Source organism: Phaseolus vulgaris, chromosome 10, assembly GCF_051622355.1.
Source record: "Phaseolus vulgaris cultivar YP4 chromosome 10, ASM5162235v1, whole genome shotgun sequence".
Lineage (NCBI taxonomy): Eukaryota > Viridiplantae > Streptophyta > Magnoliopsida > Fabales > Fabaceae > Phaseolus > Phaseolus vulgaris.
Window position 1 is genome coordinate 32,706,743 of NC_143507.1, and position 144,179 is coordinate 32,850,921.

The 144,179-nt window shown below is 35.5% G+C and overlaps 5 protein-coding genes and 4 long non-coding RNA genes across 26 annotated transcripts; 5 read left to right on the forward strand and 4 right to left on the reverse strand.

The window, feature by feature from the left end:
• The first annotated feature begins 32,442 nt into the window (after positions 1–32,442).
• LOC137818718 (uncharacterized) lies at positions 32,443–37,277 on the forward strand. Of its 18 annotated transcripts, none has more exons than XM_090296591.1 (11): positions 32,459–32,731; positions 32,840–32,993; positions 33,405–33,635; positions 33,783–33,986; positions 34,112–34,202; positions 35,019–35,186; positions 35,413–35,522; positions 35,727–36,035; positions 36,241–36,620; positions 36,731–36,899; positions 37,001–37,277. In XM_090296591.1, the coding sequence occupies exons 8-10, from the start codon at positions 35,729–35,731 to the stop codon at positions 36,839–36,841; spliced, it is 798 nt and encodes a 265-aa protein (XP_090152717.1). In that variant the 5' UTR covers positions 32,459–32,731; positions 32,840–32,993; positions 33,405–33,635; positions 33,783–33,986; positions 34,112–34,202; positions 35,019–35,186; positions 35,413–35,522; positions 35,727–35,728; the 3' UTR covers positions 36,842–36,899; positions 37,001–37,277. The 18 variants fall into 18 exon arrangements, with proteins under 18 accessions (XP_090152716.1, XP_090152717.1, XP_068478393.2 ...); XM_068622292.2 differs by having other exon boundaries at positions 32,467–32,731; positions 32,823–32,993; XM_090296588.1 differs by having other exon boundaries at positions 32,477–32,731; positions 32,823–32,993; positions 36,731–36,908.
• On the forward strand, positions 32,681–33,918 carry LOC150024731 (uncharacterized). Its single transcript, XM_090296129.1, has 4 exons — positions 32,681–32,731; positions 32,898–32,993; positions 33,405–33,635; positions 33,754–33,918. The coding sequence occupies exons 1-4, from the start codon at positions 32,681–32,683 to the stop codon at positions 33,916–33,918; spliced, it is 543 nt and encodes a 180-aa protein (XP_090152255.1).
• A 7,035-nt stretch (positions 37,278–44,312) lies between the features above and the next one.
• LOC137817192 (uncharacterized) lies at positions 44,313–45,868 on the reverse strand. The gene is made up of 4 exons (XM_068620439.2): positions 45,524–45,868; positions 45,211–45,436; positions 44,685–45,121; positions 44,313–44,603 (listed from the first exon to the last, which is right to left on the reverse strand). Exons 1-4 carry the CDS (start codon positions 45,866–45,868, stop codon positions 44,313–44,315), a joined length of 1,299 nt encoding a protein of 432 aa, XP_068476540.2.
• Positions 45,869–68,359: 22,491 nt separating this feature from the next.
• On the forward strand, positions 68,360–69,992 carry LOC137818719 (uncharacterized). Its single transcript, XR_011082130.2, has 4 exons — positions 68,360–68,529; positions 68,655–68,745; positions 69,559–69,726; positions 69,953–69,992. It is a non-coding gene; the product is annotated as an uncharacterized LOC137818719 (long non-coding RNA).
• A 367-nt stretch (positions 69,993–70,359) lies between these two features.
• LOC137819665 (uncharacterized) lies at positions 70,360–71,214 on the forward strand. The gene is made up of 3 exons (XM_090296130.1): positions 70,360–70,567; positions 70,773–71,152; positions 71,209–71,214. Exons 1-3 carry the CDS (start codon positions 70,375–70,377, stop codon positions 71,212–71,214), a joined length of 579 nt encoding a protein of 192 aa, XP_090152256.1. The 5' UTR covers positions 70,360–70,374.
• Positions 71,215–71,266: 52 nt separating this feature from the next.
• On the forward strand, positions 71,267–71,799 carry LOC150024732 (uncharacterized). The gene is made up of 2 exons (XR_016516408.1): positions 71,267–71,421; positions 71,523–71,799. It is a non-coding gene; the product is annotated as an uncharacterized LOC150024732 (long non-coding RNA).
• A 28,599-nt stretch (positions 71,800–100,398) lies between these two features.
• On the reverse strand, positions 100,399–101,085 carry LOC150024733 (uncharacterized). The gene is made up of 2 exons (XM_090296131.1): positions 100,741–101,085; positions 100,399–100,653 (listed from the first exon to the last, which is right to left on the reverse strand). The coding sequence occupies exons 1-2, from the start codon at positions 101,083–101,085 to the stop codon at positions 100,399–100,401; spliced, it is 600 nt and encodes a 199-aa protein (XP_090152257.1).
• A 33,501-nt stretch (positions 101,086–134,586) lies between these two features.
• On the reverse strand, positions 134,587–135,798 carry LOC137818880 (uncharacterized). Its single transcript, XR_011082163.2, has 3 exons — positions 135,649–135,798; positions 135,423–135,497; positions 134,587–134,645 (listed from the first exon to the last, which is right to left on the reverse strand). It is a non-coding gene; the product is annotated as an uncharacterized LOC137818880 (long non-coding RNA).
• Positions 135,799–140,891: 5,093 nt separating this feature from the next.
• On the reverse strand, positions 140,892–141,995 carry LOC137818879 (uncharacterized). Its single transcript, XR_011082162.2, has 3 exons — positions 141,953–141,995; positions 141,727–141,801; positions 140,892–140,950 (listed from the first exon to the last, which is right to left on the reverse strand). It is a non-coding gene; the product is annotated as an uncharacterized LOC137818879 (long non-coding RNA).
• Between the last annotated feature and the right edge of the window lie 2,184 nt (positions 141,996–144,179).

Below are 144,179 nucleotides of genomic sequence, written 5' to 3' on the forward strand. Positions count from 1 at the left end.
CTAGTCGACCAAGGAAGCTCCGCAGATGTTATGTTCTAGTCGACATTCAACAAGTTGCGCTTGTCTCCTGACCTTTTGAGACCCTACACAGGGTGCTTATATGGGTTCGCTGACAACCAGGTGGAAGTACGAGGCTACCTGGAATTGAGGACGACATTCTCGGATGGAGCGGTCTCACATACCGAAAACATTAGGTACTTAGTCGTAAACGCCAACTCAGCCTACAACATCTTGTTGGGCAGACCGGCGTTGAACAGGCTGAACGCAGTAGCCTCCACGCACCACATGAAAATGAAGCTGCCGGATCTTAGTGGCAAAGTGATTGTCATCAAGTCAGATCAGGAGGAAGCGCGAAAATGTTATGAGAATAGCCTGAAAACGAAGAGAGGCGTGTTCATGGTGTTCGAGCGTCCGCCAAGTGCAGACACGGCGATGGAGATAGAACCCTTGAATGAGGCGACGCCCACGGAGTCAACGCCTAGCGAGGCCACACCCGTGAGGGCGACGCCCGAAGCAGACGCGCCCATGGAGGAGGGGCCCGACAACGCATCGCCCGTAGAAGAGTCGACGCCTGGAAAGCACTACCGGGCGACGCCCCTTAAGGAAGATAGGAGGGATCAGCCGGCTGCCAATGTGGTGGAGAGGCAGATTGGCGGCAAAACGTTTAAGCTGGGGCGTTTGTTGAGCCAAGAAGAGCAGGATGAGGTGGCGGAGGTGATTTCACGTCATCTAGATGCTTTCACATGGTCCGCCTCAGACATGTCGGGCATCGACCCTGACTTTCTATGCCATCACCTTAGCATGGACGCCACGGTCCGCCCCGTGCGACAAAGAAGGAGAAAGTTTAATGAGGAGAGGCGACTTGTGATAAGGGAAGAGACGCAAAAGCTGTTGAGCGCCGGACACATACGGGAAATCCAATACCCCGAGTGGCTGGCCAATGTCGTCCTAGTGAAGAAGGCGAATGGGAAGTGGAGGATGTGTGTCGACTTCACGGACCTGAACAAAGCATGCCCCAAAGACTCCTATCCACTACCCAGCATTGATGCCTTGGTGGATAGTGCTTCAGGCTGCGAAATGCTGAGTTTCCTGGACGCTTTTTGGGGTATAATCAGATCAAGATGCACTCGAGAGATTAGGGTAAAACAGCGTTCATGACCGAGACGTGTAGCTATTGCTACAAAGTAATGCCGTTCGGGTTAAAGAATGCGGGCGCCACCTATCAGAGGTTAATGGACAAGGTCCTGGCGCCCATGTTGGGAAGGAACGTGCGAGCCTACGTAGACGACATGGTGGTAACTTCGCCCGATAGAAGGCGACATACAGCAGACCTGGAAGAGTTGTTTGCCACCATCTCGAAGTATCGCCTCAAGCTGAACCCTGAGAAATGTGTCTTTGGGGTTGAGACAGAGAAGTTTTTAGGCTTCATGCTCACGGAAAGAGGAATTGAGGCAAACCCGGACAAGTGCGCAGCCATCATCGCCATGCGGAGCCCGACATCAGTAAAGGAAGTGCAGCAACTGACAGGGCGAATGACAGCATTATCAAGGTTTGTTTCTGCGGGAGGAGAGAAGGGGCACCCCTATTTCTAGTGCCTTAAAAGAAATAGTCGCTTTGCATGGACCGACGAATGTGGCGGCTTTCATCAAGTTTAAAGAGTACTTGGCAACGCCACCGGTCCTTTGTAAACCAGTAGCAGGCGTGCCCCTCCGGCTATACTTTGCGGTAACAGAACGAGCTATCAGTTCTGTGCTGGTCCAGGAGCAGGACCAAATTCAAAGGCCCATCTATTTCGTGAGCAAGGCTTTACAAGGCCCAGAGACGAGATACCAGTCGCTGGAAAAGGCAGCGTTGGCCGTGGTATTTTCGGCCAGGAGGCTCCGCCACTACTTCCACAGTTTTACAGTAGTGGTGATGACGAACCTCACTATACAAAAGGTATTGCAGAAACCTGACATAGCGGGAAGGATGGTGCGCTGGGCGGTGGAGTTGTCAGAGTTTGACATCCAGTATGAGCCCAGAGGATCCATCAAAGGACAGGTATATGCAGATTTTGTGGCAGAGCTCTCACCCGGGGGCGAACAAGAGGTGGAGGTGGGTTCGCAGTGGTTGCTCTCGGTCGACGGCTCTTCCAATCAGCAAGGAAGTGGTGCAGGGATAGTCTTGGAGGGACCCAATGGTGTGCTGATTGAGCAAGCTCTGCATTTCGCCTTTAAAGCAAGTAACAATCAGGCTGAGTACGAAGCACTGATTGCCGGGATGCTCCTGGCTAAGGAGATGGGCGCGCAGAACCTCTTGGTGAAAAGTGATTCACAGCTGATCACGGGACAAGTATCGGGTGAGTTCCAAGCAAAAGACCCACAAATGGCGGCGTATTTAAGGTACGTCCAACTGTTGAAGGGAGCATTTAGCGTTCTTGAGCTAATACATGTCCCACGAGAACAGAATGCCAGAGCTGACCTGCTGGCCAAGCTGGCCAGCTCAGGCAAGGGGGGCAGGCAGAGGACAGTAATCCAAGAGACGCTCAAAGCTCTGAGAAAATTCGTGGATGACAACAGGGTGGATGTCCTCCATATTAGCACTGCGAGAGGGAGGCCAAGGAGTCATCGTTCCTTGACTCAAGATACGGTAAAGACGCCCCGTATCAGCACATACGCGGACATGCCCGAAGAAGGAAGGCATGCGCAGGTATATGCTTTAGCCGAAGGAGACACCTGGATGACGCCATACAGACGGTATCTGGCAGATGGGGTTCTCCCAGCGGAACCAGAGGAGGGCAAGAAGGTTAAGAGGAATGCCGCAAGATACACCCTAGTGGAGGGAGTATTGTTCAGACACGGGTTCACCCACCCTATCCTAACATGCGTAAGCGGCGACGAGTGCACCAGAATAATGGCGGAGCTCCACGAAGGCATTTGTGGGAGTCACGTGGGGGGAAGGTCTTTAGCTTCTAAGGTGGTACGCACAGGTTTCTACTGGCCAACAGTAAAGGAGGATTGTGTGCGGCACGCCCAGCGTTGCAAGCAGTGTCAGAAACACGCTGATTGGCACAAGGCGCCGCCAGAGGAGCTGAGATTCATATACAGCCCGTGGGCTTTCCATACGTGGGGGATTGACATCCTAGGTCCATTCCCATTGGCGATAAGGCATATGAAGTATTTGATCGTGGCCATTGAATACTTCACCAAGTGGATAGAGGCGGAGCCCGTGGCCCAGATTACTGCGCACAAGGTGCAACACTTTGTTTGGAAGAACATTGTGTGTCACTTTGGCGTGCCTAGGCGGCTGGTATCCGACAATGGAACCCAGTTCGCCAGCCAACAGTTGAGAAACCTGTGCCCAGAGGTAGGCATCAAACTAGTGTTCGCATCAGTCGAACACCCCCAGACTAATGGGCAAGTAGAGTCAGCGAATAGAGTTTTGCTGAGAGGACTAAAGAGAAGGCTAGAAAAAGCTAAAGGAGCGTGGGCGGAGGAAGTGCCAAGGATTGTATGGGCATACCACACCACGCCCCAATCTTCCACCATGGAGACGCCTTTCAGCTTAGTATATGGGTCAGATGCGATGATCCCGGTTGAGATTCACGAGAGCTCGCCACGTTACCAGAATTTCGTGGCTGAAGAATCCAACGAAGAGAGGCGGGTGAATATGGACTTACTGGACGAAGCCAGGGAAGAAGCAAGAATAAAGGCCGAGGCAGTGAAGAGAAGAGTAGAGCGACAATATAGCTCCAAGGTGAAGCCACGACATTTCCAGGTTGGCGACTTAGTTATGAGCAAGGCTCACCCATATGAGCTAGAAAATAAATTGTCTCCCAAGTGGACCGGACCCTTCAGAATCACCGAGGCTAAGGGGAATGGTTCGTACAACCTAGAGACTTTGGAAGGGGGTCCCATTCCACGCAGCTGGAATGCGGCCAATTTGAAGTTTTATTTTAGTTGAATTATGTAAGTGAACAGCCATGTAACAATCGTATCGTAGGGGACACTCTTTTTCCCCCTCGGGGGTTTTTTAACGAGGTCACCCAAATAAAAAGAAAAGAAGTTCAAGAAAAACCTTGCCAAACTTTGAAAAATCTACCCTTCCACCCTGTGAAGGAGTTTTGGAAGGGAGTTAGGAGAACCCTGCCGGGAACGTTGCTGAGAGTCACCCAGAGGTTGTTCCTTTGCCTCTTCACCTCAAAAAAGTGAAGAAAGATGTCAACCGAGGGTGCGCACCCCAGAAAGCCAAAGAGTATGTCGAAGGCTTTGACGAAAGCCCAGCTATTAGGGTACAACTGGGATGGAGCAGCGTTAATCTCTGTCAGTAGTTCCCTCTCAAACCTGGTGAAGGGCAGACGCACGTCGATGCTTTTGAAGACCACCTGGTAGAAGTAGAAGAAGGGGACCCCGTCGTTGGCCCGTTCGTCTCCGCACACCGGCTCCCCTAAGATGCAAGGGAGCACGGTGATATCGTCATCATGCCTCTTCGCGAAGGCACGATGATCGTAGGTGCACGGATCCCCCATGTGTTCCCTTACGGCCCTGGTAGAGAGTAAGCTGGAGCACTCGTCGAGTCGCTCGTGCGAGGCCCATGCATAAAGGTCCTTGGGGTTAACCCTACGGGGAGGAGGATGGGTAGACATGTCGGCACAAAGTATCAGCGAAGGAGCTAAAAGATCGAAGGAGAATAACGCGTTAGGAATGCGGGAGAAAAACGCCAACTAGAAAGAACGCAGAAGGAACTCTTTGTATGGAAGAGGAGCGGTGCGAGGAGGGTGCGAAAACACAGAGATGATGGGTACAGGTGCAAGATTTCAAAGACCTAAATATTACAGTTGGAGCGCCAAACGACGCAAAAGCAAGCACCGTGCGATCGAGCCACGTGTCAGGAGATGGGAGGATGACCCTGGCGTCACTGGTTAACATTCAGAAAACGTTGTGTCGACAGGATGCCCAAGGGTACGAGGACGCAGAAGGAACGCCAACTAGAAAGAACGCAGAAGGAACTCTTTGTATGGAAGAGGAGCGGTGCGAGGAGGGTGCGAAAACACAGAGATGATGGGTACAGGTGCAAGATTTCAAAGACCTAAATATTACAGTTGGAGCGCCAAACGACGCAAAAGCAAGCACCGTGCGATCGAGCCACGTGTCAGGAGATGGGAGGATGACCCTGGCGTCACTGGTTAACATTCAGAAAACGTCGTGTCGACAGGATGCCCAAGGGTACGATGCGCCATCGAGAATGGGAGCATCTTGTCAAAGGCTCAGAAAACGTCAAGATCAAGTCAAGTGAGGGAACATCCCATCAGCCATATGGGAAGTGCCACGTGGATGGTGCGGGCGAGACCTTAAGCTTTCCGCTACGACAAGTGTCGCGCCCCCAGGCGTCGACCAGAGTCGAAGTCAAAGTCAATGCCAAGGTCAAAGTCAACAGGTTGATCGCACCGGGCATCGCCAAGACGTTGGAGGCGTCGCCAGTATAAGACGCTGGAGGCGTCGCTAGTATAAGGCATCAGCGGCGTCGCCTCCCCGATACCCACAGGAAGGAAAGACTGTGGAGGGAGACGAGATCGCCAGAAGTAACGGCGTCGCCTCCCCGATGCCCACAGGTAGGAAAGACTGTGGAGGGAGGCGAGATTGCCAGAAGCCAAGTGAACCACCGGCAGGGTTGCTCCCCGATACCCACGGGAAGGAAAGACCATGGAGGGAGCGACCCCATGGGGGGCTTCGAGTCTTCCCGGTGCTTGGCGTTTCTAGACACCCTGAGGACGATACGGCGCTGCTGTAGCAGACCTCTCCTTAGGCGTGGGGGCCAAGCACCAAGAATTGAGGGACAAATCGCCTTGGTGTTTAAGACACTCCATGGACGATACGGCGCTGTTAGACAGGCCTCTCCATGAGCGTGGGCATTGAAGTGCGACCTTGTCCCAAGAGTTTAGACCCAGAGCAGGTCTCGACTTTTGCGTGCGCCGCACGTACGGGATCGCCCAACACAGTGAAAGAAACAGGTAAAGTACAGGTAAAGCAATTGAAACATACAAAAATGAAGAACGAAGGCGAAGATATCAGGCAAACAGCGCTCAACGCCTCGGAAGTATGCAATCGTTATACAAGACCCATTGTTCCAACAAAGTGCAAATGGTTCAAAATATTTACAAGGTTATCAAAGGTTATCAAGAACGAAGAAAAAAGCACAAAAGGTAAAGGTGGCAGTTGGGAGTTGGCGGTTCAGTCATCCAATTCGAGAGGCACAACTTGTCCGTCGACGACATGGTGGGTGGGATCGCAATTTGAAACATTGATCCCCGGGTTCTCGCAGGCGGCTTGGGCCAAAGCCTCCTTGAATCCCTCCTCGAAGGTGCCGACCATGTCGTCGATGAGTTCCTTCCTGACCTTCTCCAACTCCTCGATGGTAGAGTCCCCGGAGGCCACCTACTTCTCCAGAGCCTCCTTCTCAACTTGGAGCCTGTTGACCTCAGTTTGCAGCTTGCCATGATTAACCTGGAGAAGGCCCAAGGCCTTGATCTGGGTAGCCATTTCCTCCTCCATCCTCTCCAGTCTCTCAGCCTGCCCATAGCACTGATCCTTCAAGTCCTTCTGAAGCTCTTCGGAAGCCTCGGTCATGTCTTGGAGATCCGTTACTTGAACTTGGAGAGACACCTCCCGGACGCAGAAATCAGCCTGGATTTCCATGGCCTCATTTAGTTGCTTGTCAGCCTCCTCCTTGGCCTCTTGGGCCAACTTCAGAGAGGCTTGATAGGCCTCATTTTGGCGTCCCAAAGCTTCCTTCTCCTCCTTCAGAGCGGCCACTTCTTCTTTCACGGCCAAGAAGGCTCCCAAATGATAGGGCATTCCTTCTCTCCTATCGGAGCCTTCTGGCATCAGCCCTCCGTTGAAGCCCCTCATCAGATGCATGATTGGAGGAGGAATGACAATAAGCTCTGGGGCAGCAGAAACAGAGGCAGGAACAACAGAGACCTCTGCCGATGGTGGAGGTGGAGCAGACTCGGCCCCATCGCCTTTTTCCTCTTGGACTATTGTGGGTTGGGGAGAGGTGGCGCCAGGGGGATTGTCCCTGAGGGACTCCCCTCCCTATGGGGATGCTGCTGGTAGGACGGGAACCCTAGCAGCCCTTCTCCTCTTGAAGACTACCCCACCGCTGGAGTCTTCGTCATCGTAGAGGACCTCCAGCACCCTCTTCCCTTTGTCAAGAGGGGCTGGAGCAGGTGATGAGGCCACAACCAGTGGGACTGCGGCGATGGGTGGAGGTGAATTAGGTGTTTAGAGTGTTTGGGGGCTACGTGGAGGTGGTGAAGATGGGCCTAGTGGAGTTTCGGTGGAGGTTGGTGTTGGTGAGGACGAGGATAGTGGGAGGTTTGGGTCAGCAGTGGGGGTGGTGGAGGCGCCAGCCTTGGGGGCACGAGCCTTCAATGCTTTCGCTAGGATCATCCTCTTAGATGAATCCATCACTGATCCTGCATTCAGAAAAACCAAAGAACAGAAGTTAAAGCCACACCAAGCCAAGCACAAGGCGTCAGTTACACACAAAGCACATAATGTCAATCCAACCACCAATGCAGTTATACAGATCCACAAGGCACGCAGGTAAACGAAATATAAAGAGTACAAACGAACACTTAGCAACGAGGGAAACATGTGGAGAAGGCCAGCAGTATAAGCATGATAGCACAGATAAGAAAGGAAGAACAAAAAAGTAACAAGGAACGAGCCTCCCTACCAAAATAGGTGGACAGGGTGTGCGCGTTGTATTCACACGCTATGAGCTTCAGCGTGTCAAAAACGATCTTCAGGCCAGCCAAGGCCTCACATACCCCCCTATCAGCGGAGGACAGCTCATCCAGGGTCTTAGGCTTGAGCAGCTTGGGGTGCTCTGTCCAGTACAGGGGAAAGCCATCCAAGGCTGTGGGGTCCTGTTTGGCGCAACACACCCTAAAGAATTTCCCTTTCCAGCCTTTGTATGAGTTCTGGAAGAGGGAGAGGATGATCCTGCCGGCGATCCCGGAAAAGCTCACCCAGAGGCTTTTCCCTTGTTTCTTCACTTCGAAGAAATGAAGAAAGACGTCCACAGAAGGGGGAACGCCTAAATATCCGCAGAGAATTTGAAAGGCCCGGACGAAGGCCCAGCTATTAGGGTGTAGCTGGGTAGGGGCCGTGTTGATCTCCGTGAGGAGTTCCTTCTCGAAGGGTGTAAATGGAAGGCGCACACCAACGCGTTTGAATACTGTTTGGTACATGAAGAAAAAAGGGGCCCTACCCCTGGGCCTATCATCCACACAAACGTGTTCCCCGGGTGTGCCGTAGCGGACGGAGATGTGGGCATCGTGGGTGCGACAGAAGGCGTTGAAGTAGTATAAATGAGGGTCACCCTGATGGTTCTCCACATCCTCGATGGTTGTCAAGGTGGTGCATTCGTTTAAGAGATCGTCAGAGGCCCATTTATAGAGGGCCTTGTAGTTGATCTTGGGGGGAGAACTGGACTTCATTTTCGAGCGCACCATGACGCGATTAAATAGCTGAAGAAAGAAGAAAGGAAAGGGGTTTTAACAAGCAAGGCCAAGGTAGAAAGGGGAAGAGAAACCCTAGAAAACGCCACCCACGCGAAGAAACCCAGAAAGAGGGAGAAGAGATCGTAGAAGCACGATGGGAGAAAGAAATGTAGAAATACAGAAGCACAGACGGTCCCAGGCAGTTATATCGGAGAACATAAATCAAGAGAAAGAGCCATGGAGGTAGAAAAATCGTACCTTTGAACGTGTGGGTCGGTGGTTGTTGAGGAAGCGCAGAGGGAGCAGCGATCGCTAGAACTTCAGAGAAAGAGAGATGAACAGTAGCGCACAATGCGAAAGAGTGAATAGAACAGTGTTTGAGGCGCGGGATTTCGAAGTCTTAAACGTTACATTTGGAACCCAAGAGGCGCTAATTTGGGACCGTGCGATTGAGCCACGTGTCGAGGGATTAAGTATCAACTTGAAGCGCAAGAGGCACCAAACCGTGACCGATTAGGCCACGTGTCGAGAGATTGAGAGTATGGCTCGAAGCGTCGTTTTTCCCGCTAAGAGAATGTTACATCTCCAATACAGAAAAGGTCACATCAGCGGTACGAAGGATATCACGTCACCTGACTAGAGAATGACACGTCACGGGGGTGCCACGTGTACGATGGGGGCAAAGCCTTAGTCTTTTCGTTGAAAACAAGTAATCAGCTCAAGACTGGGGGGCTTGTGTACCGTCCCGTACCCGGACGTTGACAAAGTCAAGGTCAAAGTCAACATAATGAGGCGACGCCAAGTGCAGGCATCACCAAGGCGAGGTGTCGCCAAGAGGAAGCGTCGCCCAGATAAGACGTTGCCCAGAGAAGGCATTGCCAAGTCAAGGCGTCGCTAAGGTAGGGCGTCGCCAAGGTAAAATGTCAACAGAGCAAGGCATCCACAGTGTCGCTCCCCAATACCCATGGGTAGGAAAGACCATGGAGGGAGTGACGCCATGGGAAGGCCTCAAACCCCGATAACCTGGGGTAGCAATAAAGGGAAGAGAAAGGTGGCTTCAAGGCCATAGTACTAGCGTCAGTGGAGAGCAATCTGACTCGCGAAGTGCCCAGGTCACCCCAAAGAGGCCCTTGGGATAGATACGACTCATGATGAGGGTCACGCCCAGGGTAGCCAGGTGTAGGGTACGAGAGGAAGGTAGATACGCTCTCAAAGCGAGTGACTAGATGTTTGGGGGGCATGAGCTGGCACCCAAAAAAGTCACCCCTCGCGCCAGATGCACTCCAAGGAAGGAGGACTCACACGACGAAATACCCCCAAGTTGGGTCGCGGTGCTGTGAGGCCCTCCACGTGTAATAGCAGCCAAGTCAGAACAACAACATCCATTTGTCAGGTATAAGGTAATTAAAGCTATTTGAAGGTAATTAAAGTTTACGTTTCGAGTGTTTTAAGGTACTTTAAATGCTTCAGGCGGTTTAAACGTCTTAAAGGCGCTGAACGTTTCATAATTAAATGCGCTTTAAGACGCTTTAAATGCTAGAGGCGTTTAAATAGAACCTTGGATGTTGGAAACAGGGTTGGTTTGAACTTTTGGCAAATTTTCCCAGAATACACTCTAGTTTCTTGCTCGAGTCTTGAGGCTACGCACAAGGGACTAGAGAAAGGTTGTTTGCCAGAAGGAGAAAAGATACACAATACACAGTTTCGTTTACCACCTTCAGAGTGCCATTCACGGTGCTCCGACACGGAGGTGCAGAGTTTTTGGTGTTTCTTGCTAGCTGACTTTTGCGTCGGAGTGCAAACGGCCGCTAGGGCGCCCTTTTGTCGTTCTTTGCAGGTATCCACAGGTAGCCAGAGGGAAGGTGTCCCTAGCTGACGGGCAAGGTTGTGCACAAAGATGTCCCAGGTCAACCGGCCGGAACAGGTTTTCAAAAATTTGTTATGAAAACACGCATTTAACCGGTTGAAACCACGATTTAATCGGTTGAACGAGTTAGGTAGTTACATAACCAATTCAAAAAATAGTTTCAAAACCTTTAACCCAGCTTCGTGACAAACAACCGATTATATCGATAAATCAACCAATTGTTTTCCCTTTGCGTGGAAAAATACTTCGTTTCTTCAAAACATATTGATTAATCTTTGTGCAAGGATTAAGAACTGATCTTAACATAGATTATAAACATCCTAATCTAAACCCAAACAATCAAGCTTTAACTTGGATTTGAAACATCAAAGCTCCCATGCTCAACAGGCTTCTTGGAAAGACAAAGTGTTAAGTATGATGGGGATGGTTCATTTAGTCAATTCATTTGTTTATGGTTTTATGGCTTATAACTTCCAGATATATAAATAATATGTGAATATGCTTAAAGATGTTCATAAATGTATTATAGATTTTATATGGATTGGTGCCAAGATTGGTATGGTTAATGTTAATTGGGACATTGTTTGTAATCCTAAATCAGACGGTGGTTTACAAGTTCTTGATTTTCAAATGGAAACACAAGGTTTATCTCCTTATATTAACATGAATTTTTTCTTATAGTTATAGGCCCTAGTATGTCATTATGAGAGTTAGGTTCTTTAAAAACAAGTATCTGAAGACCCAATTCTTGAAAATACTTTTTGAACTCTTGGTAAGTGATGAAGACCTGAGAGATAGAGCATTCTCTGAACTAGCCCAACCTTCCTGAAGGATGACCCGGAGCATGACACATTTGAATTTGAATTAAGAAGAGAAATTATGCTTGAGTGATTAGTGAGTTTTGTCTCCTAAATTGTTCTTGGGTCTTATCTTGAGAGTAGTGCACCTCAAGTGGCGGCTCTTCACCACTTATCTTGGAGTCTCCTCCCCCTCCAAGTGGCGTGACCACACCTTCATCATCCTAAGCTTCTCTTTCCTTTCATCTTTTTATTTTCCATTCCTTTATGTTCTTGTGTTCATCTGTTTCTATTTGGTTTCTGTCTTCTTTCTTTTCCTTATATGTTCTTTAATTTCGCACCTCTTCATCATCAACAACATATAATTGTATTTTCTCTTTGCCCTCTAGAAGTGAACCTCCACACTTACTTAACTACTTGGTTAAGTTCGTGTTCAGTAGAAATCTTCTTTGGGTTTCTCATATTTGTTTAAAATCAAAACCATAAACAAAGTGCAACCCATAAAAATGTGCAATTTTAAAATCAACTCACATCAATAAGAGAAATGTCATTAAATTTTGGAATGAGTTATGGTATTTTCTTATGTATACATCTATCATTACATGTGTCCTTTATCAAGAGAGGATTCATCTTTCTTTTTAATGTTGCTCATGGTTGGAGGGGGTACTACTTGGAATATTTCCTTTATTCTTAACAAGATTCCAAATATTCAATATATTATGCATGTCGCTCTCTCTTATTTGTTTGATATCCCTAATTGGGTGTTGGAGGATAGTGGCATCCTTAGTAAATAAACTACTAGAGATTTCTTCTCCTCTTTGCTCTTTCTACCCCCTACAAAATAATTTAGTCCTTTGGAAAATCCAACACAATAGGCTTCCTACTTATAAGTGTTGAACCAAGTGGTATTCAAGCTTTGAAGAATCCAAACCCTTTGAAGGGTGTTGAAGCTTGGCTGTGCTTGCTGTTGCTGTGCTGTTTTAGTTAGGATCTGAGGTAGATTGTGTATGTAATCCACCTCTTGATTGAATTCAAAGCATAGGCATTCTCAATCTTTTTGAAAGAAAAATGTTTTTCAAACTAAGTTAAAAACAACCGATTGTTTTGTCGAAACAACCGATTGTTTATACTTAGATGTTTTTAGAAAAGATTGAAAACTGTTTTTCAAATGGTTGAGCTGTTAAAACCAAAACAACCGATTGATTCGAGGAAACAACCGATTGTTTGTTTTGGTACCATAACAGAAAAATTGTTTTTGAATACAGTTTTTGAGTTTTTCAAAGAGTTGAGATTGCTTAGAGTTTGTGATTGATCAAAGTGTGTGGAATAGGATTCTGCTTGTATTGATTTCAGATTATCTTTTGTAACAAGTGTAATCCTTGTACTCTATTGAACAAGTTTCGTTTGTGTGTTTGCTGAGATTTGTTGTGTGTTCTTGAGGGGATCAAGATCAACAATCTTAGTGTTGGTGTGTTGGCCAAGAGAAGTGTGTGATTAAGGTCACTTTCTTGGTTGTGGTGTAAGTGATTAAGGTGTGGTTGCTTAGTGGATTTCCTCAGTGGTTTCTAAGAAGACTGGATGTAGCTCTAGGTTTAGAGTGAACCAATATAAACATTTGTGTGCAATCTCTCTATCCTTAATCTCTTTAAATTCAGTTTTGATATTTGTTTGCTGGTATAAACAACCGATTGTTTCTGCGAAACAACCGATTGCTTTTTCTGGTACTGCTGTTTTTGCTTGCTGTTTTGGTAAACTGGATTCCTTATCAACTGTTTCTTGAGAGAATTTCATTCTTGACTTAAAAGTTTGCGAAAACCCTCTTTAAACAATTCACCCCCCTCTAGTTTAAAGCCATCCATTCTAACAATTGGCATCAAGAGCTTGGTTCTTGAAAGTTTTTCAAGTTGATCCTAAAACTGTTTTTAAAATGGCTGATAGACTACCTTTTGGGGAAGGTGCTTCAATTAACAGACCACCTCTGTTTTGTGGTTTGAACTACCAATTTTGGAAAGCAAGAATGAAAATGTTTATGGAATCACTTGACAAAGGAATTTGGGATGCAATTGAAAATGGTCTTTTTGTCCCAAAGTTTGAATAAGATGGATCTGTCATTGAAAAGGCATGGTCTCAATAGACTGATTCAGAAAGCAAAAAGGCCAAATTTGATTGCATTGCCAAAAATATAATAACCTCTGCTTTAAATTCTGATGAGTTTTTCAGGGTCTCTCAATGCAAATCATCAAAAGAAATGTGGGACACCTTGGAAGTCACTCATGAAGGGACAAATGAGGTAAAGAGAGCTAGGAAGCATACTCTAATCCAAGAGTATGAGATGTTCAGAATGCTTAAAGGTGAAACAATTGCTGAGGTGCAGAAAAGATTCACTCACATCATCAATCATCTCATGAGCCTTGACAAGACCTTTGAAAAGGAAGAACTGAACATAAAGATCTTGAAATGTCTTGATAGAACATGGCAACCAAAGGTAACTGCTATTTCCGAATCTAAAGATCTAACATCATTAAGTATGACTTCTTTGTTTGGTAAGCTTAGGGAACATGAATTAGAGATGAATAGACTCAATGTTCAAGAAAGCGAAGACAAGCAACAAGGAGCATAGCCTTAAAAGCTTCCAAGCACAAAGGAAAACAAGAATCCAGTGATGATAGTGATAAGGAAAACCTTAGCTTGCTGTCAAGAAAGTTCAACAAATTCTTGAAGAGAAACCGCAACAAGGACAACAACAAAGATAGGTATGGAAACAAGAAATCCAATGATTTTAATTCCAATAACTATACTTGTTTTGGTTGTGGTGAGCAAGGTCATATAAAGGCAGATTGTCCAAACAAGAGCAAAGAGAAAAAGCCTAGCTACAAAGAAAAGAAAGGCAAGACAAAGAGAGCCTACATAGCTTGGGATGAAAATGAAGTATCATCATCAAGCTCTTCATCAAGTGAAGATGAGAAATCAAACATCTGCTTGATTGCTGAAGATGATGATGAATCTTGCAGCTCAAGTGAGGTTAGTTCATGTGCTTCTTTAAGTGAACAAAATTACAGTGAATTGCTTGAAGCTTTTCAAGAAACTCATGATGAAGCTAATCGATTGGTTCTTTCAAATTGAAAGAACTTAACAGCTGGCTGGAAAAGAGAGTGAAATCACTTGAAGATGAGATTGAAAAATCTAAAAATGATTTCAAAAATCTAGAAAATCATTTCAAAAATTCTTCTTGCAAGTGTGACACTCTCATTTGCGAAAATTGTGAAAATCTTGAGAAAAAGGTTCATTATCTTGTTGAAACTGTGGACAAGCTTTCAAAGGGGAAATCTAAATTTGAGAATGTCTTGGCATCTCAAAGCTATGTTTTTGGAAAGGCTGGTTTAGGTTTCAATCCACATAACCAACAAGATAAGTTTTCAAAAAAAATTTCAAGAAAGCCAATAAAACAACCGATTGTTAAATCGAAACAACCGGTTGTTACATGCTTTTATTGCATGAAAAAGGGTCATTCGGTTAGATTCTGCAAAATAAGAAAATTATTTGTTCCTAGAGGCTACATGAAATGGATTCCTAAAGGGTGTGAGGTTCCAAATGAGAAAAAGAAATCAATAGGACCCACATTTGTGAAGGGACCAAATCTTGTTGCTTGAACTCATGCTTGTGCAGGAATTCTAAAGAATTGTGAAGGACTAAGTCATGTGATCAAGTTCTTGGAAGAAAAAGACCATCATTGAAGCTGAATCAACGCTCTGCATCTGTCCAAAGGCCCTCAACAGTGAATAGAGGCTTCTTGATCATAAAGCACATGGCTCATTGAAGAAATAACATAAGGATAAGACTTTCCTTTCTCTGTTCTTAATTTCTGTTTTAAAGTTCTTTCTCATGGTTAAAAATCTTCTTTAAAAGGCTTAATGTCATTTGCTTTGAACTCTTTCTGCTCATGGTTAAGTTTCAAAATCAGTTTTAACTGCTGCAGAAAAACAACCGATTGTTTCTTCGAAACAACCGATTGTTTTGAGTCTGACAGCACTGTGAAGAAATCAATTTAATTTCTATTTTGAATTTCTATCCGTTGCAGATCTTTTTAAAGTGAGAATCCTTTGTCAAAGAACCTGTGTTGAAAGTTGATCACGTTCAGAGAGAAGTTACAACAATCATAAAGTAATATATTCCAAAATCTTGGAAATTCAAGAGCCTTAATGACTAGTCAAAGATCACATGTGAAGACCATGTGATTTTCAGCTTTTTCTGACGTTTTCTGTGCAGGGCAGGGTCAAGTCCTCTCTCTTTGAAAATCTGGTACCCACTCATATCATTGAATGCTATTTGATTCTTTTACTGCTATAAAATCTGTTGCAGCTGATCTCTTCCTCAAGAACAACCAATTGCAACATCTCTTGCAAAATATGTGAAGTGAGCTTTTCTCTATTTTCTTCTCTGCCATCATGGAATCAACTCCTCCCACCTCAAAGAGAGTCAAAACCAGAGGTGTAAGGTCTGGAGGAAGGCTAGAAGGCTGGTTTTCTGGAGACAATGATCTTATTGAGAGGTATAGGTATGAAACAAGTATCAAAATGATAAACAACCCCAAGGTTGTGTGCTTTGATTGGCTGAAAAGTCAAAAGCTTGATAATGTAAGGAGGCTGCTCAAAGATCAGAAAGTTCCTAGAGATGAAAGGAAACATCTACCCAGATTTGATAAGGGTGTTCTACACAAATCTCAAGTTTGAGGGAAACAATCTAGTTTCTCATGTAAAAGGTGTAGAAATGGAGATAACTCATAAGGTATGGGCTGCATTTGTTGGTCTCAAGTTCTCTGGTCTTAGAATCAACAAGGGAAACCTTGGAGTAGTGGAGGATTTCAACAAAATCCAATACTACAAGAGTTGCTTGAAGAATCAACATGCTCAAGTTAGAACATGCTCGATTGGAGGTCTAAAGCTTGATGAAAGGTTGTTAGCCCTCATTGTGACTTGGATTCTAACTCCAAGGGGGAGCAATCATTCAGTGCTTACTGAGGAAGATCTGGTGTATATCTTCTGCATCATGAAGAAGATCAAAATCAATTGGATCCATATCATCAAAGAGCACATGTAAAAGGCTATGAGGTTAAGTGACTATCACTATCCATATGCTGTTTTGGTATCTAAATTTCTACTCTATTTTGAAGTGAACCTTGAAGATGAAACATCTGAGTTGGTCAAGTCAACTCAAGAGTTGAACAATGGATCACTCAGCAAAATGGGTTTTACCAAAGTAGGTGGCAAATGGATTAGCAAAGATGGTGACCTTGGTGCCTCATCTAGTGCTGCTGCTGATCTTGAGCAAGATGAACCTGCTGATATGGATGTTCAACATGAAGATCCACCTGAAGATTATCAAGATGTTGGACCTAGTGCTGATGCTGGAAATCAAGAAGAAAGGATGCAAACCATGTCTCCTTTTGAGAGACTCGTGGTAAATAGGCTTGATAGCTTTGCGGAGAATCAAAGAAACCTCCATGATCTTTGTGTCAGTAATTTCCAGAGGATTGACAACATGGATGCACGCTTCATGACTCTAGATGAACAAATCGAAGCTGTCCAGAACAAAATCTTTGATCTTCAGTTTGCTGATGATGATGAATGAGGAAAAACAACCGGTTGATGTATCGAAACAACCGATTGTTTTTGGTGGTTATATCTGTTTTTCAATTTTTCTTTCTTTCTGCGGTTGCTGCTTTAATTTTGATGTAATCAAAACAATTATCTTGTTTTATCTCTTCTTTTTGTCTATTTGTGAAGACAAATAAGGGGAGATTTATATGCTGTGTTTGATTTCAGTTTTATGTTTTTCTGCAAAAACAGTTTGCTATATTTTGAATGTTGTTTACTCTGATATTATGCTCTGGATTTCTGTATTTGTTTATGTGCTAACCAAATATCAGAAGTTCTATGCTTTGCTTAAAACTGTATCTTGCAGGAACTGCTTCAGATTCAATCAGGTACAACACAAGCATCAGAGATTTGTCTTCATCAAATAGGGGGAGATTGTTGAACCAAGTGGTGTTCAAGCTTTGAAGAATCCAAACCCTTTGAAGGATGTTGAAGCTTGGCTGTGCTTGCTGTTGCTGTGCTGTTTTAGTTAGGATCTGAGGTAGATTGTGTATGTAATCCACCTCTTGATTGAATTCAAAGCATAGGCATTCTCAATCTTTTTGAAAGAAAAATGTTTTTCAAACTAAGTTAAAAACAACCGATTGTTTTGTCGAAACAACCGATTGTTTATACTTAGATGTTTTTAGAAAAGATTGAAAACTGTTTTTCAAATGGTTGAGCTGTTAAAACCAAAACAACCGATTGATTCGAGGAAACAACCGATTGTTTGTTTTGGTACCATAACAGAAAAATTGTTTTATCTTTGACTGAGCTTTAAATGATTTAACTGCTTACGCTCCAGTCTTTTAAATGCTTTGACCAATCATTAAATACAATAAAAGAGTTTGTTAAGATTTGATAACAAACAACATCTTTGAATAAATTCAGAAAAACAGATTTGAGTAACAAGATTTTGAATACAGTTTTTGAGTTTTTCAAAGAGTTGAGATTGCTTAGAGTTTGTGATTGATCAAAGTGTGTGGAATAGGATTCTGCTTGTATTGATTTCAGATTATCTTATGTAACAAGTGTAATCCTTGTACTCTGTTGAGCAAGTTTCGTTTGTGTGTTTGCTGAGATTTGTTGTGTGTTCTTGAGGGGATCAAGATCAACAATCTTAGTGTTGGTGTGTTGGCCAAGAGAAGTGTGTGTCTTGAGGGGATCAAGGTCACTTTCTTGGTTGTGGTGTAAGTGATCAAGGCGTGGTTGCTTAGTGGATTTCCTCAGTGCTTTCTGAGAAGACTGGATGTAGCTCTGGGTTTAGAGTGAATCAATATAAACATTTGTGTGCAATCTCTCTATCTTTAATATCTTTAAATTCAGTTTTGATATTTGTTTGCTGGTATAAACAACCGATTGTTTCTGCGAAACAACCGATTGTTTTTTCTGGTACTGTTGTTTTTGCTTGCTGTTTTGGTAAATTGGATTCCTTATCAATTGTTTCTTGAGAGAATTTCATTCTTGACTCAAAAGTCCAACGGAACCTCCCACCTCATACTCATCCGAAAGCCCTGCACGCCAATCATCAACCCACCTCCCACCTTACTATCTCTAACTACTTCTTTGTCGTGCCACTCCTCTCTATCATTCACTAAGCCATCTTTAAAGCCATTAAGGCTATCTACATGCACTCTTAATTGCTCCACATTAAATATATTAGCTTTATTCACTCCCCCAACCACCTTATGACAAACCAAGCCTTGCTCATCTTTAGAATTTGCTCCTCCTCCATTACAACTATAAAAAAGAGTTGCATGCGCCTCACTCCTACGTGGGTTCACGTTTGGGTGTTACTCATTAATTAATATAGCTTCATTCACTCCCCCAACCACCTTATGACGCACCGTGCCATGCTTATCTTGGAGATTCTCTACTCCACTAATATTGCCATTAATGTGAGTTGCATGCTTCTCACTTCTACATGGAATCACGTTTGTGTGTTCCTCATTTATTATATTAGCTTCATTTACTCCACCAATATTGCCATTAATGTAAGCTGCATACTTCTCACTCCTACATGGAACCAATTTGAATGCTCCTCATTTATTAAATCAGCTTCATATACTCCCCCAACAACCATATGCATTTCATTGAATGCTCCACCAAAATTGCCATAAATGTGAGTAGCATGCACCTCTCTCCTAAGTGAATTCATGTTTGGGAACTCCACATTAAAAACATTTATCTTGTTCTCTAACCCAACCACTTCTTGGCACGCAATTCCTTGCTCTTTGTGAACCTGCACTTCACCAACCTTAACATGGCTAGCTACATGCAGAATACTACACCTTAAATCCATGTGTAATTGTTTTGCTTTAAGCTTAGAACCGTTACTCTCCCCCCCAACCATCTCATGGTGAGCCCTACCATTCTCCTCTTGAACATTCTCTGTTATCTCTTTAACACCATTAATGCAAGCCGCATTCTTCACTCCCATACATTTAATCACACCCCCAACTACCTTTGAAGAGTCTGAAGACGTTTTTCCGCACGACGCAAAGCTCACCTCACCTTGTTTCTGTAATAATTTACCATCCAAGATTCCCCCCCCCCTACACACAAAGTAGCATTTACTACTGACTTAAAGGATCATTTTTTGTTGGGCCACCCCAAGGATAGGTTCTACCTACACCGCCTTACACTGAACCGTCATCTCTTCGCCTTTCCTTCTTCCGTATTCTTCATCGGAGTAAGAAACCACCGAGGCCAAACGCTCCCTTCCACCAACATCTTCCGAGTTGGCGACAGACTCCAATACTGACTCGTCTCCCCACTTACTGAAGAAGCTTCTTAGCTTAACATCCGACATACTCATCTCTTATTGAAAAGAAACCCAACAAGAGAAGCCATTAATACTCACCTCCTTCTTCTCGCAAGGCGAAATACCTACCAGAATACTGATCCGTAACCGAACGTACTCTAGTACTTCCCTAGCCTTAGTCGCTTGGTCCACCTCTACCGCCTTCCCGACTAGTGCCCCAACACGTTCAAAACAGTGCCAACTCCATAGATGTAAATGGATACCTCTACACTTTACCCATGCATACCTCTCATTTACTGTAAAGGAATCGTCCCAAGGCACAATCGAACCGAACAGACCAGTGAACCGGTCCTTACCTTCTTCTAAGAGTTTTTCAATAAGCCCTTCCTTGTCACAAGACAATAACACAAACTCTTCCCCTAGGTACCTGATGAGCATATATTTATTCACACTCATTAGCCTTATTCATAGGTTATTGGACTATAATAATAAATAAATCTATTGTTTTAATTAATATTCTTATAATTGGGTTTATTTGGGCCTTAACTATTATTATTGTTAATTTTGTGTTTTTAGAGTAAATTATCCGGAGGAAGCATCTACCTTTGTGAATGGGCCAAATATGCAAAAGTCCAAATTGCTTCTTAAACCAAAACAGAAAACAAATTCTGAGGAGAAGAAAGAGAAAATAAAATCTACAATATCTCAGAAACAGAATTGGAAGCAAATGTTCTGCAAAATACAAGAATTCTAGAAAGATAGAAACTTGGAAACGGTTAACAAAATATAAACTACAATATTCTCTCAAGATCCTTGGAGCAGAAAAGCCTATAAAAGGACACAAGCATCAAGGAGAAAAGGGAGAGTTTTCATAGGGTTTTCTTAGTTTCTTTTCTTCTTTGTAATTCTTTTGTTTTCCCTCCGCATGGAAGGCTAAACCTTTTTGGTTGGTTCTTTTGTAATTCCCCATTGAGTTCTGAGGTTTTGTTCCAATAAAAGTTTCGATTTTTAATTCTCTATAGCAGTTGTTTTTATTGTCTAATCTCCTGGAAAACTGGTTTTTGTGAGAGGTTGTACTTGAACGCATGATTGAGAGTCTTCCTTATCTTAAACTTTGGTTTCTTAGTTAGTTCGCATTGTTCTAATTAATTTCTTGGGCGCATGATTCAAGGGAGAGGAGGTAAGCATTCCCATGGAGTATACGCATGGAACAAAGTGGGTATTGATTAAACTACTAGACGCATGCTTTACTGGTGAGTTTCAGTTGAATTAGATCGGCGCATGTTCAATCTGGTTTAGCTCTGTTGGAGGATTGAGAAAAGATTAATCTTTAGAGAACCTGTGAAGAATTCAATGGTGGAAGAACTTGGGATCAACCGCTTTTTATTTGCTATTTTAATCTCTTTTATATTTTTTGCACAACTATCTCAAACCCCATTTTCATCTTTATTGTTATTGCTAACTTTTATTGCTTGCAGATAGATTTTAAACCCTGATCAACTGATTTTACTATTGGATTCGTTGGGAGACGACTTGGGGACATTTGTCCACAATTATACTATCATCTCTCTAGTGTTAGACAAGTCTACGCTAGAATCATATTAATTTGACAGCAAAACGACAGCTATCAAATTTGGCGCCGTTGCCGGGGAATTCAATTTGATTTTGGTTATCAGGTTTTTCTTTCTTATCTGCATAATTATTTTTTTCCCAATTTTTTTTTTCTGCATATTTAACCTTTATTTTCTTCCTTTTAGTTTTTATTTATTTATTATAGCAATAAAAAAAACGAAAAATAAAATAAAAAAAAATAAAAAATCTAATATTTAGGATATCTGTTATTTTATTTTATTTTGATTTGTTTTTATTTTCTTTATTTATATTTTTATCTTTATTTTGTTTTGATTTGTTTTATTTTCTTTCTTTATATCTTTTATCTTTATTTTGTTTTGATTTTATTTTATGTCATATATCTTTTATCTTTATTTTATTTTATTTTGTTTTTATTTTATTCCTTTATATCTTTTATCTTTATCTTATTTTGCCTTTATTTTATATATTTTCTTTTTTTAGTTATTTCTTTTGTTTTGTTTTGTCATCTTTATTTATTTCTATTTTTGTTTTTGTTTACTGTTTTTATTTTCTATATTTTATTTATTTTTACATAATATTTTTTTTTCTTTTTTCTTTTTTTCTCTCTAACTATTTTTTTTAAAGCATTAAGTGTAGCATTTGCATTAGTTTTCATTTTTATAGGATTTTGCATTTAGGGTAGACACTTCAGTTGCTACTCTTTAAGTTTTTAAATTGAAAGCAATTCAGGGAAGACTCTGGCTAGGAAAGACTTGGTTTTTAAGTTTGTCCGCTTGTGACTCACCTCTCTTTCCTGGGAGTTTACTTGGTTTGCTTTTCAATTAAAAAAAAAAATTTTGCTCTGAGGCGTCTAATAGGTGTTGGTGTCCATTACATATCTCCCCTGTTTTCAATTCTAAAATGGAAAGGAAATTAGCTGAACAAATTTACAATTATGATAATTATTGTGAGCCATATTTGCAGCAATCTTCACAGTTTTATAAGCAGTTTTTACAGCAATGTGAACCCTACTTTCAACAGCCTCAAAATTATAATTCATATTATCAACAATGTGAGCAACCTTTGCAACAATGTGAACCTCACTTTCAGCAACCTCAACGTTATAATCCATATTGTCAACCGTCTTATGAGCAACCTCAACAACAATCATATTATCAGCAAAACTATTTTGATGAAAGTCAAACATCTTTTCAACCATTTGTGCAAACTGATAATACTCCTCGTAATCTTGAAGAACCAACTTTAGAGGAGTTGATGAGGAAAATGACGGAGAGTAACACAAAATTTCAAGAATGAGCGGCTGACAAATATCCAATTCAAAAGGAAGAACCAAGGCAAATGAAGGAGATCAACATGAAATATGATCAAGAATGGGCAGCTAACAAGATTGCAATTCAAAAGGAAGAACCAACTTTAGAGGAGTTGGTGAGGCGGATGGAGGAGATGAACATGAAATATGATCAAGAATGGGAGGCTAAAAAAATTCTAATGCAAAAGGAGGCTGATGTTATAGCAAGAAGAGAGAAAACTGATCAAATGATTGGAGAGATTGCAGATTATGTTCAACAGATGAAATCACCTCATGATCCAGATATAACTCTTGATCCAGGCACTGATGGAATGTCTAACCTTGAAGCACCTACCTCTGCCATAGACACTCTCGAAAAGAAGTGGGGCATATCAACTGTTTTTAAAGTTAATCCGAATGATTTGCATGAAGCCGAGCTAGCTGAACCTAAGATTGCTACACCATTGAATGCTATTGTCCAACCTCTACTGATGGAGGAGATATCATTGCTAAATCATGAGGAATTAAAAGTTGTGACATGTGAAGATCATTTAGTGCATCACATAAATACTGAGGATGAAAATGTGTTTGAGTTTTTAGGAGATTTTAACTTCTCCAATCCAATTAAATGTACAGATGTTGAGATAGAATGCACTAACTCTTGTGATGCAAGTCTTGATAGAGAAGTTGTTGATGCTGCTATACTTGCCGAATCTACTAAAAAAGATTGTGCACTAGCAGATGGCTCTGACATAGTTTTGGAGGTAATACAAGAAGAGGAAGAGCAGATGTTACCCATCCTTCAAGTAGACACTGCTAGTGGAGAAGAAGATGATATTATTCTTCCATCCTTAAAGCTTCAAAGAATACAACCTCCACTATTTAAGGTGAAGCCCATATCACTCATTCCATCATCTCCACTGGCTACACCTTCTATCATAATTGCAACGTTTGAAAGCAGCCTTTACCAGCCACCACCACCTCCTAACTTAGATTTCATTCCATCTCCCACCCCAACTAGACTGTCTACCCTAGCTAGACTGTCTAGCCTTAGATCACTACCCTTAGACGATCCCCAAATAGCTAACCATATCAGATCGTCTATGATGAATAAATTTTTGTCTTCCATATATACTTTAGAAAGTACCATCATCCATTCATGGAAGAAACTATACCATTTCACACGCCCTCCAGACCTACCCCAGTTCCATCCACTATTTCAAGGCTTCTTCAACATAATATTTTTGTTACATAGTTTACCAAGGTAATGCATGCTTGGGTTAGACGATCCAGCTGATAGTGTTTCTACACCACTGTGGATGAAGAGTCTTAGCTTATACTGTAGAGGGGATGGTTGAAACAGCTGCGACTGCCACTTCCCTCAAGCTGAATGAGGGAGTACTTCTTCTCTCACTTTTATTATACACATTTATTTATTGATTTTACATTGAGGACAATGTATGATTTAAGTGTGGGGGAGGAGAATCATAGTTTAGGATTTATCTTTTCTTGATTTATTTTTGTGTTTTTTGTTTTTTCTTTTAATTGTTTGAATTTATTTTTGCTTTTGTTAATAAATAAGATTTTTAGGATTGTCTAATGGCTGACATGTTTTATAATTCTTGAAAATCTTAGTTTCTTTATCTTTGTTGTTTGAATTTTCTTAAAAATTGATAAATAAGTTGGTTATGAGAAATTTTGGGTTGAATCTTTTGATAAACTGTCCCTAGTGAGTTTTTGAGCCTTAATTAAATCATAATTTTTTTTAGTGTGTTTTCACTTATGTTTGCTTATACTCTAGAACTTAGCTTGATTCTTTGTTTTACAATTGTGAATTACGTGCATGAACTGATATGATAGAGGCATTCTTTGTTTAAATTAACCCACTAGCCATATTAGCCTACCTTTATGATAATCCATTTGTTAGCCCTTTGAGCCTATAGCCTTTTTCTTATTTTTTTTTTTTAACCCTCATTACAAGCCTCAAAACAAAACAAAAAGACCATGTTTGTCCCTACCTTAGAAGATAAAGGAGCTTTGAAATTATTTGGGAACATGTTTTTGAATAAGTGTGGGGGTGTATCTCACTTTCATAATTTACCTCTTCAGTTTTAAAGAAAAAAAAAAGAAAAAAAAAGGGTAGAAAAAAAAGGAATACAACAAGAAAAAGAAAAGCAAAGCAAAATAAAGAAAATAATAATGGATCCTCTAATACATTGGATTGACTGTCTATTATATGAAAAAAAAATTTCTTGAAATAAAAAGAGGAGTTGAATTGTCATAATACTTACACTTGTTTTTAGACCTATCCTTCATTGCTCCTTTGTTTTTCTATGGTTTTTAAGCCTATTTTCCCACTTTTACCTACCTTTACCGTAGCCTCATTACATCCCTTATGAAGACCTCTTGATCTTTGATTGCATGTTTTTTTCGATTGTTATGAATATTAGAGTCTTGCTAAGCATATGGTAGTGTTTGTCTGCATGGGTGCTGAGTGTAAATACAAACCCTACTAAACACTTGAGAGTTGGAGAGTGTCCAGTGAAGTTCTGTCAATTTTGATTCAACCTTCGATTTTAATTACCTGCTTGTATATTAAAATATAGGAATTTTCATTCACATTTTTCTTGATTCCTTGATTTCTTGAAATTATATCATGTTTGTCATTATGCATTCTTAGAATTTGCTATTTGTTATTTGCATTGTTTTTCTTTTCTTTTTAAACCTTAGAGTGTTTTGCCCGGGAGTGCAAAAGGATAAGTGTGGGGGTATTTGATGAGCATATATTTATTCACACTCATTAGCCTTATTCATAGGTTATTGGACTATAATAATAAATAAATCTATGTTTTAATTAATATTCTTATAATTGGGTTTATTTGGGCCTTAACTATTATTATTGTTAATTTTGTGTTTTTAGAGTAAATTATCCGGAGGAAGCATCTACCTTTGTGAATGGGCCAAATATGCAAAAGTCCAAATTGCTTCTTAAACCAAAACAGAAAACAAATTCTGAGGAGAAGAAAGAGAAAATAAAATCTACAATATCTCAGAAACAGAATTGGAAGCAAATGTTCTGCAAAATACAAGAATTCTAGAAAGATAGAAACTTGGAAACGGTTAACAAAATATAAACTACAATATTCTCTCAAGATCCTTGGAGCAGAAAAGCCTATAAAAGGACACAAGCATCAAGGAGAAAAGGGAGAGTTTTCATAGGGTTTTCTTAGTTTCTTTTCTTCTTTGTAATTCTTTTGTTTTGCCTCTGCATGGAAGGCTAAACCTTTTTGGTTGGTTCTTTTGTAATTCCCCATTGAGTTCTGAGGTTTTGTTCCAATAAAAGTTTCGATTTTTAATTCTCTATAGCAGTTGTTTTTATTGTCTAATCTCCTGGAAAACTGGTTTTTGTGAGAGGTTGTACTTGAACGCATGATTGAGAGTCTTCCTTATCTTAAACTTTGGTTTCTTAGTTAGTTCGCATTGTTCTAATTAATTTCTTGGGCGCATGATTCAAGGGAGAGGAGGTAAGCATTCCCATGGAGTATACGCATGGAACAAAGTGGGTATTGATTAAACTACTAGACGCATGCTTTACTGGTGAGTTTCAGTTGAATTAGATCGGCGCATGTTCAATCTGGTTTAGCTCTGTTGGAGGATTGAGAAAAGATTAATCTTTAGAGAACCTGTGAAGAATTCAATGGTGGAAGAACTTGGGATCAACCGCTTTTTATTTGCTATTTTAATCTCTTTTATATTTTTTGCACAACTATCTCAAACCCCCTTTTCATCTTTATTGTTATTGCTAACTTTTATTGCTTGCAGATAGATTTTAAACCCTGATCAACTGATTTTACTATTGGATTCGTTGGGAGACGACTTGGGGACATTTGTCCACAATTATACTATCATCTCTCTAGTGTTAGACAAGTCTACGCTAGAATCATATTAATTTGACAGCAAAACGACAGCTATCAGTACCTTAGACGCATGACACCGAAACCGCCCAGGACGAAGCTTTCTTTAACCAACTGCATATTTGGTACCCCTAAAAGGCGCCCGACATAGCAATTGTCTACCCACAAAGAGGACTCCACCTCAACTCTTAACTGAGACACTATCTGATGGCATTTTCATGAAGGTCTTCTTGAATCATGTAAGAAAGTGGTGCGGAAGCTATGAAGGTGTGTGTGCAAGATCCTCCTAAGAGTGGTGTTGATCTTGAAGGTGCATGATAGGTATGATTATAGGGAGGTTCGGCCAGCCCAAGGAGATGTGAAGGAAGTGAAGTTTAGAGCCTAGAATTCTAGGAGAAGCAAAGCTTGGCACAAAATGGCAGCATAACTTTACTCACAATAAACTTGAAAATACAAGGTGTAGGCTCCTCCTTTTATAGGCTAAGGAGGACCATAATGCAACCCTAATGCTAGCCAAATGAAATGTAAATGTGAAGCACATGGGTGCACATGGCACATGGGTGCACAAATGAGCACATGGGGAGGGGTGTGTCTAGTTTTTATGCTCACCCCCTCCATGGGCTTTCTAGACCGGCCTTGGTAAATTTAGAGGTTTTTTTAGAAACTCTAAGTTTACCTAGGTTGGTGTTTTAGGTGCCAAAATTAATTCTAAGAAAATTACAAATAAAGTTCCTATGCTAATTTTGACAAGAAATTAAAGTCTACTCTACACTAGAGTTTATGGCATTTGAACATGTAAAAGAACGTCTTCTTGGATCCTCTTGGCCATAACTCTATGGTTGGCCCAAATCTACCCTTTGGTGGGCTTGCATGTGGGCTTGTGCTTGGGCCTCTTCCATCATCCTCTCCCTCTTGAAAAGGATTTGTCCTCAAATCCATTGCTTCTTCTTCTTCATGGCTAGGGGAATGGATGTGGCTGGATGGTGTCCATCATCTCCTTCTCCTTGAGAAGATCTATCCTCAGATCTAGAGATTTGATCTCGGATAGCAGCCTCTTGCTTCGCCAAAGCTTGTCCTCCTGGGTCAAACGTCCACCTATAGAAATAATCAAATAAGGCATAGGTGTTAGTTTGCAAATTAATTTTACTAGGTTGCCATTTTTGTTTTTCTTTTGGTTTGGCAACCTTGGACAAAGTTTCTCTTTTAATGGTTGTGTGTGGTCTCTAATCATCTTATGTATTTTAAAAGGTTCATTTGTGGTTACTTTCTCTTTAGGCATAAATCCTATAGAAGATGGTAACAACTTAAAAGGAGAAAGATGATTGAACCCACACATAATTTTAAAAGTAGAAATATAAGTAGTTTTGTGAACTACTTTATGGTATGTTTGCTCACCTCTAGAGTTGTGTGTGCACTTCATGTTTATTCTAGGCATAGTAGAAAGAGCTAGATTTTCAAATATATTTTGACCATGCATTTGAGGATGATAAGAATTTAAAGTGTGCAATTTAGTTGCAAGTTTTCCAAAGGAAATCCTCAAATCATGGTTTGCGAAATTTGGAACTCTATTCAACACTATGCTTGAAGATAAACCATGAAGATGTATGACTTCTCTAGAGAAGAGTTTATCCATAACCATGAAGATTGAATCACAACCTTTTGTTGTCCTAGGGAGTTTTAATATGAAATTTATATCTTCCCAAGGATCATTTGCAAAAGGTGAAGGAGTATAGAGTTCATGAGACATTGCCTTGGATGTAGTTTGAAAACAAGAATTGTACCTAAGGTAATGTCTTTGAACTTCTTTTCTCATGGGGGACAAAAGTTTTCCTTTTAAAAGCTCTAGAGTTTTATCAACTCTAATTTGTCCCATGAGTTCTCCTTCATGAAGACTCTTTCTCTTATGTGTAAGGATAGTCTCGTTGTGACAACCATTGTTTATAAGGATTTGTACACTTTGCAATGGTTGTCTCAATAAGACATGACAAGTTTCTTTAGGCCCTACTTCACATAAAAATTTGTTTTTGTAGATGCTTATAAAAAACTTGACATTCACTTGGTGATATCCTAGCACATATGAGAAATAATCTATTTCATTTTTATCTATGCAAGCTTCTTTTAAAGACTCTTCTTTTTCACTTAGGCTTGCAAGTGTTCCTTTACAAAAGGTAAGGCTTTGAGGTTGTTCAGCAAGACACATATTTTCAAAGTTATTTTTAAATCTTTGGTCTTGTTGAATGACCTTGTGGGAAGGAACACTCTTCTCCCACGCCTTTTGTTCTTCAAGGGTCTTCTCATGCTTTTCTTTTTCTTCTTTTTCTTTAGCTTCCCTTTCGACTTCCCCTCTCTTCTTTTGTATTTTTCTTTCCTTTCTTTCTTTATGAGAAGCAAACAATTTTTCTACCCTCATTTCCCAATCTAGGCAAGCTTCTATATTTTCTTTTCCATGGAAATGGGGTTGTTCTACCCTAACCTCTCTTGGGTTTTCTTGTTCTTTTCTATCTCCTCTATGTCTTCTAGGGGGTGCTTGATAATAATCATTTACTCTAATGCTTCCCTCCCCAAAAGAATCATGATCTTTAGAGATATATGCATGAGAAGGTAATTTTTTTAGAATGTGAGACTTCTCATCCTTTGCTTTAGTCAAAACATTAAGTTTAGTCTCACTCTCCAATTGTCTATATGCAATTGATTGCACAGTTTGTGAAACTTCTTTCAAAAGAGTTTTTAAAGATTTTAATTCACTTCCAATAGACTTTGTAGAATGAGAAGAAGACATGGCTAAAGCTTTGTGTATACAAGTATTTTACCTTGAGAAAACTTAGGAAAGTCAAAGAAGGTAGTTTTCCAGGTAAGGGAGGTGAGTCACAAAGGACTACTTAAATACCAAGCCTTTGCCTTAGCCAAAAACTATCCCTCAATGTCTTCAAACAAAACTTTCTCTTAGTAAACCACTTAGAACACAATTAAGTTGAGAAATCAAATTTTCAATGAAAGAAAACAATGCAAGCTACTAATCAACAAAGCTAGTCGGTTTAACACAAACTTAACAAAATAACCATGCAAAGCGTCACTAACTAATCAATAGAAAAACAATTACAAACAATTAACAATTGCTAATTAAGAATTCTATACTAGTCGGTCCTAGGTGAGGCTTCTTGGACACTTGGAACCCTTGAAGACACACTCACCGTCTAAAACGTAATTAAGAGGTAATTAACACAAACTAAGTTGCAAAGAAATTAAAAAAAACTCCCTTTGTTGATCCTCTTTTTGCTAAATGCACTTCCTTGTTGTCTTTGCTTGTTGGCCCTCCAAGTGTTTGTAGTGTTTTTCAAGAAAGCTTGTTTCGGCCTTGGCTTTGTTTCCCCTTAGAATGAAGGTTTTAATTCTCCAATTCCAGCACCTATCAAAAGACTAGACCTTACCCAAGTCAAGTTTCCATTCAATTAAGCACCAAAGGAGAAATAAATTCCAGCACCAAATTAGAGGTCAAAGAACAAAAGCAAGAAACAATTTTAATTGAATAAAACAGTACCACCAAAAGGAGTTAGATTATGACAACTAGAAAGAGGTCCAAGAAATATTAAGCAAGCAAATAAAAGGTACCAAAATAAAGGTAGGCACACAAAAGAATCCTAAGAATGGCACTAGAATTAGATGACCAAATAAAAAAAACAGCACCACTGGAAAATGTTGTGGGCCAGAAACGTGTTTTTCCCCAATTTATGCTGAGCTGTGTTTTTAAGATATGATTCTGAAATTTGATATGCAAAATATTGAAGATCTTAGCTAAAATCTGGCTTTGGAATCACTCAAAACGCATGCACCAAATTTTTTTAATAAATTTTGCAATTTTGGTGTTCAGTTACGCCAGCTGTAGCGCCTCAGGTTTGCACACTGATTTTAAAAGATTTATCATTTTTTTTCTGTTGCTTCTTTTGGACTAATTCTTTTTTTGTCCTTTCTATAACACTTCAAACTTGCAAATTCCAGAGAATCAAAATTTTCCTATGAGTGGAAATAATTTTCTGGATCAAAACAGTCAGCACAGAAAATCTGGAACAGGGGATTCTGAAAACTGGAAACAAAAACAGCAAGATACCAAAGTTTAGACACAATGGAAATTTGTGAAATAGAATTGTGTAGGATCTAAACACAATATGAACTCAAACTAAAATTAAAAAGGCACCAAAAGAGCAAAGAACAGCAGATTCAAGCAATTAAAGAGACCCAAAATCAAGAAACAATCAAGCCAAATAAAAGGACTACTATGAATTGTTGACAATATTGATGAACATGACTTGACAAAACATGTATAGATTCAGAAAATTAAAGACTCAAAGCATAATATGAACCAAAAAATGAAAGCAATAAAGACTCAAAAGCAATAGCAACTCAAAGGTGTATGGAATCCTATCACAAATTGCACAAGAACTTGTTCAAGATCAATTGAACAAGAGTGCTTCGGTTGGATCTTCCACAAAGCACACCAAACAAATTAAAATGTAAAAAAACAGCAAGACAATTATGGAAAATAAGATGAACAACATGAAAGTAAAGAAGAACTAAAAATGAAAGACCAAAAGCAACTCATCTTGAAGAACCATAGCTCATGATACCAAATGATGGCATTTTCATGAAGGTCTTCTTGAATCATGTAAGAAAGTGGTGCGGAAGCTATGAAGGTGTGTGTGCAAGATCCTCCTAAGAGTGGTGTTGATCTTGAAGGTGCATGATAGGTATGATTATAGGGAGGTTCGGCCAGCCCAAGGAGATGTGAAGGAAGTGAAGTTTAGAGCCTAGAATTCTAGGAGAAGCATAACTTTACTCACAATAAACTTGAAAATACAAGGTGTAGGCTCCTCCTTTTATAGGCTAAGGAGGACCATAATGCAACCCTAATGCTAGCCAAATGAAATGTAAATGTGAAGCACATGGGTGCACATGGCACATGGGTGCACAAATGAGCACATGGGGAGGGGTGTGTCTAGTTTTTATGCTCACCCCCTCCATGGGCTTTCTAGACCGGCCTTGGTAAATTTAGAGGTTTTTTTAGAAACTCTAAGTTTACCTAGGTTGGTGTTTTAGGTGCCAAAATTAATTCTAAGAAAATTACAAATAAAGTTTCTATGCTAATTTTGACAAGAAATTAAAGTCTACTCTACACTAGAGTTTATGGCATTTGAACATGTAAAAGAACGTCTTCTTGGATCCTCTTGGGCATAACTCTATGGTTGGCCCAAATCTACCCTTTGGTGGGCTTGCATGTGGGCTTGTGTTTGGGCCTCTTCCATCACTATCCCTTCCAAACTCGACGTACTCACGTTCTTTTGCGACGCCACCTGTGCGAAATTTAACTGTTGTTGTGCCTGCTCCCCCCTCCTCCAAATTGCGTCGGTTTGCATAATCATGGCATAGGAGAGTGGCAGACCGTCATTTCAAATTGACATCCTTCATTTCTTTATTTCAGATCAATCAATCAGAAAACCAATATTACCTCATATTTATAGTTTCTTTAGCATCTATATGTTAATCTTGATGTGAAAAAATTTATTTAATCTAATCCATATTTAATAAAAAAAAAAACGAAGATATTGATTTTGAACAATAAATAGTGATTAATCAAGTCCTTTTACGACCAACCTTACAAAGAGAATGATTTATTATGGTGAAAAAATATTATCATATAATAATTATAATTGTTTAGTGAAATTTAACTTTTTAATCTACTCATATACCACTGTCTATTAGAATTATTTGTTATATTAACTTATAAAATCTATAATTTATGAATTTTTAGTTGTAGATGAGAAGAAACTCATTTGCTATAATTTTTTAATTGAATGATTTATTTATAATAAATAATTACTTTGAAAAGTTAAAATTTTAAAAATAATCATTAAATTAACAAATATTAAGATATATTTTGTTTTTCTTTTCTTATATATTTTCCATTCCTCGTCTATTGTTAAAATTTGATGTTTATACCACATTAATTTTATAAATTAAACAAAAATTAGATGTGAAATAAATTAATTAGGATTAGTTGTACTAATTAATTAAAATATATTTTTCTAACAAATTAATTTTAAATTAAATAATTATATTTTTGTGTTCCCAAAAATAATTGTGTTCTTCGTCGTTCCAAATCTCCAAATTTCTTTCTCCGTTTAACTTACCCGCACCTTCACCGCAACCTCATCCAACCGATGTTTGGAAGGAAGAGCATTGACATTAATAGTGTGAGGGAGTATTGGTGTTGGGAAGGAGACAAAAGAAAAGGAGAAGGATGTTTTCTATAGCCACCATTTCCTGAGATCGATAACCCTAATCATGTTCCGGAGATTCCTCTCTTCTTCCAACCTCAAATCACTGCTCAATCAGGTATTCACTCTCTCCCTTTATTCCCGATTGAATTCCACGTTTCTATTTTTCTTCCATTCAATTTCATTTCTGTTGTTCTTATTCCAATCAGGTGTTTCTTTTGTGAAGGAGGAGATCCAACTCCAGAAACAAAGGAATATAGCTGAACTCAATGATCTTGATGCAGATACCCGATTGTGAGATGGTTGAATACTTTGATCCCTGCCATCCAATATTGGTTGGAGGGGTTGGTATAGGGGAGGAAAATGTTGGACATATGCAGGTCAGTGTTTAAAGCTTCATTCCTTATAGTGTTTAAGTTCACAAGTGTTATTAACATGTTAAGGTCAATAAAACTAATATTTTCTTTAAAAGTAAATTGGTTGGGATTTCTATTTGTCCAGATTGTTTAATGCAATAATCCTATGACAAGTCACGTGTGACCATAAAAAAAACTTTGTAAAATATCAAAATGAATGTCTTGTGTATTATTTAGATTTGAAATAGTGACTATTTATACCTGTTTACTAAGATGGTAACATGGACCTCCTATATATGCGAGGAAAGGAATGCACAAATCTGTTTGTGTAGAACAAATGAAAGTTTGGCTTCTAAAACATTTAAAGCCTTGAGTTCAGTTTTAAAAGTTGACTGAAATTTGAACTTTTGAGATTTGTTTTCTATTTGTTTCCAGACAAGGTTAAAGCGGCACAAGAAAGTTTTGAAGACTAGAGATCCAATTATTGTATCTGTAGGATGGAGGCGTTACCAGACAACCCCAGTTTATGCCATTGAGGATAGCAATGGAAGGCATCGAATGCTTAAGTACACTCCAGAACACATGCATTGCCTTGCTATGTTTTGGGGCCCTCTTGCTCCTCCCAACACTGGGGTTGTAGCTGTTCAGAATTTATCAAACCATCAGGTCTGGTGCTTACATTCCTTTCTGTTAAATAATCCTTCTTTAAAGTCTTGTCAAATCATGGGATCTTTACTTTTGTAGTTTATTCCTTTTTTTTTTTCTGTGTTATTGTTTTGCTTAGTGCCTGAGAGGATGTATTATGTTTATCAGGCAACATTTAGGATTACCTGCCACTGCAGTTGTGCTTGAGTTTAATCATGCAGCAAGGATAGTGAAGAAAATCAAATTGGTTGGTTATCCATGCAAGATATTCAAGAAGACAGCACTTATCAAGGAAGGTCTGTGAAGTAGCTCGGTTTGAAGGTGCAGCTATTCGAACAGTCAGTGGGATTAGGGGGCAGGCAGGTCTAGAAGGTCTGTGAATTGTCACATTGAGTTAGTGACATACATTATACTGATGGTTTGTTTTGGTAGTTACAGCAGTTGGATACTTATAACTTACCATGTATTTTATCCTAAGTTATTTATAAATCTGGCAGGTCGCAAAAGAAGAAATAGGTAATCAAGCAAAAAGGAAGGGTGGTTATAGCTTATGACATCATGGAATTCATTACAGATACATGGCCTGATGTAAGTAATTTTAATTGTTGGTTGTTTGGCATTCTAATTATGTAATATAATTTAAACATATGCATTGCTGACAGTGGTGAAAAGAAGCAATTAAAAGGGAAAATTTGAGTTATCAAGTTTCAGTAACATAATTTCCATTCAATATACTTCATTTGTTCGAAACCCATGCATATTTTAATTTGGTTAAGATTTATAAGTAAACAAAATTTATTTTATTAAAATCAAATCCATCCTTTAAATATACAAATGAGAAATATTTTTTTAGTAATGTGATCAAATTTTAAATAATTTATGTAGCAAAAATACCTACATGCACCCAGAAAAGTTTAAATAATTTTAAAATTATATTAATTTAAATTTATTCCTCTAAAATATGTTTTATGAAATATAATAATTACAAAAGAATATTTTTTTAACAAATTAATTTTGACTGAAATAATTTAAAGATTCATATTGAAGTTGCAACAATCAATCAATTAATCAATTAAATCAAAATGTCATTGAATCTAATCTACATTTAATTATCAAATCAAGATTTAGTTGATTATTAGTTTGATTTCTAAAATAAAAGATGTAAATAGTAATCAGCAAGTGCATATTTTTCTAACAAATTAATTTTGAATTAAATAATTTAAAGATTCATATTGAAATTGCAACAATCAATCAATTAAATCTATCATTGAATCTAATCTACATTTAATTATCAAATCAAGATTTAGTTGATTATTTAATTATCAAATCAAGATTTAGTTGATTATTAATTTGATGGTTGGTTAGTATTTTGAATCGAATTCTATTGTTGTTCTTGATGAGCAGTGAAATTATGATGAGAAGAGATGAATTTTGTGCACCAAAGATACCAACTCTGGTTGATCTTTGCGTTCAGAAAGAGTGATATATAATGTAAGTACCTTGGAAATGTTGGTTATGTTGATGAGCATCTGCTTGAGCGAATCTTACCTCACTGCACAGTTGACCACAAAGGTAAGATGGTCTCTTCTTGTTGTTCTTGTTGACTGTCAATGAAGTTTGAACAAGAATGAAGTGCTTATCTAACATGCTTGATATAATCATTTTATAATAGATTTACAAAGAATATCAAGATGAGATAAACTAAATATTTTAAATTAGATTTTCAAAATTAAAATATCTTTAACAGTAAAGGTTTCCTTTTTAAAAATCATACTATAAGCAATCTATGTTGCAATAGATCTACAGATAACGTTCAAATTTTCCTTCTTCACCCTGGATTCACCTGCTTTTTGTTCGAAAGAGAATTCAGATTTGGAAACCTTGGAAAGTCTGTCACTTGATAACGGGGTAAGGTTTTGGTTTAGTTCTCAGTTTTGTTTTATCAGAGGATGACTTTTTATTCCAAAGTTTGCTATTTTTGTCTGTCTGCTTTTTTTTATCATGTAAAAAAGGGTTACTTTAACATTCACAAGTCTCTGGCTTTTATTTTTATTTTCTTGGTCATATTTGTATATGGTTTTAAACTTTTGATTATTATCCTCCCAATTACAGAAATGAACGAGATGAGTGAACAAGGGTTTCAATCTGATAGCACCTATCCTGGGAGGACAAACATTTCTGAACCTGATCCTAATATGTTAAGAGTAATAGTGGTGGAAGGAAATGCAATGGATTCCCATTTCTTACTAGACGCTTATTATGACAATAGGATGGTGTATGGAATGACACAACTCAATGGAGTTCAGCATCAACATAGTCTTGATATTGGTGTTTCAAATCATATTAGTGTTACAGATTCATCCAATGCAATTGGCATCCCCTTCATTCATAGCTTTGGCTCTTGGGGATCTTTGATTCAAGGTAAGATGTATGTTTTTCTTATTCTACTTCCTTCCACTTTTTGCTTCCATTTCTAAACCAGTTACTTACAACTAAAGCATCTTTTTTGAAAGTGTTTTCAACCAAGAAATTATGTTTCTGTTTCTTATGTTTTTTTTATTCCATGCAATTATGTCCTATTTTCTTTAAATCCTTGACATGGTGAATGAATTTGGTCTTCTGACAGCTCCAACTCCCAGTGCTAATGTAAGTTCATTAGAGAATTCAAGAATGAATCTCCACAGATATCATGATACAATTGGAAGTAGAAGGAACCACAGATTTGCCCATCAGCACTACCATCATCATGCACCGCCTGTGCAAGTGCAAGAGATGAGAGGTCACTCTAACTTTCATGCTCGTAGAGGTAACATGCATAGAGGTCACTCCAACTTTCATGCTCGTAGAGGCAACATGCATAATCATCCTGCTAGAGGTCACTCCAACTTTCATGCTCCTAGAGGCAACATGCATAATCTTCCTCCTAGGGCCTTTTGTCAGGAAGTTGCTTCATTTCGTGACCATCATAGTGATATACAATTGGACATTGACGACATGTCATATGAGGCAAGTCTGTTATGTATTGTCTAGTGTATTTTGCTATGAATGTGGATTGGCTATAGGTCTAAGTGACTATGAAAACTTTAATTTTCTAACTCTTTGTAATTCCACTACAGGAGCTTCTTATATTAGGTGAACGGATTGGCAGCGTAGAGAGGGGTTTGTCCGGGTTTGTCCGAAGAAATTATTGCAAGCCAAATGCTAACAAAAACTTATCTACTGCCTAATAACTTGGAGGGGTCAACTTCTGAGAAACTGGAAATCGATCTTTGCATAATATGTCCGGTATCAAATGTATTATTTTATAGTATGTACTATTAGAAACATGTTTTCCTCTTTCTCCTATTAATTCCAATACTTATGCATGACATGATATGATTTTACAGGATGAATATAAGAACGAAGAGGAGATTGAAATTCTTCAATGTGGACATGAATACCATGCAGATTGTGTAAGGAGATGGTTACAAGAGAAAAATGTATGTCCCCTATGTAAATCAAAAGCATTGGCTATTGGATAGATGCAAAAAAAAATTCATTGTTCATGCATCCTCCTTCATATTTTGTTGTGTATGAAGTAGTACATACCTAACATTGTTGTAATAATGAGTAATACTGAATAAACTCATTGGTGTAATAGTTAATACACATCTGGTTACATGACTTTCACGTTTTTTTTTATAAACTATATATTGGATTTAAATTATGATATAATATTACTTTAAAATATTAACTTCTAAAAAAAAGAATTGATATTTAAAGAAATTACAGTTTAAGAATATTAGCTTAAACAAACAAATATACAAGAATATTACATTAAACACGCAAATATACAAGAATATTACATTAAACAAATAAATATCTAAGAGTATTAGCTTAAACAAATAAATATCTAATACTTAGTTTAAACAAACAAATATTTCAGAATATTAGCTTAAACAAACAAATATTTTATTACCCTTTCTAGATATTACTCAAGTCTTATAAGTTTTATAAGGTCTGTTTTATTAAAAAAATAATTTTTGGAATTAGAATTATACAGAATTTTCGGAATTATATATATCAATAAGCACATTAAGCACATTAGTGTATGTTGAATACATTGTTTTCTCTATCTTATTTATTTAAGTAATTTTTAACATTATATCTATCTTAATAAATTATTGTCAAAGAATATTACTGAGGCCAATAAAAAAATCACTACAAATATTAATAACAGAGACATTAATAAAAATTTAGTTCACATTCCCGAAGAATAGTTTGTTCGATATTAGTTGATAAAATTTAAATAATATAAAAAAATAAATAATAATGATTTACACCAACAATAAAAAATATTTGACAGTATAAATAAAAAATAGCTCATATTATTATTAATAAAATAAACCTTAATCGACATTAATTAAAAGGTAGTTCTCCTAAGATCAAGTAGGAAAATCCTTATTATTATCGAAAAATGACTTTAATTTATATTGTCCAAAATATAACTGAAAATAATCTTAGTTGACATAGAAAAATGTGTTTAACATCACTTGAAAAACGTTGGTAATGTACGGCAAGCAAACTCTAACTAATGTTGCTAGAGAAATTACTATAACCTAACACTAACAATAACATAAATGTCAATTAAAAAGTAAACATCAACTTTAGTTTGAAAGAAATCTTAGACTAATAAAACATGTTGAGACTATGACACATAAATCTTGATCAAGTCAATTCTATTTAGATCTTAATTAAGTCAACAACACCTCTATCAAAATCGAGTTCAGAAGACAATAAACATAAATTAAAAAATATAAAAAAATTAATATTCTTAATTTTTTAGGTAAAATTTGAAATGTTTTAACTTTAATAAATCAAAATACTTTTAAAATTTTAAAATAATTTCAATATATTTTTCAAAAATTTACATTATTTTACTATAGAAATTTTCAAATTTTTCTATAAAACTAATCTAGTTTCAGGTCAATGGATGAATGCTCCTAAAAGTTTGTTCTTTATCGTTGATAATTCTATTACATTCAATGGGAGAATTAAAAGTGTTATTGGATGCAATAGAGGGTATATTTCTTTCAAATACCTTGGTGTTCCCACTTTTGTAGGTGCTCCCAAGTTTAGATATCTCCAACCATTAGTTGATAAGGTGAAATCTAAGTTGGCTTCTTGGAAAGGCAAAGTGTTAAGTATGATGGGGATGATTCATTTAGTTATTTCTAGTTTTATGGCTTATAACTTCCAGATATATAAATAATATGTGAATCTACTTAAAGATGTTGATAAGTGTATTAGACATTTTATATGGATTGGTGCCAAGATTGGTATGGTTAATGTTAATTGGGACATTGTTTCCAATCCTACATTAGACGGTGGCTTGCAAGTTCTTGATTTTCAGGTGGAAAACAAGGTTTATCTCCTTAGATTGACATGAATTTTTTCTTATAGTTATAGGCCCTAGTATGTCGTTATGAGAGTTAGGTTCTTTAAAAACAAGTATTTGAAGACCCCTACCTATCATTCATCTTCGATTTGGCCTGACATAAGTGATTTTTGTGACAATTCTTGAATTACTTTTCGAACTCTTGGTAAGTGATGAAGACCTGAGAGATTGAGCATTCTCTAAACTAGTCCAACCTTCCCGAAAGATGACCCGGAGCATGACACACTTGAATTTGAATTAAGAAGAGAAACTCTGTTTGAGTGATTAGTGAGCTTTGTCTCCTAAATTGTTCTTGGTCTTATCTTGAGAGCAGTGCACCTCAAGTGACGACTCTTCACCACTTATCTTGAGTCCCCTCCCCCTCCAAGTGGCGTGATCACACCTTCATCATCCTAAGCTTCTCTTTCCTTTCATCTTTTTATTTTTCATTCCTTTATGTTCTTGTGTTCATCTTTTTCTATTTGGTTTCCATCTTCTTTCTTTTCCTTATATGCTCTTTAATTTCGCACCTCTTCATCATCAACAACATATAATTGTATTTTCTCTTTGCCCTCTAGAAGTGAACCTTCACACTTACTTAACTACTTGGTTAAGTTCGCCCATCACCTTCCTTCGTAAGCTTAATTTCAATTTCAATTGGAGTCTTAACTGAGTTTGAATCCTCCATCTTAAACTTCTTAAAAAAAATCAGCAGCAAATTTCCTCTGATGAATGAAGATTCCATCATCTCCTTGGATGACTTCAATGCCCAAAAAGTAGGACATAAGACCGAGATCAGTCATCTCAAATTCCTTCATCATGATATGCTTGAAGTCACCAATCATTTTGAGATTACTTATTGTAAAAATCACATCAACATAAAGACATAAAATCAACAAATCTCCATAATCATTAGTCCTTACATAAAGACCATTTTTTGAATCTAGTGGCATGAAGAAGTGAATCAATCATTTTGTTCCAAACTCTTGGTGCCTGTTTAAGACCATATAAAGCCTTAATTAGTTTGTATACCTTCTCCTCTTTGCCAGATTGTATGAAATCCGGAGGCTGCTTTACATAAACCTCTTCATCAAGTGGGTATGAAAGGAATGGAAATGTGAGTGCAGGAGGAGAGAGGGCACATACTGAGTAAAAAAAGTGGGAAAAGAAAGGTGAAAGTGAGAGAGGTGCAGAGAGTAATGATAGGAGGTCTGAATCGGAAAAGTGAAGTAACGATGAGAAATAATGAGAAATTAGGAAAGAAAGAGAGAAAGTAATTCTTGAGAAATTGCCATATTTTTTCTTTTAAAAAAATATTTATTGTTAATATATGAAAAGTGAATAATTAACATTACGAATATTATTAATCAAAAGAACCGAAGGATTTAGTGTGAGAGTAAGTCGTATGATTTTTTTTATTATCATGGTTTTTTATTGAATCAACATAATAAATATTTATTATCTCATATAAAAATTAACTAGCTTAGTAAATAATTTTATATTTTCAATTTTATTATTATTTTATTTATTATGATGGAAAAGAATAGAGAAATAATGTAAACATGAAAATCAACATATTTAAAAGATTAATACTCATGACAATTAAGTATATATGACTTGAAAACATTATCTAATAATTATTGATGACCTAATAAGTTATGGATGACTTAATCAATTAGATGTGACTTGTATCATCAATAACTCAAATAGTCCATTAATCACTTATTATAACATATTATATAATAATAATAATAAGTTATCTTTAGTTTTAATAAATTAAATTGGTATCAAAATGAAAATGGTGGAAAACAGCTTGTTGAGGACATAATATAGATGGTTTTGCTTAGTGTCCACTGTAGACTGGCCTAATCCATATCATGTTGTAACACAGTATAACATTTAGTGTGGTGCTCATGAACAATATCCAATTAGGTTTGGTGTTTAATTAGTTTTTCTAAGGTCTCATATAGGTCTTTGGTCTATGAAGCATGGAGATAGGAAAATAAAAACACAAGTTCATATAATGTGGTAATTAGGATGAGGAAATGAAAATAAAAATAAATAAAATATAATATAATATAATATTATTCAATGTATTTTCATTCCAAAAGTTGATCTTATAAAGATTTTTTTTTTAACTTTGAAACTCTTATTCTAACACAAAAATATTTTTAAATTGATATTAGGACAACTCAAAGATATATATTATATATAATCTTGTAATTCTTCAAATAAACCTTGTAAATCCCTCTAGTTGTCAAAATTAATCTTATTTTACATTTTTCTCATTATACTTTTTATACATAAAATTATTATTATAAACACTAATTATGAAAAAAAAAACTCATATCGCATAGACAATGCATAAATACTAATTATTTTTAAGTCAACTATTAATATGTTACCAATCATATCTAGATTTTTCATTTTTTTTATGAAATGAATTTAAATAAGTTTTTTTTTTGCAAGTTAAATTTTGACTTCCAAATAAATATGTTTTTTTTTAAAAAAAATGACTTTTTATTCTATTTATAAATACTACGGAATTACAGGAGCATGTTTCTTTATCTGTATTTTTTATTTTTATTATTTACATATAGTTATATTTGATATTAAAAATTGAATAAAAAATATTATTATTTAGATATTTATATTCTCATTATAAATTTATACTTCATTTTAATAAATACGAATACACATTATAAAACACAAAATTTATGAGTGCACCATCAATACCTAGTTAACTTAGTAATTATATATGGTCATGATTAGATATATTTAAAATTTATATCTTAGTTTATAATATTTATTGATTTGATAATAAAATTTATCATATAGTAACTATAATTGTTTAGTGAAATTCAACTCTATAGTCTATTCATATACAGGGATGGCCTTGCGGGTCAGCCCGTGGTCCGCTACCAAAAAGTGCGAGGCAGACTCAATAATCTAGCCTGTTGATCCGTCGCATAACCCATAACCTGCACGGGCCAACAGTGGAGCGGGGCAAGTTGTCCAGCTGGCTCGCGTAAATAAAAAATAATTATTTATTTTTTAAAAAAAATATATCTCATTCACTCATTATTCCAGTATCACTTTTATTTATTTTATTTTAAAAAATTAAATTTAATGTATTAAAAAAATGAATATTTTATTTTAATCATTTAGAGGAGTTAATATTAAGAGTGAGAGTGAATTTAGTTTTAAGTAAAGTCTTATATTTAAAATTTGTTAATAAAAAAAATATAGAAAATATATTTTAATAGGATAGTTAAAAAAATAGTCATCTTCATTAAAATATTTTGTAGCAAAACTTTGATAAGATACTCTTATACATTTACACACTTATATAGGAAAAAATAGATGCAAAGAAATTTTTTAATTATTTTTAATCAAGCCTTCTAACAATCCTCATACTTGAATTTATATTTTTATCTTAATTAAATGAATTGAAACACTGATAAAAATTACTTTTTCAGTAGTAGGAATATTTTTTTTTTCATAATTGATGAAATTTTAATTTTTGAAAAAAACAAATTCTTATGTTGGCTAGCCCGTAGACACGCAGGTTACTTCTTATGCGAGGCACGCCTAATGCGGAGCGGGCTATGTGGGATAGTTCAACACACATTGTCTCTCCTATTCATATATTAGTATCTATTAGAATCATTTGTTGTATGGACTTATAAAATCGATAAGTTATGATTTTTTCGTCAGAGAAGAGGAGAAATTCATTTGTTATAATTTTTAATTAAATAATTTATTTTTAATAAATATTAGTTTGAAAAGTTAAAATTTTAAGATGTATTTTGTTTTTCTTTTCTTCTATATTTTCCATCTCTCAGTTAAAATTTGATGTTTATACCACATTAATTTTATAAAAGTTAAACAAAAATTAAATGTGAAATAAATTAATTAGATTAATTGTACATTTCTTCTTTAAATTATCTATATGTCACAGTTTATACCAGTTTTTCACGCATTTTGCAATCATAATTTTATTTTTTTCACATTTAGAACAAAATGACAATGTTTTGTAACAAAAAAGACTTTCTTAAAAAAACATTATTATTATTATTACAGAATAATAATATGTGAATAATGATATTTCGTATTTTTTCTTATAACATTATACTATTTAAACTTTTTTTATTTAATTAATTTAGATAAAAAAAATATTCTATTAAAATTAAATCCATCAATTAAATATACAAATGAGAAAGAATATTTTGATGATGTAATTATATTTCAAATAATTTATGTAGAAAAAAAACTAAATGCACCACGGAGAAAAGTTTAAATAATTTTAAAACTATATTAATTTAAATTTTATTCCTCTAAAATATGTTTTATGGAATATAATAATTACAAAAGAATATTTTTCTCTCAAATTAATTTTAAATTCAATAATTATATTTTATTTAAAATCACTTTAAAATAGAAATTCAGTTATCATATAGTATAATAATGTACAACTAATATTTGTTTAAAATAATATAAACTAATTTTTTCGAAATAAAATTTAAAATAGCAAATTTTTAGTATATTATTAGCCATGTTACTTTTATATCTTAAATTTTTTATTTTTCCAAGGATAAAATAACAGTAAATAAAGAATTTAATAAAATTAATTAAATAGATATGTATCTAATATACCTTAACTGTTTTACATTTTATTTATTTAATATATTTAATAATATTTACATGTAAAAAAATTATTTTATTAAAACCAAATTCATCCTTTAAATATACAAATAAAAAAATTAATTTTTTAATAATCTGATCAAATTTCAAATAATTTATGTAGAAAAATAAAACCTACATATATGTATTTATTCCATTAAAACTAAATCTATCAATAAGAAACAAATTTGTAATAATGTGATCAATTTTATTCTACATGCATGGTTAAAAATGTTAATAAATATTAATTTAAAATTTAAATTTAAATATAATAACACATTTTATTTGAATGTTTTAATGTATTTTAAATGTTATGAACCTCGAAAATTTATGTTTTATTTTAGTTTTCAGTATTATAAAATTATTATATTATGTTTAATTTTTTTATGTATTATTTAGTGATTCTAATAATTTTAATAATACTCTTTCAACAACAATTGGAGTGAATTTTTAAAAACATATAAGTTGTTATTATTATCATTATTATTTATAGTAAGAAAAGAATTAGAGACTAGATAGAAATAAACATAGTTGAAAAATTATAGCTAATACTTTTTAATTTTTTTAATACAATTATTCTTTTTAACAAAATTAAATAATCAATACTGTCCTGGACCACTAAATAGGTCGTGGACCTCCCGCCACCTGTCCTTCAAATATTTTTGTCTGTTCTTTACATTATTTTTCGTAATGGCAGGGAGTCCGACCTCGTGTAATGCAAGTACAATGTTATTATATCCCTGAGTCGTCCAACTGCCATCGATTCTCGACCCTCGTCGTGCCTCGTCCACCATGGCATTAAGCAGGATAAAATCCATATCCGTGGTCCACTTTGTTGTTTGTGTGAACCCAATGGATGAACTTAGCTGAACACTTTTACTACGATCCATCTAAACAAGCATTATGAAAGTTAGGACCAAATAGAGTAAGCATAATATAAAACAACATTTAGTACAGTATCAATTGTTTACATAATCTTGCCACATTTCATTTGCTATAGTGTCCCTAATGTGTGAACCTAGTCTATGATCATCGTCACGGACTTGAGAAGCTGAAACTTGTATATCTTGTTGCAACAATTCACGATCCACTTCTTCTATTAAAGAGTCATCATTGTCCACTCCGCGAAGAAAGTTATGCAAAATACAACAAGCTAAAATAATATTTGTCATGGTATGCAAATCGTAATGTGGCTCGATCCCACTAGCTATAATTGGGAAACATTTTTTCATGACACCAAATCTCCTTTCAATTACATTTCTAAGCGACGAATGACGATGATTAAACAATTCTCTTGAATCCTGTGGTCCTCTTCGAGAATACTCTTTCAAGTGGTATCTAACCCCACGATAAGGTGTTAATATTTGTGGTTTTAACATAAAACCTACATTGCCAAGATAGTATTTTCCTACAAACATTCCAAGGAAACATCCATTAGTTATGTATATTATCACTTTTGTATCTATTGTTTTGAATTCTCAAACACCTTAAACTTGCCTTCTGGAATAACCAAAGGATCCTCTCCTATGAAAGCCTCCTTCAATATCCTCGAATCTGAGGCTGTTCCTTCCCACCCAGCTAGAACATACGTGAATTTCATATCCAAATCACAAGCCGCGAATACGTTTTGAGTTGGCCAATCTTTTCTTCCTCGAAAACGAGGTGCATCAGCACGTGGGACCTTCACACGTACATGAGTGCCATCAATGGCCCCTAAACAATCCTAATGGTAACCAAAATTTCAGGTCTAAACAAATACAAATACAAAAGGCATTATGAGAATTGTAAAGGAAATTTGTAATAAACAAACCTTAAAGTAAGGAAAAAATAGATTGTTGTGTAAGATTTGGGGTTGGACATCAATACCATCTGCTTGCTTTATGAATTGTCCTTCCAACATCAAAATTGCATTTAATATGTTGTGAAAGTGATGAGAAACTGTTTCTCCAGACCGATGGAAAAAAAATGAAACACTTCGATTCTTGACGTTATGTCCAATAATATGAAGAAATTTAGCAACTTGTTCTTCAACTGTTGAACGATATGCATCCTTAACAACTTCGGTTGCCCTAATCCGTTCACATAATTGAATGAAAGCTTTTGGTCCCATGCGAATAATGTCACGAGAACGTTCGGTGTGCACCAAATACTCCATCAATTCTTGTCTATGACGTTATTTTCTTGGTTCAAACTCAGTAATAGAGTTCGTTGTATCACTGATGTAAGTTCAGTATTTCTTTTCAATTGTTTTTGTATTTTTGAAATTAGATTCATGTTCGCACGAGTAAGATCATTATAAATTGCAATTGTATCCTCAAATTCTTGCATGTCTTCGTCGTCCCAAAGTGGTTTCCAATTGTTCTCGTTATCCATGTAATCTTGACCTTGTCATTGACAACCATAAAATAGTTTATGGATACATGTGAAATAGTTTATGTTACGAATAACTCTAACCATTTAAGTTAAAAAGTTACTATAATAGCATTAGGGTTATGATTTAGATTATGATTAGGGTTAGGTGAAGAATACTAATAGGGATAAGATGTACTTTAATTCTGATAATTAAATCTATACGCAACTAATACCACTACCAATAATAAAAAGAAGTAAACACAACAAACACATAATAACAAAAAAATATAAATATAATTGTAAAAATAAAAAACAGTAAATACATAAAATAAAAAATTAAACAGTAAAGACATAATAATAAAAAATATAAAAACATTAAACAAATAATAAAAAATATAAAAGCAGTAAACACATAATATAAAAGAATATAAATACATTTATAAAAATAAATAAAATTGTAAAAACATAATAAAAAAATGTAAATACATTTATAAATATTAAAAACAGTAAACACATAAAAAAAAAAAAAAGTCTAAATATATTTATAAAAGTTGAAAACAGTAAATACGTAAAAAAATAAACAACAGAGTAAAAATCTAAAAAAATGCAAATTCAATTATTAAGATTAAAAACAGTAAACATATAAAAAAAATTAAACAGTATCTTGTTAATAAAAAAAAATAAAAACAATAAAGACATAATATATATATATATTTATAAAATTAAAAACAATAAAAATAAAAAAACTAAACAGTAAACAGAAAATAATAAAAAATATAAAAACAGTAAAAAAATAAGAAGAAAATATAAATAAATTTTTAAAATTTAAAAACAATAAACACATACAAAATTTTAAATACATTTATAAAAATTAAAAATGATAAATACATAAAAAAATTAAAAAAAATCAAAAACATAACCACATAATAATGAAAAATAACTACATTCTGCAAACAAAAAGGGTAAACGAAAAAATAAACTAAACAATAAACACATAACAGAATATAAATATATTTATTAAAAATAATAACAGTAAATATATACAAAATAAATGTGAATATATTTTTAAAAATTAAAAAAGTAACACCACATCATAAACTAGAAGCAATGTGATGAAGAGAATGTGGAAAAATAAAAAAAATACATAAAAGAATCCAACATTTTTCTCACACAAGGGAGAATCGATTCTCCTTCTACCTTCAAAAACCACAAAATCGATTATCCCAAATCACTTCTATATAGAGAATCGATTCTGCATCTTTTGGAAAAATTAAAAATCGATTTTGCACCATCCAACAATATGGAAAATCGATTCTATAGCATACACAAACATTGGAAAATCGATTCTATAGCATGTAAGAGATAAGAAAATCGATTCTACAGCTTTTACAGTGATACGAAAATCGATTTTGGAAAAGGATGGAGAGAAACCAGTGCGCCAAAACAATGAGTTTTACCTTCCTCAAACCAATTCTCTTTCGTTTTCTTGTTTTGGGCACAACACAACAATCAAACCTCATCCCTCATCTCATTTATAGCAAACACAACTTTAGTTTCAGATTCACGGGTCTACCATTTTGTTTTGGTCAAGATTCTTCTGCAAGTAACACTGAGAGTCTAATGAAAAGAAAACTCATTGGCTCAGAACTGCACCACAGTCAATTCATTCACATGTGCACAAAGGATAGAAAAGTAAAATGCTATGTCAATGGTCTTTGCCAGCTGTAATCGTCTCAAATCTCCTCACTTGTGTGAGGAGGAGAAAAACTGCCCCCTCCGCTCATCCATCTTCGCCCGCGCCTTCAAATAAACCGATCCAAACGTAAATCATACCCGCTCGCCCCTCCCTCCTCATTGCTGGCACCCGGAAACAAACACTGCTTAAGTAAAAAAATATAACATTATTTCAAAATAAATACTACCTATAATTATAATTATAAAAGATTTTAAAATTGATAAATTACTTTTTAATAATAAAAATAAGGTTAAATATTGTCTTTATTTCTTAATATTCTATACTTTGGTATTTTGAGATGTACGTACTTTAAGTTTACACTAATCATTTGATATTTTTATTTATTTTATTAATTGTTAGTGTCACCATTAATGTTACATTCGAGTCAATATATCATTACATCTGAGTCAATATATCATTGCATCATCTTTCATTGACCATCTCTTTCCTCACATAAAAGAGCCAAAGAGAAAAAATAAAATAAATAAACACCTTTTGTTTCCATCTTTCTTTTTGGATTAATGACTTTGACACCTTCGTATCCAAGATGTCTGAGAAAAAAACAAAAAACATGTAAATAAGCTTAAATTCCTCTCAAAATATTTGCAAATCTGAAACGCACAAAACAAAACATGGTTAGGTTTACCATTGTAATGTCTTGTGAAAATAAATTGAGAAACTTACTCGTTTGATAAGATTGTGGGGAATTGGAGAAGAAAACATGTTGGAGGAAGAGTCACTCGTCCCAATTCAACTAAGAGATCAAACTTCATGCGCTTAATAACGACAACGATTTCCCTCTAGATTAATCCAATACAATTATGCATTTCATGTCAAACTATTAATAAAAAAAACAAATTAATAGAAGATTGGTGAAAGAAAGAGAAAGAAAGAAGGAAGTATTTTGCCATCATTCTGGAGACTTTTGCTTACTCTATTACTAATACAAAATATGAAAACAACAACCATACATTTAAGGCGTTTTTATGGTCAGACGCTGTCATTCAAAACGTGGTGGCATTTCTTAAATTAACTTCCTATAAGAAGGTAGCTATTTGTTATAGCCGCATTCTTAAACAAAGCACTTTGTTTTAAGAATGCAATTATTAGGTAAAACCGCATTCTTAAAAAAACGGTTTGTTTAAAAATGTGGCTTTACCTCGTTGTCGCATTCTTAAAATCATTTTTTTACCCTAACATAGAAGTGCGCCACTTACACTTTCATACTTTCCTTTCTCTAGCGCTTCGTTCTTCTGCTTTAGTGCTTCCTCTCGTCTTCCTCGAGCCTGCATTGTCTTCTTCGTGCCATTGGTAAGTTTGTTTCGAGCTCTGTACTTCTGCTTCACTATTGGTTTTTGTATTTTTTTGATTTATCTTTTTTGTTTGTTTTCTGCCATTGTTTGAAGGTCACTACTGTTTCATTGCCACGTTGTTGTTTGGGTTTTTACTGTGCCCTATTTGCTCCGTCGTTGCTACTGCCTCCACTACCGCCGTCGTTGCTGCCGGTCCCGCACCGCTCTTCACCACCACCGTTGCCTTCATGCTCAAAGTTGGTGGTGTTTTAATTTTTTTTAATGTTATTAATTTATTTATTATAATTTGTATTTTTTAAAATTTATATTATTTTTGTTTTTAGGTTAGAATAGAATTATTAAATTATTAGATGGTAGATAGATTTATATTATTTAATATCTATAATTAATATAATTATTTTAATTTGTATATTTAGTATTTATTATAATTTGTATTTATTATTAATTTATATTATGTTAGTTGTTAGGTTAGAATAGAATTATCATGTTGGTATTGGGTCCGATGGTGTTTGACCCTGGGTAATTGATACGTGTTGGTATTGAGTGTGAGAGTGTTCAATCCTCGACAAACGTGAGATTTCACACTCTTAGTAAACACCTGAATGACTATTACAGAATATAATGGATCGAAGTTGGATTAATTATGTTCGCATAACACAATTTGCGCAACGTAATGCGAATAATAGTGGTCATGATGGAGAAAATATTAGGTGCCAGTGCGTTAACTGTTTGAAAGGAAGGATATTGGATATTAAGAAAATCAGGGAGCACCTTCTATGTGATGGGTCTCTTCGATCTTATACAACTTGGACATGGCCTGGTGAATTATTAAAATTACCACATGTTTTCGTGACTGAAGAATATGTGGAGTCCACCATGGATGATGTAGTACATGATGAAGTAGATAATGATTGATTGGAGAACATGATTCATGATGTGGGAGCTGAGTCTTTTGCAAAAGCGCATGAATATGGAAGTATGTCAAGCAATGCAGAGACTCCATTGTATCCTAGATCAACTAACTTCACACGGTTGTCAGTGGTGTTAAGATTGATGAATTTGAAGGCAATAAATGGATGGACTGATAAAAGCTTCATGGAATTGCTTCAGTTGTTGAAGGATATGCTTCCAGAGGGAAATACTCTACCTAAATGTAATTATAAGGCCAAAAATATTCTTTGTTCAAAAGTATTAAAAGATACATGTATGTCCTAATGATTGTATATTATACAGGAAAGATTTTGAATTGTTGAAAAGTTGTCTGAGGTGAGTTATCACGTTATAAGTTGAAACAAAAATATGATGATATTATTGAAGAGATAGAAAAGCATGGACCCCCAATGAAGGTTGTGTGGTATCTTCCCATCATTCCAAGGATGAAGTGTTTGTTTGAAAACCCAAATGATGCTAAGAATCATAGATGGCATGCAAATGAGAGTTAATGTGAAGGCATGTACTGACATCCAACTAATTATATTCAATGGAAGAAATTTGATGATGAGTTTCTAGAGTTTGGTAAAGAATCAAGAAATATCTGACTTGGTTTAGCTACAGACAAAATGAAAATATATTTTGGAACTGCACCACGACACTCATCCTCCTCCCCCACCATAAAGACAAAGCAGAAATGATGAGTAAGATACGTCAAGAATTAATGGAGGAGATGAGAAAAGAGGCTGAAAGGTTGCGGGTAGAGTTGCGACATGATTTTCTGTCGCAATAAGTGTATGCTGAGCCGATTGAGGCACTTGTTAGTCCTGCTCTCAAGAGCACAAAGGAGAGTTGTGCGGCTCCTACAACATCAGGGGATGATATCATTGGCCAGACGAGCCAATGTGAACGATTGGTAGAGGGCGGCATGCTTCCTCAGGTGGTGGTCATTGGAAAAGTCTATCAAGAGGCCACTACCTTACATAATGTTCCTCTCTCCCCTGATGTGGCGAAGGTAAAAGTTGAAAGAGAACGAGTAGCTGATGCTTGTGTTCCACTACCTTTAAATGAGGTAACAACTGTGACCGATGCATTTCAGACATTCATAGCCTGGCCCAGACACCTCATTCGAATTATACCAGAACCTTTGTTAATAATTTCATTTTATTATATTAATTTATATTTACATATTACATCTAATTTAATACAAATGTTCTTTATTTTGTATAAACCTTGTCGAAAAACATGTCCGAAAAAGAAGCATGAGGTTCCAATTGACGATCCTATATTCCTTAGCTACAACTGCTAGAGAGATTGGTTGAGACCCTATGGAGATTTTGTGGGATGATACGTTCTTTGAAATAAACACTGACATGCCACTGTACATATACATGTCAGATTTGTTAGAATTTGTGGCTGAGAATCAGGAGCTCAATATAAATATAATTCATTTTTTTATGATGTAAGTATCTTTACCTATATTTCAATTTACTTTATGTTAAATTATTATTGGTTATGCTTTAACTAATAACTTGTAGGTTTTTGCATGGAGTTTCTATCAGTGATAGGAATGAAGATGTGTATGGATTCTTAGATCCCTCATATACTAATCCCACTGGAACAAAGAAAACTGAAACCCAATCATACATCACTAACACCCCAAAAAAGAGGGAAAACAAATTTATTTATGTCCTTATATTAATGAGTAAGTTTAATTATAAATCGTCAATTATTACTATTTCATGTTTTAAATATTTACTAACTCTTTTCATGGATGATATAGGGGTCATTGACAGTTACTTGTCTTATCAACGGTTGATAAGACTATTGTGTGGTTTTGTTTCCTACACAAGAAGTCATCCACACATCTAAAGAATATCATTGATAAGTAAGTACAATATAAACTTAACTCCGTATGTTACTAATTAAGCATCTACTAACGCGGTTTTTTGTATTAATCAATTCATGACATGGATATAACATCCTAAAAGGTAGATCCAATTCAAATTTTCAAAATCTGAAGTGGATGACAATAAAGGTTTGTAATTTTTGTCTTTCTCTTTTCATTGTTTATCAATATTAACTTTTTCTTTTTATTGAATTATAGTATAATAGACAACCACGAAGCTATGAGTGTGGCTATTACATTATGAAATGAATTGTTACCATTGTAAGACTAAGCCTTAAAAGTGATTGGGATTAGGTAACGTGATGGTAAATTATTTTTTATAATTCTTTAACATATATGTATCTTAACACTAATTTATGTGAACCTTATTTTGTAATGCAGTTCTTCACGGATGAGCGACCAATGTCTTCGAAAGCCATATCATATGTGATACATTCTTGGTCCACATATTTCCTAAATTTGTATTATTCTAGGATAGCTGATTAGTGTAGGAATTAGATAGATAGATAAATATATTATTAGTGTTTGTAATACATTTTTGTCAATATATATAATTTGATTATCTGAATTTATGTATTTGTCTAGCAGGGTTATAATTGAACATGTCAATTTAGATGAGAATTAACATTAAACACAATGTACTAAAAAATAACCATATACAACGACGACTATTTACCATAGTCGCATTCTTATATGCAACACAAAGATTTATAAGGGCGGGTATGGTAAATAGCTACATTCTTAAAGGCAGATTTCCAAGGGCGACTATGGTAAATAACCACATTCTTAAATGCAGCACAAACTTCCTTTTTAAAATCAATATGAAGCATATAAGAATGCGACTATTTAAATCTTGAAGTCTATCTAGACTGAGAGGATAAATTTCTAGAAGTTGCTTGGAAAGCAAGCAATTAAAGTAAGGGAAGCTAACTTTAACTTTCAATAGTATCTTAAGCTAGAAATTCTGAATGTGGAGAGGACGTGATCCCAAGTTTCAATTTCTCTTGCAGGGATGTTAGTTGATAAAATTGTTTGATTTTATGTTGTGTGAACATGTATAAATATTATATTTTGATAGTTTAAAAGTTAAATATTATATGTTGTGTGAACATGTATAAAACTGCCCCGCTGTTGGCTAGCATGGGCTACGGGTTAGCGCGGGTCAACTCACCCATAATCTTCATCACAAGACTTACCCTAAAGTCTGACAAAACAAAACTCTCCTAGCTAACCTAGAGGAAGACATCTAGGGGAATCAGTCAAACAACTTGAATGAATACATCATGAGATCATCCTCATACAAACCAACGGATCTATGCACCAATCAGAAAAGGAAAAATTCGCAAACTGTGACTTGGATGTAACCCATGACCAAGCCTTTAATTGAACCAAAGCAAAAGCTTCCAGAACATCCACTACTCCCTGTTAAAAATAACCCTGTTTTTGTGCTTCCAAACCTCGTTGACTACTGCGATCCAAACAACACCCCAAACCTCATTCACTGAATCAGGCACGCTAAACTGGAAAAAGTTTAACAATGGAACGTTGTGAAACACGCTCAGCACGCCCAACCATGCACAACAATAGTTCCAAAGTAATATCTCCTCAACCCCACAAAGACTACACGTGGAGCTTGCAACAATGATCATGCGCCTTTCCAGGTTAGCCTTAGTGGCTAACTTGTTTTCCAACACCCTCCAAGTCGTAACCAAAGTAGTAGGTACAACTTTACTCTTCCAAAACTTTTTAAACACCATCCCATTCTCCCCTACTCCATCCTCCCTTAGACGGAGGTATGCCGATTTAACCGTGTACCCAAACTCCTCTCCTTCCTTCAAGACCCACCTGTCTTCCTTATCTAAGTCGAAATTCACACCTTGGACTTCTTGAAAAATTCGTTATGCGTTTCTCGCATTCAAATAGCTTTCTTCTCCAAAAAAAATTCTAGACCCACTTTCCGTTGATCAATCCCTCAAAAGCAGCCATCGCAGAAGCTTTTGTCACACTCAAGGAATACAACCTCGGGAAAACCGTCTTCAAGGCCCCTCTCCCCATCCAATTATCTTCCCAAAACAAAACTTCCTTCCCAGTTCCCACCTTCCAGATTAAGGCTTCTTCAAAATTTCGGCCCCAACCCTCCAAGCTCCAGACCTCCTCAAATCTTTCCACCAAAGAGAGTCTTTACTATCTTTCCCTCCCTTTCTCAGACTTCTCCACCCCCATACTTGGAAACAATAATCTCCTTCCACAAACCACCCTTATCTAACCCCAACCGCCATACCCATTTATCAAGTAACGCCAAATTGGAAGTCCTTTAAGTCAATAATCCCAAGATACCCGTTCTCGCGAGCTGCACACACCTTTTCCCAGGAGGCCCAAGTGACCTTTCTTCCATTCGATCCCCACCCCTATAGGAAATCCCTTTGGATTTTCATGAGTTCGATTGCCACCACCACCAGCATTTTAAATAAAGATAGGTAAGACAATGGAATGGTAGACAATACTGACTTTATCAAACAAATCCTACCTGCCAAAGACAAGAATCTGCCTTTCCACCTGCTTAATATTTTCTTCATTCTAACAATCACTTCATCCCAAAATGCCCTTCTCTTATGACACCCTCCTACCGACAAACCCAAGTATAGAAAATGGGTTACCATCACTTCACAATTAAGAATCGCCGTGAAGCGCTGCAACATTATCAGCTCGACCCCCAAGCCACCTATTTTGCTCTTCATAGAGTTCACCTTGAGCCCGAAAGAGAGTTCAAAGCAATTCAGGGTCGCCTTTTATATTAAAGACACTTTTGACATTTGTTTCATAGAAAAATAAAGTATCATTAGCGTACTACAACATGTTTACCTTCACTTTCTCCTTTCCAATCTCCAAACTATCAATCAGATTTTTCTCAACCGCCATCCTAGACACTCCCGCCAAACCTTCTTCCGCTATAAGAAACAAAAACAGAGTTAGTGGGTCGCCGTGTCGAAGTCCTTTCTTTGGTAAGAACTCCTTAGTTGGGCTACTGTTCACAAGAACAGAAACGAAAGTTGACTCTAAACATCCCTTTATCCAGCGAATCCATTTACTGCAGAAGCCAACCTTTTCTAACATATAATAAATGAACTCCCATCTTACAGAGTCATACGCCTTCTCAAAATCTACTTTGAAGAAAACACATTTTTTCTTCCTTCTTTTCATCTCATCCAAAACTTCGTTGGCAACTAACACACTATCCAACAAACCCCTCCCCTCGAGAAAAGCAGACTGTTTGACGTCGATCACCTTACTAATCACCTTTTTCATACGTAATGACAATGCCTTTGAGATAATTTTGTACAAGCATCCGACCAACGAAATAGGTTTAAACTGCTCGAGTTGTTGAGGATTTTCATTCTTTGGAATCAGACATATAAACGATGCATTTGAACCTCGAGGCCATTTTCCAAAGAATTCAAAATCCTTCACCGCCGCCATCATATCCACTTTAATGAAATCCCAGGTGAACTTTATAAAACCCATATTAAATCCATCTGGGCCAGGGCTTTTCGAACTATCACAGCTCCACATTGCTTCCTTAATTTCCTCTTCTGAAAAAGCACTGACCAACATCTGATTATCCTCCCTGGAAATAGAGTTAAAGCGACGTTATCTAACTTAACCAACAACTCTTCATTCCCGACGAATCTGGCTTCAAAAAAGTCTCTGACCTTATCTTTAACTTCATCCTTATCCTTGCACCACTGACCGTTCTCGAGTACCCCATGAATCTCATTTTTAGCCCTCCTTCATTTAACTAACGAATGGAAGAACTTCGTATTCAGATCTCCTTTCTTAAGCCAATTTTGCCTAGCTTTTTGCTTCGCAACTGCCTCTTGCTTAAATATATTTTTATTAAGCTCTGCTAATAATGACCTTCTTTCCTCTCTCTCTTGCTCATTCAAATCAAGTTCATCATCTTTTACATCCAGCACCCTTAGCCTTGTTTGCAATCCTACGCCTGTCTAATTCACATCCCCAAAAACCTCCTTATTCCATACCTTTAAGTCAGCTTTGAGCTTCTTCAGTTTTTCTTTAAAGATAAATATTCTTCCACCTTGCACCTCGTAATTGAGCCATTTTTCTTTTAAAAAAACCTTAAATTTGTTATCGCTCTGCCAAACATTCAGACTCCTGAATAGTTTCGGGGACCAATCAACATACTTATCTCTAATGACAATTGCACAATGATCAGAGACCAATCTGCTTAATACGAGTTGTTTACAGTGCGACCACACTTCCACCCATTCTTTTGACACGAGAACCCTGTCGATCCTGCTCTTCACTAGACCATTTGGTTTATACCACGAAAACTTTATGCCAGTCAACTGAATATCTGTTAGTTTTGTTTCCTCAATAAAAGCATTGAAACCCTCTATTTCTATACTATTGTCAGACACGAACATCAAGTTTTTCCTGTCTTCCCGACTTCTGAGAGTTAATGATGGAGGAGGGCCAAGCACATCTCACCATGGAAGCCAAGACCCAAAGCTAGACCGTGATGAGCGTCTAGACTCAAGGAAGGAGCGTCTAGGACATGATGAGGGAAGGCTACACATGGAGCGTCTAGGAGGAGACCTAGACCGTCTAGGCCCTATTACAAGGTCAATGGCTAAGCACATTCACGCCCAATTGGATGTAGCCACGGATGGAAGAGAGAAAGCCTTGTACATGTTAAATGGAGGCCCATTAGGGGTGCTTAGTAATTAGAGTAGTGTTAGAAAGCATAAATGAGTGAACATTCTAGAAGCTTGTCTTGCTTGGCCGGTCATGAGCACATGTGTCATGTGCCTTGTCTTTTTGCATTTCATTTTGCTCTCATTTCATTTGGACTTAGCTTAGCTTTCACGGCCATATAGCCTATAAATAGGAAGGCCATCTCTTGTATTTTTCAAGATTATTGATAGTAAAGCTATGCTGCCAACTTTGTGCCAAGCTTTGCTTCTACCTAGTTTCTAGGCTCTAATCTTCACATCCTTCACCTCTCATTGGGCTGGCCGAACCTCCCACTTCCATACATACCATGCACCTTCAAGATCACCATAGCTCTTAGGAGGATCTTGCTCATACACATCCATGGCTTCCGCACCATCTTTCACATGATTCTAAGAAGAACTTCATGAATTTGCCATCATTTGGTATCATGAGCATAGGTTCTTCAAAGATGAGTTGTTCTTGGTCTTTTCATTTTTAGTTCTTCTTTATTTCATGTTGTTCATCTTGTTTCCATAATTGTCTTGCTGTTTTTTTAAATTTTAATTTGTTTTGGTGTGCTATTTGGAAGATCCAACCGGTGCACTTTGTACAATTGATCTTGAACAATTCTTGTGCAAATTGAGATAGGATTCCATACACCTTTGAGTTGCTGTTTTCTTTTAGGTTTTTGAGTCTTTATTGCACTTTTAATTTGGTTCATATTATGCTCTTTGAGTCTTTAATTTCTGAATCCATATATGTTTTGTCAAGTCATGTTCATCCACAATGTCATCAATTCATAGTAGTCCTTTGATTGGCTTGATTGTTTCTTGATTTTGGGTATATGCTTTTGCTTTGAATCTGCTGTTCATTTGATCTTTTGGTGCCTTTTTAATTTTAGTTTGAGTTCCTATTTGTGTTTAGATCTTACACAAATTCCTTTTCTCAATTCCATTGTGTTTAAATTTTGGTATCTTTATGTTTTTTTCCAGTTTTTCCAGAATCCCCTGTTTCACATTCTCTGTGCTGGCTGTTTTGTTCCAGAAAAATATTTTCACTCATAGGAAAATTTTGATTCTCTGGAATATGCAATATTAGAGTGTTACAGAAAAGACAAAAAAAGAATTAGCTCAAAAGAGTCAACAGAAAAAAAATGATAAATATTTTAAAATCAATGTGCAAATCTGATGCGCTACAGCTGGCGTAACTGAACACTGGAATTGAAAAATTTATTAAAAAAAATGGTTCATGTGTTTTGAGTGATTCCAACGCCATATTTTATCTAAGATCTTTAATATCTTGCATATAAAATTTCAGAATCAAATCTAAAAAACACAGCTCAGCATAAATTGGGGAAAAACACGTTTCTGTCCCACAACAATTTTCCAGTGGTGCTTTTTTTTATTTTGTAATCTAATTCTAGTGCTATTCTTAGGATTCTTTTGTGTGCCTATCTTTATTTGAGTACCTTTTATTTGCTTGATTAATATTTCTTGGACCTCTTTCTAGTTGTCATAATCTAACTCCTTTTGGTGGTACTGTTTTATTCAGTTAAATTGTTTCTTGCTTTTGTTCTTTGACCTCTAATTTGGTGCTGGAATTTATTCTCCTTTGGTGCTTAATTGAATGGAAACTTGACTTGGGTAAGGTCTAGTCTTTTGATAGGTGCTGGAATTGGAGAATTAAGACCTTCATTCTAAGGGGAAACAAAGACAAGGCAGAATCAAACACTTTCCCAAAACACCACAAACACTTGAAAGGCCCAACAAGCAAAGACAACCAAAGAAGTGCCAATAGCAAAAAGAGGATCAACAAAGGGAGTTTTCTTAATTTCTTTGCAACTTAGTTTGTGTTAATTACTTCTTAATTATGTACTTAGACGGTGAGTGAGTCTTCAAGGGCTCAAAGTGTCCAAGAAGCCTCACCTAGGGCCGACTAGTGTAGAGTTTTAATTAGCAAACTGTTAATTGTTTTAATTACATAACTTGCTTCTTTAGTTACGCTTTGCATGTGTGTTTGGTTTGTTTAAGCTTGTTGAATCGTCTAGCTTTCTTAATTAGTAGCTTACTTTGTTTTCTTGCATTGAAAAAAATTTGATTTCTCAACTTATTTGTGTTCTAAGTAGTTTACTAAGAGAAAGTTTTGTGTGAAGATATTGAGGGATAGTTTTTGGATAAGGCAAAGGCTTGGTACTTAAGTAGTCCTTTGTGACTCACCTCCCTTACCTGGAAAACTACCTTCTTTGAATTTCCTAAATTTTCTCAAAGTAAAACACTTATATACACACAAACTTTAGCCATGTCTTCTCCTCCTCACTCTCCAAAGTCTATTGAAAGTGAAGTAAAATCTATAAAATCTCTTTTAAAAGAAGTTTCACAAGCTGTGCAAATGATTTCTTTTAGACAATTGGAGAATGAGACAAAAATTAATGAATTGGCTAAAGCCCAAGAAGAGAAATCCCAAAAATCACAAAAATCAAAGAAAACTCATACTCATGCATCTAGGAGTAATGAGTCTCTAGGGGAGGGAAGCCTTAGAATTAATGATTATTACCAACCACCCCCTAGAAGGAATAGGCAAAGGGAGCAAGAGGGGCCAAGGGAAACTAGAGTAGACCTACCTCACTTCCATGGTAAGGAGAATGTAGAAACCTACCTAGATTGGGAGATGAAAGTAGAACAACTCTTTGCTTGCCATAGGGTGAGTGAAGAACGTAAGGTACCCCTAGCCACCCTTAGCTTCCAAGGGAACGCCATGTATTGGTGGACCTCTCTCGAAAGAGAAAGGCGTCTTCATAGGAAACCTTCCATTACATATTGGAATGACCTTAGGGGGGCCCTAAGACGCCGCCACATACCTTCCTACTACCATAGGGAGTTGATGGACAAGCTCCAAAGACTCCAACAAAAGAACATGAGTGTGGAAGAGTATAGGCAAAAAATGGAGCTCTACATGATGAGAGCATCCATTAGAGAAGAGGAGGATACCACAATAGCCAGGTTCCTTAGTGGCCTATCACTTGAGATAAGAGATAGGGTAGAGCTCTTACCTTACCAAGACTTGAATGACTTGGTTCAACTTTGCATTAAAGTTGAGCAACAAATCTTACGCAAAACGTCAAGTCAAAAGGTGAGCCCTTACTATAACTTTTATCCCAAGAAAGAGTTTAGAATCGAGGGTAGTACATCAAAAGAAAAACCAAAAGAACCTACCAAACCCTTCACCAAAGAAACCTCCACCCCACCCATCCGAGCTAGAGATGTTAAGTGTTTTAAGTGCTATGGTAGAGGGCATGTGCAAGCACAATGTCCAAACCAAAGGACTTTGTTTCTTAAGGGTGTAGATGAATACACTAGTGGCGAGGATAAGCCTAGTGAGAGAGAGGAAGGGGGAGAGGATGAGAGGGTAGCTCCACTAGAGGGAGAATTGCTTATGATTAGGAGAACCCTCAACAATCACCCTAGCACATCCATTGAAACACAAAGAGAGAACATATTTCATACAAGATGGAATGTTTTAGAAAACATATGTTCCCTCATTGTGGATAGTGGATCTAGTTGTAATTGTTGTAGTGCTAGGATGGTGGAAAAGCTTAAGCTACAAGTAGTTCCTCACCCAAAACCTTACAAACTTCAATGGCTTAATGAAAATGGGGAACTACATGTAGACAAGCAAGTGGAAATCAAGTTTTCCATAGGGAACTACAAAGACAAAGTTTTATGTGATGTAGTACCTATGGAAGCTTGTCATATCTTATTAGGGAGACCATGGCAATTTGATAAGAAAACCTTGCATGATGGTCTCACTAACGAGATTCCCTTCACCCACAAGTATAAAAAGTTTGTACTTAGTCCTTTACCACATTCTCAAGTGGTGAAAGACCAAATACAAATGAAGCATAAGAGGGATGAGGAAAAAAAAAAGCGCTAGAAAAAGAGAAAATCCTTAGGGATAGAAAGGCGTGGGAGAAGAGTGTTCCTTCCCACAAGGTTGATCAACAAGAAAAGCCTCTTGAAAACGTTTTTGAAAATTTGCTTCTTGTTGAACAACCAAGCCTTATCTTTTGTAAAGGAGCACTTACATGCACTGTCACAAGTAGTGAACTTATGAATTTACCTCCTCAAGTAGAAAACCTTTTAAGTGAATTTGAAGATCTATTCTCTAATGAGGGTCCCATTGGGCTCCCTCCCCTTAGAGGTATAGAACATCAAATTGACTTCATTCCGGGGACAAGCCTACCAAATAGGCCTGCTTATAGAACAAACCCCAAGGAAACAAAGGAGATAGAATCACAAGTTCAAGACTTGTTGGAGAAGGGTTGGGTGCAAAAGAGCCTAAGCCCTTGTGTTGTACCTGTCTTGTTGGTGCCCAAAAAGGATGGAAAATGGCGCATGTGTTGTGATTGTCGAGCAATCAACAACATCACCATCAAGTATAGGCATCCAATCCCAAGGCTTGATGATATGCTTGATGAATTGCATGGGTCAACTCTATTCTCCAAAATTGACCTTAAAAGTGGATATCACCAAATTCGAATCAAGGAGGGTGATGAGTGGAAAACCGCTTTTAAGACCAAATTTGGATTATACGAGTGGTTGGTGATGCCCTTTGGGCTTACTAATGCCCCAAGTACATTCATGAGGCTTATGAATCACACCTTGAGAGATTGTATAGGTAAGTATGTAGTAGTTTATTTTGATGATATCCTAGTGTATAGTAAAAACCTAGAAGACCATCTAAGTCACCTTAGGGAAGTTCTTCTAGTGCTTAGGAAAAATAGTCTTTTTGCAAATAGGGATAAATGTACCTTTTGTGTAGATAGTGTAGTTTTCTTAGGCTTCATAGTAAACAAAAAGGGGGTGCATGTAGATCCCGAGAAAATCAAAGCCATCCGCGAGTGGCCCACTCCACAAAATGTAAGTGATGTAAGTAGTTTTCATGGGTTAGCTAGCTTCTATAGAAGGTTTGTACCTAATTTTTCAAGTCTAGCTTCTCCTTTGAATGATCTTTTTAAAAAAGATGTTGCATTTTGTTGGAATGAAAAGCATGAGCAAGCCTTCCAAAGGCTAAAAGCTCAACTCACCAATGCACCAATTCTATCTCTCCCAAATTTTTCCAAAACTTTTGAGATAGAGTGTGATGCATCGGGGGTAGGCATAGGTGCGGTATTGTTGCAAGGTGGACACCCCATTGCTTATTTTAGTGAAAAACTCCATGGTGCCACCCTCAACTATCCCACCTATGACAAAGAGCTCTATGCTCTTGTGCGAGCCCTAAAGACTTGGGAACACTACCTTGTGTCCAAAGAATTTGTCATCCATAGTGATCACGAGTCTTTAAAATATTTAAAGGGCCAACACAAGCTCAACAAGAGACATGCTAAATGGATGGAATTTCTTGAACAATTTCCTTATGTAATCAAATACAAGAAAGGAAGCACCAATATAGTGGCCGATGCTCTTTCAAGACAGCATACACTCTTTTCAAAATTGGGTGCCCAAATTCTTGGATTTGACCACATAAGAGAGCTTTACCAAGAAGATTAAGAACTCTCATCCATCTATGCCCAATGTCAACATAGAGCGCAAGGAGGTTACTATGTGTCCGAGGGATATCTTTTTAAAGAGGGAAAACTTTGCATTCCCCAAGGAACATATAGGAAACTCCTTGTCAAGGAATCACATGAGGGGGGACTCATGGGCCATTTTGGAGTTGATAAGACTCTAGATCTTTTAAAAGCAAAATTTTGTTGGCCACACATGAGGAAAGATGTCCAAAGACATTGTTCTAGATGCATCTCATGTTTAAAAGCCAAGTCTAGAACAATGCCTCATGGACTCTATACCCCTTTGCCAATTGCAAATGCTCCTTGGGAAGACATTAGCATGGATTTCATTTTAGGACTTCCTAGGACTGCAATAGGCCATGACTCTATCTTTGTGGTAGTGGACCGTTTTAGCAAAATGTCCCATTTTATTCCTTGCCACAAGGTAGATGATGCTCAAAATATTTCTAGACTCTTCTTTAGAGAAGTGGTGAGACTCCATGGTCTCCCTAGAAGTATAGTATCCGATAGAGATCCCAAGTTTATAAGCCACTTTTGGAAAACTCTTTGGGGCAAACTTGGAACAAGACTACAATTTTCAACTTCTTGTCATCCTCAAACGGATGGCCAAACCGAAGTAGTCAATAGATCTCTTGGGACTATGCTTAGGGCTATCATGAAGGGCAACCATAAATCTTGGGATGAGTATCTTCACCACATTGAATTTGCTTACAATCGAGTAGTTCACAAGACTACTAATGCTTCTCCTTTTGAAGTAGTATATGGTTTTAATCCTCTCACACCCATGGATTTGTTACCTCTTCCTAATCCACAAGCATTTGTGCATAAGGAAGGAGTAATCAAAGCCGACTTTGTGAAGAAAATGCATGAAAAGATTAAACTCCAAATACAACAACAAAATGAGAAGTACACAAAATACAACAATAAAGGGAAGAAGGAAATAATTTTTGAGGAAGGAGACTTAGTTTGGCTTCACCTTCGCAAAGATAGATTTCCAACTCAAAGGAAGTCCAAACTAAGTCCCCGAGGTGATGGACCCTTTCAAGTCCTCAAGCGAGTCAATAACAATGCATATAAATTGGACCTACCTGTTGAATATGGAGTTCATGACACTTTTAATGTAATTGATCTTTCTCAATTTGTAGGTACCAATGACGATGACGAGCTGGATTTGAGGACAAATCCTTTCCAAGGGGGAGGGGATGATGGAGGAGGGCCAACCACATCTCACCATGGAAGCCAAGACCCAAAGCTAGACCGTGATGAGCGTCTAGACTCAAGGAAGGAGTGTCTAGGACGTGATGAGGGAAGGCTACACATGGAGCGTCTAGGAGGAGACCTAAACCGTCTAGGCCCTATTACAAGGTCAATGGCTAAGCACATTCACGTCCAATTGGATGAAGCCACGGATGGAAGAGAGAAAGCCTTGTACATGTTAAATGGAGGCCCATTAGGGGTGCTTAGTAATTAGAGTAGTGTTAGAAAGCATAAATGAGTGAACATTCTAGAAGCTTGTCTTGCTTGGCCGGTCATGAGCACATGTGCCATGTGCCTTGTCTTTTTGCATTTCATTTTGCTCTCATTTCATTTGGACTTAGCTTAGCTTTCACGGCCATATAGTCTATAAATAGGAAGGCCATCTCTTGTATTTTTCAAGATTATTAATAGTAAAGTTATGCTGCCAACTTTGTCCCAAGCTTTGCTTCTACCTAGTTTCTAGGCTCTAATCTTCACATCCTTCACCTCTCATTGGGCTGGCCGAACCTCCCACTTCCATACATACCATGCACCTTCAAGATCACCATAGCTCTTAGGAGGATCTTGCTCATACACATCCATGGCTTCCGCACCATCTTTCACATGATTCTAAGAAGAACTTCATGAATTTGCCATCAGTTAAAGTCACCCACTACACACCAAGCCTTAGACCTATGTAACAGCCTTCCAAAGCCCTTCAATGATTTTAAAATTTCTACCATTACAAAAATTGGACAACTGAAAACAACTTTTTCTCCACATCGTAATGAGGCCCTAACACTATTATTTGCTCCATTCTCAACCCACTCTATTTCATTAGAACCCCACAATTGAAAAACACTCTCCTTATTAACTTAATTGTGTTCTAAGTGGTTTACTAAGAGAAAGTTTTGTGTGAAGACATTGAGGGATAGTTTTTGGCTAAGGAAAAGGCTTGGTATTTAAGTAGTCCTTTGTGACTCACCTCCCTTACCTGGAAAACTACCTTCTTTGACTTTCCTAAGTTTTCTCAAGGTAAAATACTTGTATACACAAAGCTTTAGCCATGTCTTCTTCTCATTCTACAAAGTCTATTGGAAGTGAATTAAAATCTTTAAAAACTCTTTTGAAAGAAGTTTCACAAACTGTGCAATCAATTGCTTATAGACAATTGGAGAGTGAGACTAAACTTAATGTTTTGACTAAAGCAAAGAATGAGAAGTCTCAATTTTCAAAAAAATTACATTCTCATGCATCTAGCTCTAAACATCATGATTATCTTGGGGAAGAAAGTCTTAGGAAAAATGAATATCATCAACAATTCCCTAGGAGAGCTAGGAAAGAGAGACAAGAAAACCTAACCAAGCATAACTCTCACACTCAAGCTAGAGAAATTCCATGTTTAGAATACCTTGGCAATGATCAATTAGCATCTCAATGTTTCAATGAAAGATCTATGATCTTAAGGGACAAAGATGAGAATAGTAGCCAAGAAAAAGAAGCTAGTGAGAGTGAAGAAAATGTAAAAATAGAAAAGCAAGAGAAAACCCTTGGGAAACAAAAGGCGTGGGAGAAGAGTGTTCCTTCCCACAAGGTCATTCAACAAGAAGGAAAATTTGAAAATACATTTGAAAATATACCTCTTGTTGAACAACCTAGCCTTACCTTTGGTAAAGGAACACTTGCAAGCCTAGAAAAAAAAAGAAGAATCCTTAAAAAAGGCTTGCATAGGTAAAAATATAGTAGATTATTTTACATACATGCCAAGATATCACCAAGTGAAGGTCAAGTCATCTATAGGCATCTACAAAGACAATTTTTTATGTGAAGTAGTGCCTAAAGAAACTTGTCATGTCTTATTGAGACAACCTTTGCAAAGAATTGAAATTTCCATGAACAAAGGTTGTATCAACGAGACTACCTTCACACATAAAAGAGAAATTCTTCATGAAGGAGAACTCATGGGTCAAATTAGAGTTGATAAACTCTAGAGCTTTTAAAAGGAAAATTATTGTCACCCATGAGAAAAGATGTTCAAAGACATTACCCTAGATACATTCCGTGTTTTAAAAATACATCTAAGGCGATGTCTCATGAACTCTATACTCCTTCACCTTTTGCAAATGATCCTTGGGAAGACATAAGCCTAAATTTCATATTAGATCTTCCTAGAACAACAAAAGGTTTTGATTCCATTTTCATGGACATGGATAAACTCTTCCTTAAAGAAGTGACAAGTCTTCATGATTTCTCTTCAAACTTAGTGTTGGATAGAGCTCCAAAATTTGAAAACCATCATTTGAGGATTCTCTTGGAAAAACTTGCAACTAAGTTGTCCTTTTCAAATTCTTATCATCCTCAAAAGAATGGTCAAAATAAAATTGAAAACATAGCTCTTGTTACTATGCCTAGGGAAATCATGAAACACAACCACAATTCTTGGGATGAGTATTTGATGAGCATATATTTATTCACACTCATTAGCCTTATTCATAGATTATTAGACTATAATAATAAATAAATTCATTGTTTTAATTAATATTCTTATAATTGGGTTTATTTGGGCCTTAACTATTATTATTGTTAATTTTGTGTTTTTAGAGTAAATTATCCGGAGGAAGCATCTACCTTTGTGAATGGGCCAAATATGCAAAAGTCCAAGTTGCTTCTTGAACCAAAACAGAAAACAAATTTTGAGGAGAAGAAAGAGAAAATAAAATCTACAATATCTCAGAAACAGAATTGGAAGCAAATCTTCTGCAAAATACAAGAATTCTGGAAAGATGGAAACTTGGAAACGGTTAACAAAATATAAACTACAATATTCTCTCAAGATCCTTGGAGCATAAAAGCCTATAAAAGGACACAAGCATCAAGGAGAAAGGGAGAGCTTCATAGGGTTTTCTTAGTTTATTTTCTTCTTAGTAATTCTTTTGTTTTACCTCCGCATGGAAGGCTAAACCTTTTTGGTTGATTCTTTTGTAATTCCCCATTGAGTTCTGAGGTTTTGTTCAATAAAAGTTTCGATTTTTAATTCTCTATAGCAGTTGTTTTTATTGTCTAATCTTCTGGAAAACTGGTTTTTGTGAGAGGTTGTACTTGAACGCATGATTGAGAGTCTTCCTTATCTTAAACTTTGGTTTCTTAGTTAGTTCGCATTGTTCTAATTAATTTCTTGGGCGCATGATTCAAGAGAGAGGAGGTAAGCATTCCCATGGAGTATACGCATGGAACAAAATGGGTATTGATTAAACTAGTAGACGCATGCTTTACTGGTGAGTTTCAGTTGAATCAGATCGGCGCATGTTCAATCTGGTTTAGCTCTGTTGGAGGATTGAAAAAAGATTAATCTTTAGAGAACCTATGAAGAATTCAATGGTGGAAGAACTTAGGATCAACCGCTTTTTATTTGCTATTTTAATCTTTTTTTTTATATTTTTTGCACAACTATCTCAAACCCTCTTTTTATCTTTATTGTTATTGCTAACTTTTATTGCTTGCAGATAGATTTTAAACCCTGATCAACTGATTTTACTATTGGATTTGATGGGAGACGACTTGGGGACATTTGTCCACAATTATACTATCATCTCTCTAGTGTTAGACAAGTCTACGCTAGAATCATATTAATTTGACAGCAAAACGACAGCTATCAGTATCCTTTTTCTATTGAGCATGCATACAATAGAGTAGTCCACAAGACTACTAATATTTCTACATTTGAAGTTGTATGTGAACATAGTCCTCTTTCTCTTTTTGCATTGTTACCACTTCCTAAAGGAATTATGCCTAAGGAACAAGTAACCACTATTGAAAATTTTACAAAGCATGAGAGGATTAGAGAACACATGCAACCATCAAAAGAGAGATATTGTAAAAAGTTGCCAAAAACAAAAGAAAAACAAAAATGGCAACTTCATAAAATTGATTTGTATATAACTGCTTCAACTAACTCATTTGCTTTATTTGATAATTCCCCTAGGTGGACGTTTGATCCGGGAGGGCAAGCATAGTTGAAGAAGCAAGAGGCTGCTATCCGAGATCAAATCTCTAGATCTGAGGATAGATCTTCTCAAGGAGAAGGAGATGATGGACACCATCCAGCCACATCCATTCCCCTAGCCATGAAGAAGAAGAAGCAATGGATTTGAGGACAAATCCTTTTCAAGAGGGAGGGGATGATGGAAGAGGCCCAAGCACAAGCCCACATGCAAGCCCACCAAAGGGTAGATTTGGGCCAACCATAGAGTTATGGCCAAGAGGATCCAAGAAGACGTTCTTTTACATGTTCAAATGCCATAAACTCTAGTGTAGATTAGACTTTAATTTCTTGTCAAAATTAGCATAGGAACTTTATTTGTAATTTTCTTAGAATTAATTTTGGCACCTAAAACACCAACCTAGGTAAACTTAGAGTTTCTAAAAAAACCTCTAAATTTACCAAGGCCGGTCTAGAAAGCCCATGGAGGGGGTGAGCATAAAAACTAGACACACCCCTCCCCATGTGCTCATTTGTGCACCCATGTGCCATGTGCACCCATGTGCTTCACATTTACATTTCATTTGGCTAGCATTAGGGTTGCATTATGGTCCTCCTTAGCCTATAAAAGGAGGAGCCTACACCTTGTATTTTCAAGTTTATTGTGAGTAAAGTTATGCTGCCATTTTGTGCCAAGCTTTGCTTCTCCCTAGAACTCTAGGCTCTAAACTTCACATCCTTCACCTTTCCTTGGGCTGGCCGAACCTCCCAATGTTCATACACATCATGCACCTTCAAGATCAACATCACTCTTAGGAGGATCTTGCACACACACATCCATAGCTTCCGCACCATCTCTTACATGATTCAAGAAGAACTTCATGAATTTGCCATCAAGTTTACTCATGCAGCAAGGATAGTGAAGAAAATCAAATTGGTTGGTTATCCATGCAAGATATTCAAGAAGACAGCACTTATCAAGGAAGGTCTGTGAAGTAGCTCGGTTTGAAGGTGCAGCTATTCGAACAGTCAGTGGGATTAGGGGGCAGGCAGGTCTAGAAGGTCTGTGAATTGTCACATTGAGTTAGTGACATACATTATACTGATGGTTTGTTTTGGTAGTTACAGCAGTTGGATACTTATAACTTACCATGTATTTTATCCTAAGTTATTTATAAATCTGGCAGGTCGCAAAAGAAGAAATAGGTAATCAAGCAAAAAGGAAGGGTGGTTATAGCTTATGACATCATGGAATTCATTACAGATACATGGCCTGATGTAAGTAATTTTAATTGTTGGTTGTTTGGCATTCTAATTATGTAATATAATTTAAACATATGCATTGCTGACAGTGGTGAAAAGAAGCAATTAAAAGGGAAAATTTGAGTTTTCAAGTTTCAGTAACATAATTTCCATTCAATATACTTCATTTGTTCGAAACCCATGCATATTTTAATTTGGTTAAGATTTATAAGTAAACAAAGTTTATTTTATTAAAATCAAATCCATCCTTTAAATATACAAATGAGAAATATTTTTTTAATAATGTGATCAAATTTTAAATAATTTATGTAGCAAAAATACCTACATGCACCCAGAAAAGTTTAAATAATTTTAAAATTATATTAATTTAAATTTTATTCCTGTAAAATATGTTTTATGAAATATAATAATTACAAAAGAATATTTTTTTAACAAATTAATTTTGACTGAAATAATTTAAAGATTCATATTGAAGTTGCAACAATCAATCAATTAATCAATTAAATCAAAATATCATTGAATCTAATCTACATTTAATTATCAAATCAAGATTTAGTTGATTATTAGTTTGATTTCTAAAATAAAAGATGTAAATAGTAATCAGCAAGTGCATATTTTTCTAACAAATTAATTTTGAATTAAATAATTTAAAGATTCATATTGAAATTGCAACAATCAATTAAATCTATCATTGAATCTAATCTACATTTAATTATCAAATCAAGATTTAGTTGATTATTTAATTATCAAATCAAGATTTAGTTGATTATTAATTTGATGGTTGGTTAGTATTTTGAATCGAATTCTATTGTTGTTCTTGATGAGCAGTGAAATTATGATGAGAAGAGATGAATTTTGTGCACCAAAGATACCAACTCTGGTTGATCTTTGCGTTCAGAAAGAGTGATATATAATGTAAGTACCTTGGAAATGTTGGTTATGTTGATGAGCATCTGCTTGAGCGAATCTTACCTCACTGCACAGTTGACCACAAAGGTAAGATGGTCTCTTCTTGTTGTGTTTGTTGACTGTCAATGAAGTTTGAACAAGAATGAAGTGCTTATCTAACATGCTTGATATAATCATTTTATAATAGATTTACAAAGAATATCATGATGAGATAAACTAAATATTTTAAATTAGATTTTCAAAATTAAAATATCTTTAACAGTAAAGGTTTCCTTTTTTAAAATCATACTATAAGCAATCTATGTTGCAATAGATCTACAGATAACGTTCAAATTTTCCTTCTACACTCTGGATTCACCTGCTTTTTGTTCGAAAGAGAATTCAGATTTGGAAACCTTGGAAAGTCTGTCACTTGATAACGAGGTAAGGTTTTGGTTTAGTTCTCAGTTTTGTTTTATCAGAGGATGACTTTTTATTCCAAAGTTTGCTATTTGTCTGCCTGCTTTTTTTTATCATGTAAAAAAGGGTTACTTTAACATTCACAAGTCTCTCCCTTTTATTTTTATTTTCTTGCTCATATTTGTATATGGTTTTAAACTTTTGATTATTATCCTCCCAATTACAGAAATGAAGAGATGAGTGAACAAGGGTTTCAATCTGATAGCACCTGGGAGGACAAACATTTCTGAACTTGAACCAAATATGTTAAGAGTAATAGTGGTGGAAGGAAATACAATGGATTCCCATTACTTACTAGACGCTTATTATGACAATAGGATGGTGTATGGAATGACACAACTCAATGGAGTTCAGCATCAACCTAGTCTTGATATTGGTGTTTCAAATCATATTAGTGTTACAGATTCATCTAATGCAATTGGCATCCCCTTCATTCATAGCTTTGGCTCTTGGGGATCTTTGATTCAAGGTAAGATGTCTGTTTTTCTTATTCTACTTCCTCCCACTTCTTGCTTCCATTTCTAAACCAGTTACTTACAACTAAAGCATCTTTTTTGAAAGTGTTTTCAACCAAGAAATTATGTTTCTGTTTCTTATGTTTTTTTTATTCCATGCAATTATGTCCTATTTTCTTTAAATCCTTGACATGGTGAATGAATTTGGTCTTCTGACAGCTCCAACTCCCAGTGCTAATGTAAGTTCATTAGAGAATTCAAGAATGAATCTCCACAGATATCATGATACAACTGGAAGTAGAAGGAGCCACAGATTTGCCCATCAGCACTACCATCATCATGCACCACCTGTGCAAGTGCAAGAGATCAGAGGTCACTCTAACTTTCATGCTCGTAGAGGTAACATGCATAGAGGTCACTCCAACTTTCATGCTCGTAGAGACAACATGCATAATCATCCTGCTAGAGGTCACTCCAACTTTCATGCTCCTAGAGGCAACATGCGTAATCTTCCACCAAGGGCCTTTCGTCAGGAAGTTGCTTCATTCCGTGACCATCATAGTGATATACAATTGGACATTGACGACATGTCATATGAGGCAAGTCTGTTATGTATTGTCTAGTGTATTTTGCTATGAATGTGGATTGGCTATAGGTCTAAGTGACTATGAAAACTTTAAATTTCTAACTCTTTGTAATTCCACTACAGGAGCTTCTTATATTAGGTGAACAGATTGGCAGCGTAGAGAGGGGTTTGTCCGAAGAAATTATTGCAAACCAAATGCTAACAAAAACTTATCTACTGCCTAATAACTTGGAGGGATCAACTTCTGAGGAACTGGAAATCGATCTTTGCATAATATGTCAGGTATCAAATGTATTATTTTATAGTATGTACTATTAGAAACATGTTTTCCTCTTTCTCCTATTAATTCCAATACTTATGCATGACATGATATGATTTCACAGGATGAATATAAGAACGAAGAGGAGATTGGAATTCTTCAATGCGGACATGAATACCATGCAGATTGTGTAAGGAGAAGGTTACAAGAGAAAAATGTATGTCCCCTATGTAAATCAAAAGCATTGGCTATTGGATAGATGCAAAAAAAAATTCATTGTTCATGCATCCTCCTTCATATTTTGTTGTGTATGAAGTAGTACATACCTAACATTGTTGTAATAATGAGTAATACTGAATAAACTCATTGGTGTAATAGTTAATACACATCTGGTTACATGACTTTCACGTTTTTTTTTATAAACTATATATTGGATTTAAATTATGATATAATATTACTTTAAAATATTAACTTCTAAAAAAAAGAATTGATATTTAAAGAAATTACAGTTTAAGAATATTAGCTTAAACAAACAAATATACAAGAATATTACATTAAACAAACAAATATAAAGAATATTAAATAAATATCTAAGAATATTACATTAAACAAATAAATATCTAAGAATATTAGCTTAAACAAATAAATATCTAAGAATATTAGGTTAAACAAACAAATATTTAAGAATATTAGCTTAAACAAACAAATATTTTGTTACCCTTTCTAGAATAAAAAAATAATTTTGGAATTAGAATTATACAGAATTTTCGGAATTTTATATATATATATATATATATATATATATATATATATATATATATATATATATATATATATATATATATAAAAGCACATTAGTGTATGTTGAATTGTTTTCTCTATCTTATTTATATGTAAGTAATTTTTAACATTATATTTAGATTAGGAATTTCATAATTTGTAAGATATTAAAATATTAAAATTTTTAATTAATCTCATTTTAAATTTTTTTTTATTTTCCAATTGTTCTATTTGGATAAAGTTATTAAATTTTATTTTTTTTTGATAAAATATTCTGATTACCGCCAAATGCAAAAAAAAAAAAAAAAACACATTAAACCATTATTAATAATTAAAAAATATGAAAATATTAATAATATTTTTTAGTCCAACTTGATAAATGTTATTATTAGTAAAAGTTACTTAATAATTTTTTTGTTAACTTTTCAATCACTGTCGACTAAAAGCTTTTTCATGTAACATTAGTCAAAACTATTTCTACTTAATGTTGGTTTCTTATTTTTCTATGCCAATGTTAAGAAAAAAAATCTTAATAAATTATTGTCAAAGAATATTACTGATGCCAATAAAAAAATCACTACAAATATTAATAACAGAGACATTAATAAAAAATTAGTTCACATTCACCAAGAATAGTTTGTTCGATATTAGTTGTGAAAATTTTAAGTAATATAAAACAATAAATAATAATGATTTACACCAACAATAAAAAATATTTGACAGTATAAATAAAAAATAGCTCATATTATCATTAATAAAATAAACCTTAATCGACATTAACTAAAAGGTAGTTCTTCTAAGATCAAGTAGGAAAATCCTTATTATTAACGTTGAACGAAAAATGACTTTAATTTATATTGTTCAAAATATAACAAAAAATAATTTTAGTTGACATAGAAAAATGTGTTTAACATCACTTGAAAAATGTTGGTAATGTAGGCCAAGAAAACTCTAACTAATGTTGCTTGAGAAATTACTATAACCTAACACTAACAATAACATAAATGTCAATTAAAAAGTAAACATGATCCGCAGGGAGGAAGAAAGGAAAGGGATTAGAGGTTGTTCTAGCCAAAAGAAGGAGATGGAAGGGTTCAACAGTTTCATTGATAACAATGCCTTAGTGGACATTCCCTGTGTAGGTAAGAAGTACACTTGGTATAAGGCTAATGGCACAGCAAAAAGCATATTAGATAGGTTTCTTGTCTCTGAAGAGTGGCTCCAGACTTGGCCAGCGTCCAAGCAATATTCACAACCTAGAACAGTATCGGACCACTGTGCCCTAGTCTTGAAATCTTGTAGTAGAGACTGGGGCCCAAAACCGTTTAGGTCCCTTGATGTATGGCTTAAGGAACCTGGGTTTAGGGATATGGTGAAGGACAAATGGGAATCCTTTGAGGTGCAAGGTAATAGTATGTCTATCCTCAAAGATAAGCTTAAATTATTGAAGGTAGAGCTTAAAGCGTGGAACAGAGATGTTTTTGGCTGTGTGGAAACAAACAAACGTCGTATCATATCTGAAATTGAGGAGTTGGATGGTAAAGACGATGTTGAGGGTCTAGAGGAAGCTGGGAGGATGAGAAGGATGGAGTTACTTAGTCAACTGGGATTGGTTGACAAAAAACTTGACTCCATATATAGGCAAAAAGCAAGAGCGAACTGGACCAAGCATGGTGACATGAACTCGAAATTTTTCCATAGTACCATCAGATGGAGAAGAATTAAGAATGAGGTCAAAGGGGTGGAAGTGGATTCACAATGGTGTGAGGATCCGCAGATTGTGCGTAGGGAAGCAAAGATGTTGTTCGAAAAGAGGTTCACGACCACACAGGAAATGGGTGTTAATCTGGGGTCAGTGGTGTTCAAATTTTTGCCTGTAGAGGTGAGTACAAATATGATTACTAGCTTCTCTGAGGAAGAAGTAAAGGAGGCTGTTTGGCAGTGTGGAGGATCAAAAAGCCCAGGCCCAGATGGCTTCAACTTTAATTTCATTCAGCATTGTTGGGATGTGGTTAAACCAGACATTATGGCTGCTATGCAATTTTTCCATGCTACTGGGTCTTTTCCAAAAGGGTGTAATGCGTCATTCATTGCTCTTGTACCCAAGGTAAGGGACCCTTCCTCGTTAGACCAGTTCAGACCCATCTCTCTTGTTGGAGTTATCTACAACATTGTTACTAAAATCCTCTCAAGTCGTATGAAGAAAATTATGCCAATGATCATTGACGAGTGTCAGTCAGCTTTTCTAAGTGATAGAGGGCTCTTGGACAGTGTTGTTATGGCTAACGAAGTTCTTGAGGACATTAAGAGAAAGAAGAAGAGTGGGGTTTGCCTAAAGGTGGATTTTGAGAAGGCGTATGATTCTGTAAGGTGGAGCTTCCTGCTAGATATGCTGCGGAGGATGGGTTTCCATGATAGATGGCTTTCATGGGTCAAAGGGTGTCTGACTTCCTCCTCTGTATCTGTACTAGTTAATGGAAGCCCCTCGGAGGAGTTCAAACCATCTAGGGGCTTGAGGCAGGGTGATCCTTTGGCTCCTTTTCTGTTTCTAGTGGTAGCTGAAGGGTTAACAGGGTTGGTGAGGCAAGCACCGAGAATGGATCTGCTTAGGGGAGTTAAGGTGGGAAGGAATAGTATTGAATGTTGCCTGCTACAGTTCGCAGATGACACTCTTTTCATGTGTGAGGATTCCTTTGATAATATTTTCGCCATAAAAGCCATTCTCCGATGCTACGAATTGGCCTCAGGTTTAAAAGTCAACTTCCACAAGTCTAAGTTGGCTGGTATTGGAGTGGATAGTTTTGTCCTGAACACTTATGCTAAGACCCTGAATTGTAATACTATGAGGATTCCCTTTCAATATCTGGGAGTTGAAATAGGAGGAAACCCAAGGAAGAAATCGTTTTGGGAACCAGTAGTAAGGAAATTGGAAACCAGACTTAGCTCATGGAAAGGTAGATTATTATCTATGGCGGGTTGTATCTGTCTACTGAAATCTGTATTCACAACCATTCCTTTGTTCTATCTATCCGTTTTCAGAGCCCCGGTAGAAGTGTGCAATAAAATCAGCAGCATCCAAAGGAAATTTCTCTGGGATTGGGGAAGACAGAACAAGTCGATTTCCTGGGTTAGTTGGGACAATGTTTGCAAGCCCTTAGAGGAAGGAGGCCTAGGTGTGAAGGAGATAAGGAACTTTAACTCTGCCCTATTGTCAAAGTGGAAATGGCGACTTATGCATGGAGAGAGTGGTAAATGGAAAGTAATCCTTAACTCTAAATACGACTCTGAATCAGATGTAAACCAGACTAGTCTAAAGTACCAATCTTGGTGGTGGAGGGACCTGGCCAAGATAGGGGGTGATGGGGTGGAAGAAGGATGGTTTAAAAAGGCTACTATGTGGAAGTTAGGCAATGGTGCTTCAGTGAGATTCTGGGAGGATGCGTGGTTAGGCTCTACTAGTTTGAAAACTCTGTATCCCAGACTCTACTCCCTGTCCTGTGATCAAGGCAAGTCAGTGAGGGAGGTCGGGAGTTGGGAAGAGGACAGGTGGCGGTGGGAACTGTCCTGGAGAAGGGATAGGTTCGAGTGGGAATCTAGTATGGAATCAGATTTTTTCTCTATGTTGAATATGGGGACTGTGTGTGAGGAAGAAGAGGATCATCTCATCTGGAGTGGGGATCCGAATGGTGTCTTTTCGGTTAAGTCAGCTTATTCAATCTTGGCTAACCATCAACACCCCGGTATAAAGGAAGGGATATTCTGCAATCTTTGGCAAGCAAAAGCCATGCCGAAAGTGCTTGTCACCGCTTGGAGAATTCTTTTGGATAGAATTCCAACTAGAATTAATTTGAACAGGAGGGGGGTGCTGGTAAATTCAACCCTATGTGCGCTTTGTAATACGGTAGAAGAGTCTTCTCAACACCTCTTCTTGGACTGTATTATTGCCCAAGGTGTCTGGTCAAGGTGTTTCCGTTGGATAGGCATATTGGGGGCCCAAAACAGAGGCATTCAGAACCATATGGAGAATTTCAACCTTATTCACCTCACTAATAAACAGAACCAGGTTTGGTTAGGTGTATGGGCGACAATTGTCACTTGTATTTGGAATCAGCGGAATCTGGTGGTGTTTAAGGAAGGGATCCCCGATGCTGATGAAATTCTTCAAAGTGCTCAATTACAATCCTGGTTGTGGTTGAAACATAAGGTAGCTGGCTTCTCATATGCGTTCTCGGATTGGATTTTGTATCCGTACCAATGCCTCCTTGCTGTTGTGTGAGTGGGTCGTCTGGTTGCCTTTGTAAATCTTCCAGTTTCTTGAAGAGGATGGGTTTGTGTAGTTTCTGTTCTTCGTAGACCAGTGTGGAATGTTGATGGTAGGAGGTGGCAGGTTATCTCAGGCTGCCTTGTTGTGCAATGGTTATTATTCATATTAATAGTACAGTGGTTTGTGATCTGTCTATATCAACAAAACAACTGGTTTTTTCTGTAGGCGAACTAGTACACACGTAGGAGGATGTGAGTGGCGCTCTCGGGTTGGGGTCTTTGCCTTCAAACACCTCATAAACCAGGTACTTGAGGTGTAGGATTTTCTACATGTTTCTGGCGCTGCTTGTGGCGTCCGAAGGTGTTCCTATGATGAGCTGTAGATGCTGTCAGGAAGTTCCTAGGAGAACGGCGTTTAGGTAATTCGAGGAGTGCTAAGGGGGCTTCAAGGGTTGATTTTGCTTAAACCCTTCTTTTGTAAGTGCCTCCTCTCGGGATCAACAACCATATTGTGATCTGTTTGCTTTGGTTTTGGGAAGCTCGGGTTAGGTAATCTTTGCTTTTTTGGGTTATAACACTGTTGCCTGCTGTTGTTTAAGAAGTGAGAGGTGATTTGTCTCTGCCAGTTTGGTGGAGGGGATTGTGTAGTGAGGACAGCAGAGTCCTAAGGCTATAAGGGTTAGGATGTTGGAGCATGGGTAATAGTTTGCCATCAGGTGCTGAGGGGCATATCCTGTATCTTCCTTTGGGGATGGCCTGTGCTACAGCTTATACTGATCCAACAAGGATATCAACTTGCATCAAAGGCCTCACGTACCAGATAACAGAATTTTTAGCTAACGTCGTTTGTAGTTTTGCAGGTAAAAAGGTGCCTTTTTCAGAGTTGAAGTTTGTCCTCTACACCAGTGTTTTACGCTTGCTGCTGGTGATCCATATTCTTAGGCTTCGGCTCTGCTCTCAATGAACAACAGGAACAGGGTGTCGATGGTTGTTTGTGGGCTACTGTGTGTTTTCTTGGTCTATGTTGTGTAGAGTGTTTAGTTTGCTTTTCTCCTGGTTTTATGGACATTAGTGGTGATTGTAGTTTTTTGGTTTTTCATAGAGGGTGATACTAATGTCCATTGTGTACCTTTTGTAGATGCAGTGAAAGTTTTTTGGTTTTGTAGGTTCCTTTTATCTTCGGGGCGTTAGGTAGGGTTCTTTTGAGGGCGTAGTAAGCCCTTCCCACCAGCTAACAATGTTTAGAGGTTTACTGGTATAAGGTTCCATAGCTCTTGGTAGTATACATCTTACAACTGTCCCTGTTTGGGTCTTCTTTTGTTTTGTTCTGGTAAGTGTAAAAAGGGTTGGGATACCCCTTTGTATCCCCTTAATTCTATTTCATTCTTTGCTGATCAAAAAAAAAAAAAGTAAACATGATCAACTTTAGTTTGAAAGAAATCTTAGACTAATAAAACATGTTGAGACTATGACACATAAATCTTGATCAAGTCAATTTTATTTTGATCTTAATTAAGTTAATAACACTTCTATCAAAATCGAGTTGAGAAGACAATAAACATAAATTAAAAAATATAAAAAAAAAAGTTAATATTCTTAATTTTTTAGGTAAAATTTGAAATGTTTTAACTTTAATAAATCAAAATACTTTTAAATTTTTAAAATAATTTCAATATATTTTTCAAAAATTTACATTATTTTATTATAGAAATTTTCAATTTTTTCTATAAAATTAATCTAGTTTCAGGTCAATGGATGAATGCTCCTAAAAGTTTGTTCTTTATCGTTGATAATTCTATTGCATTCAATGGGAGAATTAAAAGTGTTATTGAATGCAATAGAGGGTATATTTCTTTCAAATACCTTGGTGTTCCCACTTTTGTAGGTGCTCCCAAGTTTAGATATCTCCAACCATTAGTTGATAAGGTGAAATCTAAGTTGGCTTCTTGGAAAGGCAAAGTCTTAAGTATGATGAGGATGGTTCATTTAGTCAATTTAGTTATTTTTGGTTTTATGGCTTATAACTTCCAGATATATAAATAATATGTGAATCTGCTTAAAGATGTTGATAAATGTATTAGACATTTTATATGGATTGGTGCCAAGATTGGTATGGTTAATGTTAATTGGGACATTGTTTGCAATCCTAAATTAGACGGTGGTTTGCAAGTTCTTGATTTTCTGGTGGAAAACAAGGTTTATCTCCTTAGATTGACATGAATTTTTTCTTATAGTTATAGGCCCTAGTATGTCGTTATGAGAGCTAGGTTCTTTAAAAACAAGTATTTGAAGACCCCTACCTATCATTCATCTTCGATTTGGCCTGACATAAGTGATTTTTGTGACACAATTCTTGAAATACTTTTCGAACTCTTGGTAAGTGATGAAGACCTGAGAGATTGAGCATTCTCTAAACTAGCCCAACCTTCTCGAAAGATGACCCGGAGCATGACACACTTGAATTTGAATTAAGAAGAGAAATTATGTTTGAGTGATTAGTGAGCTTTATCTCCTAAATTGTTCTTGGTCTTATCTTGAGAGTAGTGCACCTCAAGTGGCGACTCTTCACCACTTATCTTGGAGTCTCCTCCCCCTCCAAGTGGCGTGATCACACCTTCATCATCTAAGCTTCTCTTTCCTTTCATTTTTTTATTTTCCATTCCTTTATGTTCTTGTGTTCATATTTTTCTATATGGTTTCCATCTTCTTTCTTTTCCTTATATGCTCTTTAATTTCGCACTTCTTCATCATCAACAACATATAATTGTATTTTCTCTTTGCCCTCTAGAAGTGAACCTTCACACTTACTTAACTACTTGGTTAAGTTCGTGTCCAATAGGAATCTTCTTTGGGTTTCTCATATTTGTTTAAAATCAAAACCATAAATAAAGTGCAACCCATAGAAATGTGCAATTCTAAAATCAACTCGCATCAGTAAGAGAGATCTCATTAAATTTTGGAATGATTTATGGTATTTTCTTGTCTGTATATCTATCATTACATGTGTCCTTTATCAAGAGAGGATTAATCTTTCTTCTAATGTTGAGCATGGTTGGAGGGGGTACTACTTGGAATATTTCCTTTATTCTTAACAAGATTCCAAATATTCAAGATATTATGCATATGGCTCTCTTTTGTTTGTCTGATATCCCTAATTGGGTGTTGGAGGATAGTGGCATCCTTAGTAAATAAACTACTAAAGATTTCTTCTCCTCTTTTGCTCTTTTTAACCGCTTCAAAATATTTAGTCCTTTGGAAAATCCAACACAATAGGCTTCCTGCTTATAAGGACATTTAAAAGAGAGGAGTTACGTTATGTTTTATGTGTACTTTGTGCTAGAAACACAAGGATTTCATTCGTTTTTTTTATTGTTTGTATGTATTTTATCTTTGGACTTGGATACAAACTGTCTTTCGTGATTTTACTAACCTTTCACCTTTAGGTATTATTTCTTTTATTAAATTTTTTGAGAGCCCTCTTGTACCGGTCAATACTGGACGAGTCAGTCTTGGCCTTGACGACCGTCCGACCATGTCAAAAACATCTCAAGACACTTAATAAATTATAACAACGACCATTACAAGAGCACTTAATAAGTTATATTCATGTCTCTGAGTATGCGAGAAATATCTCCGACAAATCAGCTAAATACTGATTAACTGAAAGATATCAAAGATATTTTTCAAATATGCCAACATACTCATGTACCAATATATCTCCCTATAAATTAGGGATCTCGCTACCATCAGTGAACAACTGACATTCCGCCCATCATGACAAGGACCCATGATTAACACTATAAATAAACCTTTTATAGAGGTGTAAGGTATCATTTTACAAATACACATTGTTTACACAGAGTACTTACTTGATCGTTTGAGTACCTTTTTAGGTCAACCCCGACAGAGTACCAACATTTGAGGAAGGAATCTCGAAGGAAGGAGCAAAGAGATCACCGACACGTTAGCAATTGTACACCCCGTTCCAAGTACTATCTAGGCCCTCTTTGCCTATACAGGTACACCTCTGATCAAGCACGTTAGGCTTGAAAATATCACTTTTTCTTTATGAATGACCTAGAGGATGAGGTATCATGTGAGGTTCCAACAAGTAATTATCATTGATTCGGTCACGGAGTGCATTAGAATGTCATGTAATGCTTTCAATAAAAAGATGCATAATGATATCCCTGACTTTTCTATTTTGAAGTTTTTTTTTTGTATAAGCATTAAGCCTTTTAAGGGCTTTATACCGGTGCAAGTGGTTTGGAAATTCCCTAATGTTGGTTGTATCAAATCAAATATTGATGGGTCTACCAAAGGCCCTTCAAGTGTTGTTATTTGTGATGGGATCTTCACAAATAGTTATTGTCAAAAGAGAGTATATTGGAAGTTTTTCTGTATATTGAGAGATTCAAAACTCCTTGTATCCTGAGATTGTGTTTGTTATTCTTGCATTGAGTTTGCTATTGTTGTTGGTCATAAGAGACTTTGGAGAGTGACTCTTCTTTGCTTTGTTAAGCTTTTTCCTCTACTATTTTGGTTCCTTGGTCTATTAGAGGGAAATGGAGAAAGTGTTTGAAAATTTTATATGGTACCCTATGTTACTACTTGTATTAGTTTGGACCTTTTCAATAACATGTTATAATCTTTCTTTTCTTTTCTAATAATATGTTTTATGTGATAATAGATGATGAAAGAATTTTTAGATATCAACCTAATTGAAATGTAAAAATTCATGATAATACTAAATATAAAATTTATAAAAAATAAATTTTCAAAATTCTCTATTCAATAAAAGTCAATAGTATAGTAAACAAATTCTATATCTACCTTATGTCATTCTTAAATTTGATACCACTTACACCGATCAAATTCTATTTCTCTCTCACAAGTAAAAAAAAAAATATTGGATTTTTTTTCGCAAGACACTTCTCGTTGTTTTCGTCATTATTATTTTTTATATTTTCAAGACCTCTCAATTTTTTTAGTTAATATCGTCTTTAATGTTACTTTTTTAATTTAAACTTTCTTAAATATGTTAACTTGATGTTTTTGCATTATTTTTCTTCGATTTAAACTGTTCGTTTCCACTCTAAATTGCAACTGCTTATTGTTTTCAGTTTATTTATTTAAATTAATTACATGTACCAAAATATCTCTTTTAATTTTAAATTTTATTTTAAACAAATATATACAAAATTATTCTAAAATAAATAAAATTAATACTCAATTTTAAAAAATACACTGTAATTAACATTTATCAGATCACTGAAAAGAAAATTAATTAATATTCTCTAAAATAATTTTTGGGGTTTGACAATTTCTATCCTTTTTCGATCTAACCCAAACAACACAAAATGATTTGACTTTTTCCAAATACAACTTAAACCACTTGTCAAATTATTTTCTCTTGCCAAAAGCAACATAATGCATTTAATTAATTTGTTATTCTTTTAGTTTTATATTTAATGGCCCATAGTTTGAAGTTTTGTTTTTAGCTGCAAGTAGCTTGGAGTATTACAACATCCTTAAAGACATAATAAAAAAAAAATAAAAAGTGAGATAAGTCGTTTTGACTTAACAGAAAACGAAGGAATCACTTAATGTTCATCACTTAAAATATTTTTATACACAAAAAAGGACAAAAGAAACTAAACTAAGAAGGTGTTACTCATGGTGTCATCATTTGCTGGTTTGTCTCAATTGTTTTTTTTTTCTAATTCATATAGAGTTAATATAAAGATTTGGAAGACTCTAACAATTTGCATAAAATTATGTATCATGCTTCACAACTTGCTAACCCTAAAGCTACCATTATATATTTGTGTGTTGTTGTTAAGAGTAATAAATAAACTCAATGGCTAAAGTATAGTTTGGTTATAATATATACATGTATGTATATTCTAATGCTCACAAATATGAGTAACATTTTTTAATAGTTCTTTTTTAGTCCTTATTAAAAAACATGGTAAGTTTAATATTAAAATAATAAAAATATTAGTTTAATTAAGGGCAAAATATATGTTTAAATTAAGGTAATTATTTTTTATAAGATAATTATACATATTATTTCTATTTTTAATTCAATAATATAATTTTTAACACTTTTTATTGAAAATAATTATAATTTTTTAGATGTTTATAATTTATTCCTGGTATTTTTATTTTAGTAATATAATTTTGGATGATTGTAATGATTTATTTTTTAAAAGTATAGATTTCATTTCTAAAGACAAAATTAGTAGAATGTGTTTTAAGCATTTTAGAATTATTAAGTATATTATATTATATTGAAAATATTTATAATGTAAAAAACATTTTTTTTATCTCAACACAATTTATAATATATTTTGTCTCCAATATTTTTTACATATAACATGATAAATATATAACTATTAAAAAATTTATATGGGATAATTTTTATTTAAATAAAATTTTATAAAAAAATAGTCATTATTCTAAAGACTAAAATGAAAATTATTGTTTATAATATATTAAAAAGTAAAAAATTATAAGTGATTATTTATTTATATAAAAAAATATTAAACTTAGTTGAATGAAAACAAAATAAAATCTATTTATATGGACTAAAAAAAACATTTAAATTTTTAGGAAAATAAAGAGAACAAAATATAAATTATTTTTTGTCAAAAAAAAAAAAGAAAATGGCAATTCAAGGATAAGTACATTATTTTGTGCTCTTAATTGATTAATCTATGATGATAACATTAAATATGAAAAATTCCATCCTTGAAGTTGATGTGATGAAACATAGGAAAAGAGTTATCCAATTAATTTGGCGGCTAAATGATCAATTTGTTTCTATGTATATAAAATGATGAAATCTCATTTGGTTAGAATATTCAAACATAAACAAACATAATTTATAATTACTTATTACAACGTATTGATACGTGTTTTTTTAAAAACATTGTGGTACCCACTATTGAAGACAATCTGTGGTCAACTAATTTTAAATAGATTTGATGAAGGCAGAATGGCTAGTTATGTTAAAATATTTATGAACAGAAAAGTTTAACTATTTAAATTTTATTTTGTAAAAATCTATATTATCTTTTTAAATTATTCTTTAAGAGATTTATTTATTAGGGTACATGTAAGGTTTTTTTTTCATTTTTTTTTTGGGTTGTGCATGATAAGTGCTTTCCATAGGAATATGTGTTTAAGTATATAGTTTATATGGGGGGAAAATGATTCTCTGTTTTTTTTAAGTAAATTTGAACTTTTTTGCGTTAAACTCAAACTTATTAAAACTTTGTTGAGTTATTAAACGGAGAAATTATGTGAAAGAATATTGTTAGAAGAGTTTGGGATTATAAAATAGAATTATATACGTTTTTGCATTGATAGTTGAACTTGGTTTTGTAACCTAATTGTCAAATTTGAGGTGTTTAGTTGAGTTTGGAATTCTACATAAATAAATATTTTATTAATAATCGGTTCAGTGATGTCAAAATCTTCAACATTTTTTAGGCAGTGAGGAAAAGAGTTCATGTGAGGATTTCATCTAATAGATTGGGGTCAAGGAAAATTTGTGCCCTGTGGTCAGATTTTGCTCACTGAATTTATTTTGGTTTTCCGGATTTAAAAAAAAAACAAGTTTTATAATGCGTTTCTATAATTAAATCAACGTGGTTATTATATATATATATATATATATATATATTTATTTAAAATTTGTATAGAAAATATTGAATTTACATATTTAGTTTATTTGTTTTATTTTATTATATGAATTATATTGTATAGAAAATGTAGTTGTAAATAATGAATTGTGAAGCATATCCTCACTAATGACATAACTTTATGTGTTGTACAGTGTTGAATGTATTGTAAAGGATTATTTTGACCTTACTAATTTATATATTTTATATATGTTGAAAAGTTATACTAATTTATATATTTTATATATGTTGAAAAGTTATAATTGTTTTATGAGATGTATTATGTTAATTTTTATGTTAAAAATGCATTCTTGATTTATCTTAGGGTTTGAAAAAGTATATGATTGCAGGTCTATTCTAAAGAGGTTCATTCTCAAAGAAACAAAGAAAATCTTATGCATGCAAGCTGACTGTTAAGGCATTTAAGAAGGTGTTTTTTTACATATAACATGATAAATATATAACTATTAAAAAATTTATATGGGATAATTTTTATTTATAAAAATTTTATTTAATGCAATACTAACGGTAAATAATTGAAGACTAATAAAATCTAAATTAATAACCAACATCTTCCCTTAATTCTGATTTGGAACAACCTTCATGTCCAACAGATCTCTTAACTTGATGAAATCATCGATCTATAATGGCTTAGTGAGAATACCTGCAATCTGATCTTCTGATTTGCAATATTCCAATTTGATCATGTTCTTCCCAACTTGGTCTCCCAAGAAGTGATATCGAATATCAATGTGTTTACTTCTTTGATAAAAAAACCGAATTCTTTGCAAGATTAATTGCAGAGACATTGTCAACATAGATCTTGATTGGAACATTTAGATTAAAACCAATTTGAGTCACTGTGTGAGTATCCGACGATCTCAATCTTCTTATATGAAGAGTAAAGTAGACCAAAAGTTGTAGTACCTTTGATATAGCACATAATTCTCTTTACAGCTTGTAAATGAACTTGTCGACTGACTAATCCCACATCATAACATATGTTGGGTCTAGTACACGTGAGATATCTAAGGCTCCCAAGAATCTGCTTAAAGTATGTTGCATCTACAGTTCGCCCGTCACCTTCCTTCGTAAGCTTAATTTCAATTTCAATTGGAGTCTTAACTGAGTTTGAATCCTCCATCTTAAACTTCTTTAAAAAAATCAGCAGCAAATTTCCTCTGATGAATGAAGATTCCATCATCTCCTTGGATGAATTCAATGCCCAAAAAGTAGGACATAAGACCGAGATCAGTCATCTCAAATTCCTTCATCATGATATGCTTGAAGTCACCAATCATTTTGAGATTACTTATTGTAAAAATCACATCAACATAAAGACATAAAATCAGCAAATCTCCATAATCATTAGCACTTACATAAAGACCATTTTTTGAATCTAGTGGCATGAAGAAGTGAATCAATCATTTTGTTCCAAGCTCTTGGTGCCTGTTTAAGACCATATAAAGCCTTAGTTAGTTTGTATATCTTCTCCTCTTTGCCAGATTGTATGAAATCCGGAGGCTGCTTTACATAAACCTCTTCATCAAGTGGGTATGAAAGGAATGGAAACGTGAGTGCAGGAGGAGAGAGGGCGCATACTGAGTAAAAAAAGTGGGAAGAGAAAGGTGAAAGTGAGAGGGGTGCAGAGAGTAATGATAGGAGGTCTGAACCGGAAAAGTGAAGTAACGATGAGAAATAATGAGAAATTAGGAAAGAAAGAGGAAAAGTAATTCTTGAGAAATTGCCATATTTTTTCTTTTAAAAAAATATTTATTGTTAATATATGAAAAGTGAATAATTAACATTACGAAAATTATTAATCAAAAGAAGTGAACGATTCAGTGTGAGAGTAAGTCGTGTGAATTTTTTTTTATTATCGTGGTTATTTATTGAATCAACATAATAAATATTTATTATCTCATATAAAAATTAACTAGCTTAGTAAATAATTTTATATTTATAATTTTATTATTATTTTATTTATTATGATGGGTAAAAGAATAGAGAAATAATGTAAACATGCAAATTAACATATTTAAAAGATTAATACTCATGACAATTAAGTATATATATGACTTTGAAAACATTATCTAATAATTATTGATGACCTAATAAGTTATGGATGACTTAATCAATTAGATGTGAGTTGTATCATCAATAACTCAAATAGTCCATTAATCACTTATTATAACATATTATATACTAATAATAATAAGTTATCTTTAGTTTTAATAAATTAAATTGGTATCAAAATGAAAATGGTGGAAAACAGCTTGTTGAGGACATAATATAGATGGTCTTGCTTAATGTCCACTGTAGACTGGCCTAATCCATATCATGTTGTAACACAATATAACATTTAGTGTGGTGCTCATGAACAATATCCAATTAGGTTTGGTGTTTAATTAGTTTTTCTAAAATATTTTATTATCATATAGGTCTTTGGTCTATGAAGCATGGAGATAGGAAAATAAAAACACAAGCTCATATAACAAGCTCATATAATGTGGTAATTAGGATGATGAAATGAAAATAAAAATAATATAATATAATATAATATTATTCAATGTATTTTCATTCCAAAAGTTGATCTTATAAAGATTTTTTTTTTTAAACTTTGAAACTCTTATTCTAACACAAAAATATTTTTAAATTGATATTAGGACAACTCAAAGATATATATTATATATAATCACTAAGCTCTTGTAATTCTTCAAATAAACCTTGTAAATTCCTCGAGTTGTCAAAATTAATCTTATTTTACAATTTTCTCATTATATTTTTTATACATAAAATTATTATTATACACACTAATTATGAAAAAAAAAAAGCTCATATTGCATAGACAATGCATAAATACTAATTATTTTTAAGTCAACTATTAATATGTTACCAATCTTATCTAGATTTTTCATTTTTTTATGAAATGAAATTTAAATAAGTTTTTTTTGCAAGTTAAATTTTGACTTCCAAATAAATATGTTTTGTTTTTAAAAAAATTGACTTTTTATTTTATTTATAAATACTACGGAAGTACAGGCGCATGTTTCTTTATCTGTATTTTTTATTTTTATTATTTACATATAGTTATATTTGATATTAAAAATTAAATAAAAAATATTATTATTCAGATACTTTTATTGTCATTATAAATTTATACTTCATTTTAATAAATACGAATACACATTATAAAACACAAAATTTATGAGTGCACCTACTCATATATTGTGATCAATACATAGTTAACTTAGTAATTATATATGGTCATAACCTAAACATGATTAGATATATTTAAAATTTATATCTTAGTTTATAATATTTATTGATTTATTATGATAATAAAATTTATCATATAATAACTATAATTGTTTAGTGAAATTCAACTCTATAGTCTATTCATATACAGGGATGGCCTTGCGGGTCCGCCAGTGGTCCGCTACCAAAAAAGTGCGAGGCAGACTCAATAATCCGTGGCATAACCCATAACCCGCGCGGGCCAACAGTGGAACAGAGCAAGTTGTCCAGCTGGCTCGCGTAAATAAAAAATAATTATTTATTTTTTAAAAAAATATATCTCATTCACTCATTATTGCAGTATCACTTTTATTTATTTTATTTTAAAAATTAAATTTAATGTACTAAAAAAATGAATGTTTTATTTTAATCATTTAGAGGAGTTAATATTAAGAGTGAGAGTGAATTTAGTTTTAAGTAAAGTCTTATATTTAAAATTTGTTAATAAAAAAATAATATAGAAAAGATATTTTAATAGGATAGTTAAAAAAATAGTCATCTTCATTAAAATATTTTGTAGCAAAACTTTGATAAGATACTCTTATACATTTACACACATATAGGAAAAAATAGATGCAAAGAAATTTTTTAATTATTTTTAATCAAGCCTTCTAACAATCCTCATACTTGAATTTATATTTTTTATCTTAATTAAATGAATTGAAACACTGATAAAAATTATTTTTTTAGTAGTAGGAATAAATTTTTTTATAATTAATGAAATTTTAATTTTTGAAAAAAACAAATTCTTATGTTGGCTAGCCCGTAGACACGCATGTTACTTCTTATGCGAGGCACGCCTAACACGGAGCGGGCTATGCGGGATAGTTCAACACACATTGTCTCCCCTATTCATATATTAGTATCTATTAGAATCATTTGTTGTATGGACTTATAAAATCGATAAGTTATGATTTTTTAGTTAGAGAAGAGGAGAAATTCATTTCACTACAAAAAAACGTGTATAATGCGGCGGTTATTTTCGCAAAAACTGGCATTTTTAACCGCCGCCTTATACGTCTGTGGCGGTACCGCGTACCGCCAGAATTCTTGCCGCCACAAAGTTTAATGTGGCGGTCAATTAAGAACCGTTGTAGCAGACGCCATATTATGCATTGTATAAAGTGGCGGTTTTAAGCGTGTAATTGGCGTCAGTTATAAATGTCGTAATTTTAAAACTGTGTAAACCAATTCTAACGTAAATAGTGGCAGTTTTAACCGCCACTTAATACAGTATAGTATGACATTTATAATACACTTTATAACTGTCATAATTCGAATATTAAATATTTAATTTTATTTTTAATATTTTTAATAATTTATTTAATTCTATTTTATAATTTGATTTCATAATATTATTTAATTTCATATTATAATTAAACTTTAATTTTATTTTTAACATTTTTAATAATTTATTTAATTCTATTTTATAATATTAATTAATTTAATATCATAATTAAATTTCACTACACAGTTATGTTTTATACATGTTCCATAATATAATTAAGTTACAACATAAACTAATTTCATAATACAACTTCATAATATAATTAAAATAGATAAATATAATAATAAAAAATGATTTCATTCATAACTAATCCAAACAAGTAAATTACATTGTCAAAATATAAATTGTTTATATTTGAAGTAAACTCCCAATCCTAATTTGTCATAAATTAGATCAAATTGCTCCTACTCTCTCCCTATTAATAATGAATAGTATGTGATCACCTCCACTCCACATATTTGTAGTACCTGTTTCATCAAAATACCATAAATTTATCAATACAAAACATCTTCTCAGAACAAAAAAAGTGCTTAATTTCGTGGACAAATTCCAAAATATCATATTAGAAATTAGATGGTTTAGTAGCATCTTCAATGGAATACACTTACAAAAGTTGTTATTTTAATGCGAGTCTCACATGCATGCATTCTCTTTAATTTTAAAGAACTCATATACTTGAGACCCACAATAAAATAATATTTTTATTCATAAAAAATTCCTAATAAAGATGTTCTTGATGCAACTTATAAAAAGAGGTCATTACACTATACTGATATCCTGGGAACCAATTTAGTAGACCATATAGCTTTAGATATAACAAAATAATGCAAAGCTAAGCCAAAGTGATGGAAGAGGCCCAAGCACAAGCCCACATGCAAGCCCACCAAAGGGTAGATTTGGGCCAACCATAGAGTTATGGCCAAGAGGATCCAAGAAGACGTTCTTTTACATGTTCAAATGCCATAAACTCTAGTGTAGAGTAGACTTTAATTTCTTGTCAAAATTAGCATAGGAACTTTATTTGTAATTTTCTTAGAATTAATTTTGGCACCTAAAACACCAACCTAGGTAAACTTATAGTTTCTAAAAAAACCTCTAAATTTACCAAGGCCGGTCTAGAAAGCCCATGGAGGGGGTGAGCATAAAAACTAGACACACCCCTCCCCATGTGCTCATTTGTGCACCCATGTGCCATGTGCACCCATGTGCTTCACATTTACATTTCATTTGGCTAGCATTAGGGTTGCATTATGGTCCTCCTTAGCCTATAAAAGGAGGAGCCTACACCTTGTATTTTCAAGTTTATTGTGAGTAAAGTTATGCTGCCCATTTGTGCTCAACTTTGCTTCTCCCTAGAATCCTAGGCTCTAAACTTCAATTCCTTCATCTTTTCCCTTGGGCTGGCCGAACCACCCAATACCCACACTTAGCATGCACCTACAAGATCAACACCACTCTTAGGAGGATCTTGCTCACTCTCATTCATTGCTTCCGCCCCATACTCTACATTGATTCAAGAAGAACTTCATGAAAATGCCATCATTTGGTATCATGAGCTTTGGTTCTGCAAGATGAGTAGCTCCTTGTCTTTTCAATTTTAGTTCTTCTTTATTTCATATTGTCATTTACTTTCCTTACTTGTCTTGCTGTTTTTTACATTTTAATTTGTTCTTGGTGTGCTTTGTGGAAGATCCAACTGAAGCACTCTTGTTCAATTGATCTTGAACAATTTCTTGTGCAATTTGTGATAGGATTCCATACACCTTTGTGTTGCTATTTTCTTTTAGGCTTTTGAGTCTTTATTGCTTTCCTTATTTGGTTCATATTATGCTTTGAGTCTTTAATTTTCTGAATCTATACATGTTTTGTCAAGTCATGTTCATCCATATTGTCAACAATTCATAGTAGTCCTTTTATTTGGCTTAATTGTTTCTTGATTTTGGGTCTCTTTATTTGCTTAAATCTGCTGTTCTTTGATCTTTTGGTGCCTTTTAAATTGTAGTTTGAGTTCCATTTGTGTGATCATACACAAATTCTATTTCACAAATTTCCATTGTGTCTAAACTTTGGTATCTTGCTGTTTTTGTTTCCAGTTTTCAGATTCCCCTGTTTTCACCTTCTCTGTTTTGGCTGTTTTAACCCAGAAAAAATATTTCCACTCATAGGAAAATTTTGATTCTCTGGAATATGCAAGTTTAAAGTGTTATAGACAGGACAAAAAAAGAATTAGGTCAAAAGAAGCAACAGAAAAAAAATGATAAATCTTTTAAAATCAGAGTGCAAATCTGAGGCGCTCCAGCTGGCCTAACCGAACACCAAAATTGCAAAATTTATTAAAAAAAATGGTGCATGCGTTTTGAGTGATTCCAAAGCCAGATTTTATATAAGATCCTGAATATCTTGCATATCAAATTTCAGAGTCAAATTTTAAATATACAGCTCAGCATAAATCGGGGAACAAACACGTTTTCTGGCCCACAACATTTTCCAGTGGTGCTGTTTTTTTTTATTTGGTCATCTAATCTAGTGCTTTTCTTTAGGAATTCTTTTGTGTGCCAACCTTTATTTGAGTACCTTTATTTGTTTGCTTTAATTTCTTGAATCTCTTTTCTAGTTGTCATAATCTAAATCCTTTTGGTGGTACTGTTTTATTCAATTAAATTTGTTTCTTGCTTTTGTTCTTTGACCTCTAATTTGGGTGCTGGAATTTAATTCTTCTTTGGTGCTTATGTGAATGGGAACTTGATTTGGTTAAGGTTTAGCCCTTTGCTAGGTGCTGGAAATTGGAGAATTAAAGACCATCATTCTAAGGAGAAGACAAGGCCAAAGCCGAAACAAGCATTCTTGAAAACACTACAAACACTTGGAAAATCAACAAGCAAAGACAACAAGGAAGTGCACTAACCAAAAAGAGGATCAACAAAGGGAGTTCTCTTATTTCCTTTGCAACTTGGTTTATTGTTAATTACCTTGTTAATTACGTTTAGACGATGAGTGTGTCTTCAAGGGCTCAAAGTGTCCAAGAAGCCTCACCTAGGGCCGAATAGTATAACATTCTTGATTAGTAATTGTTACTTGTTTGTAATTGCTTCTCTTTTGTTTTCATAGCTACGCTTTGCATGGTTAGTTTTGTTTAAATTTGTGTTAAACCGACTAGCTTTGTTGATTAGTAGCTTGCATTGTTTTCTTTCATTGAAAATTTGATTTCTCAACTTAATTGTGTTCTAAGTGGTTTACTAAGAAAAAGTTTTGTGGGAAGACATTGAGGGATAGTTTTTGGCTAAGGCAAAGGCTTGGTATTTAAGTAGTCCTTTGTGACTCACCTCCCTTACCTGGAAAACTACCTTCTTTGACTTTCCTAAGTTTTCTCAAGGTAAAATACTTGTGTACACAAAGCTTTAGCCATGTCTTCTTCTTCTCATTCTACAAAGTCTATTGGAAGTGAATTAAAATCTTTAAAAACTCTTTTGAAAGAAGTTTCACAAACTGTGCAATCAATTGCATATAGACAATTGGAGAGTGAGACTAAACTTAATGTTTTGACTAAAGCAAAGGATGAGAAGTCTCACATTCTAAAAAAATTACCTTCTCATGCATATATCTCTAAAGATCATGATCCTTTTGGGGAGGGAAGCATTAGAGTAAATGATTATTATCAAGCACCCCCTAGAAGACATAGAGGAGATAGAAAAGAACAAGAAAACCCAAGAGAGGTTAGGGTAGAACAACCCCATTTCCATGGAAAAGAAAATATAGAAGCTTGCCTAGATTGGGAAATGAGGGTAGAAAAATTGTTTGCTTCCCATAAAGAAAGAAAGGAAAGAAAAATACAAAAGAAGAGAGGGGAAGTCGAAAGGGAAGCTAAAGAAAAAGAAGAAAAAGAAAAGCATGTGAAGACCCTTGAAGAACAAAAGGCGTGGGAGAAGAGTGTTCCTTCCCACAAGGTCATTCAACAAGACCAAAGATTTAAAAATACCTTTGAAAATATGTGTCTTGCTGAACAACCTCAAAGCCTTACCTTTTGTAAAGGAACACTTGCAAGCCTAAGTGAAAAAGAAGAGTCTTTAAAAGAAGCTTGCATAGATAAAAATGAAATAGATTATTTCTCATATGTGCTAGGATATCACCAAGTGAATGTCAAGTTTTTTATAAGCATCTACAAAAACAAATTTTTATGTGAAGTAGGGCCTAAAGAAACTTGTCATGTCTTATTGAGACAACCATTGCAAAGTGTACAAATCCTTATAAACAATGGTTGTCACAACGAGACTATCCTTACACATAAGAGAAAGAGTCTTCATGGGACAAATTAGAGTTGATAAAACTCTAGAGCTTTTAAAAGGAAAACTTTTGTCCCCCATGAGAAAAGAAGTTCGAAGACATTACCTTAGGTACAATTCTTGTTTTCAAACTACGCCCAAGGCAATGTCTCATAAACTCTATACTCCTTCACCTTTTGCAAATGATCCTTGGGAAGATATAAATTTCATATTAAAACTCCCTAGGACAACAAAAGGTTGTGATTCAATCTTCATGGTTATGGATAAACTCTTCTCTAGAGAAGTGATACATCTTCATGGTTTATCTTCAAGCATAGTGTTGAATAGAGTTCCAAATTTCGCAAACCATGATTTGAGGATTTCCTTTGGAAAACTTGCAACTAAATTGCACACTTTAAATTCTTATCATCCTCAAACGCATGGTCAAAATATATTTGAAAATCTAGCTCTTTCTACTATGCCTAGAATAATCATGAAGTGCACACACAACTCTAGAGGTGAGCAAACATACCATAAAGTAGTTCACAAAACTACTTATATTTCTACTTTTAAAGTTATGTGTGGGTTCAATCATCTTTCTCCTTTTAAGTTGTTACCATCTTCTATAGGATTTATGCCTAAAGAGAAAGTAACCACAAATGAACATTTTAAAATACATAAGATGATTAGAGACCACACACAACCATTAAAAGAGAAACTTTGTCCAAGGTTGCCAAAACCAAAAGAAAAACAAAAATGGCAACCTAGTAAAATTAATTTGCAAACTAACACCTGTGCCTTATTTGATTATTTCTATAGGTGGACGTTTGATCCAGGAGGACAAGCTTTGGCGAAGCAAAAGGTTGCTATCCGAGATCAAGTCTGTAGATCTGAGGATAGATCTTCCCAAGAAGGAGGAGATGATGGACACCATCCAGCCACATCCATTCCCCTAGCCATGAAGAAGAAGAAGCAATGGATTTGAGGACAAATCCTTTTCAAGAGGGAGGGGATGATGGAAGAGGCCCAAGCACAAGCCCACATGCAAGCCCACCAAAGGGTAGATTTGGGCCAACCATAGAGTTATGGCCAAGAGGATCCAAGAAGACGTTCTTTTACATGTTCAAATGCCATAAACTCTAGTGTAGAGTAGACTTTAATTTCTTGTCAAAATTAGCATAGGAACTTTATTTGTAATTTTCTTAGAATTAATTTTGGCACCTAAAACACCAACCTAGGTAAACTTAGAGTTTCTAAAAAAACCTCTAAATTTACCAAGGCCGGTCTAGAAAGCCCATGGAGGGGGTGAGCATAAAAACTAGACACACCCCTCCCCATGTGCTCATTTGTGCACCCATGTGCTATGTGCACCCATGTGCTTCACATTTACATTTCATTTGGCTAGCATTAGGGTTGCATTATGGTCCTCCTTAGCCTATAAAAGGAGGAGCCTACACTTTGTATTTCCAAGTTTATTGTGAGTAAAGTTATGCTGCCATTTTGTGCCAAACTTTGCTTCTCCCTAGAATCCTAGGCTCTAAACTTCAATTCCTTCATCTTTTCCCTTGGGCTGGCCGAACCACCCAATAACCACACATAGCATGCACCTACAAGATCAACACCACTCCTAGGAGGATCTTGCTCACCTTCATTCATTGCTTCCGCCCCATTACTCTACATTGATTCAAGAAGAACTTCATGAAAATGCCATCACAAAGCATATCACTTTGAGGTTGAAATCACTTTTTCCCACTTGAAATCCATCTTGACTTTTTGTATAATTTTTGTGTAATGCACGGTTGGATACTATTAAACATTTATTTTCAAATAAACACAAGGAAACATCCCACTCAAGAGTTAAATTGACAAAAAATAATGATAAAATAAATAGTTAATGACCCCACTAATGTGTTTGAAACTGTACTTGTCAAAGGAAGCAAAAAATAGTTTATCTATTGCATTTAAAAACCAACCTATATCCCTTATAAGGGGAGGAATATCTGGAGGATACACCACTGACTCATCTGCAAAACTTTTATGAAAAGCATGGGGTAATTGACTCTTGTAGAGCCTTGAATTGTAAGATCAGGGAGGACCTAATCTCCTGAACCAAATGGACCCGCATTCCCCAATAGACAGTTAACAAGACCCCATATGCCCATCTTTCTCCATGACATGTTAAAGTGATCAAACCCAAAATTATAGTAGTTCTTCAGCCAGGAAATGTCAAATAAAATCATATATAATCACTCAAATGCGGCAAAGTTGTAGCAGGCAAATAGGTTTCAATGTTTTCCCATCTTCTGGCCTGAAACAATCTCAAATTATAGACAAGCTTAGCATTTTAGTTTTGCTAAATGTAGCCAACACTAATAATTAGCGAGATATTGATTCTAATTTTATGTTTGCAGGAGAGAGCTCGTAAAATTTAGTTAAAGCAAGAATGTAGATAATGTTCTGAAAAAAGTTGCATAGCCAGATAGCCTTTTACATGTATCGTCTTAGTTATTTAGCAACAACATGATAAAACTAAAAAGCATGAATGAAAAGAAAAAGTGAAAGTGAAATTCCGAGGTTTTGTGATGACAGATGGATAAGTACCTCCTGGTGAAGGGGAAGTTTTGTTGGATAGGGACAGGGTCAACCTGGGTGATGTCGCTGATTTAGTTGAGTACGAGAGAATGGAACATATCCATGGTTTCCTTGTCCACCTCGATGTGGTCGGTGTTGATGGCGGAGATGTTGGGGACGAAGTCCATGAGTTGCTCCCACTCCTCCTCCTACAGCTTGAGCGAGATGCCGCGAAAAGAACCCTTCTGGATCCGTTTCATGAGATGTGGGGAGAAACCTGTGATCTTGTTCCGCAGCCTCTTCGAGGGTACGATCGCCAAGTTTCTGCTAATCAATTGAGTCTTGGCCTTGGCCATGGCGTATGAGCAAAGAGGAAACAAATTGAGAAGGGGTGACACCCTCGTTCCCCTAAGACCTAACAGAGTGCGTGTGATGAGAATCAAAAAGATTTTATCAATAGAAGAAATGGACAAGGGCCAAAGCATTTAAAGTTCTTCTTATTAGTCTTTGTAAAAGATGAGGCCCAAGCCCAAAGTCCAAGCCCAAGCCCAAGAAGCCCTAGTCCAAACCATGAGGGGCAAGGCCAAGCTTTAAATAAAAGAGCATCATTTGAATGACTCTTGTAGGAGGTGTGGATATTAAATAAATAGGTGTGAATGTATTAGAGAGAGTCACTTTGTCCATGTGACTTAGTAGGGGGGTGTAGGTGTAGTTTTTAGGAGGTGTCATAGTAGAAAAAGGTCACACCTCCCATGTGACTTGTTTTTGGTGGGAATTTCAAATGAGTTTTATTTGAAATTTCCCACCTATTTTTCAGCACCTCTAGGCTATAAATAAAGGTGCTTAGCTTGTACAATTCAGATTGGAATTTTATAGTAGAGAGACTATACTCAAATTTGGAGAGAAATTGTGAGTTTTGAGTCTTCCTCTTCTTTGCCTTATCTTGTGAGCTATGGTGAGCTTCAAGTGGTGGCACTCCATCACTTATCTTGGTTCAAGGTTCCAAGTGGCGTGAATGGCTTCTTCCAATCCTCAAAATCCAGCAAGCATCTTCCTATAAGTGTTCTTCTTTCCTTTCTTCAATTTTTCCATTCGGTAGTTTTATTTCCTAATGTGTTTCCTTCATTTTCTACCGTTTACATTCTGTTTTCCAGCTTTGTTCTTTGTTTCTTTTCGGTTCAGTAGCTAGCTTTTTAATTTTTGTCCAGTTTTAATTCTTGTTCTTCATTCTTTGTGTTTTGATTCAATTTGACAAAACATGGACTTCCATATGAGTCTTGGTTGGTGCTAAGTTTTGGTGAGTTCTTGAATTAGAACATTGATCCAATTCTAAAGTAAAGTGCCTTTCAAATCCAGCTCAAGTTGATCCTAAGAATGTCAAGAATCATGTGTTCTTGTAGTTACATTCACATCAGCGTGTCAGATCCAATAACGCCTCTGCATCTGCAACCTGCTCTCTGGGCTTCTCAACTGCAAAATTCCATCCAACCAGACCAATCACTAGAAAGTTAAATCAGATGTCCAGCGGAGAACTTAAGATTATAACAACGAGAACGAGAACAAGAACAAAAGCAAAGGAACAAGTACAACTACCTACCTTGGTCCAAAATGGTGTCGAAGTTGTCGGACTCCGTGTTCAACAAATCATCTCTTTTCTCTGCTAGGTTTGTTTAGGGTTAGCTAATTAGGGATAAAAATTGAATTTAGCGTTGTAAATAAATTGAAGAGTGAGTGGTAACGTTATGTACCGTTGATGAGAGTCTTGAGTTTGAGGAACTGAGAGCGTATGACCTGCGAGTGGCAGGGTTCTGCTCGCTCATCGTTTTATTCTTGGCACCTCCCTCGGCAGCATTGCCTCTGCGCGAACGTTTCCGATGAGAACGACTGCGGGGAGAACGAATGCGATTGAAAACCCTAAATCGATAGAGAAGAGAACGATTGCGGTGAGAGAAGGGGAATACGAAATTGGGAGGTGAGTGAGGGTTTACAAAATACAATATACAATTGGGAAGGGAACGATTGCGGTGAGAGTGAGGGCGAGGGTTTTCGAAATGGGGCTGAGAAGGGAAGATTACGGTGAGGGTCAGAGTGAGGGTTTAGAGGTTTAATGTGAAGATTGAAAGAAGATGAGGGTGAGAGTGAGGGTTTAGAGGTTGAGTGAATGAAGAATATGAAGAGTGAAAGAGGTATATTTTTGAAGAAGACTAAAAGAGGGGAAAAAAAAAAAAAAAAAAACTTTGTGAAAGATGAAGCTCATGGAGGGAACGAAAAGCGGGAGAAATTTTATTTCGGAAGCTAATTATGGCGGTTCTAAATGCCATATTTTGAAGGAACATTATGGCGTTTACGAAGCTGTCGTATTATACAGCTAATTGTGGCGGTTTTTAATAACCGCCATATTATAACCGCCACCACATACACGATTTTTTGTAGTGTTTGTTATAATTTTTAATTGAATAATTTATTTTTAATAAATATTACTTTGGAAAGTTAAAATTTTAAGATGTATTTTGTTTTTCTTTTATTCTATATTTTCCATCTCTCAGTTAAAATTTGATGTTTATACCACATTAATTTTATAAAAGTTAAACAAAATTTAAATGTGAAATAAATTAATTAGATTAATTGTACATTTCTTCTCTAAATTATCTATATGTCACAGTTTTTACCAGTTTTTCACACATTTTGCAATCATAATTTTCATTTTTTTTCACATTTAGAACAAAATGACAATGTTTTGTAACAAAAAGACTTTCTTAAAAACACATTATTATTATTATTACAGAATAATAATATGTGAATAATGATATTTCGTATTTTTTCTTATAACATTATACTATTTAAACTTTTTTATTTAATTAATTTAGATAAAAAATATTATATTAAAACTAAATCCATCAATTATTAAATATACAAATGAGAAAGAATATTTTGATGATGTAATTATATTTCAAATAATTTATGTAGAAAAAAAACTAAATGCACCACGGAGAAAAGTTTAAATAATTTTAAAACTATATTAATTTAAATTTTATTCCTCTAAAATATGTTTTATGGAATATAATAATTACAAAAGAATATTTTTCTCTCAAATTAATTTTAAATTAAAAAATTATATTTTATTTAAAATCACTTTAAAATAGAAATTCAGTTATCATATAGTATATTAATGTACAACTAATATTTGTTTAAAATAATATAAACTAATTTTTTCGAAATAAAAATTAAAATAGCAAATTTTTAATATATTATTAGCCATGTTACTTTTATATCTTAAATTTTTTATTTTTCCAAGGATAAAATAACAGTAAATAAAGAATTTAATAAAATTAATTAAATAGATATGTATCTAATATACCTTAACTGTTTTACATTTTATTTATTTAATATATTTAATAATATTTACATGTAAAAAAAATTATTTTATTAAAACCAAATTCATCCTTTAAATATACAAATAAAAAAATAATTTTTTAATAAGCTGATCAAATTTCAAATAATTTATGTAGAAAAATAAAACCTACATATATGTATTTATTCCATTAAAACTAAATCTATCAATAAGAAACAAATTTTTAATAATGTGATCAATTTTATTCTACATGCATGGTTAAAAATGTTAATAAATATTAATTTAAAATTTAAATTTAAATATAATAACACATTTTATTTGAATGTTTTAATGTATTTTAAATGTTATGAACCTCGAAAATTTATGTTTTATTTTAGTTTTCAGTATTATAAAATTATTATATTATGTTTAATTTTTTTTATGTATTATTTAGTGATTCTAATAATTTTAATAATACTCTTTCAACAACAATTGGAGTGAATTTTTAAAAACATATAAGTTGTTATTATTATCATTATTATTTATAGTAAGAAAAGAATTAGAGACTAGATAGAAATAAACATAGTTGAAAAATTATAGCTAATACTTTTTAACTTTTTTAATACAATTATTCTTTTTAACAAAATTAAATAATCAATACTGTCCTGGACCACTAAATAGGTCGTGGACCTCCCGCCACCTGTCCTTCAAACATTTTTGTCGGTTCTTTACATTATTTTCCGTAATGGCAGGGAGTCCGGTCTCGTGTAATGCAAGTATAATGTTATTATATCCCTGAGTCGTCCAACTGCCATCGATTCTCGACCCTCGTCGTGCCTCGTCCACCATGGCATTAAGCAGGATAAAATCCATATCCGTGGTCCACTTTGTTGTTTGTGTGAACCCAATGGATGAACTTAGCTGAACACTTTTACTACGATCCATCTAAACAAGCATTATGAAAGTTAGGACCAAATAGAGTAAGCATAATATAAAACAACATTTAGTACAGTATCAATTGTTTACATAATCTTGCCACATTTCATTTGCTATAGTGTCCCTAATGTGTGAACCTAGTCTATGATCATCGTCACGGACTTGAGAAGCTGAAACTTGTATATCTTGTTGCAACAATTCACGATCCACTTCTTCTATTAAAGAGTCATCATTGTCCACTCCGCGAAGAAAGTTGTGCAAAATACAACAAGCTAAAATAATATTTGTCATGGTATGCAAATCGTAATGTGGCTCGGTCCCACTAGCTATAATTGGGAAACGTTTTTTCATGACACCAAATATCCTTTCAATTACATTTCTAAGCGACGAATGACGATGATTAAACAATTCTCTTGAATCCTGTGGTCCTCTTCGAGAATACTCTTTCGAGTGTTATCTAACCCCATGATAAGGTGTTAATATTTGTGGTTTTAACATAAAACCTGCATCGCCAAGATAGTATTTTCCTACAAACATTCCAAGGAAACATCCATTAGTTATGCATATTATCACTTCTGTATCTATTGTTATGAATTCTCAAACACCTTAAACTTTCCTTCTGGAATAACCAAAGGATCATCTCCTATGAAAGCCTCCTTCAATATCCTCGAATCTGAGGCTGTTCCTTCCCACCCAGCTAGAACATACGTGAATTTCATATCCAAATCACAAGCCGCGAATACGTTTTGAGTTGGCCAATCTTTTCTTCCTCGAAAACGAGGTGCATCAGCACGTGGGACCTTCACACGTACATGAGTGCCATCAATGGCCCTTAAACAATCCTAATGGTAACCAAAATTTCAGGTCTAAACAAATACAAATACAAAAAACATTATGAGAATTGTAAAGGAAATTTGTAATAAACAAACCTTAAAGTAAGGGAAAAATCGATTGTTGTGTAAGATTTGGGGTTGGACATCAATACCATCTGCTTGCTTTATGAATTGTCCTTCCAACATCAAAATTGCATTTAATATGTTGTGAAAGTGATGAGAAACTGTTTCTCCAGACCGATGGAAAAAAAATGAAACACTTCGATTCTTGACGTTATGTCCAATAATATGAAGAAATTTAGCAACTTGTTCTTCAACTGTTGAACGATATGCATCCTTAACAACTTCGGTTGCCCTAATCCGTTCACATAATTGAATGAAAGCTTTTGGTCCCATGCGAATAATGTCACGAGAACGTTCGGTGTGCACCAAATACTCCATCAATTCTTGTCTACGACGCTCTTTTCTTGGTTCAAACTCAGTAATAGAGTTCGTTGTATCACTTAACATACGCAACAAATTCAAACCAAAAGCAATGATGCAAAGGATCATCACTTATGTAAGTTCAGTATTTCTTTTCAATTGTTCTTGTATTTTTGAAATTAGATTCATGTTCGCACGAGTAAGATCATTATAAATTGCAATTGTATCCTCAAATTCTTGCATGTCTTCGTCGTCCCAAAGTGGTTTCCAATTGTTCTCGTTATCCATGTAATCTTGACCTTGTCATTGACAACCATAAAATAGTTTATGGATACATGTGAAATAGTTTATGTTACGAATAACTCTAACCACTTTAAGTTAGAGTTACTATAATAGCATTAGGGTGAGGATTAAGATTATGATTAGGGTTAGGTGAAGAATACTAATAGGGATAAGATGTACTTTAATTCTTATAATTAAATTTATACACAACTAATACCACTACCAATAATAAAAAGAAGTAAACACGTAATAATAAAAAATGTAAAAAGTAAACATATAATAATAAAAAATATAAAAACATTAAACGCAACAAACACATAATAACAAAAAAAATATAAATATAATTGTAAAAATTAAAAACAGTAAATACATAAAATAAAAAATTAAACAGTAAAGACATAATAATAAAAAATATAAAAATATAAAAAAATTAAACAATAATAAAAAATATAAAAGCAGTACACACATAATAATAAAAAATATAAAAATATAAAAAAATTAAACAATAATAAAAAATATAAAAGCAGTACACACATAATATAAAAGAATATAAATACATTTATAAAAATAAATAAAATTGTAAACACATAATAAAAAAATATAAATACATTTATAAATATTAAAAACAGTAAACACATAATAAAAAAACAAATAAAAGTCTAAATATATTTATAAAAGTTGAAAACAGTACATACGTAAAAAAAATAAACAACAGAGTAAAAATCTAAAAAAATGCAAATTCAATTATTAAGATTAAAAACAGTAATCATATAAAAAAAATTAAACAGTATCTTGTTAATAAAAAAATAAAAACAATAAAGACATAATATATATATATATATATTTATAAAATTAAAAACAATAAAAATAAAAAACTAAACAGTAAACAGAAAATAATAAAAAATATAAAAACAGTAAAAAAATAAGAAGAAGAAAATATAAATAAATTTTTAAAATTTAAAAACAATAAACACATACAAAATTTTAAATACATTTATAAAAATTAAAAATGATAAATACATAAAAAAATAAACAAAACAGTAAATACCTAAAAAAAACTGTAAACAACAATTATTAAAATTAAAAATAATAAACACCTAAAAAAAACACATAACATAAAAAGACGTAATAATAAAAAAGATTAAAAAATTAAACACCTAATAATATAAAAAATAAAAACAGTAAAATCATAAAATAAAAAACTACACAGTAAACATAATAATAAAAACTGTAAAATCAACAAACACATAATAATAAAGAAAAATAAATACATTCAGAAAAATAAAAAAACATAACCACATAATAATAAAAAATAACTACATTCATAAAAATCTGCAAACAAAAACTGTAAACGACAAAATAAACTAAACAATAAACGCATAACACAATATAAATATATTTACTAAAAATAATAACAGTAAATATATACAAAATAAATGTGAATATATTTTTAAAAATTAAAAAAGTAACACCACATCATAAACTAAACTGTAAATATATTTAGAAAAAAATAAATAAAAACTTACTTGAAGGTGAAGAGCACAAGAAGAAGCACTGGAAAGAAGAAGAAGAAGCAATGTGATGAAGAGAATGTGGAAAAATAAAATAATACATAAAAGAATCCAACATTTTTCTCACACAAGGGAGAATCGATTCTCCTTCTACCTTCAAAAACCACAAAATCGATTCTCCCAAATCACTTCAATATAGAGAATCGATTCCGCATCTTTTGGAAAAATTAAAAATCGATTTTGCACCATCCAACAATATGGAAAATCGATTCTATAGCATACACAAACATTGGAAAATCGATTCTATAGCATGTAAGAGATAAGAAAATCGATTCTACAGCTTTTACAGTGATACGAAAATCGATTTTGAAAAAGGATGGAGAGAAACCAGTGCGCCAAAACAGTGAGTTTTACCTTCCTCAAACCAACTCTCTTTCGTTTTCTTGTTCTGGGCACAACACAACAATCAAACCTCATCCCTCATCTCATTTATAGCAAACACAGCTTTAGTTTCCGATTCACGGGTCTACCGTTTTGTTTTGGTCAAGATTCTTCTGCAAGTAGCACTGAGAGTCTAATGAAAAGAAAACTCATTGGCTCAGAACTGCACCACAGTAAATCCATTCACATGTGCACAAAGGATAGAAAAGTAAAATGCTATGTCAATGGTCTTTGCCAGTTGTAATCGTCTCAAATCTCCTCACTTTTGTGAGGAGGAGAAAAACTGCCCCCTCCGCTCACCCATCTTCGCCCGCGCCTTCAAATAAACCGATCCAAACGTAAATCATACCCGCTCGCCCCTCCCTCCTCATTGTTGGCACCCGGAAACAAACACTGCGTAAGTAAGGTTAAATATTGTCTTTATTTCTTAATATTTTATACTTTGCTATTTTGAGATGTACGTACTTTAAGTTTAAACACTAATCATTTGATATTTTTATTTATTTTATTAATTGTTAGTGTCACCATTAATGTTACATTCGAGTCAATATATCATTACATCCGAGTCAATATATCATTGCATCATCTTTCATTGACCATCTCTTTCCTCACATAAAAGAGCCAAAGAGAAAAAATAAAATAAATAAACACCTTTTGTTTCCATCTTTCTTTTTGGATTAATGACTTCGACACCTTCGTATCCAAGATGTCTGCGAAAAAAACAAAAAACATGTAAATAATGATGGAGGAGGGCCAAGCACACCTCACCATGGAGGCCAAGACCCAAGACTAGACCGTGATGAGCGTCTAGACTCAAGGAGAGAGCGTCTAGGACGTGATGAGGGAAGGCTACACATGGAGCGTCTAGGAGGAGGCCTTGACCGTCTAGGCCCTATTACAAGGTCAATGGCTAAGCATATTCACGCCCACATGGACCTAGCCACGGATGGAAGAGAGAAGACCTTGTATATGTTACATGGAGGCCCATTAGGGGTGGCTTAGTAATTAGGGTAGTGTTAGAAAGCACAAGTTTGTCTTATATGTGATTTACTCTAAATTTGTGCACTTTCTAGAACCTTAGCACACATGACCGGCCATGTGCCATGTGCCTTGTCATTTGCATTTCAGTTTGCTCCAATTTCATGTGTAATTAGCTTAGCTTTCACGGCCCATTAGCCTATAAAAGGGAAGGCCATCTCTTGTATTTTTCAAGATTATTGTGAGTAAAGTTATGCTGCCAACATTGTGCCATGATTTGCTTCTACTTAGTTTCTAGGCACTAATCTTCATCTTCCTCACTTACCGTAGGGCTGGCCGAACCTCCCTAGTCCCATACATATCATGCACCTTCAAGATCACCATAGCTCCTAGGAGGATCTTGCACATACACATCCATGGCTTCCGCACCATCTTTCACATGATTCTAAGAAGAGCTTCATGAATTTGCCATCATTTGGTATCAGAGCATAGGTTCTTCAAAGATGAGTTGTTCTTGGTCTTTTCATTTTTAGTTCTTCTTTATTTCATGTTGTTCATCTTGTTTCCATTGTCTTGCTGTTTTTTAAATTTTAATTTGTTTTGGTGTGCTATTTGGAAGATCCAACCGGTGCACTTTGTTCAATTGATCTTGAACAATTCTTGTGTCTTTGAACAATTGTTTTACTTATTTTGGTTCATATTATGCTCTTTGAGTCTTTAATTTCTGAATCCATATAGGTTTTGTCAAGTCATGTTCATCCACAATGTCATCAATTCATAGTAGTCCTTTGTTTGGCTTGATTGTTTCTTGATTTTGGGTATTTTTGCTTACTTTGAAACTGCTGTGATATTGATCTTTTGGTGCCTTTTAATTTTAGTTTGAGTTTAGATCCTACACAAATTCTATTTCACAAACTCCATTGTCTTTAAATTTTGGTCTCTTGCTGTTTTTGTTTCCAGTTTTATTTCCAGAATCCCCTGTTTTACATTCTCTGTGCTGGCTGTTTTGTTCTAGAAAATTATTTTCACTCATAGGAAATTTTTGATTCTCTGGAATATGCAAGATTAGGCTGTTACAGAAAAGAAAAAAAAAAAGAATCAGCTCAAAAGAGTCAATAGAAAAAAAATGATAAATATTTTAAAATCAGTGTGCAAATCTGGGCGCTACAGTTGGCGTAACTGAACACTGAAATTGAAAAAATTATTAAAACAAAATGGCTCATGCGTTTGGAGTGATTCCAAAGCCAGATTTTAGTTAAGATCTTGAATATCTTCCATATCAATTTTCAGATGCAAATTCCAAAAGGGAAGCTCAGCATAAATTGGGGAAAAACACGTTCTCTGGCCCACAACAATTTTCCAGTGGTGCTGTTTTTTTTATTTTGTAATCTAATTCTAGTGCTATTCTTAGGATTCTTTTGTGTGCCTACCTTTATTTGAGTACCTTTATTTGCTTGTCTAATATTCTTGGAACTCTTTCTAGTTGTCACAATCTAACTCCATTTGTGTGGTACTGTTTTCTTCAATTAATTTGTTTCTTGCTTTTATTCTTTGACCTCTAAATTTGGTGCTGAAATTTATTCTCTTTTGGTGCTTGATTGAGTGGAAATTTGACTTGGGTAAGGTCTAGTCTTCTTGATAGGTGCTGGAATTGGAGAATTAGGATCTTCATTCTAAGGGGAACAAAGACAAAGGCAGAATCAAACACTTCCCAAAACACCACAAACACTTGGAGGGCCCAACAAGAAAAGACAACCAAGGAAGTGCCAATAGAAAAAAGAGGATCAACAAAGGGAGTTTTCTTAATTTCTTTGCAACTTAGCTTGTGTTAATTACTTCTTAATTACGTGCTTAGACGGTGAGTGTGTCTTCAAGGGCTCAAAGTGTCCAAGAAGCCTCACCTAGGGCCGACTAGTGTAGAGTTTTTAATTAGCAACTGTTAATTGTTTTTAATTACATAACTTGCTTCTTTAGTTATGCTTTGCATGTGTGGTTGGCTTGTCTAAGCTTTGTTAAATCGTCTAGCTTTATTAATTAGTTAGCTTGCATTTTTTTCTTTCATTGAAAATCTGATTTCTCAACTTCATTGTGTTCTAAGTAGTTTACTAAGAGAAAGCTTTGTGTGAAGACATTGAGGGATAGTTTTTGGCTAAGGCAAAGGCTTGGTACTTAAGTAGTCCTTTGTGACTCACCTCCCTTACCTGGAAAACTACCTTCTTTGACTTTCCTAAATTTTCTCAAGGTAAAATACTTGTATACACAAAACTTTAGCCATGTCTTCTCCTCCTCACTCTCCAAAGTCTATTGAAAGTGAAGTAAAATCTATAAAATCTCTTTTGAAAGAAGTTTCACAAGCTGTGCAAATGATTTCTTTTAGACAATTGGAGAATGAGACAAAAATTAATGAATTGGCTAAAGCCCAAGAAGAGAAATCACAAAAATCACAAAAATAAAAGAAAACTCATACTCATGTATCTAGGAGTAATGAGTCTCTAGGGGAGGGGAGCCTTAGAATTAATGACTATTACCAACCACTCCCTAGAAGAAATAGGCAAAGGGAACAAGAGGGGCCAAGGGAGGTTAGAGTAGATCTACCTCACTTCCATGGAAAAGAAAATGTAGAAATCTACCTAGATTGGGAGATGAAAGTAGAACAACTCTTTGCTTGCCATAGGGTGAGTGAGGAACGAAAGGTACCCCTAGCCGCCCTTAGTTTCCAAGGGAACGCATGTATTGGTGGACCTCTCTCGAAAGAGAAAGACGTCTTCATAGGGAACCTCCCATTGCATATTAGAATGACCTTAGGGGAGCCCTAAGACGTCGCCACATACCTTCCTATTACCATAGGGAGTTGATGGACAAGCTCCGACTCCAACAAAAAAACATGAGTGTGGAAGAGTATAGGCAAAAAATGGAGCTCTACATGATGAGAGCATCCATTAGAGAAGAGGAGGACACCACCATTGCTAGGTTCCTTAGTGGCCTATCACTTGAGATAAGAGATAGGGTAGAACTCCTACCTTACCAAGACTTGAATGACTTGGTTCAACTTTGCATTAAAGGTGAACAACAAATCTTGCGCAAAACTTCAAGTCAAAAGGTGAGTTCCTACTCTAGCTTTTACCCCAAGAAAGAGTTTAGAAGGGTGGGTAATACATCAAAAGAAAAACCAAAAGAACCTACCAAACCCTTCACCAAAGAAACCTCAACCCCACCCATCCGAGCTAGAGATGTTAAGTGTTTCAAGTGCTATGGTAGAGGGCATGTGCAAGCACAATGCCCAAACCAAAGGACTTTGTTTCTTAAGCGTGTAGATGAATGCACTAGTGGCGAGGATGAGCCTAGTGAGAGAGAGGAAGGGGGAGAGGATGAGAGGGTAGCTCCACTAGAGGGAATTGCTTATGATTAGGAGAACCCTCAACAATCACCCTAGCACATCCATGGAAACACAAAGAGAGAACATATTTCATACAAGATGCAATGTTTTAGAAAACATATGTTCCCTCATTGTGGATAGTGGATCTAGTTGTAATTGTTGTAGTGCTAGAATGGTGGAAAAGCTTAATCTACAAATAGTTCCTCAACCAAAACCTTACAAAATTCAATGGCTTAATGAAAATGGGGAACTAAGTGTAGACAAGCAAGTGAAAATCAAGTTTTCCATAGGGAACTACAAAGATAAAGTTTTATGTGATGTAGTGCCTATGGAAGCTTGCCACATCTTATTAGGGAGACCATGGCAATTTGACAAGAAAACCTTGCATGATGGTCTCACTAACGAGATTTCCTTCACCCACAGACATAAGAAATTTGTACTTTGTCCTTTACCACATTCTCAATTCGTGAAAGACCAAATACAAATGAAACATAAGAGGGATGAGGAAAACAAAAAAAAAAAAAGCGCTAGAAAAAGAGAAAATCCTTAGGGATAGGAAGGCGTGGGAGAAGAGTGTTCCTTCCCACAAGGTTGATCAACAAGAAAAGCCTTTTGAAAACGTTTTTGAAAATTTGCTTCTTGTTGAACAACCAAGCCTTATCTTTTGTAAAGGAGCACTTACATGCACTGCCACAAGTAGTGAACTTATGAATTTACCTCCTCCAATAGAAAAACTTTTAAGTGAATTTGAAGATATATTCTCTAATGAAGGGCCTATTGGACTCCCTCCCATTAGAGGTATAGAACATCAAATTGACTTCATTTCGGGGGAGAGCCTACCAAATAAGCCTGCTTATAGAACAAACCCCGAAAAATCCAAGGAGATAGAATCACAAGTTCAAGACTTGTTGGAGAAGGGTTGGGTTCAAAAGAGCCTAAGCCCTTGTGTTGTACCTGTCTTGTTGGTGCCCAAAAAGGATGGAAAATGGCGCATGTGTTGTGATTGTCGAGCAATCAACAACATCACCATCAAGTATAGGCATCCAATCCCAAGGCTTGATGATATGCTTGATGAATTACATGGGTCAACCATATTCTCCAAAATTGATCTTAAAAGTGGATATCACCAAATTCGAATCAAAGAAGGTGATGAGTGGAAAACCGCTTTTAAGACCAAATTTGGATTATATGAGTGGTTGGTGATGCCCTTTGGGCTTACTAATGCCCCAAGTACATTCATGAGGCTTATGAATCACACCTTGAGAGATTGCATAGGTAAATATGTAGTAGTTTATTTTGATGATATCCTAGTGTATAGTAAAACCCTAGAAGACCATCTAAGTCACCTTAGGGAAGTTCTTCTAGTGCTTAGGAAAAATAGTCGTTTTGACAATAGGGATAAGTGTACCTTTTGTGTAGATAGTGTAGTTTTCTTAGGTTTCATTGTCAACAAAAGGGGGGTGCATGTAGACCCCGAGAAAGTCAAAGCCATCCGAGAGTGGCCCACTGATGGCAAATTTTATGAAGGTCTTCTTGAATCATGTAAGAAAATGGTGCGGAAGCTATGGAGGTGTGTGTGCAAGATCCTCCTAAGAGTGATGTTGATCTTGAAGGTGCATGATAGGTATGAACATAGGGAGGTTCGGCCAGCCCAAGGAAAGGTGAAGGATGTGAAGTTTAGAGCCTAGAGTTCTAGGGAGAAGCAACGCTTGGCACAAAATGGCAGCATAACTTTACTCACAATAAACTTGGAAAATACAAGGTGTAGGCTCCTCCTTTTATAGGCTAAGGAGGACCATAATGCAACCCTAATGCCTAGCCAAATGAAATGTAAATGTGAAGCACATAGGTGCACATGGCACATGGGTGCACAAATGAGCATATGGGGAGGGGTGTGTCTAGTTTTTATGCTCACCCCCTCCATGGGCTTTCTAGACCGGCCTTGGTAAATTTAGAGGTTTTTTTAGAAACTCTAAGTTTACCTAGGTTGGTGTTTTAGGTGCCAAAATTAATTCTAAGAAAATTACAAATAAAGTTCCTATGCTAATTTTGACAAGAAATTAAAGTCTACTCTACACTAGAGTTTATGGCATTTGAACATGTAAAAGAACGTCTTCTTGGATCCTCTTGGCCATAACTCTATGGTTGGCCCAAATCTACCCTTTGGTGGGCTTGCATGTGGGCTTGTGCTTGGGCCTCTTCCATCATCCCCTCCCTCTTGAAAAGGATTTGTCCTCAAATCCATTGCTTCTTCTTCTTCATGGCTAGAGGAATGGATGTGGCTGGATGGTGTCCATCATCTCCTTCTCCTTGAGAAGATCTATCCTCAGATCTAGAGATTTGATCTCGGATAGCAGTCTCTTGCTTCTTCATCTATGCTTGCCCTCCCGGATCAAACGTCCACCTAGGGGAATTATCAAATAAAGCACATGAGTTAGTTGAAGCAGTTATATACAAATCAATTTTATGAAGTTTCCATTTTTGTTTTTCTTTTGTTTTTGGCAACTTTTTACAATATTTCTCTTTTGATGGTTGCATGTGTTCTCTAATCCTCTCATGCTTTGTAAAATTTTCAATAGTGGTTACTTGTTCCTTAGGCATAATTCCTTTAGGAAGTGGTAACAACGCAAAAAGAGAAAGAGGACTATGTTCACATACAACTTCAAATGTAGAAATATTAGTAGTCTTGTGGACTACTCTATTGTATGCATGCTCAATAGAAAAAGGATACTCATCCCAAGAATTGTGGTTGTCTTTAATGATTTCTCTAGGCATAGTAACAAGAGCTATGTTTTCAATTTTATTTTGACCATTCTTTTGAGGATGATAAGAATTTGAAAAGGACAACTTAGTTGCAAGTTTTTCCAAGAGAATCCTCAAATGATGGTTTTCAAATTTTGGAGCTCTATCCAACACTAAGTTTGAAGAGAAATCATGAAGACTTGTCACTTCTTTAAGGAAGAGTTTATCCATGTCCATGAAAATGGAATCAAAACCTTTTGTTGTCCTAGGAAGATCTAATATGAAATTTAGGCTTATGTCTTCCCAAGGATCATTTGCAAAAGGTGAAGGAGTATAGAGTTCATGAGACATCGCCTTAGATGTATTTTTAAAACACGGAATGTATCTAGGGTAATGTCTTTGAACATCTTTTCGCATGGGGGACAATAATTTTCCTTTTAAAAGCTCTAGAGTTTTATCAACTCTAATTTGACCCATGAGTTCTCCTTCATGAAGAATTTCTCTTTTATGTGTGAAGGTAGTCTCGTTGATACAACCTTTGTTCATGGAAATTTCAATTCGTTCCAAAGGTTGTCTCCATAAGACATGACAAGTTTCTTTAGGCACTACTTCACATAAAAAATTGTCTTTGTAGATGCCTATAGATGACTTGACCTTCACTTGGTGATATCTTGGCATGTATGTAAAATAATCTACTATATTTTTATCTATGCAAGCCTTTTTTAAGGATTCTTCTTTTTTTTCTAGGCTTACAAGTGTTCCTTTACAAAAGGTAAGGCTAGGTTGTTCAACAAGAGGTATATTTTCAAATGTATTTTCAACTTTTCCTTCTTGTTGAATGACCTTGTGGGAAGGAACACTCTTCTCCCACGCCTTTTGTTTCCCAAGGGTTTTCTCTTGCTTTTCTATTTTTACATTTTCTTCACTCTCACTAGCTTCTTTTTCTTGGCTACTATTCTCATCTTTGTCCCTTAAGATCATAGATCTTTCATTGAAACATTGAGATGCTAATTGATCATTGCCAAGGTATTCTAAACATGGAATTTCTCTAGCTTGAGTGTGAGAGATATGCTTGGTTAGGTTTTCTTGTCTCTCTTTCCTAGCTCTCCTAGAGAATTGTTGATGATATTAATTTTTCCTAAGACTTTCTTCCCCAAGATAATCATGATGTTTAGAGCTAGATGCATGAGAATGTAATTTTTTTGAAAATTGAGACTTCTCATTCTTTGCTTTAGTCAATTCATTAGTTTTGATCTCATTCTTCAATTGTTTAGATGAAATTGATTGAATATCCTTAGTAAGTTGCTTCAAAAGAGATTTCAAGGATTTCACCTCACTTTTAAGAGATTTAGAGGAGTGAGAAGACATGACTAAAACTTTGTGTGTAGAAGTATTTTACCTTGAGAAAAATTTAGGGAAGTCAAAGAAGGTAGTCTTCCAGGTAAGGGAGGTGAGTCACAGTGGACTACTTAAATACCAAGCCTTTGCCTTAGCCAAAAACTATCCCTCAATGTCTTCACACAAAGCTTTCTCTTAGTAAACCACTTGGAACACAATTAAGTTGAGAAATCAGATTTTAATGCAAGAAAACAATGCATGCTAACTAATTAACAAAGCTAGACGGTTTTTAACAAAACTTAAAACAACCACACATACAAAGCGTTACTAATTAAGCAATATAGAAACAACTAAGAACAATTAACAATTGCTAATTAAAGAGTTCTATACTAGTCGGCCCTAGGTGAGGCTTCTTGGACACTTGGAGCCCTTGAAGACACACTCACCGTCTAAATCGTAATTAAGAAGTAATTAACACAAATTAAGTTGCAAGGAAATTAAGAAAAACTCCCTTTGTTGATCCACTTTTTGCTAAATGCACTTCCTTGTTGTCTTTGCTTATTGGCCCTCCAAGTGTTTGTAGTGTTTTTTCAAGAAAGCTTGTTTCGGCCTTGGCTTTGTTTCCCCTTAGAATGAAGGTTTTAATTCTCCAATTCCAGAACCTATCAAAAGACTAGACCTTACCCAAGTCAAGTTTTCATTCAATTAAGCACCAAAGGAGAAATAAATTCCAGCACCAAATTAGAGGTCAAAGAACAAAAGCAAGAAACAATTTAATTGAATAAAACAGTACCACCAAAAGGGGTTAGATTATGACAACTAGAAAGAGGTCCAAGAAATATTAAGCAAGCAAATAAAAGGTACCAAAATAAAGGTAGGCACACAAAAGAATCCTAAGAATAGCACTAGAATTAGATGACCAAATAAAAAAACAGCACCACTGGAAAATGTTGTGGTCCAGAAACGTGTTTTTCCCCAATTTATGCTGAGCTGTGTTTTTAAGATATGATTCTGAAATTTAATATGCAAGATATTCAAGATCTTAGCTAAAATCTGGATTTGGAATCACTCAAAACGCATGCACCAATTTTTTTTAATAAATTTTGCAATTTTGGTGTTCAGTTACGCCAGCTGTAGCGCCTCAAATTTGCACACTGATTTTAAAAGATTTATCATTTTTTTTCTGTTGATTCTTTTGGACTAATTCTTTTTTTGTCCTTTCTATAACACTTCAAAATTGCATATTCCAGAGAATCAAAATTTTCCTATGAGTGAAAATATTTTTCTGGAACAAAACATCCAGCACAGAAAATTTGAAACAGGGGATTCTGGAAACTGGAAACAAAAACAGCAAGATACCAAAATTTAAACACAATAGAATTTGTGAAATAGAATGTGTAGGATCTAAACACAAATAAGAACTCAAACTAAAATTAAAAAGGCACCAAAAGATCAAAGAACAGAAGATTCAAAGCAATTAAAGATACCCAAAATCAAGAAACAATCAAGCCAAATAAAGGACTACTAAGAATTGTTGACATTGTGGATGAACATGACTTGGCAAAACATATATGGATTCAGAAATTAAAGACTCAAAAGCATAATATGAACCAAAATAAGTAAGCAATAAAGACTCAAATTACTAAAAGAAAAACAACAACTCAAGGTGTATGGAATCCTATCACAATTTGCACAAGAACTTGTTCAAGATCAACTGAACAAAAGTGCTGCGGTTGGATCTTCCAAATAGCACACCAAAACAAATTAAAATGCAAAAAAAAAAAACAGCAAGACAATTATGGAAATAAGATGAACAACATGAAATAAAGAAGAACTAGAAATGAAAAGACCAAAAGCAACTCATCTTGAAGAACCCAAGCTCTGATACCAAATGATGGCAAATTTCATGAACGTCTTCTTGAATCATGTAAGAAAATGGTGCGGAAGCTATGGAGGTGTGTGTGCAAGATCCTCCTAAGAGTGATGTTGATCTTGAAGGTGCATGATAGGTATGAACATAGGGAGGTTCGGCCAGCCCAAGGAAAGGTGAAGGATGTGAAGTTTAGAGCCTAGAGTTCTAGGGAGAAGCAAAGCTTGGCACAAAATGGCAGCATAACTTTACTCACAATAAACTTGGAAAATACAAGGTGTAGGCTCCTCCTTTTATAGGCTAAGGAGGACCATAATGCAACCCTAATGCTAGCCAAATGAAATGTAAATGTGAAGCACACAGGTGCACATGGCACATGGGTGCACAAATGAGCACATGGGGAGGGGTGTGTCTAGTTTTTATGCTCACCCCCTCCATGGGCTTTCTAGACCGGCCTTGGTAAATTTAGAGGTTTTTTTAGAAACTCTAAGTTTACCTAGGTTGGTGTTTTAGGTGCCAAAATTAATTCTAAGAAAATTACAAATAAAGTTCCTATGCTAATTTTGACAAGAAATTAAAGTCTACTCTACACTAGAGTTTATGGCATTTGAACATGTAAAAGAACGTCTTCTTGGATCCTCTTGGCCATAACTCTATGGTTGGCCCAAATCTACCCTTTGGTGGGCTTGCACGTGGGCTTGTGCTTGGGCCTCTTCCATCACCCACTCCACAAAATGTAAGTGATGTAAGAAGTTTTCATGGGTTAGCTAGCTTCTATAGAAGGTTTGTGCATAATTTTTCTAGTCTAGCTTCTCCTTTGAATGAACTTGTTAAAAAAGATGTGGCATTTTGTTGGAATGAAAAGCATGAGCAAGCCTTCCAAAGGCTAAAAGCTCAACTCACCAATACACCAATTCTATCTCTCCCAAAATTTTCCAAAACTTTTGAGATAGAATGTGATGCATCGGGGGTAGGCATAGGTGCGGTATTGTTGCAAGGTGGGCATCCCATTGCATATTTAAGTGAAAAACTCCATGGTGCCACCCTCAACTATCCCACCTATGACAAAGAGCTCTATGCACTTGTGCGAGCCCTAAAGACTTGGGAACACTATCTTGTGTCCAAAGAATTTGTCATCCATAATGATCACGAGTCTTTAAAATATTTAAAGGGCTAACAGAAGCTTAACAAGAGACATGCTAAATGGATGGAATTTCTTGAACAATTTCCTTATGTAATCAAATACAAGAAAGGAAGCACCAATGATGGCATTTTCATGTGTTCTTCTTGAATCAAAGTAGAAAATAAGGTGCGGAAGCAATGGGTGAGATGATCAAGACCCTCCTAGGAGTTGTGTTGGCCTTGTAGGTGCATGATGAGTATGGTGTTTGAGTGGTTCGGCCAGCTCAAGGGAGAAGGTGAAAGGATTGAAGTTTAGAGCCTAGATTTCTAGGAGAAGTAAAGCTTGTGCACAAAAATGGCAGCATAACCTTACTCAATTAAACTTAAAAAATACAATGAGATAGCCTTCCTATTTATAGGCTATCTTGGACGTAAATGTTAAGCTGAATTCTAAGGAAAAGAAAACCAAAATTAAATCTAAATTCTAAGCCATGTGCCATGTGCAATGACCGGCCACACAACCCTAGATTCTAGAATGTTTCCTTCAAATGTGCTTTCTACACTACCCTATCTACTAAGTACCCCTATTGGGCCTTCATGTACCAATTACAAGGCTTTCCCAAACCGTAGCTTGATCCATGTGTGGTGAGCTAGACGGTCCTTCTAGATGCTCCTTATGTAGCCACTCCTTATCATGGTCTAGACACTCCATATCTTAGGCTAGACGCTCCTCTTTGAGTCTAGACGCTCCTCTTCATAAGCTAGACGGTCTTAGCCTTGGAAGCTTGTCTTTCATAGTGTGGTGAGCTTGGGCCCTCCTCCATCATCCCCTCCCTCTTGAAAAGGATTTGTCCTCAAATCCAAGGCTTTTGCTTGGGGGATGGTTGTGGCTGGATGGTGTCCATCATCTCCTCCTTCATGAGAAGATCTATCCTCAGATGTGCATTCTTGATCTCGGATAGCAGCCTCTTGCTTCGTCAAGATGTATCCTCCCGGATCAAATGTCAATCTATTAGAATCCTGAAACAAAGCAAAGGAGTTAGGGTGAGCCTTTGGAAAACAGATAATTGTGTGAAGTTGCCATTCTTGTTTTTCTCTTGTGTTGGCCAACTTCTCACAATATCTCCCTTTTGAGGGTTGTAGGTGCCCTCTAATCCTCTTATATTGTCTAAAATTTTCAAAAGTAGTTACTTTTTCCTTAGGCATAATACCTTTAGGAAATGGTGACAACTTTAAAAAGGCAAGAGGACTATGTTCACATACAACTTCAAATGGAGAGATATGAGTAATCTTGTGGACTACTCCATTGTATGCATGTATAAAAGGAAAAGGATTCTCATCCCAAGAATTGTGGGTGTCCCTCATGATTTCGTGAAGCATAGAAGGGAGAGCTATGTTTTCAAATTTTGGAGCTCTATCCCTTATTTTTGAAAATAAATCATGGAGGCTTGTCACTTTTCTTAAGAAGAGTTTATCCACTTCCATGAAGAAAGAATCAAGACCTTTTGTTGTCCTAGGAAGCTCTAATATGAAATGTGTGTCTTCCCAAGTATCTTTTACAAAAGGTGAAGGAGTATAGAGTTCTTGAGACTTTGCTTTAGGTGTAGTTTGAAAACAAGAGTTGTACCTAAAGTAATGTCTTTGAACCTCTTTTCTCATGGGTGACAAAAGTTTTCCTCTTAAAAGCTCTAGAGTTTCATCAATTCTCATTTGCCCCATGAGTTCTCCTTCTTGTAGACTTTTTCTCTTATGTGCAAAGAGAGTCTCGTTGGTACAACCATTGTTTATGAAAATTTGTACATTTTGCAATGGTTGTCTCAATAAGACATGGCAAGTTGTTCTAGGCACTACTTCATACAAAAATTGGTAGGTGCTTATAGATAACTTGTCATTCTTTTGGGGATATCGTAACACATTGGAGAAATAGTCTTGATCTATGCAAGCTTCTTTTAAAGACTTTTCTTTTGTGCTCATGCTTGCAAGTGTTCCTTTACAATAGGAAAGGCTAGGTTGTTCAACAAGAAGCATGTTTGTAAAGGTATTGTGCTTGACTTGTTGAATGACCTTGTGGGAAGGAACACTATTCTCCCACGCCTTTTGTTTCCCAAAATTTTTCTCTTTTTCTATTTTTTCTTCATCCCTTTTGTGTTTCATTTGTATTTGGTCTTTTACCACTTGGGAATGTGGTAAAGGGCTAAGTACAAATCTTTTGTGCTTGTGGATGAAAGAAATCTCGTTAGTTAGACCATTATGCGAGGTTTTCTTATCAAATTGCCATGGTCTGCCTAATAAGATGTGGCAAGCTTCCATAGGTACTACATCACATAAAACATTGTCTTTGTAGTTACCTATAGAAAACTCGATTTCCACTTGTTTGTCTACACGTAGTTCTCCATCCTCATTGATCCATTGTAAATTGTACGGTTTTGGATGAGGAACTACTTGTAGTTTTAATTTTTCAATCAATCTAGTGCTACAACAATTGCAGCATGACCCACCATCCACAATAAGAGAGCATATATTTTCTAAAACATTGCATCTAGTATGAAAAATGTTCTCTCGTTGTGTCTCGTTGGATGCACTAGGTTGATTGTGGAGGATTCTTTGAATCATCAATAAGTCCCCCTCCAAAGGATTTATCCTTTCTCCTTCCCCTTTTTCTTGAGTACTAGGTTCATCCTCACCACTTGTGTACTCATCTTTCCCTTTTAAAAACAAAACCCTTTGGTTTGGACATTGCGCTTGCACATGCCCTCTTCCAAAACATTTAAAGCACTTGGTGTCCCTAGCACGGATGTATGGGGTGGAGGCATCTTTCACTAAGGGTTTGGTAGTTTCTTTGGATTCGTCTCTAGGTGTACTACCCTCCCTTTTAAAGTCTTTCTTGGGATAAGAGTTGGAGTAAGAACCCACCCTTAGACTTGAAGTTTTGCGCAAATTTTGTTGTTCAACTTTAATGCAAAGTTGAACCAAATCATTCAAGTCTTGGTAGGGTAATAGTTCTACTCTATCCCTTATCTCAAGGTTGAGCCCACTTAGAAACCTAGATATGGTGGTGGTTTCTTCCTCTCTAATGGATGCTCTCATCATGTAGAGCTCCATTTTCTGCCTATACTCTTCCACACTTAGGTTCTTTTGTTGGAGTCTTTGGAGCTTGTCCATCAACTCCCTATGGTAGTAGGAAGGTATGTGGCGACGTCTTAGGGCTCCCCTAAGGTCATTCCAATATTCTATGGAAGGCTCCCTATGAAGACGTCGGTCTCTCTCTAAAGAGGTCCACCAATACATGGCATTGCTTTGGAAACTAAGGGTTGCTAAGGGTACCTTCCTTTCTTCACTCACCCTATGGCAAGCAAAGAGTTGCTCTACTTTCATCTCCCAATCTAGGTAGGCCTCTACATCTTCCTTACCATAGAAATGGGGTAGGTCTACCATTACTTCCTTTGGGCTCTCTTGCTCCCTTTGTCTAGTTCTTCTAGGGGGTGGTTGGTAATAATCATTGATTCTACGGCTGCCCTCCCCTAGAGACTCAATACTTTGAGATGCATGAGTAAGCGTTTTTTTGGATTTTTGAGATTTTTGGGATTTCTCTTCTTGAGCTCTAGCCAACTCATTAATTTTGTTTTCATTCTCCAATTGTCTAAAAGAGATTAATTGTACCGCTTGGGATACCTCTTTTAAAAGGGTTTTCAAAGATTTTACTTCACTTTCCATAGACTTTGGAGAATGAGAAGAAGAAGACATGGCTAGAACTTTGTGTATTTAGGCGTTTTACTTTGAGAAAGATTAGGGAAGTTAAAGAAGGTAGTTTTCCAGGTAAGGGAGGTGAGTCACAAAGGACTACTTAAGTACCAAGCCTTTTCCTTGCCAAAAACTATCCCCCAATATCTTCACACAAGACTTTCTCTTAGTGAAACACTTAAAACACAAATAAGTTGAGAAATAAATGCAAGAAAACAATGCAAGCTAACTATGCAATAAAGCTAGTCGGTTTAGCACAAAATTTAAACAAAATTAAACATGCAAAGCGTAGCTATGAAAGCAAAAGAAAAGCAATTACAAACAAGTAACAATTACTAAGCAAAAATGCTATACTATTCGGCCCTAGGTGAGGCTTCTTGGACACTTTGAGCCCTTGAAGACACACTCACCGTCTAAACGTAATTAACAAGGTAATTAACAATAAACCAAGTTGCAAAGGAAATAAGAGAAAACTCCCTTTGTTGTTCCTCCTTTTGGTTAGTGCACTTCTTTGTTGTCTTGATTGTTGATCTCCTAAGTGTTTGTAGTGTTTGTTTCAAGAAAGCTTGTTTCGGCTTTGGCTTTGTCTCCTCCTTAGAATGTTGGCTTTAATTCTCCAATTTCCAGCACCTATTCACAAGGGCTAAACCTTAAACCAAGTCAAATTCCATGCACATAAGCACCAAGGGAGAAATTAAATTCCAGCACCCAAAAAGAGAGGTCAAGGAACAAAAGCAAGAAATAAATTTAATTGAAAGAAAACAGTACCACCAAAAGGATTTATAAAATGACAACTTAGAAAGAGATTCAAGAAATTAAAGCAAACAATTAAAGGTACTCAATAAAAGGTTGGCACACCAAAAGAATTCCTAAAGAAAAGCACTAGATTAGATGACCAAATAAAAAAAAAACAGCACCACTGGAAAATGTTGTGGGCCAGAAAACGTGTTTGTTCCCCGATTTATGCTGATCTGTATTTTTGGAATTTGGCTCTGAAATTTGTTATGCAAGATATTCCGGATCTTATATAAAATCTGGCTTTGGATTCACTCAAAACGGATGCACCATTTTTTTGTAATAAATTTTTCAAAATTGGTGTTCGGTTAGGCCAGCTGGAGCGCTCAAGATTTGCACTCTGATTTTGTAAGATTTATCATTTTTTTTCTGTTGCTTCTTTTGACCTAATTCTTTTTTTGTCTTTTCTATAACACTTTAAACTTGCATTTTCCAGAAAATCAGAATTTTTCTATGGGTGGAAATATTTTTCTGGGTTAAAACAGCCAAAACAGAGAAGGTGTAAACAGGGGAATCTGAAAACTGGAAACAAAAACAGCAAGATACCAAAGTTTAGACACAATGGAAATTTGTGAAATAGAATTGTGTATGATCTAAACACAATATGAACTCAAACTAAAAATTAAAAAGGCACCAAAGGAGCAAAGAACAGCAGATTCAAACAATTTAAAGAGACCCAAAAGCAAGAAACAATCAAGCCAATAATAGGACTACTAAGAATTGTTGACAAATATGGATTCACATGACTTGACACAAGATTTATAGATTCAGAAAATAAAGACTCAAAGCATAAAATGAAGCAAAATTAAGAAAGCAATAAGGACTCAAATTCCTAAAAGAAAACAGCCACTCAATGGTGTAAGGAATCCTATCACAAGCTGCACAGAATTTGTTCAAGATCAATTGAGCAATTGTGCTTTGGTTGGATCTTCCATAAGCACACCAAGAACAATTTAAAAATTAAAAACAGCAAGACAAGTATGGAATTTAAATGACAATATGAAATAAAGAAGAACTGAAAATTTAAAAGACCAAGCTACTCATCTTGAAGAACCAAAAGCTCTGATACCAAATGATGGCATTTTCATGTGTTCTTCTTGAATCAAAGTAGAAAATAAGGTGCGGAAGCAATGGGTGAGATGATCAAGACCCTCCTAGGAGTTGTGTTGGCCTTGTAGGTGCATGATGAGTATGGTGTTTGAGTGGTTCGGCCAGCTCAAGGGAGAAGGTGAAAGGATTGAAGTTTAGAGCCTAGATTTCTAGGAGAAGTAAAGCTTGTGCACAAAAATGGCAGCATAACCTTACTCAATTAAACTTAAAAAATACAATGAGATAGCCTTCCTATTTATAGGCTATCTTGGACGTAAATGTTAAGCTGAATTCTAAGGAAAAGAAAACCAAAATTAAATCTAAATTCTAAGCCATGTGCCATGTGCAATGACCGGCCACACAACCCTAGATTCTAGAATGTTTCCTTCAAATGTGCTTTCTACACTACCCTATCTACTAAGTACCCCTATTGGGCCTTCATGTACCAATTACAAGGCTTTCCCAAACCGTAGCTTGATCCATGTGTGGTGAGCTAGACGGTCCTTCTAGATGCTCCTTATGTAGCCACTCCTATCATGGTCTAGACACTCCATATCTTAGGCTAGACGCTCCTCTTTGAGTCTAGACGCTCCTCTTCATAAGCTAGACGGTCTTAGCCTTGGAAGCTTGTCTTTCATAGTGTGGTGAGCTTGGGCCCTCCTCCATCATCCAATATAGTGGCCGATGCTCTTTCAAGACGGCATACACTCTTTTCAAAATTGGGTGCCCAAATTCTTGGATTTGATCACATAAGAGAGCTTTATCAAGAAGATCAAGAACTCTCATCCATCTATGCCCAATGTCAACATAGAGCGCAAGGAGGTTACTATGTGTCCGAGGGATATCTTTTTAAAGAGGGAAAACTTTGCATTCCCCAAGGCACACATAGGAAACTCCTTGTCAAAGAATCACATGAGGGGGGACTCATGGGCCATTTTGGAGTTGATAAGACTCTAGACCTTTTAAATGCAAAATTTTGTTGGCCACACATGAGGAAAGACGTCCAAAGACATTGTTCTAGATGCATATCATGTTTAAAAGCAAAGTCTAGAATAATGCCTCATGGACACTACACCCCTTTGCCGATTGCAAATGCTCCTTGGAAAGACATTAGCATGGATTTCATTTTAGGACTTCCTAGGACTGCAAGAGGCCATGACTCTATCTTTGTGGTAGTGGACCGTTTTAGCAAAATGTCCCATTTTATTCCTTGCCACAAGGTAGATGATGCTCAAAATATTTCTAGACTCTTCTTTAGAGAAGTGGTGAGACTTCATGGTCTCCCTAGAAGTATAGTATCCGATAGAGATCCCAAGTTTATAAGCCACTTTTGGAAAACTCTTTGGGGCAAACTTGGAACAAGACTACAATTTTCAACTTCTTGTCATCCTTAAACGGATGGCCAAACCGAAGTAGTCAATAGATCTCTTGGGACTATGCTTAGGGCTATCATGAAGGGCAACCATAAATCTTGGGATGAGTATCTTCCCCACATTGAGTTTGCTTACAATCGAGTAGTTCACAAGACTACTAATGCTTCTCCTTTTGAAGTAGTATATGGTTTTAATCCTCTCACACCCATGGATTTGTTGCCTCTTCCTAATCCACAAGAATTTGTGCATAAGGAAGGTGATGGAGGAGGGCAAGCACATCTCACCATGGAAGCCAAGACCCAAAGCTAGACCGTGATGAGCGTCTAAACTCAAGGAAGGAGCGTGTAGGACGTGATGAGGGAAGGCTACACGTGGAGCGTCTAGGAGGAGACCTAGACCGTTTAGGCTCTATTACAAGGTCAATGGCTAAGCACATTCACGCCCAATTGGATGAAGCCACGGATGGAAGAGAGAAAGCCTTGTACATGTTACATGGAGGCCCATTAGGGGTGCTTAGTAATTAGAGTAGTGTTAGAAAGCACAAATGAGTGAACATTCTAGAACTTGTTACTTGGCCGGTCATGAGCATGTGCCTTGTCATTGTGCATTTCATTTGGCTCTCATTTCATTAGGAATTAGCTTAGTTTTTACGGCCCTATAGTCTATAAATAGGAAGGCCATCTCTTGTATTTTGCAAGATTATTGTGAGTAAAGTTATGCTGCCATTTTTGTGCCAAGCTTTGCTTCTACCTAGTTTCTAGGCTCTAATCTTTACATCCTTCACCTTTCCTTGGGCTGGCCGAACCTCCCAACTTCCATACATACCATGCACCTTCAAGATCACCATAGCTCTTAGGAGGATCTTGCACACACACATCCATGGCTTCCGCACCATCCTTTACATGATTCAAGAAGAACTTCATGAATTTGCCATCATTTGGTATCATGAGCTTAGGTTCTTCAAGATGAGTTGTTCTTGGTCTTTTCATTTTTAGTTCTTCTTTATTTCATGTTGTTCATCTTATTTCGATAATTGTCTTGCTGTTTTTTTACATTTTAATTTGTTTTGGTGTGCTATTTGGAAGATCCAACCGGTGCACTTTGTTCAATTGATCTTGAACAATTCTTGTGCAAATTGTGATAGGATTCCATACACCTTTGAGTTGCTGTTTTCTTTTAGGTTTTTGAGTCTTTATTGCACTTTTAATTTGGTTCATATTATGCTCTTTGAGTCTTTAATTCCTGAATCCATATATGTTTTGTCAAGTCATGTTCATCCACAATGTCATCAATTCATAGTATTCCTGTGATTGGCTTGATTGTTTCTTGATTTTGGGTATATGCTTTTGCTTTGAATCTTCTGTTCATTTGATCTTTTGGTGCCTTTTTAATTTTAGTTTGAGTTCCTATTTGTGTTTAGATCTTACACAAATTCCTTTTCTCAATTCCATTGTGTTTAAATTTTGGTCTTTTGCTGTTTTTGTTTCCAGTTTTTTTTTTTCCAGAATCCCCTGTTTCACATTCTCTGTGCTGGCTGTTTTGTTCCAGAAAAATATTTTCACTCATAGGAAAATTTTGATTCTCTGGAATATGCAAGTTTGAAGTGTTACAGAAAAAAAAAATTAGCTCAAAAGAGTCAACAGAAAAAAAATGATAAATATTTTAAAATTAGTGTGCAAATCTGAGGCGCTACAGCTGGCGTAACTGAACACTGAAATTGAAAAAATTATTAAAAACAAATGGTTCATGTGTTTTTAGTGATTCCAAAGCCAGATTTTAGCTAAGATCTTGAATATCTTGCATATCAAATTTCAGAATCAAATCTAAAAAGCACAGCTCAGCATAAATTGGGGAAAAACACGTTTCTGGCCCACAACAATTTTCCAGTGGTGCTGTTTTTTATTTTGTAATCTCTAGTGCCATTCTTAGGAATTCTTTTGTGTGCCTACCTTTATTGGAGTACCTTTTATTTGCTTGCTTAATATTTCTTGGACCTCTTTCTAGTTGTCATAATCTAACTCCTTTTGGTGGTACTGTTTTATTCAATTAAATTGTTTCTTGCTTTTGTTCTTTGACCTCTAATTTGGTGCTGGAATTTATTCTCCCTTGGTGCTTAATTGAATGGAAACTTGACTTGGGTAAGGTCTAGTCTTTTGATAGGTGCTGGAATTGGAGAATTAAGACATTCATTCTAAGGGGAAACAAAGACAAGGCAGAATCAAGCTTTCTTGAAAACACCACAAACACTTGGAGGGCCAACAAGCAAAGACAACAAGGAAGTGCCTTTAGCAAAAAGAGGATCAACAAAGGGAGTTTTCTTAATTTCCTTGCAACTTAGTTTGTGTTAATTACCTCTTAATTACGTTATTAGACGGTGAGTGTGTCTTCAAGGGCTCCAAGTGTCCAAGAAGCCTCACCTAGGGCCGACTAGTGTAGAACTCTTTAATTAGCAATTGTTAATTGTTTTTTTAGTTGCTTTTCTATTGAGTAATTAGTAACGCTTTGTATGTGTGGTTGTTTTGTTAAGCTTTGTTAAAACCGTCTAGCTTTGTTAATTAGCTAGCTTACATTGTTTTCTTGCATTGAAATTTTTTTTGATTTCTCAACTTAATTGTGTTCTAAGTAGTTTACTAAGAGAAAGTTTTGTGTGAAGACATTGAGGGATAGTTTTTGGCTAAGGCAAAGGCGTGGTACTTAAGTAGTCCTTTGTGACTCACCTCCCTTACCTGGAAAACTACCTTCTTTGACTTTCCTAAATTTCCTCAAGGTAAAACACTTATATACACAAAAACTTTAGCCATGTCTTCTCCTCCTCACTCTCCAAAGTCTATTGAAAGTGAAGTAAAATCTATAAAATCTCTTTTAAAAGAAGTTTCACAAGCTGTGCAAATGATTTCTTTTAGACAATTGGAGAATGAGACAAAAATTAATGAATTGGATAAAGCCCAAGAAGAGAAATCCCAAAAATCACAAAAATAAAAGAAAACTCATACTCATGCATCTAGGAGTAATGAGTCTCTGGGGGAGGGAAGCCTTAGAATTAATGACTATTACCAACCACCCCCTAGAAGGAATAGGCAAAGGGAGCAAGAGGGGCCAAGGGAAACTAGAGTAGACCTACCTCACTTCCATGGTAAGGAGAATGTAGAAACCTACCTAGATTGGGAGATGAAAGTAGAACAACTCTTTGCTTGCCATAGGGTGAGTGAAGAACGTAAGGTACCCCTAGCCACCCTTAGCTTCCAAGGGAACGCCATGTATTGGTGGACCTCTCTCGAAAGAGAAAGGCGTCTTCATAGGGAACCTCCCATTACATATTGGAATGACCTTAGGGGAGCCCTAAGACGCCGCCACATACCTTCCTACTACCATAGGGAGTTGATGGACAAGCTCTAAAGACTCCAACAAAAGAACATGAGTGTGGAAGAGTATAGGCAAAAAATGGAGCTCTACATGATGAGAGCATCCATTAGAGAAGAGGAGGATACCACAATAGCTAGGTTCTTTAGTGGCCTATCACTTGAGATAAGAGATAGGGTAGAGCTCTTACCTTACCAAGACTTGAATGACTTGGTTCAACTTTGCATTAAAGTTGAGCAACAAATCTTACGCAAAATGTCAAGTCAAAAGGTGAGCCCTTACTCTAACTTTTATCCCAAGAAGGAGTTTAGAAGGGAGGGTAGTACATCAAAAGAAAAACCAAAAGAACCTACCAAACCTTTCACCAAAGAAACCTCCACCCCACCCATCCGAGCTAGAGATGTTAAGTGTTTCAAGTGCTATGGTAGAGGGCATGTGCAAGCACAATGTCCAAACCAAAGGACTTTGTTTCTTAAGGGTGTAGATGAATACACTAGTGGCGAGGATGAGCCTAGTGAGAGAGAGGAAGGGGGAGAGGATGAGAGGGTAGCTCCACTAGAGGGAGAATTGCTTATGATTAGGAGAACCCTCAACAATCACCCTAGCACATCCATTGAAACACAAAGAGAGAACATATTTCATACAAGATGCAATGTTTTAGAAAATATATGTTCCCTCATTGTGGATAGTGGATCTAGTTGTAATTGTTGTAGTGCTAGGATGGCGGAAAAGCTTAAGCTACAAGTAGTTCCTCACCCAAAACCTTACAAACTTCAATGGCTTAATGAAAATGGGGAACTACATGTAGACAAATAAGTGGAAATCAAGTTTTCCATAGGGAACTACAAAGACAAAGTTTTATGTGATGTAGTACCTATGGAAGCTTGTCATATCTTATTAGGGAGACCATGACAATTTGATATGAAAACCTTGCATGATGGTCTCACTAACGAGATTTCCTTCACCCACAAGTATAAAAAGTTTGTACTTAGTCCTTTACCACATTCTCAAGTGGTGAAAGACCAAATACAAATGAAGCATAAGAGGGATGAGGAAAACAAAAAAAAAAGAGCGCTAGAAAAAGAGAAAATCCTTAGGGATAGGAAGGCGTGGGAGAAGAGTGTTCCTTCCCACAAGGTTGATCAACAAGAAAAGCCTCTTGAAAACGTTTTTGAAAATTTGCTTCTTGTTGAACAACCAAGCCTTATCTTTTGTAAAGGAGCACTTACATGCACTGCCACAAGTAGTGAACTTATGAATTTACCTCCTCAAATAGAACACCTTTTAAGTGAATTTGAAGATCTATTATCTAATGAGGGTCCCATTGGGCTTCCTCCCCTTAGAGGTATAGAACATCAAATTGACTTCATTCCGGGGGAGAGCCTACCAAATAGGCCTGCTTATAGAACAAACCCCGAGGAAACAAAGGAGATAGAATCACAAGTTCAAGACTTGTTGGAGAAGGGTTGGGTTCAAAAGAGCCTAAGCCCTTGTGCTGTACCTGTCTTGTTGGTGCCCAAAAAGGATGGAAAATGGCGCATGTGTTGTGATTGTCGAGCAATCAACAACATCACCATCAAGTATAGGCATCCAATCCCAAGGCTTGATGAATTACATGGGTCAACTCTATTCTCCAAAATTGACCTTTAAAGTGGATATCACCAAATTCGAATCAAGGAGGGTGATGAGTGGAAAACTGCTTTTAAGACCAAATTTGGATTATACGAGTGGTTGGTGATGCCCTTTGGGCTTACTAATGCCCCAAGTACATTCATGAGGCTTATGAATCACACCTTGAGAGATTGTATAGGTAAATATGTAGTAGTTTATTTTGATGATATCTTAGTGTATAGTAAAACCCTAGAAGACCATCTAAGTCACCTTAGGGAAGTTCTTCTAGTGCTTGGGAAAAATAGTCTTTTTGCAAATAGGGATAAGTGTACCTTTTGTGTAGATAGTGTAGTTTTCTTAGGCTTCATAGTAAACAAAAAGGGGGTGCATGTAGATCCCGAGAAAATCAAAGCCATCCGCGAGTGGCCCACTCCACAAAATGTAAGTGATGTAAGAAGTTTTCATGGGTTAGCTAGCTTCTATAGAAGGTTTGTGCCTAATTTTTCTAGTCTAGCTTCTGCTTTGAATGAACTTGTTAAAAAAGATGTTGCATTTTGTTGGAATGAAAAGCATGAGCAAGCCTTCCAAAGGCTAAAAGCTCAACTCACCAATGCACCAATTCTATCTCTCCCAAATTTCTCCAAAACTTTTGAGATAGAGTGTGATGCATCGGGGGTAGGCATAAGTGTGGTATTGTTGCAAGGTGGACACCCCATTGCTTATTTTAGTGAAAAACTCCATGGTGTCACCCTCAACTATCCCACCTATGACAAAGAGCTCTATGCTCTTGTGCGAGCCCTAAAGACTTGGGAACACTACCTTGTGTCCAAAGAATTTGTCATCCATAGTGATCACGAGTCTTTAAAATATTTGAAGGGCCAACACAAGCTCAACAAGAGACATGCTAAATGGATGGAATTTCTTGAACAATTTCCTTATGTAATCAAATACAAGAAAGGAAGCACCAATATAGTGGCAGATGCTCTCTCAAGATGGCATACACTCTTTTCAAAATTGGGTGCCCAAATTCTTGGATTTGATCACATAAGAGAGCTTTATCAAGAAGATCAAGAACTCTCATCCATCTATGCCCAATGTCTACATAGAGCGCAAGGAGGTTATTATGTGTCCGAGGGATATCTTTTTAAAGAGGGAAAACTTTGCATTCCCCAAAGAACACATAGGAAACTCCTTGTCAAAGAATCGCATGAGGGGGGACTCATGGGCCATTTTGGAGTTGATAAGACTCTAGACCTTTTAAAAGCAAAATTTTGTTGGCCACACATGAGGAAAGATGTCCAAAGACATTGTTCTAGATGCATATCATGTTTAAAAGCAAAGTCTAGAACAATGCCTCATGGACTCTACACCCCTTTGCCGATTGCAAATGCTCCTTGGGAAGACATTAGCATGGATTTCATTTTAGGACTTCCTAGGACTGCAAGAGGCCATGACTCTATCTTTGTGGTAGTGGACTGTTTTAGCAAAATGTCCCATTTTATCCCTTGCCACAAGGTAGATGATGCTCAAAATATTTCTAGACTCTTCTTTAGAGAAGTGGTGAGACTTCATGGTCTCCCTAGAAGTATAGTATCCGATAGAGATCCCAAGTTTATAAGCCACTTTTGGAAAACTCTTTGGGGCAAACTTGGAACACGACTACAATTTTCAACTTCTTGTCATCCTCAAACGGATGGCCAAACCGAAGTAGTCAATAGATCTCTTGGGACTATGCTTCGGGCTATCATGAAGGGCAACCATAAATCTTGGGATGAGTATCTTCCCCATATTGAATTTGCTTACAATCGAGTAGTTCACAAGACTACTAATGCTTCTCCTTTTGAAGTAGTATATGGTTTTAATCCTCTCACACCTATGGATTTGTTACCTCTTCCTAATCCACAAGAATTTGTGCATAAGGAAGGAGTAATCAAAGCCGACTTTGTAAAGAAAATGCATGAGAAGATTAAACACCAAATACAACAACAAAATGAGAAGTACACAGAATACAACAATAAAGGGAAGAAGGAAATAATTTTTGAGGAAGGAGACTTAGTTTGGCTTCACCTTCGCAAAGATAGATTTCCAACTCAAAGGAAGTCCAAACTAAGTCCCCGAGGTGATGGACCCTTTCAAGTCCTCAAGCGAGTCAATAACAATGCATATAAATTGGACCTACCTCTTGAATATGGAGTTCATGACACTTTTAATGTAATTGATCTTTCTCCATTTGTAGATACCAATGACGATGACGAGCTGGATTTGAGGACAAATCCTTTCCAAGGGGGAGGGGATGATGGAGGAGGTCCAAGCACATCTCACCATGGAAGCCAAGACCCAAAGCTAGATCGTGATGAGCGTCTAGACTCAAGGAAGGAGCGTCTAGAACGTGATGAGGGAAGGCTACACATGGAGCGTCTAGGAGGAGACCTAGACCGTCTAGGCCCTATTACAAGGTCAATGGCTAAGCACATTCACGCCCAATTGGATGAAGCCACGGATGGAAGAGAGAAAGCCTTGTACATGTTACATGGAGGCCCATTAGGGGTGCTTAGTAATTAGAGTAGTGTTAGAAAGCACAAATGAGTGAACATTCTAGAACTTGTTACTTGGCCGGTCATGAGCATGTGCCTTGTCATTGTGCATTTCATTTGGCTTTCATTTCATTAGGAATTAGCTTAGTTTTTACGGCCCTATAGTCTATAAATAGGAAGGCCATCTCTTGTATTTTGCAAGATTATTGTGAGTAAAGTTATGCTGCCATTTTTGTGCCAAGCTTTGCTTCTACCTAGTTTCTAGGCTCTAATCTTCACATCCTTCACCTTTCCTTGGGTTGGCCGAACCTCCCAACTTCCATACATACCATGCACCTTCAAGATCACCATAGCTCTAAGGAGGATCTTGCACACACACATCCATGGCTTCCGCACCATCCTTTACATGATTCAAGAAGAACTTCATGAATTTGTCATCAATAGGGCTGGCCGAACCTCCCTAATCCCATACATATCATGCACCTTCAAGATCACCATAGCTCCTAGGAGGATCTTGCACATACACATCCATGGCTTCCGCATCATCTTTCACATGATTCTAAGAAGAGCTTCATGAATTTGCCATCAAATAAGCTTAAATTCCTCTCAAAATATTTGCAAATCTGAAACGCACAAAACAAAACATGGTTAGGTTTACCGTTGTAATGTCTTGTGAAAAATAAATTGAGAAACTTACTCGTTTGATAAGACTGTGGGGAATTGGAGAAGAAAACGTGTTGGAGGAAGAGTCACTCGTCCCAATTCAACTAAGAAATCAAACTTCATGCGCTTAATAGTGACAACTATTTCCCTCTAGATTAATCCAATACAATTATGCATTTCATGTCAAACTATTAATGAAAAAAACAAATTAATAGAAGATTGGTGAAAAAAAGAAAAAGAAAGAAGGAAGTATTTTGCCATCATTCTGGAGACTTTTGCTTACTCTATCACTAATACAAAATATAAAAACAAGAACCCTACATTTAAGGCGTTTTTACGGTCAAACGCTGTCATTCAAAACGTGGTGGCATTTTTTAAATTAACTTCCTATAAGAAGGTAGCTATTTGTTATAGCCGCATTCTTAAACAAAACACTTTGTTTTAAGAATGCAATTATTAGGTAAAACCGCATTCTTAAAAAAACGCTTTGTTTAAAAATGTGGCTTTACCTCGTTGTCGCATTCTTAAAATCATTTTTTTACCCTAACATAGAAGTGCGCCACTTACGCTTTCATACTTTCCTTTCTCTAGCGCTTCGTTCTTCTGCTTTGGTGCTTCCTCTCGTCTTCCTCGAGCCTGCATTGTCTTCTTCGTGCCATTGGTAAGTTTGTTTCGAGCTCTGTACTTCTGCTTCACTATTGGTTTTTGTATTTTTTTGATTTATCTTTTTTGTTTGTTTTCTGCCATTGTTTGAAGGTCACTACTGTTTCATTGCCACGTTGTTGTTTGGGTTTTTACTGTGCCCTATTTGCTCCGTCATTGCTACTGCCTCCACTACCGCCGTCGTTGCTGCCGGTCCCGCACCGCTCTTCACCACCACCGTTGCCTTCATGGTCAAAGTTGGTGGTGTTTTAATTTTTTTTAATGTTATTAATTTATTTATTATAATTTGTATTTTTTAAAATTTATATTATTTTTGTTTTTAGGTTAGAATAGAATTATTAAATTATTAGATGGTAGATAGATTTATATTATTTAATATCTATAATTAATATTATTTTAATTTGTATATTTAGTATTTATTATTAATCTATATTATGTTAGTTGTTAGGTTAGAATAGAATTATCATGTTGGTATTGGGTCCGAAGGTGTTTGACCCTGGGTAATTGATACGTGTTGGTATTGAGTGTGAGAGTGTTCAATCCTCGACAAACGTGAGATTTCACACTCTTAGTAAACACTTGAATGACTATTACAAAATATAATGGATCGAAGTTGGATTAATTATGTTCGCATAACACAATTTGTGCAACGTAATGCGAATAATAGTGGTCAAGATGGAGAAAATATTAGGTGTCATTGCGTTAACTGTTTGAATGGAAGGATACTGGATATTAAGAAAATCTGGGAGCACCTTCTATGTGATAGGTCTCTTCGATCTTATACAACTTGGACATGGCCTGGTGAATTATTACAATTACCACGTGTTTTCGTGACTGAAGAATATGTGGGGTCCACCATGGATGATGTAGTACATGATGAAGTAGATAATGATTGATTGGAGGACATGATTCGTGATGTGGGAGCTGAGTCTTTTGCAAAAGCGCATGAATATGGAAGTATGTCAAGCAATGCAGAGACTCCATTGTATCCTAGATCAACTAACTTCACACGGTTGTCAGTGGTGTTAAGATTGATGAATTTGAAGGCAATAAATGGATGGACTGATAAAAGCTTCATGGAATTGCTTCAGTTGTTGAAGGATATGCTTCCAAAGGAAAATACTATACCTAAATGTAATTATAAGGCCAAAAATATTCTTTGTTCAATGGGTGTGGAGTATAAAAAGATACATGTATGTCCTAATGATTGTATATTATACATGAAAGATTTTGAATTGTTGAAAAGTTGTCCGAGGTGTGAGTTATCACGTTATAAGTTGAAACAAAAATATGATGATATTATTGAAGAGATAGAAAAGCATGGACCCCCAATGAAGGTTGTGTGGTATCTTCCCATCATTCCAAGGATGAAGTGTTTGTTTGCAAACCCAAATGATGCTAAGAATCATAGATGGCATGCAAACGAGAGTTAATGTGAAGGCATGTACTGACATCCAACTAATTATATTCAATGGAAGAAATTTGATGATGAGTTTCTAGAGTTTGGTAAAGAATCAAGAAATATCTGACTTGGTTTAGCTACAGACAAAATGAAAATATATTTTGGAATTGCACCACGACACTCATCCTCCTCCCCCACCATAAAGACAAAGCAAAAATGATGAGTAAGATACGTCAAGAATTAATGGAGGAGATGAGAAAAGAGGCTGAAAGGTTGCGGCTAGAGTTGCGACATGAGTTTTTATCGCAATAAGTGTATGCTGAGCCGATTGAGGCACTTGTTAGTCCTGCTCCCAAGAGCACAAAGGAGAGTTGTGCGTCTCCTACAACATCAGGGGATGATATCATTGGCCAGACGAGCCAATGCGAACGATTGGTAGAGGGCGGCATGCTTCCTCAGGTGGTGGTCATTGGAAAAGTCTATCAAGAGGCCACTACCTTACATAATGTTCCTCTCTCCCCTGATGTGGCGAAGGTAAAAGTTGAAAGAGAACGAGTAGCTGATGCTTGTGTTCCACTACCTTTAAATGAGGTAACAACTGTGACCGATGCATTTCAGACATTCATAGCCTGGCCCAAGCACCTCATTCGAATTATACCAGAACCTCTGTTAATAATTTCATTTTATTATATTAATTTATGTTTACATATTACATCTAATTTAATACAAATGTTCTTTATTTTGTAGAAACCTTGTCGAAAACCATGTCCGAAAAAGAAGCATGAGGTTCCAATTGACGATCCTATATTCCTTAGCTACAACTGCTAGAGAGATTGGTTGAGACCCTATGGAGATTCTGTGGGATGATATGTTCTTTGAAATAAACACTGACATGCCACTGCACATATACATGTTAGAATTTGTGGCTGAGAATCAGGAGCTCAATATAAATATAATTCAATTTTTTATGATGTAAGTATCTTTACCTATATTTCAATTTACTTTATGTTAAATTATTATTGGTTATGCTTTAACTAATAACTTGTAGGTTTTTGCATGGAGTTTCTATCAGTGATAGGAATGAAGATGTGTATGGATTCTTAGATCCCTCATATACTAATCCCACTGGAACAAAGAAAACTGAAACCCAATCATACATCACTAACACCCCAAAAAAGAGGGAAAACAAATTTATTTATGCCCTTATATTAATGAGTAAATTTAATTATAAATCGTCAATTATTACTATTTCATGTTTTAAATATTTACTAACTCTTTTTCTGGATGATATAGGGGTCATTGACAATAAAGGTTTGTAATTTTTGTCTTTCTCTTTTCATTGTTTATCAATATTAACTTTTTCTTTTTATTGAATTATTGTGTAATAGACAACCACGAAGCTATGAGTGTGGCTATTACATTATGAAATGAATGGTTACCATTGTAAGACTAAGCCTTAAAAGTGATTGGGATTAGGTAACATAATGGTAAATTATTTTTTATAATTCTTTAACATATATGTATCTTAACACTAATTTATGTGAACATTATTTTGTAATGCAGTTCTTCACGGATGAGCGACCAATGTCTTCAAAAGCCATATCATATGTGAGACATTCTTGGTCCACATATTTCCTAAATTTTTATTATTCTAGGATAGCTGATTAGTGTAGGAATTAGATAGATAGATAAATATATTATTAGTGTTTGTAATACATTTTTATCAAAATATATAATTTGATTATCTGAATTTATGTATTTGTTTAGCTGGGTTATAATTGAACAGGTCAATTTAGATGAAAATTAACATTAAACATAATGTACTAAAAAAATAACCATATACAACGACGACTATTTACCATAGTCGCATTCTTATATGCAACACAAAGATTTATAAGGGCGGGTATGGTAAATAGCTACATTCTTAAAGGCAGATTTCCAAGGGTGACTATGGTAAATAACCACATTCTTAAATGCAGCACAAACTTCCTTTTTAACATCAATATGAAGCATATAAGAATGTGACTATTTAAATCTTGAAGTCTATCTAGACTGAGAGGATAAATTTCTAGAAGTTGCTTGGAAAGCAAGCAATTAAAGTAAGGGAAGCTAACTTTAACTTTCAATAGTATCTTAAGCTAGAAATTCTGAATGTGGAGAGGACGTGATCCCAAGTTTCAATTTCTCTTGCAGGGATGTTAGTTGATAAAATTGTTTGATTTTATGTTGTGTGAACATGTATAAATATTATATTTTGATAGTTTAAAAGTTAAATATTATATGTTGTGTGAACATGTATAAAACTGCCCCGTTGTTGGCTAGCATGGGCTACGGGTTAGCGCGGGTTAACTCACCCATAATCTTTATCACAAGACTTACCCCAAAGTTTGACAAAACAAAACTCTCCTAGCTAACCTAGAGGAAGACATCTAGGGGAAACAATCAAACAACTTGAATGAATACGTCATGAGATCATCCTTATACAATCCAACGGATGACTTTGTAACACCCCGGAAAATACATCTAACTATTACAATACAGGTTCTACTTATTTCTATACAAGCATAAAGTTTTTCAAAACATTCCTCATACATGATTAGGACATATAGAAATACAAATATATACAATATAAGTTTCATAATCAACGCCCTAAAACTCTTCTGATCCTCAGACACCTGTAAGATCATCTGCTCGTGTACGTAGTACAGTCATCGCAGTTCAAACACAACAAGAAAAGCAAGGGTAAGCTAGTGAAAATAGAATTTTATAATATACACAATTAAATCAAAAGAGAAAACCAAGTTACATGATCAATTTCTCAAATTATTCAATCTTCTTCAAATCTCAACAACAAAACAATCACATAGATCTCACATGGATCTACACATCCAGAATATTCAACAAACAACATCTTCCGGAAGACCCGTATTAAGTAAGTCCTACCAGAGACTAACACCTGATCCAAAGATTACCAGCGAATCCAACAGAAAGGATCAGGGTAAGTTCAATACAACCCAAGCCGTGCATCTTATATGTCACGGTGTGCATGAACTCCCCCATCAGCTTCTCACCACCTGATATCTTAGTCTATGTGACTTAGATCATCAGTGAAGCTCGGAGATCTCTGTTACCACATAGGCATCAATACTTAATACACAACAAACATCAGTCCATACATTATCCCAAATGTATGAATTCAATTCCATACCATTCCGTCATACAATATCATTCAAAAATTGATCCACAATATTCAAAAGTCTATTTGACATGAAATAAATAACACTTTAATACTAAATCATCAAAATATAATATTTTTACAAATTTAAATAATATACAAACAAACAACCCAATATATAAACAAATAACATCCCTGTAAGAGAAATTCAATATTGGGACCACGTCCCTTCCGCATTCAGATCTTCTATCCTAGGGTGCTATTAAAAATTAAATTTAGCTTCCCTTACCTCAATTGCTTGCTTTCCAAGCAACTTTTAGAATTTTATTCCCCACCGTTTGGATAAGCTTCAAGATTTACGGGCCTAATGCAAATTATCCAAACAGAACAAAATTTCAGTATATAATAGAATAAGTTGAGAGGATTAAACTTCTCAACTGACCCCACCAAAATTGATGACTAAATCCTAAGGAAAAATAGAGAACACAGGATATTTAGAGTAAAAATGAACTTACTCTGTTTGAAAATCTGATCGGGTAGAAATGTTCCTTAACTCCTCTGCTACAGTGTGGTATGATCAGATTCTAAAATAGATGAAGATTGGGAGAGAAATTAAGAGAGAGGGAGAGAAGAGAATTGGAGAGAGAGAGAGAGAGAAAGTGGTTTGGAAGAATGAAGAAGAAAGTGATAGTGGGCACACTGTTTCTGCTTTTTATAAAAAAAGTGCCGTTACATTATCTCCAACTACAAAAATTTTCGTCCTCGAAAATGAACTTACCAAGAAAGAGATTAGGGTATGATGCTCTCGTATCACCTCTTCAATTTCCCAAGTGGAATCTCCAGAGGTGAGGTCCCACAATACTTTCACCATGGGAATACTTCTTCCACGAAGTTGTTTCACTTGTGAATCTAAAATTTTGATTGGCTTCACTTCAAATGACAAATTTTCTTTGACCTGAATGGAATCAGACTCTAGAATGTGGCTAGGATCAGGTACATACTTTCGTAGCTGGGATACATGGAAAATATTGTGAATGTTAGCTAAAAGAGGAGGCAAAGCAATTTCATAAGCCACGGGGCCTATTCTCCGAAGAATTTGATAAGGTCCTATGAACTTAGGAGTCAATTTCTTGGATTTGAGTGCTCTTCCTACACCAGTGAACGGTGTAACTCTAAAAAAGACATGCTCACCCGCAGAGAATTCTAAAGGTCTTCTTCTTTGATCTGCATAAGATTTTTGCCTGCTGAGAGATGTTTTCAATCTTTCCTGAATCATTTTGATTTTCTCATTGGTTTGTTGTATTAATTCTGGTCCAATTAACACACTCTCACCATCCTGAAACCAACACAGAGGTGTCCTGCACTTTCTTCCATATAATGCCTCGAAAGGAGCCATTCCTATGCTAGCTTGGTAACTGTTATTGTAAGTGAACTCTACCAAAGGTAGAATTTCATCCCAACTGCCCAAATGATCTAACACACAAGTCCTAAGCAAATCCTCTAAGGACTGGATAGTTCTCTCTGATTGTCCATCAGTTTGAGGATGGTACGCTGAACTAAGTCTGAGTTTAGTCCCCAAAGCTTCTTGAAGTGTTTGCCAGAATCTAGAGGTGAATCTGGGATCTCTATATGAAACTATGCTGGAGGGTACACCATGCAATCTGACTATTTCATCTATGTAAATCTGGGCCAACTTCCGCATAGAGATTCTCAAGTCTATAGGTAGGAAGTGTGCCGTCTTTGTTATCCTGTCCACTATGACCCAAACAGAGTCATGCTTCTGCAAAGTACGTGGTAAGTGGGTAACAAAATCCATTGAGATACTGTCCCACTTCCACACTGGAATGTCTAACTGAGTTAACATGCCTCCAGGCCGTTGATGTTCAATCTTTGATTTCTGACAAGTCAAGCAAGCAACTACAAACTTAGCTACATCATTCTTCATGCCATGCCACCAATAAGACTTCTTGAGATCTTGATACATCTTGGTCATCCCTGGGTGTAAACTGAGTTTGCTTTTATGATCTTCAGATAACACTGTTTGCTTTAGTTCATTATCCTCTGGTATGCATATTCTATTTTTGAATCTCAAAATACCATCCAGTCCTAAAGAGAAGTCTTTAGCTTTGTCAGTATTTAATAAGCCCATGACGTTCTTCAATTTTGAATCTTCCAACTGCTTCTCCTTCACCTTCTCCAGAAATTCATTAGTTATAACAAGGGTATTACAACTAATGCAATTTTGAAGACATGGAAACCTCCAAATTCATACTCCTGAAATCTTCAATCAATGCTAACTCTCTAATCATAAGCGAAGACATTTGTATCTTTTTACGACTCAACGCATCTGCAACAACATTTGCCTTCCCAGGATGGTATATCAGCTGGAAATCATAGTCTTTTAAAAATTCAATCCATCTCCTCTGCCTCATATTTAACTCCTTTTGATCAAACAAATACTTCAAACTTTTATGATCACTAAACACATTAAAACTAACTCCGTAAAGAAAATGTCTCCATATTTTTAAAGCAAAGACAACTGCTGCCAATTCTAGATCATGAGTTGGATAATTTCTTTCATGCACCTTTAATTGACGAGAAGCGTAGGCAACAACTTTCTTATTCTGCATCAGAACACAACCCAATCCCTGATAGGAAGCATCACAGAAAACTTCAAAAGACTGATTGGTATCAGGGATTGTCAATACAGGAGCATTAGTCAACCTTCTTTTCAACTCTTCAAAGCTTTTCTCACATTGTTCAGTCCATGCAAAAAGGATGATCCTTTCTAGTCAATTGGGTCAAAGGAGCCACTATTTTAGAAAAACCTTTTATAAATCTCCTAAATCTCCTGTAATATCCTGCTAACCCGACAAAGCTTCTAATTTCAGTAACTGTTTTAGGACGTTCCCACTGAAGTACAACCTCCACTTTAGAAGGATCTACTGATATTCCCTGTGCAGAGATGACATGTCCTAAAAATTGTATTTCTGACATCCAGAAGTCACATTTTGAAAGTTTAGCATATAACTGTTTTTCTCTCAAAATGTTCAGGACGGTTCTAAGATGTTTTGCATGTTCTTCCCTTGTACGAGAATAGATCAAAATATCATCTATGAACACTACCACAAACTTATCAAGAAAAGGTCTGAATATCCGATTCATATAATCCATGAAAATAGCTGGAGCATTAGTCACCCCAAATGGCATAACCAGAAATTCATATTGACCATACCTTGATCTAAAAGCAGTCTTCTGAACATCTTCCGCTTTCACTGAAATTTGGTGATAACCTGAGCGCAAATCTATCTTAGAAAAGACAACTGCCCCATGCAACTGATCGATCAAGTCATCAATTCTAGGAAGAGGATATTTATTCTTTATTGTTAACTTGTTTAATTGCCTGTAATCTATGCATAGACATGACGAACCTTCTTTCTTCTTCACTAATAGCACTGGAGCTCCCCATGGAGAAACACTAGGTCGAATGAATTGCTTCTCCAATAAGTCTTCTAGTTGTTTCTTCAATTCAGCTAACTCCGCTGGTGCCATCCGATATGGAGAAATTGACACAAGGCCTGCTCCGGGAATCAAGTCTATTGCAAACTCTATCTCTCTTTTAGGTGGAAGTCCAGGAATCTCATCAGGAAATACATCCATAAACTCCTGAACTACAAACATATCTTTTTGTACTTTATCAGTAACTATAGAACAAGCCAAGAGCATAAAACATTCTGCACCTTCTCGTATCTCTCTCTCAAACTGATGAGCTGAGATAACCTGCATTCCTTCTAATTTAGGGAAAATTAACTTCTTCCGACCACAATCTATGGATATGATTAGCAGACAACCAATCCATTCCCAAGATAACCTCCAAATCTTTTAGAGGTATACAAATCATGTTGATCTTGTATCTCTGCCCATCTATAATTACTGGACACTCAGCACACATGGAAGAAGTTACTATAATACCTTCTGTTGGTGTAGATACCACCAACTCAAACTCTAATTCTCGGACTGGCAACTTAAGTTTCTTAGCACAATCAAAAGATATAAAAGAATGGGTTGCCCCAGAATCAAACAATACAGATAATTGTGTTCCAAGGATAGAACAAATACCTCTAACAAGGCTATCAGACTGTGAAGCTTCAACTCCACTAATAGCAAAAACTCTGCCAGCAGCTTTGGGTTTTTTATTACTATTTTGTTGTACTTGCTGCACTCCGCCAGAATTTGGAGCTCCCAATTGGACACAACAGTCTTTTGTTGCATGACCATACCTGTGACATCTATCACATGTCACATTTGACACTGGATGAGGGCAAAATCTAACAACATGTGGCCCACCGCATCTAAAACATCTGAAACTAGGTGGTGATTGAGAACTGGGTCTTCCACTGCTATAAGATTGAGGTTTGAAATAAGGTTTCTTTCTATCTTCATATTTAGGCATGCTTTTAGAAGGTCCTCCCACTTGAGGCTTAGCAAGTCTGCTACTACTTTTCAAACTCTCCACTACTTTTGCTTTCTCCACTAGGGCAGGGAAATCTCTAATGGACATAGGAATCACCACTTCTTTAAGTTCTTGCTTCAATCCAAACTCAAATTTTCTACATCTCCAAGCCTCAGTCATGGTCTGGGTGTAGAATCTAGCTAGGTGTTTGAACCTAGTAGCATATTCTGTGACTGAAAGATTTCCTTGTTCCAGCTGCATGAATTCAATTTCTTTTGCATACCTGACACTATCAGGAAAATACTCCTCCAGGAATCTTACTTTGAAGTTCTCCCAAGTGGCATCTTCTCCTTTGTCTTCCATCATTTGCTTCATGCCTATCCACCAAAACTCAGCTTCTTCAATAAGCATATAGATGGCATAAGATAACTTTCTCTCTTCAGGGCATTGAGTAGCTTCAAATATTCTTTCTATGTCTCTCACCCACTGGTCTGCTCCATCTGGATTTACCTTGCCATTAAATCTGGGTGGATTATGTCTTAGAAAATCCTCCAGACTAAAGGTATGGGGTTGTTGATGAAGCTGAGATGCTTCTGCTGCTAATCTAGCTGTTTCTAATTGATGAAGGGCGGCCTGATGCTGTTGTGCCATAGTAGCACTCTGTTGTTGCAAGGCTGTTGCCATCATCTCTATTGCCCGAGCTAAGTTGGGCATATCTACTGGTGGAGGAGGAGTAGGTGGTCTACGTGCCATCTACTAAGCACATAAAGAATTGGATTAGAAATTACTAAAAAATTTCAACTACATCTTTAAAACAAATTAACTTCAAAGAAATAATCATACGAAACAAGTAAAAAACCAATCAAAACTTATCCCTAAAATGTACTCTAGCTACTTAGAATTAAGATACAAAATAATCTTGATCTAGTCATGAGTGTGCACCCTCACCACTCTATCAAGATTCTTTTCATTCTTAATACTTTCATCTTTATTTATAACAATTAACTTGACTCGAACACAACAAGATTTCAAGAAAAACAACTTTGTCAAACATCTTATTAGAAACTTTTAACTAAGTCTTGAGGCTAGACGTAACCAAAAATCTACACGCAGAAGAAACAAAATAAACCCACTACCCTCAGGTTATCCTAAGGATGAACCGCTCTGATACCATTAAATGTAACACCCCGGAAAATACATCTAACTATTACAATACAGGTTCTACTTATTTCTATACAAGCATAAAGTTTTTCAAAACATTCCTCATACATGATTAGGACATATAGAAATACAAATATATACAATATAAGTTTCATAATCAACGCCCTAAAACTCTTCTGATCCTCAGACACCTGTAAGATCATCTGCTCGTGTACGTAGTACAGTCATCGCAGTTCAAACACAACAAGAAAAGCAAGGGTAAGCTAGTGAAAATAGAATTTTATAATATACACAATTAAATCAAAAGAGAAAACCAAGTTACATGATCAATTTCTCAAATTATTCAATCTTCTTCAAATCTCAACAACAAAACAATCACATAGATCTCACATGGATCTACACATCCAGAATATTCAACAAACAACATCTTCCGGAAGACCCGTATTAAGTAAGTCCTACCAGAGACTAACACCTGATCCAAAGATTACCAGCGAATCCAACAGAAAGGATCAAGGTAAGTTCAATACAACCCAAGCCGTGCATCTCATATGTCACGGTGTGCATGAACTCCCCCATCAGCTCTCACCACCTGATATCTTAGTCTATGTGACTTAGATCATCAGTGAAGCTCGGAGATCTCTGTTACCACATAGGCATCAATACTTAATACACAACAAACATCAGTCCATACATTATCCCAAATGTATGAATTCAATTCCATACCATTCCGTCATACAATATCATTCAAAAATTGATCCACAATATTCAAAAGTCTATTTGACATGAAATAAATAACACTTTAATACTAAATCATCAAAATATAATATTTTTACAAATTTAAATAATATACAAACAAACAACCCAATATATAAACAAATAACATCCCTGTAAGAGAAATTCAATATTGGGACCACGTCCCTTCCGCATTCAGATCTTCTATCCTAGGGTGCTATTAAAAATTAAATTTAGCTTCCCTTACCTCAATTGCTTGCTTTCCAAGCAACTTTTAGAATTTTATTCCCCACCGTTTGGATAAGCTTCAAGATTTACGGGCCTAATGCAAATTATCCAAACAGAACAAAATTTCAGTATATAATAGAATAAGTTGAGAGGATTAAACTTCTCAACTGACCCCACCAAAATTGATGACTAAATCCTAAGGAAAAATAGAGAACACAGGATATTTAGAGTAAAAATGAACTTACTCTGTTTGAAAATCTGATCGGGTAGAAATGTTTCTTAACTCCTCTGCTACAGTGTGGTATGATCAGATTCTAAAATAGATGAAGATTGGGAGAGAAATTAAGAGAGAGGGAGAGAAGAGAATTGGAGAGAGAGAGAGAGAAAGTGGTTTTGAAGAATGAAGAAGAAAGTGATAGTGGACACACTGTTTCTGCTTTTTATAAAAAAAGTGTCGTTACAGACTTGATCAATTAGATGTGAGTTGTATCATCAATAACTCAAATAGTCCATTAATCACTTATTATAACATATTATATACTAATAATAATAAGTTATCTTTAGTTTTAATAAATTAAATTTGTATCAAAATGAAAATGGTGGAAAACAGCTTGTTGAGGACATAATATAGATGGTCTTGCTTAGTGTCCACTGTAGACTGGCCTAATCCATATCATGTTGTAACACAATATAACATTTAGTGTGGTGCTCATGAACAATATCCAATTAGGTTTGGTGTTTAATTAGTTTTTCTAAAATAGTTTGCAAGGTCTCATATAGGTCTTAGGTCTATGAAGCATGGAGATAGGAAAATAAAAACACAAGTTCATATATGGTAATTAGGATGATGAAATGAAAATAAAAATAAAAATAATATAATATAATATAATATTATTCAATGTATTTTCATTCCAAAAGTTGATCTTATAAAGATTTTTTTTTAAACTTTGAAACTCTTATTCTAACACAAAAATATTTTTAAATTGATATTAGGACAACTCAAAGATATATATTATATATAATCACTAAGCTCTTGTAATTCTTCAAATAAACCTTGTAAATTCCTCGAGTTGTCAAAATTAATCTTATTTTACATTTTTCTCATTATATTTTTTATACATAAAATTATTATTATAAACACTAATTATGAAAAAAAAAGCTCATATTGCATAGACAATGCATAAATACTAATTATTTTTAAGTCAACTATTAATATGTTACCAATCATATCTAGATTTTTCATTTTTTTATGAAATGAATTTAATAAGTTTTTTTTGCAAGTTAAATTTTGACTTCCAAATAAATATGTTTTTTTAAAAAAAAAATTGACTTTTTATTTTATTTATAAATACTACGGAAGTACAGGCGCATGTTTCTTTATCTGTATTTTTTATTTTTATTATTTACATATAGTTATATTAGATATTAAAAATTAAATAAAAAATATTATTATTCAGATACTTATATTGTCATTATAAATTTATACTTCATTTTAATAAATACGAATACACATTATAAAACACAATTTATGAGTGCACCTACTCATATATTATGATCAATCAATACATAGTTAACTTAGTAATTATATATGGTCATAACTTAAACATGATTAGATATATTTAAAATTTATATCTTAGTTTATAATATTTATTGATTTATTATGATAATAAAATTTATCATATAATAACTATAATTGTTTAGTGAAATTCAACTGTATAGTCTATTCATATACAGGGATGGCCTTGCGGGTCAGCCAGTGGTCCGGTACCAAAAAAGTGCAAGGCAGACTCAATAATCCGTGGCATAACCCATAACCCGCGCGGGCCAACAATGGAACGGGGCAAGTTGTCCAGCTAGCTCGCGTAAATAAAAAATAATTATTTATTTTTAAAAAAAATATATCTCATTCACTCATTATTGCAGTATCACTTTTATTTATTTTATTTAAAAAATTAAATTTAATGTACTAAAAAAAGAATGTTTTATTTTAATCATTTAGAGGAGTTAATATTAAGAGTGAGAGTGAATTTAGTTTTAAGTAAAGTCTTATATTTAAAATTTGTTAATAAAAAAATAATATAGAAAAGATATTTCAATAGGATAGTTAAAAAAATAGTCATCTTCATTAAAATATTTTGTAGCAAAACTTTGATAAGATACTCTTATACATTTACACACATATATAGGAAAAAATAGATACAAAGAAATTTTTTAATTATTTTTAATCAAGCCTTCTAACAATCCTCATACTTGAATTTATATTTTTTATCTTAATTAAATGAATTGAAACACTGATAAAAATTATTTTTTTAGTAGTAGGAATAAATTTTTTTATAATTAATGAAATTTTAATTTTTAAAAAAAAAACAAATTCTTATGTTGGCCAGCACGTAGACACGCATGTTGTTATGCTATATGTCACCGTTTTTACCAGTTTTTCACACATTTTGCAATCATAATTTTCATTTTTTT

Coding starts and splice junctions, on each gene's coding strand:
- LOC150024731 (XM_090296129.1), top strand. CDS start 32,681: ATGTTCCGGAGATTCCTCTCTTCTTCCAACCTCAAATCACTGCTCAAT. Junction 32,732..32,897: donor TCAAATCACTGCTCAATCAG/GTATTCACTCTC, acceptor ATCTTGATGCAG/ATACCCGATTGTGAGATGGT. Junction 33,636..33,753: donor AGAATTTATCAAACCATCAG/GTCTGGTGCTTA, acceptor TGTTTTGCTTAG/TGCCTGAGAGGATGTATTAT.
- LOC137818718 (XM_090296586.1), top strand. CDS start 35,564: ATGACTTTTTATTCCAAAGTTTGCTATTTTTGTCTGTCTGCTTTTTTT. Junction 36,036..36,240: donor TTGGGGATCTTTGATTCAAG/GTAAGATGTATG, acceptor GTCTTCTGACAG/CTCCAACTCCCAGTGCTAAT. Junction 36,621..36,730: donor TTGACGACATGTCATATGAG/GCAAGTCTGTTA, acceptor ATTCCACTACAG/GAGCTTCTTATATTAGGTGA.
- LOC137817192 (XM_068620439.2), bottom strand. CDS start 45,868: ATGGAGTATTTGGTGCACACCGAACGTTCTCGTGACATTATTCGCATG. Junction 45,122..45,210: donor TCCTTTGGTTATTCCAGAAG/GCAAGTTTAAGG, acceptor GAATGTTTGTAG/GAAAATACTATCTTGGCAAT. Junction 44,604..44,684: donor ATGAAATGTGGCAAGATTAT/GTAAACAATTGA, acceptor ATGCTTGTTTAG/ATGGATCGTAGTAAAAGTGT.
- LOC137819665 (XM_090296130.1), top strand. CDS start 70,375: ATGGATTCCCATTACTTACTAGACGCTTATTATGACAATAGGATGGTG. Junction 70,568..70,772: donor TTGGGGATCTTTGATTCAAG/GTAAGATGTCTG, acceptor GTCTTCTGACAG/CTCCAACTCCCAGTGCTAAT.
- LOC150024733 (XM_090296131.1), bottom strand. CDS start 101,085: ATGGAGTATTTGGTGCACACCGAACGTTCTCGTGACATTATTCGCATG. Junction 100,654..100,740: donor GATTTTTCCCTTACTTTAAG/GTTTGTTTATTA, acceptor GGTTACCATTAG/GATTGTTTAAGGGCCATTGA.